A 133,815-nucleotide genomic window follows, 5' to 3' on the forward strand; every position below is an offset into this window, starting at 1 on the left:
CGGGCTCCGCCACAGCCCTGCGGGGGCTTTGCTGGTGTCCCTGGGGTCCCCAAAGGCTGTGGCAGCTGCTGGGCTCCCACCACGGTCGGAGCTGCAGGGGGTTTGCAGGCAGGGCGTCCCTTCCCGAGAACCACGCTGACCCTTCCCAAGTAAATCACGTTCAACACGTTTTTATCACAGTCCATACGGATTTACTTAGTGAGCTGGTGGCTGGATAATTTTTCCTGCCACTTCGCTGACGGCGCTCAGAGGATTTTTGTGCCGCTCCTCGAGCTCGGTTGCGTGCCGGAGCCCAAAGCTGCAGGAACCGAGGCGGGAGCGTGCCCAGTGTCCCAGGAGGCATCAGGCTCAAGGACCGGGCTCCGCCTGCCAGTTTTCCTGATTAAATCTCCAAACGAATAGGTCGGTGCTAAATTAAAGACCACGCTGACCCACGTCTGCTGCAGCAATGCAAATCAGCCGTTATCTTGGCTTAATCGAGCTGCATGCCCTGACTGCTGTATACTGCTCTGGTTTGAGTCATTACACAGTTAAAAGTTCAGCAATCAGTGTTAACAATATGTCTTACGATTGTTAAAATAGCGTATCGTATTCGTGCATGCCCTCTTTAAGATAAAAATACAGAATTTTGTAGGCAGGAGTTTACAGTGGAGGTGAGCTTGAAAATCCATGCCAGTCGGTTGTGGGTAGATGCATTAAAAAGAGGGACTGTGAAAAATCTAGCAAATCTCTAATAAATGATGATCGTTGCATGGTATCGCTGCTGTGAGAGTGAAAGCTGTATGTGGACCTTCATTTCCTTTTGCTTATTTTAACACAGACAGGCTTCTTTAAATTTCCCGGCCTCTGGCGGGGTTTGGGGCCAGGCAGAGCAGCTGGGCCAGGCTCCAGGGCTGCGGGATGGGGCTGCGGGGACGGGGGGGCTGCTGGGGGCTCCCACTGTTATGCGGGATGAGAGGGAGGGACCTTTCTTGAGTTAGTCTAAGCTGTGGTTTGACTTGGAAGTTGGTCAAGGGCTGTAAAACCAGCCGCTGCTCGGCTGATGCATTTGTCTGAGCACATCTGAGGTGCCTCAGGCAGATCAACAGGCTTGTTCCCGCTGCCAAACCTACGATGTTTCGTATGTTCCCTCAGGTTTGTTTACCAGATAGGAAAGATGAATTTGAACGGAGAACTATCCAACTGTAGTTTTATAAAACAAAGCAGCAAAGTTTTTACAAAAACTGGACTCAATAAAAGTAGCTGGTAAGCAAAAAAAAATGACGGATCGTGTTCATTCTGCTGCTGTACGCGCAATTAGAAACCAAAACACAATTAAAAACCAAACGCATTTTGCTTGCCGCGGTGGCGGTCAGCGTGCGGGAGGCAGGTTGGGCTGGAAGACATGTCTGTCTCCACGGCCACGGGGAGATCAGTGTTTTATCCCTCGTTTCCCCCTTTTGTACCTGCAAATCATTCCCCAGCAGGGCTCACTGCTTCATTCGCTGTGTCAATGGATGGGGTGAATTAGCTCAAGTACGACCTGTTTTTCACAATGAGTTATTACGGTGACTTTATTCTCACGATCATGCATTTGATTAGCAGCTTTGAAACTTTCTCGCAGTTTTGCACGTCTCATGGCTAAAATTCCCCACGTGTTTGGTTTGCTCTGCAACTGGTCACGCAGGTCGTGTTCAGGCTGGAGGGCGCAGGAGGTTTCCTGCTCAGGTGGGAAGAGACTAACCTCCTTTGAGAGGACTTCGGTGTATAAAACCACGTAGAAGAGTCTATTTAAAAAAAAAAAAGGAGTATATATGTGAGTATGTATAAGTGGTGGACATAAATAAGATGGCAGATAGCAGTCTTTAACGTGGGTAATTCTGCACATCTGAAGCATTGATTCTGGCTGGCCCCGGGCCCGGGCAGTGGCCGTGCTGGGGCTCGCTACTAGACCCAGCTATGGAAAACAGTCACCGAGGTGCGTAATTAATTGGGATCACCAGTGACGCCCGAGCAGAGGTGGCCTGTGCGGCCGGTGCCGGGGGAAGGCGCGCGGTGCGGCGGCGGTGCGGTGACTCTGGCTGTTGCAGGCTCTACGAGGGGAAGGAGACGGCCGAGTTCCAGCGCTCGCTGCAGCGGTTCTTCCTCTCCCTGAACCAGCTGATGAAGTCCCCGCTGGAGGGTCCCACGCTGCTCTCCCAGGTACGGCGGGGGGGCCGGTGCTGTGTTGGGGCTCAGCTCTGGCGCATGGTGGGATGGATGGTGCCCCAGCCCATGGATGCTGTGCCCGTGCAGGGGTGACACTGGCCATCCTGCGTGCAGACCTCCCCATGCACGGGGTGTCGAAGGGAGCTGCCACCCTGTGCGGTGCCTCGCTCTCCCCAGGGACCCCCACTTGTGCCCCCGGTGCAAAGCCCCCGAGGCCCCAGACCACAAAACCCTGCGTTGCGCTGGCGCCCGGGCTGCGGCGCAGGTTTGGATCAGCAGCTCGGTGCTGCTGGGCGAACGCTCTCCCGTCCATGTGTGTGCCGATGCCTGCAGAAGAGGGTCTTGGGAGGATTCCTGGGGCTCGTCCCTGTCCTGGAGCTGGCCTGGCCCCGCCCTGCACCCCGGGACCAGGCTGGCACGGGGCGGGGGCAGAGAGGAGCCGAAACAGTGCCCTTTGCACTGCGGGTCCCTGTGGGCATGGCTGCATCCTTTACCGGCAGCTGGTGTCGAGGCCCTCCAGCCGCCGGTGTGACGGTGCCGGGGGGTCAGAGCTGAACAGAGAACGTGACAGAGCCATGTGCTCTCTGCGAAGTCAATTGGCGAGAGGAGGCGGGAGCCGGTGCCGGGGCTGAGTTGGTCTCGCTTTGGTGCCATGCCAGGGGTGAGGACGGGGCCGTACTCTGCACCCACGGTCTCCCAGCTGGAGAGAGGCACCGCAGGGTGCGGGTGGGGACCTCGCCTGCAGGCTGGGACGCACGGTGGCCCCGGGACAGCTGGCAGCTCCTGCTCCTGCGTTTCATTATTTCATGGCATTCTTAGATAATCCCTTATAAACTAGTCTAATTTAAAAAAAAGTAGTTTGAAGACCAACACGACAGCTATCCTCATGGAGAGGAGGCGAGCTGTCCCTCCTTATCCCCTCTCCCATCTAACCACTGATTGTTATTCTGATCTCCGTCTCAACACCGTTGCTCTAGAGACTCTGCTATGGTAACCCGACGCGCTGCAGTGTTACCGACTGCTGCACATCCACCTGTGCGATTCCTGCATCGCTCAGCGCCTTGTTCAGGTCTGCAGAAAATAATTCTTGCAAACGCATCCAGAGTAGAGAGGCCACTGTCCAGGGCAGAGGGGAAAGGTCTGCCCGCACATGACCAGGAGAGGCATCCCTGCAGCTGCCGTGGCTAAGATCAGGAATAGCAGTGGTGATAGCAAATAATAGCCATGAGGCACACATGGTGTGGCAGGGTCTGCCACGAGGCACAGACGGTGCAGCCAGATCTGCCACAAGGCACAGACGGTGCAGCCGGGTCCGCCAGCGCCTGTCCAAAGTGTTGGGGAGGAGGCAGAGGACCGTCAGGAGCGGACGAAGCCCACGTCTGGGATCCAGCCCTGCTGGGTGTCCAGCCAAGGTGTGGGGAGACACGTGTGTGCTTCACCCCGAGCGCCCTGAGGCTGCAGCCTTACAGCAGACAGCGTTAACTGGAGAAGACGAGGCTGCAGTTACCTCAGCGGGGCTGGTGTCTCAGTGCTGGGGGAGCCCAAGCGAGTCCGTCGCACGGCCGGCAGCGACTGCCCGTCTCAGCAGGACAGTTTTTCCAGCTGCAGCACTGTTGTGGTTCCTCCGGTGCGCTCGAGGCACTGTGGGTGTGCGCAACCGCCGAACATCGTTAAAAAGCAGACTGGAAAACGGTATTTCCTCACGTAGTGTCACACTGCTGTGGCTTTGGGGCGGGATCCCTTAGTTTGGGGTGAGGATTCAGCAGGAGCTGCCCTCCACCCAGAGCAGCCTGTAGGAAGCTGGGAACGGGGCTCGGAAATTTGCCCGCTGCTGCTGCTGCTGCTGCTGCCAGGTTTGCTGAGTCTGACCGCGCTTTCTCCTGGAAACGGCCGAATTCTGCCATGGGATCCCAACTGTGAGCAGGAGCTTTCCCTGTGAAAATAGCTTTTCTGGTTGCTGTTACTTTGTTAGAGAGAGCAAGAGAGACTGAAGCTCTCCAGCAGATCTGTGCTGTCCTCTTTAGGGGAAATGTCCCCCTTGGAAGCCCCCCAGGCTCTTCCTTGGGGATTGCTGGAGTCTCGAGCAGGTCTAGGTGCTGGGGCCACGGTCTGTAGTGGGCTTCGGTGTTGCGCAGTAGCAGGACACAGTCCTTCAGAGAGACTTTCCCTCTGCTCCCGTCTCTTTTGGGTGTGAATACCTGGACTCGGAGATCTTGTCTCCAGGTCGCTGGCTTGCTGGTGGCTCCTTGGAGGGTGGCAGAAAGGGGAGCTTGTTCCGTCAGAGCAGGGCGGCATCGGGGTTGTTTCTCATTGACCTCCCCCAGGTCATTTTTGGTCATTGCCTCCCAGCTTTAAAGTTGTCAATTTTGCCGATGCAGCTTGTGTTTGGTATTTCTGAGTGTGGCTTCGCGCTCAGCCGCATCGCAGTGCACAGTGTCGACTCGCCCTGAGCGTGGTGGCAGCCGGGTCTCTTCCTCGCTGTCCCTTGTCCTCCTCGGTGCTCACCGCCAGCTCTGCTGCTCCGCAGGCATTATGGTGACGGGGTTTCTCCCACGTCACCGACCAAGTGTTTCTCTGGGGGAGAGAGTGCCTAGGTGAAATTATTCAGTGTGGAAGTGAAAATCAGAAAATGGTCTTAAAAGTGAGAAATCCCCTAACTTTAAATGCACGGTGATGGGCTCTGAGCTGACCGATGCACTGGCGGACGAGACCCGGGACTATAACGGATAGTGCTCTGGCAATGTCAGCTCCGTGCCTGGCACCTGATCAGGGAACGCTCACTCAAAGTTGGGAATTATCAGGAAGGGACTTGAGAAGAAAACAGCAAATGTCCTTTGCCGCAGCGTAAGTCCCTGTGGTGCATCTGTGTCTGGTGCCCATGCTTCAGAGCGTGCAGTCGAGCTGGAAAAGCCCCAGCGAAGGGTGACCAGGTGTACGGGGCAGCTTTCAGGTGGGATCACCTGCCTGGCCAGACCAGACCTCTTCATCCTGGAAGAGACCAGCAGGGAGCTGGGACAGGGAGCTGCAGATTCGCCTCTGATCTGAGGAGTGGGGTAGGAGATGGAAATGGTTGCTCAAGGTCCCTCCTGACTCAGGAAGGTGGGAGCATCTCGTGAAGCGGGCAAAGGCAGTGCTTGTTCATCTTACTGTGCGATGAAGCTGTCGAGTCCCTTGTGATGGTCTGTATCTGCTCCTTGGGGCAGGCTGTGGATGCTGAAAGTTCGCGCACATTTGCAAACAGCTGTACTGATCTGTGGAAGAAAAATCCACCCAGGATTATTTAAATATAAAGACATTTCTGACTCAAGAGGCCCTGACCTTGGGAAGCACCACTGTGGGCTTGTGAGCCAGCAAGGTCCCATCCTCTTCCCCTCCAAGCCTCAGACCAAGTTCCGGCCTCGTGCTGCCTGGCTCCTGGTGCCTCTGCCCTGCCCCGCCATTGCTCCCCCATCCGGAGGGTCCCGTGGCTCCCCTGCTGTCCTGACCGTGGTCACCCCCGCCACAGTTCTTGTGCTGCGTCCTCCACTGGTTCCTGCTGGACCCTAGCCACTGGGTCTTGCTACATCCAGCCGTGATGGTGTCTCCTGAACATCTTGAGCAGGTACTCCAAGGAGGGAACTTTTTTTCTTGCTCTCTAAGTGGACTTTGTAGCTGCTTTACAGAGCTTGCAGACCCCCCGCATCTCTAGCTGCGACAACCAGCTGAATGTGATACCCGAAAGATCCGTTAGCGGCTGACGTAAGCTTTGCAGCTTCATCCTGTTCTGCCTACTCTTTTCGTTAAAGCTGCAATTATCTGATCAGCCCAAGGCAGAGCTGATAATAGCTCGTTAGCTGCAACACTCCTGCAAAGGCCACCTCTCTTGTGGAGAGAGCCCGTCTTCCGTTGGACTACTTCAGGCTGGGAGGTTTTGTACTATTTTGACTACTCAGAGTCATGGAGAGGAGGCTGAGTCTCTTTTGGCTCTGCTTACTGGTGTCAGACAGGCTGGGGGCCAGGGATGAGCCCACAGCATGGTCCTAGCCAGAGAGCAGGAGCAGCTCTTCAGCCAAACACCTCCAGCATCCCCAGTAAACACTGTGACCTGGAGGGTGCCGCTGATGTGAAGGAGATGGAAGGCTACCTGCTCCCTGCGTGCAGCTGCCTTGCACATCTCCAGCCAGGAGATGGGGCTTCTGCTGCAGCTGCTGCCTGCCATAGCAAGAGGGCCCTTGAGAAGAGCCTCACTCATCCCACTGCTTCCCTCCTGGAGCCCTGGTTGTCTCTGCGCCCAGAGAAGTTGAGTTTTGAGGTGGGATTGGGGTACAGACTTAAGCAAACACTTAGGGCTCATGCCAGCTGCCGAGGCGCTGAGCAAGGCGGAGCAGAGCATCACGCTGCTGCCAGCACAGCTGGAAGCTTCAGGGGATCCAAACTGGGTCCCGCACCTGGAGACAGCCCGCACAGGCATGCAGCAACGGCAGGTCACTACTTGTGGTGGGTGCACGTTTCCCCTTGTTCATGTCTTGAGAAGGACAACGCGCTCCCCTCCGGCTTTCCTTGGTTTAGGTCCAGGCTTACCTGCGGCTCAGCAGGGTGGAGCAGAGGAGACGGCCCCAGCCCGCTGCGACCCCTTGGAGTATTTGGGTTTGCATTTGCATTTCACAGCCTGGGTCAGGCTGCATTTTCCTGAGGGGGTGCTCACGAGTGTCCGTGGTTGGAGCTTTGCTGAGGTTGCTCTGACTCTTCCCCTGTGGCCGCTGGCACGTGGGTGGGTTTCTGCAGGACACCCTGCCACCAGCGTTGCGCAAAGGTGACGGTCGCTGCCACACGCACCAGAGGCAGCTCCCACCCCAAGCCGGCGACAGCGGGGCTCTGCGCCCATCCCCGCTCCGAGCTGGGCTCCCTGACGGCCACCTCCCTGCCCGCAACCACCGTACCTGGCGGGTGGGCACCAGCAGTCCATCCTCCAGCTCCACCGGTGCTGCCAGAGCATCACCAGTGACGGCACGGACAGGGCAGCTGGTTTGAACAAACATTGCTGTTCTGCAGCTGGGGAGAAATTGGACACAATTTGCACGTTGTGGCCAGGCTGACACACTCTTGCCACGAAAAATTAGTAAGAGGGAGCTCATCTTCAGTGGTGAAAGACATTTTCAGTTCTGCAAGGCCAGGCAGTTACCTCGGCAGTTACAATAAAAGCCAGAACCAGTTGCTGGAAGAAATCCTTTCTGAGACATAGATGCCGATATTTAAGAAGTCTTGTAACACTGGAAAAATCCTTGAGGAATGGGAAAAATTCTATATTAGCTCATTTTTCAAAAAATGAATCAGATGACCTTGCTAACTGTAGACCAAAGAGGCTGACCATTGATCCCGGCTCAGTCATGGAGAGGATGCAATCAATTCAGCGTTAAAGGGTGGCATTATAATTAACGTTAATCAGTCCAGCTTTACTAAGCATGGAGTTTAATAAAAAAAAATCAAATTTAGCTGTTACTTTTTTGAAGTTACAAATGTGACTGACTAAGATAACTGACATAATAGGCGAGACTAACAACTGTTTGACTTGATACAGCATTCTGATTTAAAATTAGCATTGTGTAAGTTTATTAAAATAACTACTTTTAATCTCCTTAATATATATCTTCTCAGTTCTAAAAAAAAAATCATTACAAATGGAGAACTGTCATGCTGGGATGGGCATTTTTTTGGGGTCCCAGGGGAATCGGCTCTCGGCTCAGACATCTCTGCGTGTTTGCCGATTCACCAGACATGGCCGTGGCCGGTGCAGGGGGCACGGGCAGCAGCAGCGGTGCTGGATAACGGGGAAGCCTCTGCTCCGTGCCGGGGCTCTGCGGGCAGAGAGGTGCCGGGGCAGGGGACGGGGCTGCGGAGCAGCAGCTGGGAGCAGAGCTGGGAGCTGCCAGCAGCGAGCGGCCGAAGGCAACTCTGAGCGTGGTGTCATTGCAAAGAAATAAGTCATCCCCTGGATTTATGCGCAAAGAGGCGTTAAATGGAAACATCTGGAGGGGCACACGATGTGAACGAGGCTGCTGGTGGATGATGTGCCTGGCCTTGCTGCCCTCATTTGCAACGGGTATCTAAGCATGGAAAAAGGGTTTGCAAGAGCTGCAGAAATGACTTGGGGTCTGGTGTGTTTGATGGAAATTAACACTATTTCAGTCAGTTGGAAGAGGGTAGCGGAGAACATCATCACAGTCTTTACAAACCCAGAGGGAGAAGATGTTGCTGGAGCATCGCTTAGTGCCGCAGGCAAAGGCAGAGCCCAGTCCAGCAAAAGGCACTGGAGCTCACCGAGCTCACCGGGAGCGTGGTGCCAGGCGGCAGGACGGGCGACCGCCGCCGCTGGAGCTGGCTCCGGGCCGGCAGCACCTCTGGGGTGGAGTTTTTAATCAGATCTGGAGATCTTCACGGAGCCGTGCCGGCTCGGGCTGAGGGTCCGCCCTGCCTGTTACTGCCCTGACGTGGGCAGTGGCCGCCCAGCAAGGGGTCAGAGCCGAGCAGAGGTTTCCATCCCGCTGCAGGGTGCTCCCAGGGCAAACCCCTCCGGGACTCGCCCAGCCTGTGCCCGTAATCTCCGTATTCGCTGTGCTCCAAGGGATGTGTCCGAGGTGAACTTGTCCAGGCATTTTTTAAAACTAGGTGAATTTGCAATAGGCACCAGTCTCTCAAACTCCTGCTGCAACTCAGAGGGAGATGACAACTCGATGCCGAAACCGCTGGGTAAAAATTCCTGGAGCTGAATAGCGTAGCGGTCGGCCCCGTGTGGATCTGCAGGCATCGAACCTCCTGAAACTGATGTTGAAGTGCAGAGGTGTGTGGAGACCACCTCTGGCACCCGGCTGCACCTGGAGGCTGGAGGGTCCCCGGCGCCGCTTTCAGCACAGTTTGAACCCTGGGGAAGCACGAAGGACCAGCTATCCTGGCAAAACTAGAGATAAGCAGAACTCGGCAAGTCATTTATCCTACTTAGTCACATCATAAACATAACGAAGTAGATTTTAATGCAGAACAATTTGTGGTCAGTGTGTTTGCTGTTCCAAAAAACAAATAGCCATGTGTCCCCCACCCTTGCAGCCTTCCAGTGAGGGCGCGGAGCTGGGCTGGGTGCAGGGCAGCCCCACTCCTCCAGCAGCCTCGGCTGTGGCAGCAGTGACTGCCGGTGGCCGTGAGCGGTGCCGGAGGGTTTTACAAGCAATGCAAGCCAGGGCCTGCATACCTGATAGTCATGTTGTAGGAGTTCATGTGGTCTCAAAGAAAAAGCTGGAGACGGTTATTCTTACTGACAATGGTGGAGGTGTGTGACCGTAGCGGCTCTGGGCGCTTTGCTGGACGCTGGTGGCTTGGCAAGAGGAAGCTGCTCCCGGCTGGATGCCTCTTCCCCAGGGACGGCGAGGCGATGGGCTGCGGCTGCGGGCCAGGCTGAGCGCGGTGCTGCTTTAACGAGAGCGGGGGCTGAACGAGGACCGTGCTGGCTCAGCACCCACAACCCAGGGGGAGGCACAGGGGCGGGGGTCACCTCCTTGCCCGCACGGCTTCCGTCCGTCTGTCCTGCCCCACGGGTGCATGGTGAAGCAGGGCCGGTGCAGGCAGCTCTCTTGTCTCTTTGCAGGGAGCAGCCCTGAAGTACCTGCCTTCCATCCTCGAGGACGTGTTTGGGATCTTTGACTTCTCTGTGCTGGGGTAGGGTCCCCATCGCCCCCGTCATCCCCAGCCCTGCTCTGCGGCATGCTCAGTGCCTGCCGTAGCCACCTCTGCCCCCACTCCAGTCCCATGGCGACCCTCCCCTGTCCCCGAGCTGCCAGCAGGGATGCAGGCTGACACCGTCGAGCCAAGGGCGAGGGCAGGCGGAGGGGTCTGGGTTTCCTGACGCCTGGGAATTGCCTCCTTATTCCCTTCCTAGTGCAAAACCAGGGGAGGGTTTTGCTCAATTTTAGCAGTAAGCCTGTGCTTCAGGCAGAGGCCGAGCCTGGAAACCCTCCGTCCCAGCCGGGTCCATTGCGGGAATTCAGGCAGGGTATTTACGCCGGGTGTCTCCGCGCGACTGTCTGCGGTGGGCACGGGCTGCCTTGCGGCTTTGTGCGGTGGGACCATCCTGCCCTGCACCTCCCCGCACAGCTCTGCCCCCATCGAGTGGCTGCCCCCGCCCAGCAGCCCCGTCCTGACCGAAACAGGGGGGCAGTCGGTACCCGACCCTTATTTAACACTCCATAAATCCTCTCGCCTGGACCGCAGGGCCTTGCTGCGGGACTTCATTGGGAACCTGCCACCCCAGCGCCTGCTGAAGCAGAAGCTGCAGTCCCTGACCGACATCGTCAACAGCAAGATCTTCCAGTCCTACGGTGAGAAGGGGCACCGGGGGGGTCCTGGCAGCGCTGCCCACACTGAGCTCTCCTGGGAGGCCATGGCATAGGATGGGGACGAGTCCCTGCCGCGGGGACCCTTCCTCTGCCCCTGAGACAGCGCCTGTGCCCAGGGTGGCTGTGCAGAGGGAGGCAATTCCCTGGAGCTTGTGCTGGAACCGTGCCTTGCCCAGCCCCTTGCTGGGGTGCAGCTGGTGCTGTTGGAGCGAACCCCTCGTGCTGTCTGAAACGCTGCCAGGCTGCAGAAGGAAATACGGTTTCACTGAAGCAATATGCAGTCAGTGTGACGATGGTTTAGCAGTTGTGTTTGGGGAGGGGGTGTCGGGGGCTTGCTGTCAGACTGGAAGGGCGTACTGAGTAGGATTCCCCAGGCCTGCCGTGACTCTGATGCTGTTTGGTATTCTTAGGAGTAATCTAGGTGATGGAAAAAAGCGTAGACTTGGTAAATTTTGCCCTGCAAGGCAGCAGTGACTGGAGGCATGCTGGAGGACAGACTCAGATTTAAAATACTCTCAACAAGTTGGAGAAAAGGTTTTGAGAGATATAGATTGTATTGAAATTAAAAACAATCATGTGAACGTGATCACTGAGCAAGCAGAGGATGGAGCACAGGGTGGCAGCAGTACTGCAGGAGGGGTTTGGGGCCAGGGGAGCAGAGGGGCTCGGCGATGCAGCCCTCACAGGGGGAGCGTCCCTCAGACACGCGAGTGCCCTGCACCCTGCTTGGTGTCACCGAGGCCTCGGCTGGGCTTACTTCCACGTGCGGTTTTGGGTGGCACAAGAAACTGGTGTCTAAACTGGACAGAGTCTGGAAGAAAGCAGTGAGAGAAGCAGAGCTTAGAAGACAGGGCGAGGATGAAACGACTGAGGGCTCAGGGCAGGAAAGGGCACAGGGGAGAAGTAATGAGCTTCCAAGTATCGACACGGCATCGTCAAAGAGAAGGGGAGCAGGCTGCCTTGCGGGGCTGGGCCGGGGGCCCTGGGTTTCAGCCACAGGAGGGAGGCTCAGGGGAGCAGTGGAGCAGCAGGAACCATTTTGTGTCTCTGCCCGTGGAGACTTTGCGAGAGGGCAACGAGAACACATCTAACTCGGCCGTCAAGGTCACCTCCTGCTGCGCGCTCCAGCTCTGCTCTGAGCCGCCATGATCCCGTGAGTGCTGCCCGCATCCTTCCCTGCATCCCTCCCTGCATCCTGCCCTAGGTCCCTCCCTGTGGGAGCCAGCACGACACCGCTCCTCCATACCCCACAACAAGCAGATGGTCATGCCAGCACGAAAACAATGCAGAAATGTTTCCCCTCATGTTCCTTTCCCTCAGCCCCGCTTTAGTGGTGCCATTGTAGCGATAACCAGCAATGTGGAGCCGTCAGCGCAGCGTGGTGTCACAAATACCAGCCCTGGCCAGAGGAGCAGAGTAGTACACAATAGGAGGAGCAGCAGGTTTTTCATATATTCAGCACCAGAGACACTAGTTTATCTAGATGGTGTCCAGTTTAAGAAGTCTCCATCTGTTAAATCTGAAGCGCTTTTAACAGAGCAGAGAAGCAGAACGAAGTCCATTGGCGGAAGCTGAAGCAAGAGAGGTTCAGATGAGGCTCTTCTATTTTGTTTTACTTTATTTTAGCAGACAGGGCAAGTAGCTGCGTAACAGGGTGCAGTGGATTCTCTGTCTTGGAGCCTTCCCACCAGGATTTAATATTTTTCCAAAAACCCTGCTCCATCCGAGGAGGAAGTTGACAGCTCCGTGCGTGTGGGTTGCAGCCCAGACCAGGCGTCGTGCTGGTCCCGTCCATCCTGTTGGTCCCTTTCCTGCCTGGTCCTCTCCGGCACCGTGGTGGTGCCGGCGCCCGCCAGCCCCGTGCCTCCCTGTCCACCCCAACAGAGTGCCGGGAGCTGCTGCTGCAGACGACGGTGCCCATCCTGCAGGAGCTGATCGAGAAGGGGGAGGAGGAAGATGCCTGCATTGAGCTGCTCAGCAACATCCTGGAGGTGCTGTACAAGGCCCAGAAGGTAAATCCCGTCTTCTCTGCTGCCTCCTTTTCCCTCTCCAGTAATCACCTTGGAAGTGACCTGGCTAAACCCATTTTGAGTAGGGTTAAGCACAAATTACTGGCCACGGTATGGTTGGGACTGATTGTGGTCACCCAAAGTCAAAGGGGGCTGTTGGTGCCCACCATCCCGGTGGGAACCTGCCTGAGATGGGGGTAAAAATCTTTTGATTTCCACCTCAGCTGGTCTCTGGCGAGTTCCCGTCAGTCCCCATAAGTGGGGAAGAGGCCTGCAAGCTCAGGGACAGCACCGACCCGAGGGCAAGGGCGTGCATCGCCGGTCGTGCCTCTTACTGTCCCTGCTCTGCAGTCCCAGGAGGAAGGTGAGGGCAGGGGAGAAGGCAGCCGGTCAGCCCTTGGCTGCTGGCCCCTGGGCAGCGTCGCACTCCAAAATTAGTAGTGATGGCCCTAAACATGAGCCAGAGCCCTGTGGCATGGCGGGGTCCCAGCAAGAACCCCGCAGCAGAGAGCTGACCATGCCCAGGTGGCGGGGAGCCCCACATGCCTCCTTCCCCCCGCGCTGCCTGCAGGAGCCTGCCCGCTGGTGTGGAGTGCCAAAGCAAGAAATCACAGTAATACACCAGTCCAGCTGCAACTCGGGGCTGCGCAGGCTGGGCGTCCAGCTAGGCACGGTCCTGCTGCGGGTGTCTGACCGCCCAAATATGACTCGTCCCAGTATGGCCTCTGGTGGGACGGGGCCATCCTTGCTGGGTGTCAGCCCGACTTCCTGAGACGCTGTTTGTTGCAGAGAGCGGAGGAGCTGCGAGCGCAGCACGGCGCAGGCGAGGGACGGCACAAGGACCGTGGGGACGCGGAGCTGGTGAGTGCCTCTCCGGCGGGCTTCAGCACTCAGGGGATGGTGGGAAGGAGCCAGGCGCCCCTGTGCATTCGGGAAGGGCTTATCTGATTCTCAGTAGGGTGGCAAACCCTGTACGGGCACCTGGAGTCAACGCGCAGAGCTGGGCTGCTGGCAGGGATGCTGCAGTGATGGGGTCAGGGCTGGGAAGTGCCTTGCAGCACTGGGAGGCTGGGGGTCCGCATGGCTCTAGGCTTGCTGTGAGCCCCCAGTGCCCCGTGTCCCGCCCTGGGGTGGGGGGTGTCTGTGGCCAGACCTTCGCCCTGGCCCCCCGTGGCCTTGGTGCATCGTTGTCCACTGGTGGGTGGGCTCGCGCCGTTCCGGCTCCTTGCTCGGGCAAGGAGTGAGCGAGGTCTCACGGCTCTCGGGGGGCATCGGGGCTGCAAGGTGGCCTGGCAGCATTCCCAGTGCAGCAGGCAAGGTGTCTGCAAGGTGTGCCGGTGCTCCAGAGCTGGCTCTCACTGGGTCACGGCCCCACCAGCATGCTGGTGGCCCTGCTGGATTCGCTGCTCCTGAGCGCTGGAGCACATGGGGCCGCTCAGGTCATGCAGATGTGGCCATACTGCTGGAGAACGTCTGGCAGAGCGGATCCAGGGATGAGGGATTGCTTTTGTTGGAGCGCAGGAACGATAAAGCATGGGCTTGCAACACTGGAAGCAGCGTACAAAAGACAGAGCACAACTGGTGACTGCCGATGGCCCCAGCGGCGTGACCTGTGGTCACGACTCTTCTTGTAGGCTCCTGCCCTGGCATCGCGGGTGTTTGGGCTGAGCACGTGGAAGTCACAGGCGCAAGCACAGTCCTCGCACGACTGCGCTGCCAGCTCCCTCCCTGGGTCACCCTCCTCCTCCTCCATTTCCCACGGCACAGAAACGCAGCACCCTGCACGGTGTGGGATGCTGGGTCACGTTGCTGTGGTGCCGGGCTGATGCACCTGGGGGGGCCAGGCGCGTCCATACTTTGGTCGCCATCCCCCTTTCCCCGTGTTGCCTGGGTGCTGCCCTCCATCCCCTGCCTTTCTGCAGCTAGCATTGGGCCATGTCCCTGGGCCACCAGTGAGCCCGTCACCGTCTGTCCCCGCAAGCCCCAGTCCACCCACAGCGGTGGAAGTCGTGTGGCAGCTGCCGGTGGTGGCCGTCCCTGCAACGTTTCGGGAAAGCGCAGGGATCTGTGCTCTGGCTCTGCAGGCTACTTCCTCCGTTTCTGTCCTTTCTAGGCTGGCCTGTGCTTTGGGGTCCCTTTCTGGGACCCCTTGGGAAGACCAGATGTCACACCTACAGCACAGCGACCGGCGCTGTGGAAGCTGAGTTAGATGCGTGCCACCATGTCCTGGGTGGGCGAGGTGGCTGTGTGAGCGCGGCTTTTTAATTCCCATGGCACTGGGACGCCCAGGCAGTGGAAGGGAAAGCTTGGAAATTGTGGTCGAAATGTCTCGTTTTGGCCTTAACTTTTAAACCTAAAATAGCCTTTAAGGAGAGGATGGTCAGGGTGCTCATGGGTGAGGATACTGCTCTTGTTTCTGCCCTGTGTGAGCTGAAACCCACCTTTGTCTGCCTAGTGCGGACGCAGCAGTGCCCAGCCATCCCCAGCTGGGCGGCCAGCTTTGCCAGGGGGTGTACGAGGCCGAGCTGTACAGAGACCCTGAGCCCCGTATTTACACCGGAGTGCATCGCCTTGTTCCAGCTCCAGCTCCAGCTGGTCGCCCTGACGCTGCCTGCCCCCCACGCAGTGATTAAACGAGCCATACTTGCTGTGCTGGAGCGGACAAGACTTTTATTTCAGTATTTCATATAAATCACGAATCTTTAGAGTCAGCTCGTGCTTTGCCATCTCCCAAGGTGCCACAAGCCTGTCCCTCCTGGCAGCCTGATCCCGCCTGGCCACCGCCACGGACCAGAGCTGTCTGGTCCCAGGGCTGAGGATCCCAGGCACAGGGCTCGTCCAACAGCCACGGTCCCTCACGGCTGGAGCCGCAGAGGTGTCGGGGCTTGTCCGATGGCCGCGGTCTCCCATGGCTGGAGCAGAGCTGCTTCCTCCCCGCTGCACGGGGCATGACGGGGTGCTGAGGAAACTTGTGCCCTCAGTCCCAGCTCCCACGCCCTCTGCCAAGAACAACTGCAAACACTTTGCAACCTCCTTGCCTGCTTTTTTTGGTCAGCCACAGTAACTGCAGCAGTGCCAACCGTGCGTGGCCCTGGAGGTGGTGTGCCCCCAGCCCAGTGTGCCAGCGCCGGGAGCCCACAGGGGCTGGGGACCGCTTGCCAGCTCTGTGCCACGGGAGCGATTCCCGCCAGCTGCGGTCACGGTGCTGTCACCTGTGCCCTCCCTCCCGGCACCACGGCAGGCAGCGCCAGGCGCTCAGGCATGGCCGTGACACCTCTTACCTTGCAGGTGAAGGTGAAGAAGCACATCCAGCTGATCCTGGAGCGGCTGCTGCACACTGTCAATCAGAGGGTGATCGTCCTGGACCGGGAGAACACCCTGCGGGTGAGTACCACCACTGCCGCCTCGCGCTGCGCCGGGCATCGGGGCTGCACCGCTTCCCATGGCTGCCTTTGGGCGATGCAGGAGATGCAAAAGGCATCGCTGATTTAGGGCTCTGGGACCAGGTGACCAGCGCTGCTCCTCGGCTGGCACTGCAGCCTGGTACCCAGCTGGCTGGGGCTGGATGTGCAGGTATTTAACGCAGCAGGATGCACGAGTAAGTCCAAAAGGAAGGGGGAGCCGTGCCAGGAGCAGGTCTGGAGCAGAGTGTGCGTTGGGAGGAGCAGGCAGGGTGTTTGTGATGCAGGAAGCCGATTTCGGAAGCAGATGAGGGGTTTGGGCTGTATTCTCCAGAAAATAAGTGACTGGACCCGGTGAACCGTCACAATTTTACATGCCAAGAACACGTGGGAGGAATGTGCTGGGACACCCACCTCTCGTGGGAGGGGTAGGCATGTCAGAACACTACTCAGCTGAAGCTTCACGCAGAGCAGCTGCACTGGGTGCAATGATCTAGTCATGAACGAGGGGGAAACAGCTGTGGCCAGCGTGGGTTCACGGGCTCTCTGATGTGGACGTGGCGGCAGATACAGTGTGCTCAGCCAGGCAGTGAGGAGTGGGCCCGACAAGCTGCTCTGGGTCATGAGGGTGGGCAAGGAGCTGGGTCCGACCGCGTTCCGGGAGCCCAGAGCGAGCGGCGGGGCCGTGCAGCAGCAGGCAAGCGCTGTGCTGCGGGGAAGCACCGTACTGTGCCGTCCTGCATGCTGTGCCCAGGGAGGCGTGGGCATCCGGAGTGGCAGCTTGGGCCTTTGCTTGACCTTCTTGGGATAAGCCTGCAGGTTTGTCATCCTGTTCTTTGTTCTCGTTAATAAGAACTAACTAAACCAAGGCAATAAAGCTGGTGGGCAGGACGGGAGATTTATCCTCACTGGCCCTGCCCATGCTCTCTGGCAGATGAGGCTGCCCTGGTCTGCGAGTGTCCCACATGCTGGGATTGCTCCTGCCGACGAGCTGAGGCACTGGTATTGCCGCTCCCTGCCCGGTGACCCCTTCTCGTACTCCTGAGGGACAGGGGAGGCATGAGGTCTCCGCTCTGGCTCCCGGCTCAGCCTGCCCGCTTGGCCGGCGCAGCCCCAGCCATGCAGCCCCGTGGTGACATTTCCTGACAGCAGCTCCGCCGTCCTGGGGTGGCTTTACCGGCCGAGCCGATGGTGGGTGCAGTCCCTGGCACGTGCCCGGGCACAAGTGGCCTCATCGCCACGCAGTGCGGCTTCGCCAGACGCGCCCCTGATCTGCTGCCGAAAGCTCTGCCGCTGGGGCTGTGCTGGGCGGGCACAGCGGGCTCTCAGCGTTGGAGTATGATTCACGTGTGACTCAGGCAGGAGATGCATACAGGGTTGCATTTGGTATCGTCTTGCTTTTAGCCTGTGTTCCCAGGCTGCATGATTCAGTGCCAGAGGAAGCAAGAGCAAAAAGAGCTGCTGGGCATGCTCTGCCAGGCTGAGACAGAGGCGAGGAGGGATGCTGGGTGCTGGAGCGTGGCCCCATATACAGTGAGAGAGAAGGGAAGTGATCCTTTGGCAGTGCCTCACTCCCACCGCTTGCTCCCCTTCCCACACGCTGGCCCTGCTGGGCTCCAGAAACGCCGTCTGGCAGCTTTCCCAGTGTTGTTCATGATTTCCATGCTGCTGCTGCAGCCCCTGCTTTCAGCCTGGCGTCCGAGGCCCCTCAGCCCAGGCTGCTCCAGCAGCTCTGGCTGCCAGGAAGGTCTGAGGGGATCAGAGACACACGTGCCCATGCCGGGGGCGGCCTCCGTCCATCCTGTTGCTGCTGGGCAAGAAGGGAGGAGCGCCCCAGATTCACTGTCCCGGGAACTTGGACACCGAGAGGCCTCCGACCTCCCCTGCCCTCGCCTTGACAGCTTGGCCCCGTCCCACAGAGCTCGCGAGCGCCCTGCAGGGAAGGGACGAGCTGCCGCAGGAGAGGCTGCAGCTGAGGCTCGGGCAGCTGCTGGCGAGCAGGGCTGGTGCTGCAGCATCTCCCACGGCCGAGCAGCCGGTGCCCCTCGGCACCACGGGGGCCCCTCGGCACTGCCGGCCCCCCTCGGCACTGCAGGGCTGCAGCCCCACGAGCGCCAGGTGGGTCCCCGGCACAAGGGATGGGGTTTAACACCGTGTCAGCTCCTGCACACGCCGGTCTCCTGCTTTGGGGTACCATGGTGTGAGCACCAGCTGGAGAGGCCGTGGCCAGAATTCCCACCCTCTGCTCCGCCGTCGCTGGACCTCTGTGGCTGCAACAGCCGCTTGCTGCTGCCCAGGGTGCCCGGCGCTTCCCGGAGGAGGCTGAGCAATGTCCTCCTCTCCGAGGCCGGTGGCCCCGCTGGGAGAGCCGTGACTGCTCCTGCCACCGGTGGATGCTGAGGTGAGAGCCCCAGTGCCACGTGCGGGCGGCGTTGCCCGGCCCTGGGTTCTGGGGAGTGCTCGCCCCGCGGCTCCACGGCGGCGGAGGGTGGTCAGGGCACGGCGCATCCCGGCGGGCTGTGGGGAGCGAGGGGAGCACTTGCTGCACTGCGCTCGGCATACACTCACCGCTCACTGCTGCTGCCGGCCGCTTTGATCTGGGACCCTCATTAAACTGTCTCGTGGGCAGCCTTGCAGAGGCTGGAATGTTTGAGCTGCTAATTCCTTTCTCCCTGTAATTAGCCAGCACATCCTGCAGCCAGGGAGGCCCTGCCAGCCGGCTGCGAAGGGGGAGAGGGAATTTCTAGCCCCCGCAGCCCCAAGCAGCCCCTGCTCCTGTGGCAGCCCCGGGTACGGGCAGGCTGTGCAGGGCTCAGCCCCCAGCCCCCCAGCCTCACTCGGAGATGCTTGCTGGAAGGAGAGCCATGTCCCCCGGGACCCCCACCCAGCCCGCCCTCCCACCCAGGAGGTTTCGGGGACAGCTCTCCTCTCTCCCGGCCAGGGTCCCACAGAGACCATTTTCCACCGTCTCTGACCGGGGGTGTAGGAGAAATCCTCGGTGCTCCTGGTTAACCTGCAGGCAGCAACTGGGAGGACGGGTGAGCAGCCCATGCTGTGGGGTGCAGGGACGGGCACTGATTTCAGCTGGGGCAGGCTGGGAGCACTGGGGCTGCAGGCGGCCCTCGGGGAGCCCCGAGGCAGAGGAGGGCCCAAGACTGCTCTTGCCGAGGGGCTCTGGATGGGCGGGTGCTGCAGCCCGTGCAGGGGAACAGCCGCCGGCCCCCTCCTCATCCTCACCCAGAACAGAAGTGCACAGGTGGGAGAGGATGTAACAAAAATAGCGTCTCCGTAGAATTTATTGAATTCTCATTAAATACAGCCATTGTTCCCCTCGCCTTATTTACACAGGAGCTTCAATACATTAAACTGAACGGTTAAAAATATAAAAGCTGGTGCTACCCAAACCCTACCGTCAGAGGGAGGGAGAGGAGGAAGGAGACGTGGGCAGGGGGTCAGTGCTGGGACAGTGCCCCCACGCTCCTGGCCCACCGGGCACTGCCGGCTCACAGGAACCAGAAGCATTTGCGCCTGGATTTCTTCGCGTCCAGCTTCGCAGGCAGCTTCGTCACCGGCGACGGCTCTTGCCTGGGCGGCAAGATGGCCCCCGCCGCCCGCCGCGGGGGAGCTCGGTGTCGCGTCCCCTCAATATGGCTCAGCACCTGCTGGAAGCGGCCCTCCTGCTGCCGGAAATCGTGCTCCACGCTGCGGGCGAGCGGGGCGAAGGGGACGGTGTTAGAGGGCATCGCCCGCCTCGGCCCCTCGCCTGCCACAGCTCTGCACCCCGGTGCCCACCTCCACCCCTGTGCCCCCCCCCCACAAGCCCCTGGGGAGCTCAGCCCCCCCCACATCCCCAGGGAGCTCAGCCCCCCGCACCTCCTCAGGGCACGTCCCTGGGGAGCTCAGCCCCCCGCACATCCCCAGGGCACGTCCCCGGGGAGTTCAGCCCCGCTGCGCTCCCGAGGCTGCTGCATGGGGACGGCGTGCGTGGCAGGGGCCCAGCCTGGCTTCGGCGACTGCCGTCCCGTGGCTGGAGGTGATGACTGAGCCCACGGGAAGGGCAGGGGCCTCATGCAGGAGCAGCCGCTGGCTGGGAGCCTGTGGTGCAGACTGGCCCTTTGGGTGTTTCTCTGGCAGCTTTCTGCAGGGCTCCCGGCATTTCCCGGTGGGCAGACTTCCCGGGGTCACTGTGAGCCCCTGCGAGGGGACGTCCTGCTGGCATGGACCTTCAGACAGCTCCTGCCCACCACCCTCACCCTCAGTAAGTGGGGAGGTGGGGGCCGGATCCGTCCCAAACAGCCATCCCGCCTGCAGCAGTGCAGTCTGCAGCTGGGCACGTGGCACCGCGTGGCTAAACCTGCTGTGCCAGAGCATGCAGGGTTCTCTCCTTCCAGAGGGACAGACTGATGAACAGTCCCTGACCTGGTGGCAGGGGATCTTTTGGGATGGGTCACCCTCAGCTGCCCCCCCGCACCTTCTTTCTCATCCATCCTCAAAGCCTGGCGCTGCCTCTGCCTTTCTCTTGGGCTTGACTGTGCTTTTTCCTCTGTTTCACCCACTCGCCAGAGCTCCTTCGCCCTAAACGCCTGCCCTAAACAAGGACAAACATGCCAAGTCCCTCCTGGGGAGCTGATCTGCTGCAAGGGGCCTCCCGAAGTGCCAGGGAATTGTTCCCAGCACACTGTGCTGGTGGCACTTAGGTGGCACTCGGGCACTGGGTAATTGGGGTTTCCTGCAGCAGCGGCCCCAGCTCGGGAGCGCAGAGGCTCCTCTGCTCAGCTCACGCCATCAGCGGCAATGCCCGTTAGTGCCCCGCAGGGACCGGTGGCACTGCTGCAGGGGCTGGCCATCCTCAGCAAGGCAGCCACGCTCCCAACACGGAGAGGAGGGCAGAGGAAGGCTCTGGACATGCCGGGCACCCTGTAGTCGCTGGCCACGGCAGTGTGATTCCCTTGCTGCCGTTCCTTTGCTGCAGGACAGTGATGTGCTCCCCCGAGCAGGGCACGGCTTCTGGTGGTGCTGATGCAGGGGGGTGACCCCAGGGTCTGTGGGACCCCGGTTAGCAATGAGCCCCCCAAAGAGGGGCTACACGTCCCTGGGGCCAGGGCACCTCGTCCTGCCACTGCTGCCACCAGCACTGCGCCCGGCCCCCATGGCTGGCTGCAGCATCAGGAGGTGGCACGAGCATGCAAGGGCTGTCCTGCTGCCTGTCACACCACTGGTGATGCAAGGAATTAGGGTGCCCTGGCTCTGGGTAGGTAAGGGGGGCTGTGCCCCCACCACTCAGGTTTTCTGCAAGTGCCGGAGCCCTCCGGTGTCCCCACAGCACCCCGCAGCGCACAGGCTGGCTGCTGGCAGCCACGTGCCATGATGCTTCCTCACATGGAAAGCACTCCAATCTCCTCACACCAGCCACGTCCCATTGGATCAGCGAGGTGCTGCGGTGTGTGCCCAGGACCACGCACGTGGTGTGGCCGCCCTGCACACGGGGAGCGCCCGCGAGCCCCCACTTGGCACACTGACGCTTCCTGTCACCTCCCGTCACCTCGCCCTGCGAGGACACTGATTGTCCCCAGCTATTTCTAGCAAAAAGGGCAAGCCGTGGCAGACAGTCCCATAGCAGGGAGGGCAGCGTGGGGAGGGACCCCAACTCCCCAGCACAAATGCAGTGGAAGGGCTCGGGGCCGCTATGGGGGTGCACAGCTGGCGCGTTCATGCATGGCTCTGGAACGGGATGCAGGCGGACAGGTCTGTTCCCCACTGCGGGCCATCCCCGGGGGCCGCTGCCCTGGCTCCTGGCACCCGGTGCACTCCGCACTCGGCACTGCCCCCGGTCCCCCCATCCTGTGTCCCACCGGAGCCTCTTCTCATCACGCGGACGGCAGCGAAGCCCAGAGGGAGTCCCCAGGGGAGCCTGGCAATTATAGGGAGCCACCTCCCCCAGATGTGACATCTCTCCCCACCGCAATGCCACGTGGAGACAGGCTCGTCAGACCCAATTAGCACTGAAGTCCCCCACGAGCTACAGTGGGCAAGTTCATGGTGTAAATAAGCAGAGAACAAGAGAGACAGACACAGCACTGCCGCAGCGGCGTGGGCGCACAGGGCAGCCGGCACAGGGGTGCAAGGGTGCTGGTGCACCGCGGAGGCTGGAGCCGGGGCACCCCCAGCCCGGAGGTGCCTGGAGGAGAGTGTGTCCGTCCCACGCACAGGCACTCACAAAAGCACAGCAGGGCAGCGGCCAAACCGCCCTGCGTGCACACGTGTGCACCGCGGAGTGCTGCTCAGTGCCAGCTCTGCGCTCTGCATCCTGCACTTCCGAGCGCTAGCAGAGTAAGCCTAATTAATAGCAAAATGAGAACAAGCCTGGCCAGCCACCCACACATGCACGGCCAGAGGGCAAACGGACACCCATGGATGCCTGGATGGGCAGAAGGCTCGGGCGAAACTGCAACGCCCCGATTCCCACAGGGCTGATGAGGAGAGGCCCTGGCCACGTCACTGCCTGCACCGGGAAGGCATGAGATGCCTTTCCCCGTAGACTGAATGGGCTCTGAGGAGAGAGAGGGCAGTGGAGGAAAGGGCTTCCACGCTCTGACCCAAAGCCGATGCCGCAGAAGCAGAGCCAAGGCCCCACAGTCCCAGACCCACGCGAGAGGCAGGAACCCCCTGCGTGACCGACAGTCCATCTGCAGCATCTGTGCAAAGCTGGCATAGGGACAATGAGATGCAGCCTGGACTCAGAGTGAGCGAGCAAGCCCACCCACCAGCCACTAATGAGGCTTTCCTCGATATATTGCTTTTACAGAAGATAAATGCTCTGCCGTCAAACTGGAGCAACTCTCCTTCCAGCTGCAGCCAGTCAGCTGTCCTTCATGAAAATCACCCCATCTACTCCTGGGAGCGGGAGCTGCTCTCTGCAGAGATACAGGGACCAGATTCAGGCCAAGTAACACCAGGACCCTGCTCTGGCCTTTCGACACATGGAGGGAGCTGGCTGCAGAGTGGTGAGGTGCCTGCATCCATGCCGGGAGCCCCGGCAGCACGCCGGAGGAAGAGCTGGCACCAGTGTGCCCAAATGGCTCCTGGGCTAGCCTGGTGAGCCGAGCCCTGCTCCAAGGACAGCGAGCGCCCGTGCCGTGCTAGCACCTGCGCCCCTCCAAATCTGCCGCAGAGGGGTCCCGGCATGCCGGCTGCCAGCCGTGCCCAGGGGCGGCTTCAGCATCCCTGCCCGGCACAGGGCTGGCAGGACAGCGGTGTGACCATGCCCCAGCACAGTGTAACCTGCTGGGGGAGTTGCTGCCTTTAGGGCCACGAAGAGAGCTGCGAGGAGCGAGGGGAGGCTGCAAGCTCGCAGCCGGAGTGTGCCACTGGTGGGGACCAGCCGGTGAGCCCTGTCTGAGGACTCCTTGCAGAGGAAGCGGTCACCCAGCAAAGACAGAAATAGTGCAGGGACGGGCAGCTGTGCCGCCCTGCCCTCAGCACAGCCCAGGCTCAGGCTCTGGCTCAAATGGCATCTCTGTCCCTGCTGCCCCGGTCCCGCCTGCCCTGGCACAGCAGCTCAGCTGCCCGGGCTGGGGCCGGGGCCAGCCCCTCTGCTGTGCTGAAGTGGGCTTGGGAAGCTTTGGGGGTTGTAATGAGGGTGGTCGCCTGACGCCTGCGAGCGGTCTGTACGTGGTGCCCCCCGACACTCGGAAGTGGTCCGTATGTGGTGCCCCAGGAGGAGGGGCGGCTGCGGGGACAGTGGGGCTCACAGCCTCTGCGTACCCGGCTGCTGTGGGGCCACAGACGGGACGGGTCCCTTGGGACGTAGATGAGCAGGACGAGGTGCAAGGACATGGCACTGCGCACATGGCACGGGGACAGCCGCTCCCCACGTGCCCCGTCACCTTTTCCCTTGAGCTTCCTGCAATGGCTTCTGCCAGGGACAGGACCTGGCACAGGGGGTCTTAGCTGGTCCCCTACAGCCAGGTTTGTGTCTGTCCTAAGGTGCTGGAGGTGTTTCTGCTACGAACAGAGCGCTCCTCGACTAGGAGGGACAGGAGAGGAAAAGCTGCAACTGTCTTAGCGCCACGTCCCCCCGGGGACAGCTCGGACCTGAACAGGATGAGACCCTGTGACCCCCGGCAGCTCGGGGTGCCCTGAGCATCCACCCTGCCACAGGGACAGGAGATGGAGTGCAGGCGGGCAGGTCCCCTCCCTCCCCCAGCATGGTCCCCACGAGTGACGACTCGCAAACCCCCCCGCACCCCTGACTCGTAGCCAAATTAGGAGTCTGAGGGGTGGAGGAGAGCAGGGGCCCCGCCAGGAACGCGCAGGGTGCCAGAGCTGGCTCTTACCTGTAGATGATGCAGGCACAGTCCCGGCAGGTCCCGCAGTTGGCGATGTCTTGCCCTGTCCGGTACGAGTGTCGCCTGCGACAGAGCAGAAGTGCTGTGAGCCTGGAGACCCGGCCTCGGTCTGCCTGTGCCTCCCCAGCTGCCCCCAGGCCCCTCATCTGCCTCTGGAGTTCATACTCCAGGAGCTGGGACTCTCCGGATCCCAGCTCCTCTCCTCCCTGGGATCCAGCTCCTCTCCTCCCATGCGATGCTGTTTAATGCCAGGCCAAGCAGCGCCTCTCAGCTCCGCAGATGTCTCACATGGGTGCAAACAAGAGACAGGCACAGCAGACGCCCCAAATCCTTCACGTTGTGTCCGCCTCCTTTCATCTCCATCCCAGAGCTGTACCTCATGCCCGCGGCCACCCCGGCTCACCATGCGTCTCCCCACACATGGTGCCATGGAGGGAGTGGGACCGTGGGCAGTGCGAAGTCTGCGCGGGGGCACCGGCGGCACACAGCAGTGCCCTGACAGATGGGCAGAGGGAGATGCTCCAGACTAATCACCAGCCTACGCCAAACTCAGAATTTATCTCTTTTTGATGCTTTTGTACCAGAGAAGTATCCTCCTCCAGGGAAGGTGCATAGGACTCAAATTAAGCTGATGAGTGCCAAAGCTCAGCTCAACCTCAACGCAGTCCTCCTCCCTGATCTCTGCAGAAGGTATCTGCACCGTGAATGTTTCTGCCGCTGGTGCTAAACACCAGCCCCGATGCATCCCCAGGCCAGCTGCACTCTGTGCAGGGAGCACACACTGTGCTGCCCTGCTGGGCGAACGCCGGCTGCCTGCCCTGCCGCCCTCCTGCCCGGAGCTCCCCGGGGTGCCTGCTCCCTAGGACCAGGTCCGTGCTCTGGTCCCACCACGCAGACTGAGCATCCCGTGTCCCCGGCGTCCGCGCTGCCTGCCAGCGGCACGTCCCAGCTCTTGCCGCCCTGCGAGCGCAGGGTGTCCACCAGCTGCAGCGTCCCAGCATCCCAGGGGCCGGGCAGCCACAGGGCACCAGGGACCGGCAGTGAACCTCTCGCCCAGCCCCAGTGCCAGCCTGGTGCTCCCTTGAGCTCGGCAGCCTCTACGTGCCACCGCCGGCCCTGGCTTTGGCTGCTGGCAGGAGAGCCACCACCTCCCCAGGGAAATGGTCCACCAACGTCTCTCCTTGCTTAGCAGCCTGCAGCTTCTCTGACCTGAGCTCATGTGTCTTTGGCTTTGCAGCCCTCCCGAGCCCCCCCGGTGCCGGGGGCTGTGCCAGGGCTGTGCCAGGGAGCTGCCTGCAGACCCCCAGCACCCCAGCACTGCCGGTGGGTGCTCCCCGCTGGTGCCCCGACTCTGGTTGCTCTCAGAGCTGTAAGAAAAGAGCCCTGTGAAATGCTTTTGGTCACCCTCGCTGACTCCATCTCCACATCTCCATTGCACCTCTTAGGCAGAGCAGGCTGTGGCTTTTTGGGGGACAGCTGAGAAAACACCCCCGTGTCCCACATAGTAGTCACATTTTCCTGTTTAAATCTTCCTCCTATTACTCGACCTTGATCATATTCGTTCTCAGCCCTCAGAAACTAGGTCTTTTAATGCACCAAATTATATATTACAATTGGGATTATACTGTTAGCACATAAATTAGATCATGATACCTTTTTTATATATATATATATATGGTACATATATATGTGTGTGTGCGCACGCGGGTACCTAATGTCGTATAAACTGCACCTCTCTACCAGAATGAGAGCTAATCCTGGGATAGGTGTGTGGTGTGGGATGTTGCTGGCGGTAGACGCCTGGACCCTGTGAGGACACGTTACACCGCAAGCAGCGTCAGGGCTGGTGGCACCGCTCTGGTGCTCGGCGGGCGCCTCAGAGCCACCGCACGCCTGCAGGATGCTGACCTGTGGCAAATGAGGCCACGCTGTTCCTCAGCATAAGGACACTAGGATAATTTTTTATGTGATTTCCTATCCCATTCCTTATGTCTCCGGGCATCTTGTTTGCTCATTTAACTGCAACAGTATATGGAGCCGAGATCTTAATTAAGCTGCCTGCAGCGAAGCTAAATCAGCTTCCCGAGCAGACAAGCTCAGTTCTGACCACGGCAGCAAACCTGCCTTCTCAACAGGCACTGCTCTGCACATGCCCTCGCCGTACCCTGCAGGGACGAGGCTCAGCACGGCCACGGCATGGCTGGAGGGCTGCGGGCGCCCTGGAGGGCAGCACTGCAGGCAGGGGGGCACTCCCTGGCCTTTCCCCTCCGAGCAGCCACACAGCCCTGGGGGCAGGAGACCTTCGTGCAACCCTGCCAGGCGAGGGGCAAGAGGGCTGTGCCGGGGCTGCACGGCGAGGGGCAGAGCGGGCTGTGCCGGGGGCTGCATGGTGAGGGGCAGAGCGGGCTGTGCCGGGGGCTGCACGCTGATGCCCAGCAGCAGCAGCAGCAGCAGCAGCGATTGCGGGAGGAGCGAACCCCAGCCCTGGCTCCAGCCGGAGCCCCGGGCACCGCTCTCAGGTCCCTGTCCGTGGAGGCAGGAGCAGCACTGCTGTGCTTGGCCACAAGCAGCACTTTTTCAGTGCTTTGCTCTGAAAAGCCAGGAGGGTGCTGGAGCACAGGCCAGGTGCTGAACTCCCTGGGGAGCCAGGGTGTGCTGAGCTGCTGCTGCTGCTCCTCTTCTGGGGCGAACAGGGCCAAGCCCTGGACCACGCTCTCCTCCTCTCCGGTGAGGTTGCCCATGCTGTGCCGGGGCAGGAGTGGCCAGGGCATGCACAAAGGCGACTGGGGCAGGCAGCTCCCATGTGGCCGGGCGGAACGGGTGCTCAGAGCCCAGGGAAGGGCCCGTGGGAGCCGGTGCCCCAGGGCTGCCGGTGGCTTCCGGCTGGGACGGGCACAGACGGGCTGTGCCCGTGGCCGGGCAGCCTGTGCCAGGGAGGGAGCACGGCGCTGCACACCCCACCTAAACGCCCACGTGCGCTTGCATGCTCTTGGTAACGCCTCTGTGGGATCCACACCGCCTCTGTTGCCCTTAATTGGAAGGAGGTATTTAGCAGTCATTTGTTTTAGATAAAACAATTAAACACATGTGCAGGCAGCAGGGCCAGGAGCTGCCCATCTGGCAGGTCCAGATCTCCTCCCGTGTGCCACCCTGCCTCCCCAAAACCGCATGCCAAATCAGACATACCAATACCGCTGCGGCACGCACCGAGCTCAGTGTCCCCAGCAGGCTGGGCCCCTCTCCACTCGTGAGGCCAAACTAATGAGCTGCCAAACTAACGAGCTCTCCTGTCCCAGTGCCCCGGGCTCTCCCCACGCGACTGAAGCACAGCACAGCCGTACCTGAAATGCTGCCTGTAAGCCGTGCAGGGGATGCTCCACACCACCACAGTCCCCAGCGCCCCAGGGCCACCTCACAGACAGATGGGTCGTTGAGGGCAGGACGGGCCAAGCCGTGCCGCTCGGCGCGGAGCCTCGCAGGCTGTCCCTCCGGCCCAGCACCGGCGCTCCCACTGCAGGTGCCCAGGCAAAGCTGCTGCCCCCCTGACAGCCGACCCAGGGGAATCGCGGCAGGAGCTTAATGGGAATATCCTGAGCCGCAGCCACCACTTGGTACCACAAAGGCTGCATGCATGTTTCTCTTCACTGCTTCTTTCCTCGCGAGCGGAGGGCACGAGCTGCACGAGCATTAGAGACTGGAAGCACGTTTTCACCCCGAGGGTGGTCAAACACTAAGAGAGGGGCCTGGAGGGGGGGATCTCCATCCTCTCAGACACTAAACCGCAGCTGGGCAAGGTCCCGAGCAGCCTGTCCTGGCTGCAACCACCTTTGGTGGGTGTTGGACCAGAGACCTCGGGCGGTCCCTTCCCACCAGCACTGCTCTGGGAGGTGGCACGAGGGCAGCTTTGCCTGTGCTTCAGTTACAGCCAACACGGGCTTAATTTAATTTAATGAATGGATCGTTGCACTGCCCTGGTGGGAGCTGGCCATCTCGGGGCGTGGGGAATAAGCCCCAGGGGGTTTTATAGGAGGGTGCCAGGACCGGCACGGGGCGAGCAGCTCCTTGCATCTCCTGGGAGGCTGGTGGCCCTTGTGTGAGATGAGTTTGGAGGATTTCAGCTCTGGGCCATCACAGACTAACCTCTAACACCTTGCTCCATTTGGCAAATCTACCCAGGAGGCCAAGGAAAATTGGCCCGGGGATGCCCTGCCCCACCGCCCATGGAGCAGGTCCTGTGCAGGGCAGGGCAGGCAGGGCAGGGGTGCATGGGCACCTCCCCAGGGCACAGACACATCAGTCACTGGGGCACCGGCCACTGAATTTATGCCTTAGGTAACTCCAAGGATGGGGCTGAAAGCAGGCATGAGAAATAGGGAGGCTGTCCCCAGGGCATCTGCCATGGCTGGGCTGGGCCTGCAGTCGGGATGTGACATCCCAGGTCACCGCTCCCGGTGACTGATGGGCACGTCAGCTGCGCCAGAGCCGGGCAGGGGGCCCAGCTCCCCTTGTCCCCTTGGTGTGCACCCCCTTGCACCCTTTCCCCGGGCACGAGGCAGGCACTGCGGGCACAGGCAGAGCAAGCCCCGGCGGGCGAGACATCGCACCAAGACGTAGTGCTGTGTGTGCATGGACAGCAGCGCTGAGTTTCTCAGAGGGAAACACATCTGGGAGGCGGCACCACCCAAATCTCTGGCAGGGCCCCCTTGGCCTCCATCCACAGCCCCCCCAGGGACATCGGCCCCCCCTCCATCCCCACCTGCTCACCCGTCCCGCTGGGCCTCCTTCTTCTCCAGGTCCTGGATGACGTCCAGCAGCACCCGGATGGTTTGTTGGCTGGTCTCCAGCACCCCTTCCAGGGACTGCAGCTGGGACTGCAGGTCCCCCTGCTCCCCGGGCCCCCGGGGGCTCTCTCCCTGAGATGTCTGGGCGTCCTTGTCCCCCGCTGGCGGACCCACCGGCCCCTTGGTTGCCACCACCAGCTGCAGAAGGTCCTGGACGTGGCGCAGTGTCTCAGACTGCTCGGCGGTGAGGCAGGGCTGCCCATGCTGGGGGACCTCTCGTGCCTGCCCGCCCGGCTGTGTCCCCGTGCCGGGGCCCTGTGGGGCCGGGGACCGCGGCTCCCTGGGCCCCTCCAGTCCTGCCCGGCCATGCTCAGGCTCGGCGATGCGTAGCTGGCTGCAGATGCCACGGGGGTCCAGATGGCTGAGCGCAGCTGGTGTCTTCTCCGGCACGGTGGCGGCAGAGCCGTACCAGCCCAGTGCTGGTGGGATGGGGGCTGGCGAGGTGCAGCAGGGCCCCCCCAGGGCGTGCCGCAGAGCTGGTGCTGGGGTGGCGGGGGGTCCCACTTGGGGTTGCCCTGAGCTGGCTGGCGGAGGCCGTGGGTGTCCGTGGCGGGGACAGTCTCCTGGCGGTGTGGCGAGGGCTGGGGCAGTGGGCGCCTGCGGGGCAGGCTCCGCTCCGAGTCGCTCCGGCCAAGTCCCCGCGGCTCGGCGGGTGGCCGGGGCTGACCGCAGGGCACGGAGGCCGGGCGTGGGGGGTTCCCGCGGCCGCCCTTGGGGTTCCCGCGGAGCTGAGCGCAGGCAGGGGGCAGTGGGCAGGGCTCGGGGGCGCAGCTCTGCGCTGGGGAGGTGCAGCGGGCAGCGGGGCACCCGGCCGTGCCCAGGTAAGGGGGACAGGGATCCCTGGGCGGTGGCGGTGGCGCACGGCACACCGCAGCGTGCTGGGCGAGGGCTGCGGCATGATCATGCACAGGGAGGCTGCCAGGCGACCGCGGGGGCACAGCCCCTCCTGGGCACCGGGCGCTCCCCGCGGTGGCGGGCAGCACCGTGTCCCCGGCCATGTCGCAGACGCTCTTGCTGCGGGGCTGGGAGGCTGGGAAGGGCTTCTGGAGGCTGGGGGAGGTCTGGATGGCGGTGCTCATGCACGCCTTCCTGGGCATGGGCAGTGTCAGCGAGCCCAGCTGGGCCTGGGGCCAGCTCCGCCGCGAGGCACAGAGAGCCGCCGGCTCAGGGGCGTCCCTGGGGGGCGGCGAGGCACGTGGGGTGTTGGGGCTGGTGGCGGCTGCGGGCCCTGGGGGGGGGCTGGCCGCCCGCCCCACGCCACCCTCCACCAGGTCCTTGAAGCGGACCTGCTGCGTGCGGTTGCGCCGGCGCTTGAGGCGGCTCTCGATGTCGGGTGAGTCGCGGTTGAGCAGCACCGAGCGTACCGTCATGGCTTTCTCCTGGCTGCCCTCGCCAGCGGGGGCCGGGCCGGGAAGGGGCTCCCGGCTGACCATGGCTCAGGGCCCCGGGGCCGCTGCCCTGTGGTGGGGCACTGCGGCGGGGCACGGGGGGCCGAGCACTGGTGGCCGGAGCCCTGGGCTGCACCCGTCCCCGGAGCTGCCCGGGGCAGCGGGCGGCCTCATCCCGCGCCGCCGTGAAGAGGGGATGCTACGTGGGAGGCGGGCAAGGGGCTGCCGGGCATGCCGCCCACCGCCCAGCCCTACAGCCCCTGGCACGCCACCCTGACAGCTCTGCCCGCTGCCATGCCTCCCCGCCGGTGCCGGCAGCCCATGGTCCTGCTGCCGTCTGCCCCAGCTCAGTGCCGCCCGCAGCGGGCTGCCCGGGGTGCTGGGTGCCGGCCGTCCCTGCCCATGGCTCCTGGGCTTTCGGACCTGCGGGGACAGAGAGAGGTGCGTCAGCCCCGGCCCCGCCACCGTGGCCCCCCAAGGACGGGAGCGTCCCCCGCGTTCTGTGCTGCCCCGCGGAGCCGCTGGCCTCTGCCCGCCTCTGCGCGCTCCCTCCCAGCCCCGCCATCACAAAACGCGAAGAGACAAGCTTTGATCTCCGGCACTGCCTCTTCAGCACAAAGAGAGAAGGAAAAAAAGAAACCCCTTTAGCATAAACACGTTACAAGTTCACAGCTCAAATCAAGCAGAAGCAGCTGTTAAAAATAGCTCTGCCTCACTGGGGCTGGTGCCTCGTGTTCGCGGGGCGCTGGCAGCAGGAGGACAGGCGCAGGGCAGGCACGGGGGGCTGCTGTGCATGGGCACGGGGCAGAGCTGGGCTGGGCATGGAGGGCTCCTGCGTGGGATGGATGGACACAGGGCACCCGCCGTACATGGGGCACCAGCTCTGCGTGGGGCTGGGCAAGGTGTGGGGCACCCAGCCTGTGTGGGGCATGGCTGGAGCGGACATGGAACCCATCCTGTGTGGGGCAGAGCCACACCGGCCACAGGGGACCCGTCGTGCATGATCCATGGCTGGACTGGGCACAGGGGACCCCATCATGTGTGGGGCATGGCCAGACTGGGCACAGAGGACCTGTTGCGTGTGGGACATGGCTGGACTGGGCACAGGGGACCCGTCGTGCGTGGGGCATGGCTGGACTGGGCACAGGGACCCATCCTGCACGTGGCACCCACCAGACGTGCAGCAGGGCTGACTGGGGCTGCAGGCCTGGGGGACCAGCTCCACGGGCAGGGTGCGAGACCGTGGCCCAGGGACACTGAGCCGCTTCGGGCGTGTGAGAACCAGCCAAGAGGGATAACAGGCATCGCAGCTGAGATGGCTACTTTGGTGAGACTGGGGGATCGCTCCCTGCCCCTCACCGTGGAGAAGGGCGGTTGCTGGTGTCTCTCCAGCTCTCATCCCCGGCTCTGCCACAAGGCTGTGGCTCGGGGAGGCTGCAGTGGGGCTGCCTCTGGAAAGCGAGGTCTCCCCGGGGCATCGCACCTTCTGCCATCGTGCGGCCCCAGGCAGCCTGCCCGCCTGCGCCGACCACAGCTCTCGCCCACCCTGCCTCACATGCAGGCATGTGGCACAGCTCCTGCTTGCAAGGCCACCGCCGGGACCTGGCTGCAGGACCAAGGCCACAGCTTGTGCCTGGGGACGCATCCCTCACACCAGCAGTGTTTCCTAGGTGGCACAGGGGCAGGACCCGGGGGGCAGCCCTGCCCCTGAGCAGGGGCTCTTGCACAGGGGGGATCACACCCAGCCACATCCCAGTCCCTGCCATCATCCCCGGTCCCTGCCATCGTTAGTGCACAGCTGTGCAGGGCTCCTCCTCCCCACGCAGGCAGGGCAAACCTCCCTCCGCAGCCCTGTCCTCGCCTTACCCCCCCCCCCCAAGCCCCCGTGCCCGCCTTGCTCTGCCTCCGCCCACCCTGCTCACCGGCTGCTGCTCAGGCCCATCACACTGCCCCGGCATATGACACCGTGGAGCACAGGGCACACACCAGGAGCCCTGCCCGGGATGCCCCCGGGGTGCAGAGGAGGCTGACGGCTCATTTCGGGAAGCAGCGTCAGGGACAGGGCAGGAGAGACAGAGATGCCAGCCCCAGCGGGCAGCGGTGCTGCTTCGCTTGGCGGTTCAGCCTCCCAGCATTCGAGGTCTGGAAACATCCAGAGGTACTTGTGGTGCGGGTGAGGAGCGGAGCGACATGGGCTCCCTCATGGCACAGACTCATCCCCTCGCACCACGCCATGACCCACATCCCACAGCACCATGGCCCCCACCCGGGACCACAGCCCGCTGCTCCCCCAGTGCCCCCACGCCCTCTTCAGCACGCCGAGACGGGAGCCTTGCTTGCTCCGCAGCCCTCCTGCCCTCACTGCGGATGGACACATGGCACCAGCCAGCCCCCCCAGCCCCCCTCACCCTCTTGCCTTGTTCCCGCTGTAATGAAGTGGCTGACTCAGCACAGTGGCCTGGAATCACCCTGCGCTGGTAACGAGCAAACTTCCTGAGTGCTGAGCGTGCCGGTGCCCGGTGCCTCCCCCGGCCGGCAGCAAGGCGCCGACCCAGCAGAGCGGGGGGCTCACGCAGCCCTCCCGGTCCCCGCCCCGGCACCACAAGCCCCAGTGCCTCCACAGCCCCCGCACAGCGTTAGTCGGGATGCTGCTCCACGCGCCACCCAGCCGCCCGGCGCTTTCCTTCCCGAGCTTGGAGCCGTGCCCAGACACCGGGAGATGTTTGTGAGGCAGGACGCGACAGAGACACAGCGGAGGGATGGGGCACCTCGTTAGTATGGACAGCAACAGGCAGAGCAGAGAGCTGGCTCGGGGATGGAGCCAGCGCCGCCTGCCCCCGCGCCCCGCACTCGCCGCAGCCTGCGTGCGAGCCCGGGAGGAGCAGCCCCGCATTCACGCCTGCCAGCGGGTGCCTGGTCCGGGGCAGGGGCCGTGCCGGCACCCGTGCAGGACGGGGCAGAGCCTGCTGGGACAGCAAGGGGCTGCGGGGCGAGCCGCTCGCCGAGGCCCCGCCGCAGCCGTGGGGTCACCTCTCCCCGCTCGTGCCACAGCGACGGCCGGTGCCCAGAGCTCAGTGCCCCCCGCCCAGGTCCTGCTTCAGCATCCCCGGCTGTGTCTGTGCCAGGGAGGGCAACACGCTGAGTGGCAGAGGGGGGCCGGCTGGCACATCTCTGCGCTGGACCGGCCTCCCGAGCACGGCTTGGGACCAGCGCAGCCGGGCTGAGTGCTTCCGGAGGGCAGCCTGTGCATGGCCAGCCTGCTCCGGAGGTTTCCTTAACAAGAGCACTAACGGGCACAGGGCAGAAGGTGCCAGGAACCGCTCCAACAGCCGAGCACGGGGCAGGAGCACTCCCAGCATGGTCCGAGCACAGATGCAGCCCCCATGAGCCCGCAGCAGGGATCTCACTGAGCCACGGCTGATGGCAGAGCAAGACGAGGCCGTTCCACTGCCTACGCAGCAAACGTGATGCTGTCAGTCAGCGGGGCCTCCGCCAAGGCACCCTCTGCCTCCCGAACCGCACTGCTGGAGAGATCAGAGACAAGCCACAAGGACAAAGAAAAAGTCTATAAATTATACATGCACTAACTCCATTTGGGAACAGCTCTGAGGATGTCAAACACCAAAAGCTAGGACCCTCCCACTCGTCTCTCTGCGTATGCTTTATGGTACGGTTAGATTTAGTGCCGCGTTCGGGCGCTGTTTGCAGCGTGCCGGCATCTTCGAGCGCTGATAACGAGTCCTGCTGTAGGACAGAATCAGGACTGTGCAACCCAGCGGCTGCAGTATGTGATGGGGCCCCCCACACTGTAGCTGAATCTGAGGAAACCGCTCTGCCGATGGATCCGTCTGGAAGCGTGGCTCCAGGGACATTTCGGATGCACAGAAAGGGCCACCGGGAAGGGGCTGTGCAGGAAGCACAGGCACGCAGCACCCAGCCGCACCAGCACTTTCCGGCTGCTATCTTCAAGCATTTACTGGGAAACGGCTCTCAGTGCCCCACTCCTGGGGCCACGCGCTCACCCATGCCTGCCACGTGTTTGGCTGCCCCAGCTGATGCACCGTGTGTCCAGCATGCAGCCACGCTCCCCGCTTGCCTTCCTGTGTCCCACCAGCTCCCCCGTGGGCACCCCAGTACGGGGACCTGGGCTGGTCAGACTGGAGGAGCAGGAGTAGGGACATCTCCCGCTAATGCTGCCCTGCTCCAGAACAAGGTATATATGGGTCTGGCCAGTCCTGCCGTACAAAGGGCTGTCGGGAGGGCAGCGCTGAGAGATGAGGTGCTGTGAAGCCTGAGCCCCTCCGAGGTCCCGAACCCGCAGCAACCTCTTCCAGGGTCCGGTCCGCCGGGAGCCCAGGGCTGCGGTAGCTCCTCTCTCCCCGGGGATGACTGGCATCGGGGACAGAGGCGGGCAGGGGAGGGCATGGCTGATGCTCGTCCTCGGGCGCCTGGTGCAGGCGGCTCTCGGGAGATCCCTGCTAGTGAGGGAGAGTAGGGAGCCCTGCCTGCCGGCCCTCCTGCCTGCCCTGCCGGAGCTCAGCTGGGGAGCGGGGCTGCGCGACCTCCTGAGGCCGAAGCAGGAGGCAGGGGGCTGAGCCCCGGTGCTCTGCTCTTGTGTGCCCCGCTGGGCTCTGCGCCTGCGGGACAGGGGACGTCGGGGTCCTCCCTGGGGCACATCGGTGGAGAGCGGCCTCGGGAGAGCCCGAGTGCATGGGACGGGGCAGCAGCAGAGCCCCGGTGCAGGGGGGCCAGGAGGGCGCGGGTGGGCTGGCACTGGCCGGGGCACGCGACCGCCGGCCCAAGGCCGGCCGGGAGCAGCGGCGGGGAAACAGGCTCGGAGCTTGACTAATAACAGCTGAAGGACGGCAGCATGTACCAGCCATGCCAGTCAGCACAGGGCCACGGAGAACACGGCTCATCACACCAATTTGCTGTCTGTTTTGATGAGGTTCCAAGTTTGGTCGATGAAGGTAAAAGCCTCGACGGAGCAGACTTGGATTTCTGTGAGGCATTTGACATTTTGACGAAGAAAGCAGAATAATACGAAAGCAATGTGGCGCACATTAAATGGATTAAAAACTGGCTAACCAGCATGTCTCAAGACATAATCATCCAGCGATCAGCGCCAATTAGCCGTGCTTCTGCCCAGGTCCTGTGGAGGGGCAGCCGGGCCCCGCGCGGGCGCTGGCTGTCACTGACCTCAAAGGAAAAACTCAGCACTGACAAAAAGTGCGGATTATACCAAGGCTGAGAGAAGGGCAAGGAAGGAAAAAGACAAATACAGAGCCATGCAAGGAGCACGGGGCGGACGCTGTGCAGGATGGGTCTCTGCTGCGGGAGCCCCAGGCTCCTCTCCGGCTGAGCAGCAAAACACGGCGGCTGAAAATCAGGGGTTAGGACAGTCAGAGGAGCGACTTTCTTAAAAAGTGAGGTCAGCTGGCGCTAGAGGAACTTGGAAAGGATTTGCACGGTGGTGGATCCTCCGTCTCGGCAATTTTTTTGAGGTCTGAGTGTTTTTCTCCTCTAGTTCATATGGGAATTATGAGCGCATGAATAAGGTGAGACAGCAGGTCACATCAGATGATGTATAGATAAAAACAGATGACGCCACTGTAATGCAGTAGATGACACAAGTACTTCAGCAGTGGGCTCTCCATTTCAGCTGGATGCTCAGCGCAGTTGGGAACGACATCTGCTCCGCTGAGTGAGCCCAGGAGCCAAGGAAGGGTCAGGAACCGCTTCCCATGACCTGGCCACTGACACCACTGAGCTTCAGGTGCTGACTCCCACCCAGTCCTCAGACTGTCCTCACTCCCCGCAAACATCAAATACTCCTCAGAATGACGGGGATTTGTGAGCAGCGCCGGGGCTCTGAATCGTGCATCAGCCTGGCTGCCATCCCCAGCCCAGAGCCCTTAGGATCCATGAACCTGCCGCGCCACTTTGGGTGGTGGGATCCAAAACCTGGTCCTGCATCACCATCCCATGCTTTGCTGGTGCGCTGTCAGCTCCTACCTGCAGCCTGTAAAGGGCTTGTGGATCTCCCCTTGGAGAGCCATGACTGGGCCGCTCTTCTTTGGCCAGTACTGACTGATGCTGAATTTTGTGAGAGAGAGAGAGACTAAATCTTCTGGTTTTGTATATTGAGACTCATCTCGCATGGGCTGCAGGGCTGACCTCAGAGGAACAGAGCGCTGCTTCACACTGTCCTGTCCGGAAAGTTACCTGTATCCACCAAAAATACTGCAGAGCAGAGGGAAAGCCTCCAGCTGCCTGCCTGCCTGCCTGCCTGCCTGCCGCCTCCTCCTCCTCTGGGGCAGCAAGGCCTGGCTCAGCTCTTCCTCCTGGCTCAACGGACATCGGTGTCCTGTGGGAGAGAGCAGCCTGGGACTGATGAGGCTGCTGGGCAGACCCCAGCTACGGCCATCGAACAGTGGGACCGCAGGCACCGACGGAGGGTCCAGCTGCCCCCCACACCCATGAACAATCCTGCCTGTCCCCTGGCCAGCTTTGGCCCTTTCTCCACCCATCCTCCACCTCATCCTCCTGGTAATGTCTGTGGCAGAGGGAAAACCAGAGCAGACACATAAATCTTCTCCTCAAGACGCAGGAAGCCAGGAGATTAGATTTATGAGAGAGGAAGTCATATTCTCCTGGAACTGCAGAAGAGAACAGCTAATTACCCAGCTCCACTCACTGGGTACGACGGCTTCTCCTGGGACAAAACCTTTGCTTTACCTGATTTCTGGAAAGGAGAGAGGTGCTGCTGGTGACGGAGAGGGGTGGCACTGGAGGATGAGGCATTTGCTCTCAGCAGAGGACCGGGCAGGAGCCAGGTTCATGACACATCGCTCAGCAGCAGGGCTTAATCCCACCTTGGCTCCAAGAGGACTCGACGCATTTGTACTCGGATCAGAGCATCTGTGGGACTTGAGGATGGAGGACTAAGAGCATCTCCTCGGGCAGCTAGCAAACCTGAAATCCGGTTCCTTGCTGAGGAAGCTCCACCACGAAGCCAGCTCATGCTCTACCCTCGTGGTTCTCTTGGAGGCTCTTCCAGAGCCCGGCTGCTCGGAGGCTCACAGACCTTCTAATTTCCTGCAGGCACTTAATCACGGCCAGTTTATATCCGATTGTGCTCGTGCCAATATAGTGCTTCCGCTTGAACAGCTCTTCTCCCTTCTCCGCGTTCAGCCCTTGTGCGTTCACAGCGAGGACACACGTCCCTTCTCCAGCCACACTTCGCAGTGCTCAGCAGGTCCAGCTCTGCTTATGTCCCCCGAGGCCAGCTCCCAGTGTCTCCGATGATCCTCGCAGCCTCCCGCCGCACCCACAGCACTTGACCTCCCTCCTGGAGCGTTCAAGGCAAGGTCTTAGGCTCTGCTCAAACACCGCTGGGGCTCCACCAGAAACATCGGGGCTGGCCCGGCTGAGGACAGCACGCACAGTCCCCTGCAGCTGGGACAACGCCCTGGGTGCCTTGTGCTCTGCAGCACCCCCAGCGAGCATCGCCCCGGGGCCTCCGGGGAGCGTCACTGACACACGGGTCCTCCCCTCTGTCAGCTGGGGCCTGGTGCAAGCGGCAGCTCGCGCGAGCCAAGGGATCTGCACGCATCTCTATTTAGGTCACTGGCTGAAGTGCTCTGCAGGAAAATTAGTCACTCTCCCAGCCACAGGGCCCAGGAGAAGGCTCTCGTCGCCTGGCCGGAGCAGGGAACTCCCGTCACCCACCTCCCTGCAGCGCCAGCACCCCCTGGCACCCTGCAGGCGCCTCTCCAGGGCTGCCTGAGGCTCCTGGCCGCCCTCGCCACACGCACCACGGCTAACGCCCCATGGAAGGGATCCCATCAATTAGGGAAGAAGCAACAACATCCTCCTCCTGGCATGCAGAGGTCATCGACTCTCACTTGCATCGCTCCTCTCTCTTTCAACTGCAGATATGCTGGTGCTGTCAGATGGAGAGTTTACATGGTCAGGAGACACAGTGAAGTACAAAGCCTTTGCACAAAGCTTTCAGAAGCCTGCAGAAGCCAAATTATTCCTCTGTCTCCCATGGATGCTAATACAGCTGTCATGACAGTAGTGTCTCTGTTCTCACTGCTACCTGCTTGCTTTCCCACCTCTCTTTGCCAGGCAGAGGAGCACTGATATCACCATTTTAAATGAGACACGAAGAGGTAGGGTGACCTACCCAGGGGAGCACGGGCAGACCGTGGCAGACAGCCCGTATGGAGCGGGATGAGGTCAGGAGCAGTTTGTTTCACGTCCCAAGGCTTCCCTCAGCTGCCTCCGTGGGAGAGCAGGCGAGCGTCCCTCGCAGTCTGCAGCTGCTGCTGGGCACTGCGGTTCAGCACCTTTCCTAGGGGCTACAGAAGAGACCGCCGCGGGAGGAAGAAAACACCCTTCTCGGCTGCTTCCTTCCCAGCGAATGTGGCGTGGGCAACATCACGTTCCTCTGAGTCCCGGAGACACCTTGCACATCTGCATGGATGTGGGAAAATGCTTGAAGTGGAGATTCGGCCCGGAGAGCGGGAGAGCTCGGCCGGTGCCCAGCACCGAAGCACGCAGGCTCTGTCAGCACCTCTGACACGGGCTGTTCCTGCAGTGATTACAGGACAAGGGAAGCAGGACACAGCCCAAAGACTTTCGGCCACGGGAGACACAGCTCATCACAAGACCTCCCGCAGCTCCGCGCTCTCCTGGGGAGGAACGTCTCACCTCTCGGAGAACAGCGCTCAGGCACCCATCTGGAGCCAAACCGCCGCAGCGAGCGCAACAGCCGGCCGGGCTGGGGAGCCCTCACAGACAGGGACTCCGTGTGCTCCTTCGCATGCCAGAAATCGTATTAGAAAACCACAAGCTGTCCACAAAGCACATTTCTGGAAAAAGCTGGAAAGGCTTCGCCACCCAGCAGTTCACAGAGGCGACCGCACCGCCCCGGTCGACCCTGCATGCGCCAGTCCAGACGCCTAGGGACTCGGCCCCGGGCGCAGGCAGCACCCCCCTGGCGGCCTTGTCCACCCCCCGTGGGGCAGCCCCCCCATCCCACCGGCGCTCACCGGCCATGGTCCTGGCAGACAGCGCGGGAGGCCTCTGCGGCCGCAGCCTCCCAGCACAGATAGGGAGAACGTCGTTTCAGAATACAAATTCTTGCCTTTGAGTGGATTTCCAATGCCATCTAGCAGTCGGCCCCCCCTTTATATTTCTGCTCTTTAGACAACACTGGCTACCAGGGGAATTTAGGAATTAGCAAGTGTCTTTCTTTGCCATGTGCCTCGGTTTCCCCAGCCACCAAACAGCCAGGATGATACGGACCATCTTCGTAAACATGCAAGACAGACCCTGTCCCAAAGCACTGGTTAGGACTGAAGTAGTATTGTTACTACAGATGGGAATAGACCCACTAATTATTTGTGGCCTCTGGACGCTACCATACTATTAAATAATTATAATAATTATAATTCATAAAGAAGATAACCTCAGTCTAAAGGAGCTTCTGGGTTTAAATCCACTCCGCTCCTCCAACCGCACTGGAAGGACTGAACACTTCCCGCAGAGAGGAGACACGCCAGGGAAGGACTGCGGGTTCCCGCCTAAGCCCGGCTCTGCCTGGGAGTCTCCTCCCCGGGGGCTCTCGCCCGTCTCCTCAGGCAGCACCAGCAGGGAGGGAGCACAGCTGGTGGTCCCCAGCGTCCCCTGCCACCGCGGCTGTCCCAGGGGGCTCGCTCCCATGCCCCCTGGGAGGCGACGAGTGTGAAGACTGCCGGGAGCTGCAAGCTGGCGAGGAGCGCTCTGCGCCTCCGAGAGCAGGCAGGCAGCCCGGCTGACACCCGCTGTCCCCGTTCAGGCACACGCTGGCAAAGCCCAGGTCCCAGCGACTACTCATACGTGTCCACCTCGTGCTCCGAACATAAAAAGGGCTCCGTAAAGACCTCTTCTCCAGGCTCCCCCCACATCTCTGCGAGGAGCCGCAGCTCTAACTGGGTTTTGTGTGCGCTCCTGCAAGGAGGAGACGGACTGGAGCAGCCCTGAAAGCTGCGCCTTCCTATTTCACGGGGAGCAGCTAAGGCTGCACCCGGCTCTGCTCCTGCCTCAGCGGCTGCTGAAGCCCCACCAGCAGACACAAAGGCCTTGAACGCAGAGCATGGTGCTGGGAACTGCTGGGACCAACGTGGGCTGAATCCCTCCAGCGTGAGCAGCCGTACCCTCGGCCGGCATCAGCACGGCATGCGGATACAGAAAGTGACATCCCTGGGATCATGCGTGTGCGTGTGTCAACCAAACACAGCCCTGGCTGATAGACGTGTCTCCTAACGAGGGGGAGCAGAGCGCCAGCCAGCCGGGCTCAGCCAGGCAGCCTGCTCCCAGAGCACACCTCCCTCCCCACATCTCCCGCACGGAGCTCCTCGGCAAGCGGAGGTGCCACAGGCCGGGGCAGCACAGCAGGGCAGGCGGAGCGGGCAGCGGAGCTGCAGCACAGGGGCCTGACCCCCTGGGCTCTTTGGCCCCTCTAACACAGCAGCTCTCAACACAGATTTATCTCCCTCGGGTGCACACCACGCCACCGCCTCCAGCATGGCTGTGTCCCCCAGAGACCCCTGCCATGGCAGCAAGCGGCTTGCTCGGTGCAGGGTGCCACCGGTCACCTCAGTGCAGGGCACTCAGTGCAGGGTGCCTGCTGCAGGGTGCCACCGGCCACCTCAGTGTGGGGTGCCCAGTGTAGGGTGCCTAGCATAGGGTGCTCGGTGCGGGGTACCACTGGCCCCACGCCTCCCGCACTTCCCCGGGCATCTCCTGCTCGGCGGTGGGGCAGAGGAGGGGAGGACCCGGGGAGTGCTGCGACCCCCGGCACCACGGGGCGCCGGGGCGACCGAGGCCGCTCGGGGCCGGGCACCGCGCACTGGCAGCGGGGAGGAAGGGGCACCGCCGTCCCGCCCCCCCCCCCCCCCCGCCCAGCCCGGCTCCTTGCTCCGGCCCCGCCGGCCACCGCGCATCCCGCGGGCCGCTGCGCCCGGCTCCCGGCCGCAGGTGCCCGTACGGCTCCGGCTCCCCCGGGGTCCCCGCACCGCCGCGGAGTCCCCGGTTTCGGGGGCTCCCCGTACCGCTCCCCGGTTCCCGGCCCCGGGATCGCCGCCCCGCCCGCGTCCCCGCCCGCCCCGGCGCCCCCGCCGCGGGTCCCCCCCCCCCCGCCCCGGCCGCGGGGCTGCCGCGCCGCCCCGGGTGCCCGCGCCGCCCGGGGTCCCGGTGCCGGCCCGGGTGCCGCCGCCGCGGCGCTCCCGGCGCAGCGAGCGGGCGCCGCAGGGCCGATGCCCGCAGAGCTCGGCCCGGCCGGCCCCGCTCCGCTCCGCTCCGCCGGTCGGGGCCCCGCTCCCCAGCCCGCCCGGTACCTGGTGCTCGGCGGCGGCGCGGGTCGGGCAGCGGCGGGCGCGGGGCACGGCGGGGCGGAGCCGCGCGGGCTCGCCGGTACCGGGGCGGAGCCGGCGGGGGCGGGGCGGGGCGGAGCCGGTGTCGGCGCCGGAGCGGCGGGCGGGCGGTGCCGGCGGGACGCGGGGTCCGGGGTGCCCTCGGCAGGGAACGCGCCTGGGTGCGGAGCCGAGCCGTGCCGAACCGTGCCCCGGAGCCCCGGTACCTGCCGCCTCTCGGCCGGGTCCTGTCCGGGCCGGGCTCCCCGGGCGGTGCCACGGCTGCACGCCCGGAGCCGCGCGTCCCCGGCCCCGCGCTCCTCCTCTGGCACCGCGGGCACCCAGCGCTGCTCCGCGGTGTCGGGCAGGCGGAGAGGGCAGAGCTGACCGGGGCTGGGGCGGGGGAAGGGACCGGGACCGGGACCGGGACCACCGAGGCTCTGGGCAGCGCCCGCCCCGGGGGGGGGGGTGCAGGTGCCGTGGCCGGTCCGGTGCTCGGGGCCGGGCACACGGTGGGGCACAGGCCATGTCCCCCCCGCCATCCCGCAGCCCGGCAGCGCCACTGGGCCCAGCAGCAGCTGCACGGGGCCGGGAAAGGCCCATGCCTGCCCAGGGGCTGGGGGATGCAGCAGCAGGCAGCGCGGCCGTGGGCACCAGGGGAAGGTGGCCTTTGCACCAGGCAGGGCTGCAGGGCGGCAGGATCCACGCCACAGCAGCGGGCAGGGGGTGTGATGGGTTGCCGAGCTGGGGAGCAGCAGGCAGGAGCGCAGCATCCCCCCGGAGACCACAGACCCTCTTCTCCAGCTTTTAGCCTGTCCTGCCTGCGGCCCTGCCGTGCGCCGCGTGTCCCAGCCGTGCTGGGGCTGTGCCGGGGCTGCAGCAGCTGGTGCGGTGGCTCCGGGAGGTGCTGGGTGGTGGGACTGTGGCTTGGCTGGGGGCTGTCTGGGACTGTTTGTGTCTGTGACCACCCGGCAGGTTTGGGGCCCACGTGTTGTGCCAGCCTATCCCGGGCCCATTCCCCATGCACACGCCATCCACAGGACAAACCACATCCGTATGTGTAGCAGTGCCTGGCTGTGTGGCTCCCAGTAATGTAATTTAAATGTAAATACAGTTTCCCTTGAAGAAGGTGTAGCAGGCGGTGCAGGGAGTTCACCTGAATCTAATTCCAGCAGCCACCAGAACAGCTGTTTCCAGATGACTGAACTAATCCCCAGAACAGACTGGCTTGCCGCAAAAGTTTCCTCCTGTTGCCTTGCTGCCTTGCCCCAGGTTCCCCACGGGGCCGTGCTGGTCACGCAGCACTTCTCTCTGCGGGGATGGTGGGTGATGTGCACCCCTGGCTGCATGAGAAATGGCCCCCCAGAACCTCAGCGAAGGCTCAGGCTGCTCCTGCTCCGCTGCAGTGAGCAGCGTGGCTGCACAGCCGGGCTCTCACAGTGGGGAAGGCAACCCTGGCTCCCACCATGGGGTCCCCCTGAGACCAGGGCTCCGTGGCATCACACACAAGGATGCTTAGGGAACATAGGTGGATTTGTGGCACTTTCCCCACTTTGCCAGCGCTTGGTGCTTGCTCCCTTGCAGGCAGGGCATCTCTTGCTCCCAAGCCAAGTCCTGTGAGCAGGCCATGCTGCATGGTGAGGAGGCACTCGCCTCCAGCTTTTTGGGCAAGTTGTACTCGCTTGGACTTGTGCAGGGAGCCGCAGGCAGCCAGTGACCTGGGTGCCTCTGCAAGATCTCTGCGGCGTGCCTGCGCGGCCTCCCTGCATGCAGGTGCTGCTGGTCCTGCTGCATGCCAGCGTTCAGCAGGGAAGCCTCAGGTCTGTGGCTTCACTTTGATGCTAAAAGGATGGGATCTGTTGGGGTTTTATTCATTTGCTTCTCACAAGATAATTCCCTGCAGACCTGCCCGCACCCTGGACGGCAGCCAGGGCTGGCCGTGGGGCACAGTGCTTCCCCACAGCAATCCCCTGCTGCGTGCTGCAGCCCTTCCTGAGGAGCTCCCCTGGCCCCGCTGCTGGGGCTGCCCACGGGCCGGCGGGGTGAACCCGGGCCCTTGGTCACAGGCAGTAGCCAAGTGGCCCTGGGCTGTCCCCTTTGGCCTCTGAAACGCCTCCTCTGCCAGCTGCTCGATGTAGCCGGCAAGGGCTGGCCTCTGGCAGCGGCTGACCTGCCAGGGCTGGAAGGGGGCTGCGTCGCCCCGTGCGACCCAGGCTCCTAAAAATGTCACATGAGGGCTTGGAGCTGCTTTGCACACACCCAGGCGTGGGCTGTGGTGGTGTCTCCTTGCAAACTGCCCCACCGGGGGACTGTCCCTTCTGTCCGGCAGCAGCCGTCCTTTGGGGAAGTAACGCTTTAAAACATCTCTCTGAGCTCAGTGCTGCAGCTGGCCACCGCCTGAATGAGCAGAGCCCCGGAGGATCCTGGCAATTGAGCAACACCCCCGTTCAGTGACCCAGAGCCCTGACCCTGTTGGCTTTTGGGCTTCAGTTGCTGCTCAGTTCCCCCGGGGAGTTTCCTGTAGCTTTGTCCGAAGAGCAAGTCTATTGCAGACTCATCTACGTTAGAAGTATCGTCACGAAAATGTTGCACTAATTAGCTAAATGGAAGATGAAACGCTGTGGTGAGCAGCAGGTGGGTGTTGCACCCTGCCACTCACGCCTCTCGTTTCACGAGCAATGCAGCTGAGCGCAATTTGGAGATCAGGCACAGCCTTTCTCACCATGCAGAGACAGGCATCCTGGTCAGCCTGCGACATCGCCGCACTGCTCGTCTTGCAACAAAGCTGTGAGCGCCCAGAACAGGAGTGGAGTGGGCTCAATTTGGGACCCTTCGCTAGAGGCGGTCTAGACATATCAGCCTCCAGAAAGAAGCTGCTTGCCATTTTCAAAATGCACTTACATCCACATATTGCCTTAAATTACCTTAAAAATTACAGTTGTATGCTACAGTTACGTCTGCGTCCTCCCCAGCATCACGGCAGGTGTCAGAGCTGTCCCACCTCCGGAGCAGAATGCGTGGGACTGGGAAAGGAAGGGCTGGCTGCAGGAATCGGGGCTGAGCGGGGCAGGAGGAGAGGTCTGGAGAGCCAGGGAGGAGGGGACCACGGCAAGCGTCGGGCGAGGGGCACCCAGGGCAGCTGGGGCTCCGGGGTACGGACCGGCTGGAGGAACATGGATGGGCACGTGTCCCCAGCACACCCCGCAGTGCCAGCTGCGGGGCCTTGGCAGTGCCTGACCAGCCCCTGTCCCCCAGAGTCACTATGTGGCCTGCATGGCTGCCATCCTGAGCCAGATGGACAAGGACCACTACAGCTCCTACATCAAGGCGTTCCCCTCCCGGCCCGAGCTGATGGTGAGTGCTACCCCACGCGCGAGACCTGGGCCCTCCATCACTGGCACCTCCCTGTCTCTCCATCCCACGTCTCGGCTGGGGCATCCCACTGGTCCCAGTGCCCTGCCTGCACCCAGCACTGGTGCCGCCTGCCCTGGACCCCGGCACAGCCCACATCCCCGCTCCACGGAGGTGAAGCTCTCACTGTTGGGTGGTGAGGGCCGCTCCCAGCCCCGGTGCTCAGCACAGCATCACCCCGGGAGGGCATCGTGGTCGAGCCCAGCTCCTGACATCTCCTCCTCCCTGGCAGGACTTCCTCATGGAGACCTTCATCCTCTTCAAGGACCTGATTGGCAAGACGGTGTACCCCTCTGACTGGATGGTGATGAACATGGTTCAGAACCGGTGAGGAACTCTGGGCTGGGAGGGACCCATGGGCGGACATTGGGGCTGAATGTGAGAACTCGGGGTGCCTTGCTGGGGTATGGGGTACGCAGACACTGGAGTGCGGCTGTGCCAGGCAGCCTAAGGCTCGCTTAGCCCCCTCCAAGCACCCCCTCGAACAGCTCTGGGTCCGTGCTCGGACTGGCTCAGGGCAGCTCCAGATGATTCCTGCTCTGTCCTGGGACAGTCCGGCCCCATCTGGGAGCCGGGTGGCAGAGCTGCTCTCTGCAGCCTTGTCGGTGTGCTTGGGGGGCTCCCGGGGGGCAGCGGGAAGCTGACGCCAGACACCCCATCCCTCCCACCCTGGGTGTCTGCGCACGGCGGGGATGCCGGGCGTGCAGGACCGGTGCACCCGGGCAGCATTCGGCTGCACTGCAGTGGCCAGAAAGGACGGCTGGAGTGTGGATGCGGGCAGGAGCACACTGCAAGCCCCAGCCCCAAGGCACTGCGAGGCCTGGCCCCCGCCAGGGCCACCGCCACCGCTCCTCGCCTCGCCATCAGCTGGGAGCCGCCAGCCTGGCTGTCCCCTCGCTGCCGTTCGGCCCTGCCTGCGGGCGGTGGGCAGGCAGCGTGGCTGCCCTCCGCTCAGCGCCCCGCGGCCGCTCGCCCCACAGGGAGTTCCTGCGCGCCATCAACCATTTTGCCACAACGTTGACAGAGATGTTCCTGAGCAACAGCAGCTTCGAGCTGCAGGTGAGCGGGTGCTGCCCTGGCCCCGGGGCTGCCTGTGCCCTGCGGGGGCCGGGGAGGGGACCCAGCCTGGCCCTTGGTGCTGCCTGCCCCCCAGCCCCCCGTGCCGCCCAGCCTGGCATTCATCCCCGTGTTTTCTCTGCAGCTTTGGAACAACTATTTCCACCTGGCCGTGGCTTTCCTCACTCAGGACTCCCTGCAGCTGGAGAACTTCTCCCAGGCCAAGCGCAACAGCATCCTGGCCAAGTGAGTCACCCTCACTTTCGGTGGTCCTCCCCAGCCTGCCCGCCTGCCGGCAGCAGCTCGGGGCTGAGCTTTGCGGCTCGGCTTCAGGTTCCTGCACCAGCCTGCTGCCACGCCGTGGGGTCAGGGATTTTGGGATGAGCTGTTCAGGCTGTGCTTGGGCCCATGGCCTGGATGCTGCGCCCCAGGCTCCAGAGCGATGCTAACCAACATCCGTCCTGGCAGGTACGGGGACATGAGAGCCACGATTGGAGCTTCCATTCGGGACATGTGGTACAACCTAGGTGAGTCACAGCATGGCCAGCAACGAGGAGGCTTGGCAAGTCTCTGCAGGCTGGTGTTCAACAGCACTGTCCCTAAAATGGGTGCTGGGGAGCGGGATGTTGCCGGTGTGGGGCATGGGAGCCTGCAGGCATGAGCAGGGTGTATGAGCCTGCAGGCGTGCAAATCTGCAGGCGTGCAAGCCTGTGGGATGTGCGAGCCTGTAGGATGTGCAAGCTGTGGGGTGCTATGGGATGTGCAAGCTGTGGGATATGTGAGCCTGTGGGATGTGCAAATCTGCAGGCATGCAAGGCCATGAGTGTGCAAGCCTGCAAGTGCTGTGACCAGTTGCAAGCTCACACTCCCTGCAGGCAGCCTCCCCTCTCCGGGCTGGTGTCTGCCTGCAGCCCTGCCTTCACATTCCCTGGTCCTGTGGGCTCCTGCCTTGCCTTGTTTTCCCTGCACGGTGCACGTCGCGCTGCCAGCAGCATCCCAGGGCCAGGCAGGCAGGGAGGATGCAACATCTCGGGTCTCTGCCCCACGCCCCAGCAGAGAGCAGGGAGCTGCAGGGAGTGTGTGGGGCAGCCCGCAGCGCAGCAGTGGAGCATTGACGGGTGCCTGCAGGCTCCTGCGTGGGTTGCTCACATGTGCCAGGGCCTCCAGGAGGCCAGCACAGCCCCAGCTGATGGTCCCATAGCTGAGTGTTTGCCGTGCTGTCCTGGCCATACAGCATTACCTGCCCACTAGCATGGCTGCTCCGGAGGATTGCCTGGCCGTGCCGTGGCTGCCTACCCCAGGCGTGCAGACCTCTTCCTGGCACCACTCCCCCTCCTCTTCCACACATTGCTGCCTGTTCGCAGCTACGGGGCCCCAGGCCACGGGGCAGGCTGCAGGAGCCCAGGCCCCCCAGCCTTCCCTACCCTCCCCAGGCCATCACAAGATCGAGTTCATCCCGGGTATGGTGGGCCCCATCCTGGAGATGACACTCGTGCCGGAGCTGGAGCTGCGCAAGTCCACCATCCCCATCTTCTTCGACATGATGCTCTGCGAGTACCAGTTGACCGAGAGCTTCAGCCGGGTGAGTGCCCAGGGCTGTGGCTGGGCCGTGGCCGGAGGCCAATGCGGCCAGGTCCTGCTCCTCACCCGGGCTGGACCGTCCCTTTCGGGGTGGGTGGAGGCGATGCTCAGCCTCCCCTCTCTCATCCTGGGATGTGGGGCTGCAGGAGGGAGGGACGAGGGACAGGGACGAGGGAGCTGGCGGGGACATGAGGAGCAGGGAGAGCTGCTGGGTGACACAGAGGATTTCCCAGGGATGAGCAGGGACAGGTCAGACGTCACCCACTCAGCTGCTCCCGGCACTGCCTGGAAACAAGAACACAGTGGGAGGGTGGAGGTCTGCATAAACCCCTGCATTTCCACTTGTCTTCCCTCGTTGCTGTGAGTTTTCTCCGTGCAAAAGGCTCTTCCAGTTTTTGATTAGGTAGCATTTGTCTCATCCGAGCTGGAAGCCTTTCCCCCTGTTGGGGTGTCCCATGGGAGGAGAGGGGCGGGACTGCCCTTGGAGCCGCAGGTGACGCGGGTCCTGCTGCAGCCCCTTCCCCAGCCCCTTGCTCGCACCCGGGTCTGCAGCCACAGGAGAGCTGCGTTGGAGGAGCGGTGTGGGTACAGCTGGGCTCAGAGGACCTGAGGCCTTCTCAGGCGATGTCCCCAAGCTGTCGCGGCACAGGGGCTCTGTGGCTCAGGAGCTGACCATGGCAATGCCCCTGGCCCAGGGGCACAATGACCTCTGAGTTTGGGATGTGCAGACCCCAGAGGGACCCAGTGTGCAGGCAAGGGGTACCAAGGGGTACCGGCAATCAGATGTCTGTTCCAGGCCCCCCCATCTCATATCGTGCATGTGCAGGATCCTCCGGCTTTTGGATCCATCGGCTGCAGCCGGAGCACAAACCCCATGGACCTGAAGGCTGAGCATCAGCTGGGAGATGGGGGGCTGCAGGCAGGCACAGCCCTGCCACCCCCGGCACGGAGGGCTGTGGCTTTAGGGGACACAGGGCACTGCCCAGAGACCCCTGGGGTCAGCCGGACCCAGGCTACTGGGGGACGGCAATGAGACCAGCACAGGAGCGGGACAGGGACTGGGGAGCAAGTCAGGGACCCAGAGAGCAGGATGGGGCCCTGTCTGTGCCAGGGCAGAGCAGGAACCCATCCGCACCAGGGAGCAGTACGGCCCGGGACGGGGGACAGGGACCCGTCTGTGCTGGGCAGTCCTGGAGGAAGGGGCTGCAGCAGCCGAGCCTGGGGGCTGTCTGGGGGCCCAAGCTGGCTCCAGCTCCCACAGCCCCTCCTGTCCCAGCGCTGCGGCCCCACGTCCCGGGGGGCTGCAGCCGCAGCAGCCTGGGGCCAAGCTCAGCACATCCCCAGCTCCTCGGCCACGCTCATGCACGTCTCTGCAGTTTGAGGATGAGATCCTGCGCAAGCTGGATAGCGAGGTGGAGGGCGGCCGGGGAGATGAGCAGTACAAGCAGCTTTTTGAGAGCATGTGAGTGTGCAGTGACATCCCCGCAACCTTCTCTCCAGGGCGCGACCCTTTGCTGTCTACCATCCTCCTGCCCCAGCTGAATCTCTGCCATTCCGCTCCTCCTCACGCTGTGCTCTGCCCCAGAGCATGCCTCTCAGGGGAGCGGGACCTGAGAGGAGGAAGGCTGCTGCCTGAGCAGCATCATGTGCCCCTTACACACCGCTGCTGCCCCGGCCAGCCTGCCCTGCTGCCCTGCCTGCCCGGCAATGCCCCTGCCCCAGGAATTACCCCTGCCCTGCCCCAGGTGATGCCCTGCCCTGCCCAGGTTTTGCTCCTGGCCCGTGGTGCCCATCACAGATTCGTGTGCAGGGTGGATGGAGCTGTCAGGTCTCTCCCCCATCCCTGACGTGCCTGGTAGGGGTTAGCATGGGGCTTGCTCTGTCTCGCTGCAGACCAGCTGTTGCTTTTTGTCCCTTCTTGGAGGGACCTGCCCCCCCAACTCCCTCCACCTCGGGGGAGCTGAGCTGGGGCAGCGGTGGGAGCGTTGTGGAGCTGAGCATGCAGTGAGACCCGTGACCTCCTCTCCTCCCCAGCCTGCTTAGCTGCTGCCGGAGACACCCAGAGCTGGCCAAGCTCGGGGAGAACTTCGTCGCGCTGGTGACTGGGCTCCTGGAGCGGCTCCTCGACTACCGGGCTGTTATGAATGATGAGAACAAAACCTACAGCATGAGCTGCACCGTCAACCTCCTGGTGGGCACCTGCCCCATGCCTCCAGCTCCCCGGGCCAGCAGAGCTCAGCCCCGTGTCCCCCCAGGTCCCCCAGGGGCTGTGGTGCCCCTGGCACAGCAGAGATGGGGTGCACACAGTGCCAGACCCAGTGTCCCCCAAGAAGTGCTTGCTGGGAGGCACCGTGCGGCTCCCCGCTGCCGAGGGCAGCCCAGTTCCTGTGTGGGGAGGGTCCCGGCAGCACCATGACCCAGAGCAAGGCATGGGAGCATGGAGGGCTGCGGCATGTGCCCCCTCCTGGGGCCACTCAAACAGCCTTGTCTGCTCTTCCCCAGAACTTCTACAAGGAGATCGACCGCCAGGCCATGTACATCAGGTGAGCACGGCCCTGGGGAGACTGACATCACCCCGGGGTGAGGGATCCCAGGGGCCCGAGCTTCCTCTGCCCCCGCTGCCCTGGCCCCAGGCACGTGGGATGGGGATGGCAGGGTGGCTGACGGGCAGGGTGCCGGGGGCTCTGCCCCCCACCCAGCTGCCCGTGGGGGACGCCGCCCCATTGGGGGACCATGGGCCGGACCCTGAGCCACGCTGGCCGTCGTGCCCCGCACACGGTACCCTCGCTCCCAGGTACCTGTACAAGCTGAAGGACTTGCATGTCAGCTATGAGAACTACACGGAGGGAGCCTACACCCTGCTGCTGCACGCCCGGCTCCTCAAGGTGGGGCACGGGGGGCTGTGGGGACGTGGGGGGACTGCAGGGGCTTGGCGTGATGGGCTCCCGCTGCCTCTGCACAGTGGTCGGACGAGGCGAACACAGCCCCCATGCAGGGCTTGCACAGCCCCAGCCTGCACACCCAGCGCCAGCTGAAGGAGGCTCTCTACAACCAGATCATCGACTACTTCGACCAGGGCAAGGTGAGCACGGCCGTGCGCCCCTGCAGCCCCCCTCGCGCTGCCCTACCGGCGGGAGCTGGGCTGTCCCAGGGCAAGCCCAGCTCCCCAGCCACCGCTGCCTCCTGCTCCGAGCCCCCAGCCTCAGCACGGCCCACCCACCCTGCCCGCTGCTGTGGTGGGGCTGGAGCTGCCCTGCAGCGAGCCCGGGCTGGACGGTTCACCCCACAGCTGCCCAGCTGCCACAGCTGTCCCTCATCCCATCCCGTCCCATCCCATCCCATCCCATCCCAGCCTCAGCCCCTAGCCCTTGTACTGCCTGGGGGCCGGCAGCTGGGACACCCCAGGAGAGGGGCTTGCTGGGCTGGGGGGCTCAGGTGCTGGATGCAGCAGAAAGCCAAGTCCTGCTGCTGCCCACCAGCGCCCAGCCGGACCACCAGCCCGCACGGGGAGAGCCCTGCCCTCCTCCCTGAGGAGCAAGGGTGCGCATGCCCCCGCAGATGGGGTTGGTCTCCTCTGGAAGCCCCCAGTGCCCCCCCGCCCCAGCTCACCCCACACCATGGGGCCCCTGCCCTGACCCCGTCTTCTGCAGATGTGGGAGGAAGCCATCCACATCTGCAAGGAGCTGGCAGAGCAGTACGAGAGCGAAGTCTTCGACTATGAAATGCTGAGTGACATCCTGGTGAGTGCCCGGCCGGGCTGGGGGGGGTGGCTGCCGGCAGGGCAGGCTGGGGCGTCACGAGCCGTGGGGAGGGACAGGGGGTCTGCAGGGCTCCTGTCCCATGGCAGGGCCCCATCCCGTCCCCCCTCCTGCCCCTCTTCCCCTGCAGCAGCGGGAAGCCAAGTTCTACGAGAAGATCCTGAAGGTGCTGCGGCCCAGCCCGGACTACTTCGCTGTGGGCTACTATGGGCAAGGCTTCCCCACCTTCCTCCGGGTAAGCAGCTCCCGGTTGCCCCGAGGCCAGCGCTGTGCCAGCAGCCGGCACACTACACCTGCCCGGACCAGCGCCGGCGCCCAGGCCAAGCCTCATGGCCACGGCCATCTCAGGGTGGCACCCCGTGAGCCGAGCCCTGGCAGTGTCCCCACTCCCTAGGGATGGGGCCCCTCACCAGGGTGGTGGGGACGACTGGGTCCCCAGGGCCGAGTGCTCCGGCCAGTCTATCCCCAACTGGGAGAACTGGAGGAGGTCTGGCAGCACGTGGGGTCCCTGCCTGCCGGGATGCGGGTGTCCCCAGGGACAGGGCGAATGGGGCACAGTGGGGAGCTGGGCGCCTGCTGGGAGGCAGCCTGGCCCCGGCTCGCTGTGGGGTGCAGCACAGGGTCTGCGAGGCCAGGCTGTTCGGGCACGCTGCTTTTGAGACAGGGATTTGCAAGGGTCAGGACAGGATCTTGGCCACAGGTGAAAAGCACGAAGTGAGAAGCCACGGCCGCAGCGGCAGGTGAGGAGCCACTGCTCCTCCAGATTCCCGTTACCTTCTCGGGAACCCTCCGGGAGTGCCGGCGGAGCGGTGGCTCCAGCGCTGCCCCTCCAGCTCTCGGCCCATGCTCCAGCGGCAGGGAGGGTCATGCGTGCCGTGGATCCCCCCAGCTCTGCCTCCTTCTTATGAATGAACTACTGAAATGTCGCACGTTGGCAGCTCTCATTTGGGTGCGCTGCCAATTCTGCCCAGGCCATGTGCCAGCTGGGCAGCAGGCGCAACCATGGCCCCAGGGTGCCATCCGGCTCCTGGGGAGGACGCTCCTCTTCCCATCATGTGCCACGCGCTCTGCCCCTAAGGCAGCAGCTCGTCCCATTGAGCCCCCTCCAAGGACAAGTGGTGTGTCAGGGCAGGCTCCGTCCCAAAGCTCCTCTCCGTGCCCCTGCCCGCAGGCGCCTGGCCATGCCTGCAGCCCTCTGGCATGGATGGTGCCAGGTCCAGAGAGGTTTGACTTTGTCGGCAGGCACCCCCCCTGTGCTCCATGCCCGGAGGTGCTCAGTGCTCGCCTCCATGCCTGCCACCTCCATCCCTGCTTGCTGGAAGGGGTTGGCAACTGTCAAATGAAACCAGCAGCTTCACTCTAGCGACGCCGGGGGTTATGGTCCCTATTTACAAACAGTTGGAGACAAACTTAGGGAAGAAAAGTAAGGCATGGAAAGTTGCGGTTCTCTGTGACACACAACGAGGGGTCTCCTGGACTGTGTCCTTGGCGCACAGGGATGTTGCATCTCTGCCGGGCTGTCCCTGTGGCCTGTGGTGAGGCGGGATCTGCTCCATCCCTGGTGCGTGGCTGTACCTGTGCTGTTTCATGATTGCCATGCACCGATACCTGCGTCTGCACTGTGTTGTATCTGGGCTGCAGAGACAGACGTGTGTTGTATCGTCACTGCGGTGCAGAGATGGGTCTGTGCTAACTGTGTTCTTTATGAACGCATTCAGGTACCTCTGGGGTCACTGCGGGAGCCCTGCCGACCCTCTCCCCGCCGACCCTCTCCCCGCCGACCCTCTCCCTGCCGACCCTCTCCCCGCTGACCCTCTCCCCGTCCCTGCAGGGCAGTGCTGTAGGCAGGGGCATGCTCAGCACCTCTCCCTTTTCCTGTGCTGGCAAACAGGCTCCTGGCGTCCACCCGTGAGGGCAGGGCTCATCTTTCTGGACGAGAGCAAAGTGTTTCACCCCCATCCACTCCTGTTACATTCCTTAGGTTTTTAACCCACTCAGATATAAGTTGGCATGCTTGGTGGGCTTCTTCCATCCAAAGCGTTCGTCCTTATTTTCCTACCACGCTGTTACGGCCACAGCGAGGGCGGCATCATTTTCACAGAGGTCACAGTGGGTTTCACGGGCTCCTTGCTGTCTCCTGGGTGGGTTTCTGTATCCACCAACTGCAGACTCTGGTCGCTGCGTGCCTAGCCAAGAGTTTTGCTGCAGAGCCCTGGCTGCTCGAGCCAGCCTGCCCTTTAATTCCTTTTTGCTCCAGTTGCTGGGTTTGGGGAAATATTTTTTTCGAGAGGGGGGGTCTCCCACTCAGCTAAGGGCCCAGCCTCGTCAGCGCCTGCACCCCTAACACACCGGGGCTCACCGCAGCTGGAGCGTGAGACCGAGGGCTCCCCAGCCCCGCTCCGCAGTGTGCTGGGACGGGCTGCCATCTTCCTACCCCGCAGAACAAGGTCTTCATTTACCGGGGCAAGGAGTACGAGCGCCGGGAGGACTTTGAGATGCGGCTGCTGAGCCCCTTCCCCAACGCCGAGAAGCTGAAGAGCACGTCTCCACCCAGCCAGGACATCACCGGCTCGCCGGGCCAGTGTATCCTCCGAGTGTGGGGACCGGGCTGGGAGGGCGGCTCGTTCCCTGTGCCATCGCTCCCCGTGTGGGTCCCGCAGCACCTCCCCACGCACCCCTGTGGCTCTCCCCCTCTGGGCCCTGGGGCCCCTCTCCCCCGCAGCCCCCGTCCCCTGCGGTGCACGCCCGTGGCTCCTTCACTCCCGCAGATATCCAGTGTTTCACCGTGCAGCCGGTGGAGGAAGCCAAGGTCCGGTTCAAGGACCGGAGCATTCCGGAGCAGATCACCAAGTGAGTGCCCCGGCGCGGACGGGGTGCAGCCGCTCTGCTCCGCGTGGGAGGGGACGCAACAGGGGGACCTCTCCCATGCTCTGCCTCTTCCCTCCCCTGCAGTTTCTATAAAGCCAACCACGTCCAGAAGTTCAGCTACTCGCGACCCTTCAAGAAAGGCCCAAAAGATCCAGACAATGAATTTGCAGTGAGTGCTGGCGGGGGCTGCCGGGCCCCCCAGCTGGGAGGGACGGGGAGAGCTGGGGGGGCCCTGTGAGGAGCTAGGTGTCCAGAGGAAGGGGGATGCAGGAGAGACAGGGGGTCCCCCAGTCTCAAGATGGGGAAGGTGGTGGTCCCATGCCCATGGGAAGGGGAGGTGGGAGCCCCCCCCACCCCACGGGGCAGCCAGGGGTGTCCCAGGGTGCTGGGGAGGACAGCAGGATGACTGCTGCCCTCCCCGCAGACCATGTGGATCGAGCGGACGACCTTCGTGACAGCCTACCCCCTGCCTGGCATCCTGCGCTGGTTCGTGGTGACCTCCACCACCACGGTGAGGAGGGGGAGTGGGGGAGCGGGGCCCTCCCAGGGCATCCCTTCCCTGAGCAGCATCACAAGCCCCAGATCCAGGTGGGCGCGCTGCCCCCAGCCCCTTCCAGGCTTCCCAAGCTCAAGCAGCTCAAGCCAGGGTGCGGGGAGTGTGTCCTGCCTGGTGCCCCGGCCGAGCCCCTGCCCCGGTCCCTGCACCCCATCAGGCTCTGCTCTCAGTGCAAACCCGATCCAGCCCACCCAGCGCTCAAGCCCCCAAACCCCGCCACTCCCAGCTCGCTCCCGTGCCCCTGTGGTCCCTCGGGTGCGTGGCCCAGGGCAGCGCCTGCAAGCAGAGCGGACCCAGCTCCCACGTGCACCCTCCGCCTGCAGAGCGGGGTGCGAGCACGGCCCCCTTCCCTCTGCGAGCACAGAGCCCGGCTACCACCCCTGCCGAGCAGTGGGGGATAACCCCCCTTTGGTATCGCCTTGGCCCCCACTGCCCCAGCCACAGGGCTGATCTCGGGCCAGTGCCACATGGGAACGCTGTCCCAGGCCATGTCCCCAGGCCACGGGGAAGGGTTTCTCTGCTGACACTGGGCACAGAGACCCCCCGGCACTCAGGGCACCGACAGCCTCTGTCGGCCGGTGCCAATAGCATCAACCCAGTGACAGGCACTGGTTTGTGTGGCTCACCCACTGGGACAGGAAGCAGGAGACCACGTGCGGGGAGCAGCGGAGGCACTGGAGTAGTTTCAGCAGACCGCTGCTGCTTCTGGCGCTGCTGACAACAGCTCCACGCGTGGGTTTTGCGCCTCTGTCAGAGGGAGGTGCTTGGCCAAAGTCCAGGGTGTTTCAGGTGCTGCAGCAACAAAGACATGTGAAATGCCCTAGCTGGGCTCTTGCAGGACAGCTGTGCTGCAGAGCGCAGGGACTGTACAGCTGCATGAGTGCTGCCACACACGCATGTGTCTGCTGCGGTGCTCGGGCTGTGCGCGCTGCTGTTGCACAGCTGCCTCCCCCCAGCGATGACGTTTACCCGGGTTTCCCATAAGCTCACTGCTGCCACACGTCCGTCACCTGGCCTGCAGCCTCCTGCCTGCAGGACTAACCCTGCCGGCAGCCTGTGCTCGGAGCCGGGGACCAGCACTTCCAGTGCTTCCCTCATGAGCCCTCGGCTCAGCTCCAGGCAGCCGGCGCCAGGGGCCCGAGGGGCTTTGTGGGGTGAGATGTGCAATCCCGGGGCGTCCCTCCTGCGGGGCTGGGGAGAGACCACCCTGGCAGCCCTAACCAGGATGGGCAGATCGCTGGGTCAGCCGGCTGCTGACCTTCCTTCCCTCCCTCCCTGGGTACAGACCATCATCTCCCCCCTGGAAAACGCCATTGAGACCATGATGAAAACGAATGAGAAAATTATGAGCGAGATCAACCGGCACCAGAATGACCCCAGCCTGCCTGTCAACCCGCTCTCCATGCTGCTCAATGGCATCGTGGACCCTGCTGTGATGGGTGGCTTCGCCAAGTATGAGACGGTGAGGACATGTGGGTGCTGTGCCGGGGCCGGCGCAGGCACTCTCGGGGCTGGTGACTGCAGGCACTGGCACTGCTTCGCTCCATCCCCTGCCTGCGCAGAGCTGAGCCAGCCTGTCAGCGGGACTGAGAGCGGGTCGTTGCAGGCCTTTTTCCAGGAGTCCTACCTGCAGGAGCACCCTGAGGACGAGGGGAACATCGAGAAGCTGAAGGACCTGATCGCCTGGCAGGTACAGCCCACAGCATCCCTCCGGCAGCAGGAGGGGACAGCTGCCCTGGGGCACCAAGTGCCCAGTGTCCCTGTCCCAGGGGAGCCCCACAAGCCCAGGCGGACCCGTCCCCGTTCTCCCGCAGACCCCGCTGCTGGCAGAGGGGATCCGGATCCACGGGCGGAAGGTGACGGAGGACCTGCGGCCCTTCCACGAGCGCATGGAGCAGTGCTTCGTGCAGCTGCGGGCCAAGGTGGAGAGCCAGTATGGGGTGCGGGAGATGGTGAGTGCCAGGGTGGTGAGCACGGTGCAGGCACAGCCGGGGCTGCATGGGTGGTGCGTGGCACCCGCGGGATGACACTGGACAAGCCAATGCAGATCTGGGGCAGCAGGGAACAGCTTGATGGGGCCGCAGCTGCAGCAGCAACAGGGTGAGGGGCACTGTGCGTGGGAGACCTTGGGGTCCCTGCCTGCCCTGGGTGGGGGGGGACAGCACTGCTGTGGGGTGGCTGGTACCGGCACAAAACCAGGACTGGGCAGAGAGGGCACTGCTGGCCCTGGCTGAACCAAGGGAAGGAGAGGGGAGGCTCTGCACTCTCATCTCTCCTGGCGCTCTCTCAGGCTCCCTGTGCTCTCAGGTCTGCTTCGAGGACCGGCGGAGTGGACGACCCCGATCCATGGTCTGGGGACCCGACTGGGACCGGCTGAGCCATGCTGGAGACAGGCAAGTGCTGTGGTGGGGAGCGCTGGCCCCGAGCCACCCCCTCTCACCGCCCTCACCCCTCCCCGCTGGCCCTGCACCGCTGAGCCATCATCACTCTCCTCCGCCCCAGACGCTTCTCTCCCACCTCCCCAGCCCACTGCCCTCCCAGCTTCCCTTTATGCCGAGCTGCATCTCAAGGGTCCATCATGCCATGCCACCATGGTGGCCCTGTCCCCGTGGCGGGACATGGAGCAGAGACACCCCATGTGCAGTCCCCAGGCTCACCTGGACACCGCTGTCACCTGAGACATCCATGCTTGCCTTGCTGATTTGTCCCCCCTAAGCATCCACTGCTGAGCTCTGCCGGAGATGGTGCTGGTGCCTGGCTGAGGGTGGCCACTCCTGGCCATGGTCCAGCCGGCCCATGGCGTAGCCCTGCTCCCCATTCCCCCTGCCACCCGCCTGCCCCTCACCAGCCAGTTGCTCCACAGCACGGAGACACCCCCGACCCCAAAGCCTGCCCCTCGCACCTCCGAGAGCGAGGACCGCAGGAACGAGCGCAAGGAGAACCGCTCCAGCACCTTCTTCGGGTACCGGCGGCAGGACCTGCGCCAGTCCATCTCAGAGCTGCCAGAGCCCAAGGTGATGCCCAGCACAGCCCTGGTGCCTCCCCTTCTCCCCGGGGCCCTGATTCCACTCCCCCAGGCATCCTGCTGCACCCGGAGCCCCTGCCCAGCCGACAGCACCAGGCCCCAGCACAGACGGGACCCCTTGCAGGGCTGGTGGCAGCCCCTGCTGCAGGGCGCAGCTGGCTGACGGCAGGGAGGGCAGGAGCAGAGGCTGGTGGGGCACAAGGCTGGAGACCCAGGGCTGTGGGCAGGGGCTGCCTTTGGGCTGCGGGCAGGGTGCTGGGGAGCATCGCACCCTGCCAGAGGCTCCTGCGTTCCCAGGGTTGCGGGTGCTGCGATGCAGCCTGGCCCCCCTGAGGCACTGAGCCTCTCCTCTGCGCCCCAGGACGAGAAGCGGAGACTCTCCTGGCACATGAGCGAGAGCAGCCTGGGCAGCTCTGACAGGAAACAGCCCCCGCCAAGCCGAGACACCGCTGGTGCTCAGCCCAGCACTGCAGGTACCCCCCACCACGGCTGCCAGCTTGGGGTGCCTTCCCAGCCCTGCCCCTCACCCCTGGCATGGCTGGGGGGGGCACCTTCCTTAGCTCCTACAGCCCCAAGTAGCATCCAGCCCTTGTCTCCACGAGCAGGGCTGTGCCCCACCCCAGCAGTGCAGGTACCAGCACCCCCAGCTCTGCACCCCAGCACAGGCACCCTCACCCCCTCGCCCCATCCCCACAATGGTGCCGGCACGTCCTGCAGCCGGGAGCAGGGAGGGAGCACTTGGCACCAAAAGCACAGGCAGATCCGACACGGCTCATGTGTCCCCCACCAAACGCTCCCCGTGGAGCTGCCGGTCGTCGATCCTGGACCTTGTGCTGCTGGGTCTCGGTGCCGAGATCAGCTCCCAGTGGGACCCAGCCCCTCCTCTCCTGGCTGGGCTCGCACCCCACGCCACCCCCAGCCCCTCTGCCCAGGGCCATCACGCTCCTGCAGGCAGGAGAGGTGGCTCTGGCAGCCCAGGGCACCCGACAGCCCAAGGCACCCCGATGGGCCGCCCAGGCTAGACGTTCTGCCCAGCCCACCTCCCCTGCCTGCGCAGGGCTGTCCCTGTCTCCCACCGGCTTCGGCGGCCGCGTGAAGAGTGCCAGCAAGGTCCCGCCGCTGCCCCGCAAGATCAGCCCCACGGTGTACGAGACATTCCTGGAGCAGAGCGATGCCACAACCGGAGGGAAGGTACCACCTCACCCAGGCCCCTGGCCCCCGCCGCCCCCCACCCCTGGTAACTGCCCTCTCTGCTTGCAGGCATCCACATCGCCGACAGCGGATGGAAATAAAGGGCTGAAGTCACCGCCGCCTCCGCCACCGAAGTCCAAGCGAGTGTCACAGCTCTGACCCGGTGCCGTCCCGCAGCTGCACCGTCCGCTCACGGCCACCCCTGCCCAGGGGATGGAAAAGCCTGCGGTGCCCGGGCTCCCGGCTGGTTGCTGGACGAACGGCCCTGCTTGATCCTCGCCTGCTGGACCACCCCTCGCCCACCTCTCTTGCAGTATTTACACCAGAACCATCCCGCACAGCCACGAGACTCCCTGGGCGCCCCGGTACCCAGGGTGGCACAGGGCACCGCCCTCCCGTGTCCTGCCAGGTCTGCCCATTGCCACCCTCCAGGTGCCCCCCAGGGCTGGGACCCACCTGCCCGCCGGACCCTTCCCCACCCCAGTGCTCCGCATCAGCCCTCGGGCCGGGCTCGCCTTCCCGCTGAGGTGAAGCAGTTACGCGCCAGCCTGTGCCAGGACATCTCTCCAGCGCAGGGCTGTGCTGAGCTCCCACCCACGCGGCCCCTCCAGCCGTGCGACCACACTGCACCGAAGACTTTCCTGCCTCCACCCTGAACTGCCCGTGGACCACGCCACACGCAGGGAAACCAGCAAGCTCCCCGCCAGCACGTGCTGAGCTCTTCCCTCCCCTCCTGCTCTCCACCCCGGGGGCAGCTCCTGTCCCTCGGCCGCCCACCCCATCCTGCAGCGCCGGGACAAATGCTTCTGGCCCAGGCACTGTGACTGCACGGGAGCCAGCCAGCTCCGCGAGTGGGCCTGGGCAGCATCGTGCTTTGCAGTGCCAGCTCTCCTGCCAGCATCTGGCTTTGCAGCGCTGCCTGTGCCAGGCTGGTGCTGCTGCCTCGGCCAGCCGCGCTGGGCTCCAGTCCCTGCCTCGCTGCTGCAGCAGGCCACGGCCACAGCCGACTAATAAAGGACTAACACATCAGCCGGGCACCCTGCAGTGGGGCTGAAAACCCTGTATGAGGCCCAGCACTCATCCCTGCTCACGCACAGCCCAACCAGGGGCCCTTCCACAGCCAGGCACCACCCCGGCACTGTGCCCCAGCTCCTCAAAGAGCAAGGACTCGCCCTCCTGCAGCCTGGAGCCCCGCAGCAGGGAAAGCCCACGGGAACCCGATGCCGCCGGGGAGCACGCTCGCTCTCCCCTGGCCGGGCTGTGCCGGGTCTGGTGCAGTGACTGCCGGCACGCTGCTCTGCCTCCCGAGCTGGCACAGGGCTGTTTATTCACACGTAGTGTTGCAGGCTCAGGAGTCCTATTTACAGTCTTGTGTTACAGAGGAGGAACCTGGACCCGTAACCAAGGGATGGGGAGGGCAGGGGCTGCCTGCAGCAGGGAGCTGCCATCCGTGGGTTCCTGTCTACGTGGGAGAGTATGATCAGCTCCCTAGGCTGGGGCTAAAGAAGGGATGAGGGGAGACGGCACCTCGTGCCACAAACACGAAGTCTGGGAGCAGCTGGGCTGCGCTGGTGCCTGGGCTCCCTCCACACACTGAGCGGAGGAGCGGGGCGGTGGAGCCACCCGTCTCTCGCTCAGCCCAGCTCTTCACAGTGGGTTTGCCGAGGAGGCTGCCAGCCGCTTCCCAATGTAGATCCTGGATTGGAGAGAGCGACTGTAAGGCACCCGCACGGGGACAGCCTGCTGGGCCTAAGCAAGCCGGTAGCGAGGGGAGAGGGCAGCAGCCAAGGAGACGACCGTGGCTGCTAGGAGAAGTGGTGCAGAACAGCACCCAAGGATGAGCAGTCCAAACCCAGGAGCGTTCCCCCACCCCCCCCCGCTTCACATGGGGACAGCCCCCTGGGTCGGGGCAGCCAGAGGCCCCCGGACAGCCCCAGGCTGCACAGACACCCAGCAGCGCAGGGCTCACCCTGCCTGCGCCCGAGGGGTCGGTTCTGGCCAAGGCCACTCAACAGCACAGGTCAGGGCCATCAGAAACTCACCCCAGTCCCAGGGTCAGCACGTGGCTGAGCAGCAGCGAGGGGATGAAGAGCAGCAGCAGCTCTGAACTGAAAAGTCTCTTCTTTCTCCCCACTGCGCCTCCCTGCAGGCTCCACAGCACCGGCTGGGGGGAGCACACAAAGGCAAACTCCCTGGGAAAAGTGCACGGTTAAAGGTGGCATGAGGGAAGGTGGCAGAGCACAGCACGAGGGTACGGGGACAGCAGGACATGCTGGTGGGGGACACGGGCCTTACGTTGGAGACAGATGCTGGGGGTGGCGGGCACAGGCCCAGCCGAGGGATGCTGGCAGGCGTCGCTCCCTCCGCTCGGCTTCCTCCGGCACATCCCGCTAGAAGGAGGCGTAGGGCAGGTAAGGCCAGGGCCACGGCCAGCATGGCCCACGGGGTGCAGCGCGGGGGGCCAGCTCCCTTACCTGCCGGGGGTGGGGGCAGCCCGGCTGGGGCTGGCTGTGGGGAGGGAGCAGCTCGCCCTCCCCAGGCTGCTCGCTCGCCTGGCTGGCTCCGTCGTCATCCCAGGCCGGGGAGCCCAGCGTGAGCAGGGCGCTGCAAACATAACCCCCTCGGTCACCAAGCCCGCACCGCCCCTCGGCCCCCTGACGCCCATCCTGGCCAGGCAGGACTCCAGGTGCCCGGGCTCCTCCTCAGCACTCACCCGTCACCGCTCTCCGTCTCCAGCTGGGCCTCCAGGAGCATCCGCTCCACGTCGGCGTGGCAGGAGGAGAACCGCGAGGGCTCGGGCTCCGGGCACGCTGGGCCACACCACAGCTCCACCCAGGAGCCTGGGGGGGGCTGTCAGCCCAGCACCAGCCTGGCCCCCGCGCTGCCCACCCGCTCTGCCCCGGGCCCACCAGCGCACCCCACTCCGTCCAAGAGGCCTCCTTGGATAACCCCCCCGCCCCGTCCGGGACCCCTCCGCAGTGCATCCTGCACCACTGCCCAGGGACCACGGGAGCAGCGAGTGCGGTCTCTGACCTGGGACGTCCCGCGCACCTCTGTCTGCCCAGGGCTGCTCCTCGGCGTGCCCCGCTCCCCCGACACCCCCATCTGCCCCGGCCCCCACGGTGCACATCAGCCCGCCTGTCCAAGACCCCCGTTGATCCGCCGCCCCCGTCCACATCAGCCCGCCCAGGACCCCAGGGAACCAGCCCCCCTGGTGCACGCCAGCCCGCCCGGGACCCCCGGTGACATGTCAGCCCACCCAGGACACCCACCCGAGCTCCGCGCTGACTTGCCCCCTCTCCCCGGTGCACGTCAGCCCTCCCGGGTCTCCCGTTCACCTAGACCCGCCCCCCCCCCCCCCGTGCACGTCAGCCCGCCCAGGACCCCCGGGCCCCCCATTGACCCAGACCCCCCGGGTCACGCCAGCCCGCCCGGGCCCCCCGGGACTCCCGTTGACCCCGACACCCCGGTGCACGCCAGCCCACCCGGGACCCCATTGACCCGCGCCCCGGCCGCCCCACGGACCGTCGTCGCCGGCACACGCCATGGCCCCGCGGGTGCAGCCGCGCTCAGCCCCCGCCGCTCTGCCAGTCACGTGACGCCCGCGAGCCCCCATGTAAATAAAACCGCCGGCACCGGGAGCCCGTGTCTTAAAAGGGCACCGGCTCCGACCTATGGGGCCCGCGCTCTCCGCACCTGGGCGGGAGCGCCGGCGGGGGCCGGGCCCCCGCAGGTTTCGCCGCCACCTCCGCCCCGGGGGCGCGGCCGCCGGCTGCAGCCCGGCCGGCACAGGAGGCGCCGGGCCCGCCGCGTTGCCCCTTTAAGCGGCGCCTACGTGCGGCGAGCGAGCGGGCGGCGGTCGCGACGCGTGCGGATCCGCACGGAGCCGGGCTGGCCCCGCCCCCGCCCGGTGCCCCGCCCGCCCCGCCCCGGTGGCCCCGCCCCCCTCCCCGGCGCCCGCAGAGCCGAGCCGCGCCAGACGCTGCCGCCGTTTATTTCCGCCGCCAGGGGGCGGCCCCGGCCCGGCCCGGCCGCGCAGGGCACGGGCGCTTCCGGTCCCGCCCCGCCGCGCCCGCTCAGGGGCTGCCGCCGGCCCGCGCCGCGCCGTGCTTCTCGGCGAACCTCCTGCGGGAGAAAGCGCCGTCAGGCACGGCCGGGGGCCGGCTCCGGCACCGGCACCGGCCCCCCGCCGCCGGAGGGAGCTGGCTGGGACCAGCCCCACCGCTCCTCCCGGAAACCCGACCGGGAAGCTCCGTCTGAGCCATCGCCCAGAGCGGGGAGGGGGTGGGCAGAGAGGAGAGAGCCCCGCAGCGCCGGGGCCGGAGGGCCGGCGGGGTTGAGAGGGCCAGGCCGGGGCCGGTGGGGTTGAGAGGGCCGGGGCCGGAGGGCCGGCGGGGTTGAGAGGGCCAGGCCGGGGCCGGTGGGGTTGAGAGGGCCGGGGCCGGAGGGCCGGCGGGGTTGAGAGGGCCGGGCCGGGGCCGGCGGGGTTGAGAGGGCCGGGGCCGGAGGGCCGGTGGGGTTGAGAGGGCCGGGCCGGGGCCGGGGCCGGTGGGGTTGAGAGGGCCAGGGCCGGAGGGCCGGTGGGGTTGAGAGGGCCGGGCCGGGCAGCTGAGGGGACCCTCACCACCCCAGCCTGTGCTCCAGGTGTGCAGCTGGAGGCCCGGCATCAGCGGCTGAGCCGGGACGCTCCCCAGGCCGCACGCTCGCTCGAATCAGACCCCGCTTTCCTTCCAAGCTCATCTACAGTCTAAGAAAACTCAGGTGAGCCCGGCAGGCAGAGCACGCTGTTCCAGGAAAGCCACGAGGCTACGGAAAGTCACTGCTGGGGACAAGCCCAACAGAGCGTTAACCGAGCACGGACCGAGCCGCGGGAGTCTGCTGGAGACTGCCAGCAGCAGCTCTGGGTCCCCAACAGCTCGCTGCCTGGCTTTCGGGACGGGGCTTTCCCAGTCAAGGTTTCCTGACACAACGGTTCTCTCGAACCACCCTGCCAGCAGAGCCCCAGCCACTCGGTGCTCAACGAGCCCAGGCACGGTACCGGCCTGCGTCCAAAAGGTTCCACCTGGGTAAGCTGAAAAGCACAGGGGAAGCGGTGAGGGCTGCTGGTAAGAAGCTGTAACTGACCCGAAGTGTGGGACCACGAAAGCTAAGCCTTACACCTCGGTTTGGATGAGATAACGTACACACAACGCTCCAAGCCCCAGAGGCAGGAAAAGGTGCCAGACCAAAGACAGACTCCACCTGGGAGAACAGAGAGGTGACGCTGCAGGACCACCAGACTCCTGCGACCACCACCCTGACCCGACAGACACCCAGCTTCCGCCACGTCCTGCGTGCGCTGCCATTAAACACCGGCCAGCTGGGGAACAGACCATGCTGAAAAAGCGAAATCCTCCCCCGAGAACAGCCACGCCTCACTGTGAATCAGCCTGGGCAGAGGGCTAAATGAAAATAAAACGTTCAGCAAGCCTTGAGCTGCGAACCTTTTCTGAGCTTGAAATGGCTGGGTGACAGGGGTTGCTGCTGCCACGCAGAACTTGAGACAGACACGTACCTGCTCTCGAGCCTAGGACAATAAGGGCGGGCCTTCTTTGGGGTAAAGAAAGATGAGGAGCGCAATCGTCTTTCCAAATCCCGTTGGGATCCCTTCCTCTCAGAGAAGTATAGAGATCACTACTCTATAGCCAGAAGTTAGAAGAGCCTCAGAAAAGGGACATAAAAGATCGGCGTGCAGAAGAGCAACAAAGTCAGGTGGGGTATCCACAAGAAAGGATTTCCACCCCCTTTTCTTTGCTGTTGAACAGATCATGCCCAGTGGATCCAGCAAGAGCCCTCAGCCACCTCTGTGCTCATGTTAAAAGGTCTGGGGGACAGCTCTGAAGACAGAGTCTAACATTCTCTATGCCATAGGACTATTCTGAGATGTAATTCCTCTAAACTGAAATGATCTTTCAGAAAAACGGACCTGTTGAAATTAAATTCTTGGTGACTAAGAGCTACCCGGAGTCACCTAGGGCTAGCCCTTTAGAAATGGGCACTTTTTGGTGCCAAAACTAGAGGTTGCCTAGCTTCAACTTCCAACCATGGGAATTTCCTACTTTCAATAGTAGGGAGAAGCTGATGCAGTGTCAAAAAGCCACAGGATCTCAAAGGTTTAACTGATCCCTGAGCCTCCACAACCTTCTCCTGACTCCCCCGCAGTGCTCTGGAGCAAAGCTCAGCGCAACGCCCGAGCGTGACACCAGACGGGTTCTCCCCTTCACAGCAAGACCCTACAGAGTGGAGACCCGATCTGGCAGCAGGCAGGCCTCTTGCCACTCCGGACTGAGCCAAACGCTCCGTTATCTCTACCACCTTCTACAGCATCTTCTAAGGAGTCAGCCAGGCTCACCGGGAAACACCCAGGCACCGAGAAGCCATCATTTCTGCTGGAAGCTTATTCCACTGATTAATTCATTTCCTTTTCAGAAACAACTACCCCATTACCTGTGTGAAGTCTGTCTGCCTACAACTTCTAACCATTAGTTACTGTTCTGCTTTTCTCTGCCAGATTAAACAGCCTTTCAGAACCTGGTTCCTTCACCCAGAATTACATACAGTGTGCCATCTCATTTACACTAAGTTTAACAGACTTAACTTCCCCTCCAAACTCATTCTGAATTTTCTGCATCTTTTCTAAAAAAAGACCCAGACACCAGAACTGGACACTTCTTGCAATATTTGCCTCATCAAAACCATGCGCAGAGGTCAAACTCGCTCCCTGTTCTCTGTAATCCTCCACTTACACTGAGAAAGATTAATTGCCCTGTCCCTGTTGCCAAACAGCAAGCTTCTTTCTAAAATGAGCGTTCCATAGCATCAATACTAATTTCAAAGAAATCTATAGTCCCGCAATGACTTCTATCAGTCAAATCCATTGCACCAAAGAACCAAATGAGGTTTTTTTGCTAAGCTCTATTCCTCAGCAGCCACGTTCCTGGCAAACAGCTTCTATCCCACCTAGTCCCCAAAACCAGAAGCCCAGTGGCAATTCAGGAGACAGAGCGCTTCCCAGGAATGACAAGGGGCTGCATGCTTGGAAGAGGGGAAGCAGACAAACATCTGCCTCCTCCCTCCTTCAGCCATGGGTCACTGCCTGAGCCCCGCTGCCTTGGGCCAGAGGAGAGGAACGGGAGGACACGAGGCAAAGCAAGGGCTGGCCCTTGCTTGGGGCATATCCAGGTACTGCTGGGGATGGGGTTTTGGGACTGACAGGGTGAGGTGTGGGTGGACTCTCACCTCCTGGCATAGTCGTACAACGCTCGTTTCCGCTCCTGCAAGGACAGATGCCGCTCCACGGGGGACTTTGCGAATTGCTTTGTAGCTGGCTGGAACAGAAAGCACAAGAGCCACCAGGAGACAGTCAAACAAAGCCAGGAGACCTCCTTAGTGGCTCTGCAAGGACCCGGCATGCCAATTCGGTCTCCAGTTTAAAACGCTTCGTTCCCCTGACACCATGGCTAGTTCTGAACACAGGCCATCACGCTCTGGCTGCGAGCCATCAGACCAGAGGAGACCACACAACCACCAAAAGTACCTTGGAAAAAGGGACAGCTACGGAGCCCTGGATGCCAGAAGCAGCTGCAGCCTGGGAGGTAGACGGGGCAGGGAGGTCAGTACCAGCCTCCTTACTTTCAGGGAAGAAGGGTACTCTCCCCTCCAGCAAGTTGGCAATGGTGGTATCCACACAGTTGGTTTGGGCTGTAGGGACAAAGAGGATCTGTTAGAGAGGGAGCTGCTACATCAGGACACTCGCATCCTTGCTGCCACTGCGCTCCACAGCGCAGCAGGGACAAGGTTTCTGCTTTCAGGTATCACAGAGACTTGGCATGGAAGGTGACCCTGCACCCCTGCTTAATGTAATACCCCAGGCATCGCTTACCCAGGTCTATCCTGATGACCTCCAGAGGCACATGAGGCAGCACCTCCTTGACCCGCTGCGCCATTGCCGTGATCCGCACATCCTCAGGAGCAACACCAGTCAGGCTGGAAGGCATCCTGGGCCTGGCTGCCAGGGGCTGGCTTGAGGCTGCAAGAGGAAGAACAGTGGGCACAAGAGGGTGGCCTAAAGGTGCACGGCCTTGGAGTTGCAGCAGCTCCACTTCTTTAGTATGAACTGGCGCGACAAGAAAGCCAGACCTCCTGCACACAACCATCACGTCTGTACTCAGGAGTGGTGGTCCTCTCCCTGCCAGCTAGCTACAACCCCCAGCCTAGAGCACAGAGGCAGCCCCTGCTCCCCAGGACGATGTTGAACGTGCCTTCTCCTCTCCCTCCACGCAGGAGTAACCAAGAGCAGACTGAGGCCTCCCCAAAGGCAAAGCCTAAGTGGCAGTTCCGTAGTCGGGACCCTACCCAGGACACCTACCTGGGGCAAAGGGGAGAAGCGATGTGTGTCTCAGCCTCTTCATGTGTTCAGTTTTATCTGCTGCAGTGAGCCGTGTGGATACCACACCCAGCTCCGTGGCCAAGAGCTGCAGAGAGGCAGAGAAGAGTCACATGTACACGACACACAACACGTATGACCCAGGCATTCCCATCTTGCAGGGGAGTGTATCAGATGTACAGGCCTGCATGGAGCCACGGCGAGGGGAAGAGGACTGGGAACTGATTTCTCCAGGGCCTCAGTGATGCATTTCAGTGTTGCATGGAGCACATGAAGGACCAGGAGTAGGCAATATCATCCTGCCAAAACAGGCTGACAGGGAGATACAAGATCTTTGGTACAGGAGCTATGAAGTACCCCGCACATAAGGGAAAGGTGGAGAAAAAATCGCTTTATTTGATTTGTGGTATTATGAAAAGGGAGTGAAAGGTTTGAACTAGATGGGGAGAGCCTTGATAACTGGCAGAAAGGATAAATGGGGGGTAGCAAATAGGCTATGGAAAAACTGAATAATTATAAGGGGCAATAAATACGGGCCGGAGTTCCCATCATACAAATACACCCATCCAGAAATGCCCTTTGCAACTCTGCTTGCACCCCACTCTCCTCTGTGACCATCCCAAATTGCAGCAGTCCTACACATCCCTCTCCCACGTCATCCTCCTACCTCCTGAACTCGGAGCGCAAAATCCTCACTCAGTTCTTCAGCTCGTCTGGGGACAGACGGCATCCACCTGAATGGGGACAACAGCACTGGGCTGACTGCTTCAAGGGCTGCTGGAGGAGCCAGCCCCATCTGGGATCAATAGTGCAATGGTGCTATCCCCACCTCAGCTCTCCCTGCTCACCCCAAATCTCTCCCCACAAGACGAGCGTCAAACCTCAACGCTAGCCTGCAAAATCAAGGGCAAGGCACGGCTCAGAAGACAAAACTGGCTCATTGAATCTTTATTAGCACTCAAGCGTAACATGCAAAGTATCTCCTAATGAAGTTCCCAGAAAGGCCCCAAATGAGGAGACACTGCCATTAACATGGAAGTAGAAAACAGATCAGCAAGACTCGAGCCAGATACGGCTGGGGAAAGCTACAGCACAAGACTTTTCTTTACTGAAATACCCCAACCCCTAAATTTGACTCCAAGCCCCTTCCACCACCTATGGACCCTTATTCCGTCAAAGCTACTCAGCCAGTCTGGGCTCACCTGGGCCCTAGACGGGTGTCTGAACCACCTCTGCAACTCACAAGGGATTGCAGGGAAGAGACAGACGCTGGAGGACTGAGCTGCCTGCAGGGAGTCACCCATGGGACCTGAGCAACCCTGGGGTGAATTACAGCAGAGCAGCTAGCTTCAAAAATATATCTGGCAAACTTGACATAAAAGCCCTGAGAGAGTCCTCTCCTTCACAAACTCAACGCAGGAACCAAGAGCCCTCTCCACTTCAGAAGCTGGTTGAAGCTGGTCCAGAAGCTGGACCTGGCATAGACCAAATAATGCTGAACAAAGCCATGCTGAGATACCACAACGAGGGTGCGCATTAGCGCATACCAAAAGACCTCTTACAACGGCAAAAATGTCAGGAGCTCTGCCCACCCTAAACCCTGCCCCAAATGAAAGAGAGAGGGAGATAGTACCTTACTTGATAAACTGTGAAGGGAACAAAGAAGGTCCAGAGCAGCTCTGTAATCCAGGAGGAGTCAGCCACACTCTGGGGAAGAGAGCACAATGAGATCGCGGCCCACAGAACACGAGTTAGTCAGGTCTCCATCAGAGAAGCAGGCGGGCAGAACACAGCTAAGCCATGGCAGCAAGTAACAGATACACGGGCAGAGAGATGTGGAGGACCGCGAAAGAAGGAATGGCAAACCCAGCGCACAGCGAGGGCAAGCCCCAGGGCAGATTCACCTTCATTAGTCTTCACCAGGCAGAGCAAGAGGGTCAAAGTTTTCACTGCTCTAAGTCATCTTTTCCTCCCACTAGGACAGCAAGATTTTCCCTCAATATCCCCACATTCTCTACTAGATTGTGCCTTTAGAAAGAACTGAAAATGCCTTAAGACCTACTAACGCTTCCTTAGAATCATGAACAATCTTCCCTCATTCTGATGGGAACATCCCATGTAATGTCTCAACTCCCGTAAGCTTTATCTCTTCATTTCCAAACAGGCTGCACTGTGAAGTCTTAAACAACTCTTCTCTCTGAAGATAAATCATTAAAGGTGAGCTGTAATTTATTACTTTCTTCCTTTTTCTAAAAATTAGTAAATAACCTTTTCCCTACGAAGTACTGCGATGCCTGCCAGCAGAGAGCACTGGAACAGGAGCTCCGAAGCGGTGGGCTCTCCATCCTTCTCAACGGGACACAGCCCTGAGCAGCTGGACCATACTCAGAAGCCAGTCTGACTGTGAGCAGAAAGCTGAACTAAAGACCTCCGGAGATTCCCCCCAACCTACACTTTTCAATGACTAAAGAATTTGCTATCGAATGGATGTTGTTCCTAGGATTTTTGTAGTTGGGTACTTTTATCCTGCAGTGAGCAAACTTTCCACAAGCTGGTGAGAACACCGTCTCAAGATCTACAGCTCGCAATGTAGCTGCCTCGGCTTCTTTTAGATCTGACTTAGTCCTCGACCAAAGCAGCATGGCTCCAAGACAGGCCTCGTGCCTGGTTTATTCCATGGCCTGGAAAGAGGTGCTATAAATGAGAAAAGCCCAGAAACCACAGCCACCAAGGGTAACATAAAGAAGCCTCATCTCCTGGATAAACAGATCTAAGAAACCTAAAATCAAATGCCTTACAGTGATGCCAATAGCCAGACTTCAGTTACGCTGCCGTGTGCCACAGAACAACACCCTTCTTCAAGGCTGCAGCCAATTGGAGCTGGAGAAAATTCTTTCTTAAACCCAAATTTGGTGGTTTGCTCAGCCCAGCGTCTGATATATATCACATAAGTGTCTAAGAAAGCCTTCTGTAAAGCACTGATTGAACCATTCAAAGTATCGCATCTCCAGTCCTCAGAAGTTTGTGATGCTTTAAAATTATGTAAGAAATCCACCAGGATTTACTTAGCCAATGTGCATGAAGGGCAAAAAGTCCTGCTCGACCTCTGAAGGTAAAAATCTGAGCCAAGAAGTGACTATAACCAGTATCTTCAAACAGATCTGCAGTTATGTGCATGCTGTTCTCCCTAACATTCATGAAGGAAAGGATGCACAGACAAATATACAACTTGTCATATCTCACAGAACTTCTCAGAGGAGCCAAAACCATAAAACGATAAGATACCCATTATAAACAGTCCAGAACGGGACAGCTCTCCCACTTCTCTGGAGTAGTCATTCAAAAATTTAAAGTATCCTCACTGTTAGAAAACGGCATCTTAATCCAAAACTGGTGCAGTACCAACATTTAGTCTCAGCACCTGCAAAGACTGCTGCTGTGTGCTTTGTCAGAAAAAAAATAAGAATTCTCCACTCTTAAGCCTCTTCTCCAACGTGCAAGCAGCTATCCACAACAACCTCTCTGCCTTTTCTCTGATAAGCTGATTAAGCTGAGTGCCTTTAAGTGCTCTCTGCATTCTGCATCATGCTTATGGCCTCCTTGAACTCTCTCTAGTACTGCCCCACTTTCTTGGCAGCGGGGTTACCAAAGCTTCGCATAGTATTTTAGCAGTTTTCATCGTTGCACACATCCAGCTAACACTGTGTTCCTCACCCTGCCAGATATTCCTCTTGTTATGCACCCATAGACCACATTAGACTTACAAGTAACAGCCGTTCACTGGCAGCTATCAGTAGTTCACTGGATCACAAATCAATAACCTAGCCTCTTCATTATTCACTAACCTGAAGTTTACCAGCAGGGATCTCAATACTGTCATCTGCAGCGCTGATAAAAGCACTAAATAGCACTGGGCAAAGAATTAATCCCTAACAGAATCTCACTTTAAAAATACCTGCATGCTGATGTTTTAGTATGGGCAGCGATGTTTTGTGACCTGCTGGTAAGTGGCTTTAAATCCATCCATTGTGCCCTACTACCTTAAAAAGATGGACAATAGAGAATCAACTAAAATGTCGGACAAATATAAAATGTAAGTCTCTTTTAATCAAGTAGATCCATAAATCATATCAAGAAATAAGAAATTCAACAAAATCTTACTCTGTAAATAAGCCGAGAACAGTTTTATTGCAATCTATTCAGCAGCACTAGTATTATCATCGTGAACTTTGCCACTTTTCTGAAGCTAATGTTGCATCATGTTACACATCTGCATTTGGGAGACATGAGTTCAAGAACCTACTCTAGAGAGCCTTGCATAACCTTTGGCACGTCAGCCAGTCTCACAGTGGCTGGAGCTATTCTTTCAAAGCACTTTAAAAGAAGGGAGCTCACAAAGAGGAGATGAGACACAGTGATGCTATGATCATGGAAGCCAGATGGCAGATTGTTAGACAGCTGAGCCACTAAAACATTTATCAAAATCGCCGGTGTAACTAAAAGAGTATTGACTTAGCGGTAGTTCCCTGGGAAAGGCACTTGAAAAAACAGTGTGAGCACTGAGAAGCTAGTCCTTGGGGTGACAGGACGCAAGGCCAGGCTGCGCTACCCGCAGGCTTCAAAGCAGAAGCAGAATTAACAGCATTGCCAAGACCCTCACACAGCGCACGCCTCCACAGCTCCTCCTTGCCCTGCATCCCTGACTCACCACAGTGATCAAGGGCCTCTGAACTTGTAGGGCAACTGGCTGTACCACGTCCAAGATTGAGAACGGCCAAGAGCTGAAAAGGAAGAATTCAGCAGTGAATGACCCCAAAGCTAAAACAAAGTGACGACAGCCCCGCCGCAGGAATACCCCTTCCAAGCACCTGAAGCGGAGCAAGCCGGCCCGGCCGTTGGTGGCAGCCTCCTCCGGGAAGAGCAGCAGTGGTGGGTTTCCTCTGTGGGACGAATACACCTTCAGGGAATCCACCAGCTCTGCTCGGCTTCCTGTTACTCCCAGCTCCATGAATCCCCGTGACCAGCAGATGAAGCCAGGGGCACCGTTCAATGCAGGCTGCAAGGGAAAACAAGAGTGAAGGAAAAATGCCGTCCTGTCCTCCCCTCAAGGCCTACTTTCCCAGGTGACAGTGGGAGACAAAGTTCCTGCTTATTGGCAAAAATGCCTCTGGGGGCTGAGGGAGCAACCTGCAGGCTAAAAGCACTAGTAGCAGAGAACATGTTACTGCCAGGCTTCAGTAACTGCTCTGGCCCCAATTCCCTAGGAATTTGATTCCTAATCTTCAGTTCAAACTGTACCCTGTCTGCCAGAGAAACGAACTCCCCCCCTGCCCTGGGCAACAACCGTATCTCCCCATGTTCTCTCTAGTAGTTCCTGACACGCTTCGCAAAGGACACGCAACTTCCAAGAGTTACTTTTCTCCAGGTAAGGAGCAAATCTACTGCTGTTCAGGATATAGGACCAACCAACTCACTCCCAGGCACATTCGGAGCCTGTTGATTCAGGAACTCCACACATTGGGAATTCCATAAGGGTACGGGGAGTTACACAACCACCAGCCCAGTAGAATAACCCGAGCACCACCGCCCTGCCACGCAGCTCCCCTCAGCACTCCTCTGCAGCGCAGCCGGCTGTCCACACACACAGAAGTGGCACCCAATGCTGTGGGAAAATCCCACAACCAACCCTGCTTCTGACACCACCTATTTAAAAGGCCAGAAAAAGATACAGATGTTAGGATTTGCCTGCTCTCTTTCAATAAAATCAATACCCACTGTAACACTTCTTGTTCATCCTTGCCCTGTTTCATTTTTTTATGCAGAGCGTAAGAGCGTGATGCTGAACCACAGAAAAAAAAAATCAAGGCTTGTGCAATCCTGGGTTAATAAATAAGAACTGAAGAAGACCATGCCAACACCTAAATTCTGAAAGAGCTCTCCGGGCACTTCTCTTGGAGAGAGGTGCTTCCAGACCTGCCATGCTCAGCTCCAAGTTACTCACCGTATTACATGAGGTCAGAAGGTTGATGACGTTGTGATCGAATTGTGTCACGTGGTTGGCGATATACACCCTCACATTGACATCACGAAGCCGGGGATCACTTTGCCGCACAAATAAGCCCAGCACCGAGCACATCACACGTACAATAAACCTGGGGAGGGGAAAGTGGTTTCCTCAAGTCCTGCAGTCTGAGCCATTGCTGGCTTACACATCCAACAAACAGAACAGAGACCTGGGAATTCATGTGAGTTGACAAAGGACACTGGTACAAAATGGAAACGACATGACAGATGTCTGGGACAGGAATTGTTGGGGGGCTGCAGTTGAGGCTGAAGGCTGCCTGCAGAGCTATAAGTGCAGCATGAAATATGGGGCAGCAAGCCACCACAGAATGTCTGAGCAGGATACCCAGCTGATCCAAGTGTTTCAGATCAGTCCTTGAGCACTCAAGAGGCACTTGCCAGCTTTAGTCTTGGCAGAGAAGGCACTTTCATGGGTCCTGGGGACAAAGAGTCCCGAAAGCACAACTCCCTGGAAACCTCTGCATGAGCCAAGCCTCCATGGCTAAGGACCCCAAACGGGTGAGGGCAGCCCTCCCGCCCCATGCTGCCCCACAGCAGTGTCTGCACACCACATCCCCACCCCGGGCAACAGGAGGAGCTCCGCGCCCTGGGGAGAGCCGGGCTCACGCACCTTCGCAGCACGCTGTCAGGTAGGGCACAGCTGACCAGAAAGACGTGTACGCCAATGAAGAGGCGCAGGACGAGCAGACAGAGCCCCACGGGTGCATAGAGCAGCAGGGCCAGAAGCAGGAACCCATCGGTCGGAAACCTGTAGGGCCAAAGAGCAGCACAGACAGCCTGAGCATGGCTGGGACGCATAAGGGATGACCAGATCCCCAGCTGCCCGCCCGGGCCCTCCCCAAGGACCACCCTGCGTCCACCGCTCTGTGTAACCTCCCGAGCCTCCCCAACGAGACACCCAGCCCATCCCGGGCCTCCCCGCGGGCCTCCCGGGCACACCCTGGACTCTCACCGGTGCCCCCACGGGACACCCCGACCTTCCCCACGGAGCTCCCGTGGGATACTCCTTCCCCCAGTAGACCTCCCTGGGGCCTCCCCCCCCCGGACACCCCAGCTTCCTGCGTGGGCCTCCCACGGGACACCCCGAACCCCCGGGCCTCCCCCAGGAGCCCGCGGCCCACCCCCGCGAAACACGGAGAGGGCCACGCGCGCCCCCCAGGCCGCTGCAGCTCTCACCGGTGCGAGTCGAAGAGCCGCTCGGGGCCCGGGGCCGCAGGAGGCTCCATTCCCGCCGCACCCGGCGCCTCACGGCCGCCCCGCACCCGCCGCCATCTTCCCCCGCGGCCGCCCGCCTGGCCCGCGCGGGGCAGCCTGGGAGGCGCGGCGCCTTCCCGGCGTGCACCGCGCCGCCCCCCCGCCCCGGCGTGCACCGCGCCGCCCCCCCCGCCCCTCCGCTCCCTCCCTCTCGCCGTGCGCCCTCGACGGCCGGCGACACGGGGTGGGCGGTTGGCGGGTCCGACGGGCCCGGTGAGCTGCTCTCGCCGCAAAGCCGCCCTGCCCTTCCCTGCCGGCGGCCGCGCTACGGCTACCGGCACTGCTCGTGGCGGGACTACAGCTCCCAGCGTGCTCCGCGGCGGACTACAGCTTCCGGCAGGCGTTCGCCTCAGGACTACGACTCCCAGCGTGCCCCGCGGCGAGGCCACGCCTCCCCGGCGGGCCTGGCGGGGCGGGACTTCAGCTCCCAGCGTGCCCCGCGGGCGGGCGCCCGAGCAGCATGGCGGCGCTGGCGCGGTGGGCGCGGGTCCCGCTGCGGCCGGGCGCGGTGCGTTGGTGCCGGGCACTGTGCGGGGCCGCCGAGGCTCCGCCGCCTCCTCCTCCGCCTCCTCCTTCTCCTCCTCCTTCCTCCGCCGGGGGCCGGGCGCTGGCGGCGGCGCTGGGTGCCGGGGCGGCGGCGCTGGTGCTGCTGTGGGCCCGGGAGGGCGACAGCCGCCGGCCCGCGCTGCCCGCGCTGCGCGCCGCCGTGCCCGCCCCGCCGCCGCCCGCCTCGCCCCGCGCCGCCTTCAATTTCATCGCCGACGTGGTGGAGAAGACGGCACCCGCGCTGGTCTACGTGGAGATCGTGGGCAGGTACCGGCAGCGGGCGGCCGCCCCCGGCCCGGTCCACATCCCCCTGCGCAGCCGGCTTCCCCCTTACCCGGCGGGGAAGTTTCTTTCTTGACCCTGTCCCGGTCCCCTCCCGTCCAACCCCTCCGAGAAGGGTCTGGTCCCGTCCTCCCCGCAGCCCCCAGGGAGGGATCCCCCAACCCTCCCCGTCCCCCCGGCTGCACAGCCTCCCTGCGCAGTGCAGCCCCCCGCCCCGGCCACCTCCGGGGCCTCCGCTGGCCTCTCCCGCGGCCGCCCCATCTCGTGTCCCAGGCAGGCTGCACCGGGCACGGCATCCAGGTGGGTCCCACAGGTGCCGCGGGAGGGACGGATCTGTCCCCTCTCCCCGTTGCCTGCGCACGCAGCCGGCACACGGTTGGCCTCTGCCACAGGAACACGCTGCTGCCGCACTGCCACTTTCTTGTGCTCCAGGACCGTTTCAGCAAAGCTGCCTTCTAGGCAGCGGCCCCAGGCTATCCTGTGGCGCAGGATTACTCTGTCCCAGGAGCATGACTTTGTATTTACCTTTGAGCTCCATAATGTTCTTGCCATTCTGCATCTCCAGCCTGTCAAGGCACCTCTGAATAGTAGCTCTGCCCTTCAGCTTGTTGACCGCTCCCTGCAGCGTGGTGTCACCTGCAGGCTTGCTGAGTGTGTGCAGTGTCCCATCCTCTGGTTCATGAACATGAAATGCGTTAAATGGTGCTGGCCCTTCTCTCAGTTCCTGAGGCACGGTGTTAGTAGCTGACCACCAGCTGGACTTGTGGCTTGGTGGTCCAGCCAATTCTGCATTCACCTTATCTGATTATCAGCCTGCGCGTTGCCTGCATGGCTAGAAGGGTACTGCAGCAGACCGTGCTGAAAGCCTGCTAAAGGTAAACAATATCTGCTGCTCACCCCGTATCTGCACAGCCACTCATCTGACTGCAGAAGCCAGCCAGGTTGGTCAGCCATGATTTGCCATTGGTAAGCCTGCGCTGGCTGCTCCCAGTCCTCCTCTTGTGTGCTGTGTGCCGGGAAGCGGTTTCTGGGAGCGTTTGCTCCGTAACTTTCCCAGAGACAGGGGCGAAGCTGACTGACCTGCAGTTTTCAGGACCCTCTTTCTTGGCGATCGTGCAGGCTGGTGTGACATTTGCGTTTTTCCAGCCATCAGGAGCCCCCCTTTACCACTGTGACATTTGAGCGCTCACAGGGACATCAGCCATCCCTCTCGTGTGTATCCTGTCTGGTGCCATGGACTTGTGCGTGTCCAGTTGGCTTCAGCGGTCCCTCTCTTGATCTTCTTCTGTGTAATGCTGCATTCCCACAGACTCTTCCTCAGGGCACAGGAACTTGGGAGGCCCAAGGAACCAGGCAAAAAGGCACCGATCACCTCAGCCCTTTCTGTGTCTTGTGTGACTAGGTCCCTTGTCCCACTCAGCACCAGGTCTTCCTGCAGAGGTCAGGGTGGTTGACGTCCCCCATGGGGACCAGGGCCTGCAATCGTGAGTCTTCCTCTAGCTGTCTAAAGATGTACCCATCACCTCCCAGGTAGTTATTACGTGCTCCGAGGCAAGGCTCTGTGTGTTCAGGCTACTTCTTTGCGCAGATCACACCCCCTCCTCCTTGCCGCTCTTTCCCAAAGAGCCTGTGCCATCCATTGCAGCTCTCCACTCCTGCAAGGTTCCCACCGTGCCTCTGTAGTCCCAGCGGGATCGTACCTTTGCAGTTGTGCGCGGGCTCGTGATTCTTCCTGCTTGTTCCCCTGTTGTGAGCGTGTTTGTGCAGACTCTTGAGATGAGGACCTTTCATGGGGGCGCGAAGGAATCTCCCCCATCGTGCCGTTGCCCAGACATCCTCGCTATCCCCTGCTTCTTTCCAGGCCTACCAGTCTGGGCCACCCAGTCTGCCTGGCGCCTGCCTGCCCTCCCCAGAGTCCCCACCAGTCCCCTCAGGGTCCCTGCCACCCCTCCCTGACCTGTGCCCACCTTGCAGGCATCCCTTTTCGGGCCGTGATGTGCCCATCTCTAATGGCTCGGGTTTCCTGGTGTCTCCGGATGGGCTCATTGTGACCAACGCACACGTGGTGGCGAACCGGCGGCGCGTGAGGGTGAAGCTGGCCAGCGGCGAGCAGTATGACGCCGTGGTGCAGGACGTGGACCAGGTTGCAGACATCGCTACCATCAAGATCAAGCCTAAGGTGTGCATCACGGTTGTGGAGATGCTCCCTTCATTCCCTCCCATCCGCTCACTGTCCTGCTCTCTTCCAGCACGCACTGCCCACCCTGCCCCTTGGGCGCTCTTCCGAGGTGCGGCAGGGAGAGTTCGTGGTGGCCATGGGCAGCCCGTTCGCCCTGCAGAACACCATCACCTCCGGCATCGTCAGCTCTGCCCAGCGGGGCAGCCGGGAGCTGGGCCTGACCGCCTCTGACATGGAGTACATCCAGACTGATGCTGCTATCGATGTAAGGGGAGCTTGCGGTGCACGGCGGGTTGGCACCTCATCCCGGCTGCCCTCTTTGGGGAGGGGGGAGCTGGGGAAGGGCTGTGGGTGTCGTGAGGTCAGAGGAGGCTGGAACACAGGGCGATGAAGGAATTCTGGCCGGTCACCTGGGTGCTGGCTGCATTTCTCGGCCTGACCCTGTTCTCTGGACTCTGCCTCCCTGCCGCGGGTCCCGCTGTGCGAGGATGTTGCTTTCATGGCCTGTTTACTGCTTTCTCCTCTGCTGCAGTTTGGGAACTCCGGGGGCCCCCTTGTCAACTTGGTAAGTTCTCCTGCTTGCACCCTCGCTGGCCGGGGCAGAGATGTGCCGCGTGCCCTTCAGTCTGTGCCCCCTGGGGCTTGCTGCCCCTCAGTGGGAGCACTTGTGGGTGCTGCAGCTGCTGGGAGGGAGGGAGGGACTGTGCAGGCTCCAGGCTCCTTGTGAGGAGGAGCAGGGGATCAGCCCAGTGTGGGAGCCCTGTGCAGCGTCTGTTTCGGGGAGCCTGAGCCGATGGGACTGTGGCGTGGCGGAGCCAAGCCCTGCCCTGGTGAGGCTGGCTTGGCTGATGCTGGCAGGGCAGAGGGAGGGGCTGTGTGGGCTGTAGCCCGTGGGACTGGTCCCTGCCCAGCCTCAGCAGGGTCAGACAGGCTGCAGAAGAAGCAGGCTGGGAAGGGATGAGCACACAGGCGGGACTCCAGGCTTGGGCAGTAGTTCCCCTCCTCTCCACGACGATGCAGGCTGGATAGCACAGTGCCCTTTCCTCTGCAGGATGGCGAAGTGATTGGGGTGAACACTATGAAGGTGACGTCAGGCATCTCTTTTGCCATCCCCTCAGACCGGCTGCGGAAGTTCCTGCAAAAGGAGGAGCAGCGCAAAAGTGAGTTGGGTGCCCCCCTGCTCGGGTATTGGGGGAAGGAGGCCAGAAGGAGGAGGATGAAAGAGGGAAGCTCGGGCACAGCTGGGCTCCGGGCCCTTCTTCTGAGAGAAGGGCAAGCGGAGCGGCAGAAAGAGTCTTCGGGGGTAAGAAGATTCTCCCACCTGGCATGAAACTCCCCTCTGCCATGGGAAAGCTGTGCTACTACTTCCCTGCCCGCAGGGGCCTAACAAACTGCAAGGAGGATGCTGGCCTGCATCTGCTGCAGATAAAGACTTTTAAAGTGTCCCAAGTAGCTTGCACTTAAGTCCCCAGGAGTAGGTGAGGATTCTTTTTTTTGTCCATTGCTACTTTTCATTAGATCTCAACATATGGGAAAATCAGTGGACCACTTGTTGGTGTTCAAAAAGGGAAAGGATGACCTGGAAACTGGGAGCTACTTAGCCTTGTGTGTACTAATGGAAATGCAGGTGCAGGATTCAGCTGTATCGTAAAGGACAGGTAGTTAATTTAGTCATGTAGAACACTGCCTCTTTTTGTTCCTTTGTGTTTGTGATAATTTATTTAATGCAGACTTGCTATCTGGTTCTCACATTGACACTGTGCAGTGATACTCTGAGTCAAAAAAATGACAACTCAAACCAGGAAAGCAAAGTATGCAATACCTATAAAGCTCTAACTGGTAAATGGAACTTAAATAAGCTGTTGGTAGGGAATCAGAATGACTCTCTCCACATGATGTCTGCCTTGAGGCATGCGGGCTTTGAGACTCAGCTGGCTCAGCCCAGCACTATTTTGAGTGCCCATCTGTTTTCAGCCTTGTCATTTGATGTCCTTTCCTTCGACAGGCTCTTGGTTTGGCAATGCAGAGACAAAGCGCCGTTACATAGGGGTGATGATGCTGACTCTTACACCAAGGTATGTGTTCTAAGGTCGGGGGCCAACAGACCGGTCTCGTTGGGGCGTGGTGACTGTGTGATGGGATCTTCCAAACTAACTGACAGTGCCTGTTTTTGGGAGGATTGTCTTCACAGCTTAAGCATTCACTCTCAAATCTCTTTGTGCTCGTGTTGTGTTTAGACTCTAGGCTGTGTCAGAGGTAAATTAGAAGCTTGCAAGTTTCTACACTTGTGGCAGAATCTGTAAGCAGATAAAAAGTCCCTGAACCTGCCCCGCAGCGTGCCAGATCAGTCTATAATTGCCATAGGGAGGAGTTCGATAAAGAGCCCTTGCAACACAGTGTGAATGAAAAGCCACCAGAAACATTGTGTAATTAATAGATACGCAACGTGCCAACTGAAAGTTGTGATGAAACAGTTGGGCAAGTTGTACTTTCTGGGAGGAGGGATCTACCAGGTGAATTGCTGTGGTGCAGAAACAGTTCTAAAATGTGGGACTTTCAGAATAAGAAATGGCGAGTTTGCCTGCAGTAGAGTCGACTGAGGGAGGGGGTAAACGGGCAGGAGAGCAGGCTGTGTTGGCACACACGGCGTGGCTGCCACCCAGGGGGTGGTGTGAGGCTCCTGGGTTTCAGGAGGAAGGCTGGGTGCTGCCTCTGGAGAGAAGTCATCATGGTGCTGATCAGTACAGCACTGGCAAGCGGGAAGAGGATGACTTCTTGTGGATCTGAGACTCCTCAGCCTCATGGCTATGGCTTGGCAAGGGCATCGTGTTATCTCTGCATCTCAAGGAATGCTCTGATCAGCAAAGAGGACTGCGGACAGACGACCTGCTTGGGTGTGATAGAAGGATCACCTGCTGCCCTTGCGTCAGCTGGTCCCCAAGACATGGCTGTGGCCTTGGCTGCCCAGCGAGCACCCTGAGACTGGTGCCCTGCAGGCAGCGGCAGCTGTGCCCTGCTGAGGGCTGGGCAGCCCTGGTCAGGCCTGCAGGGAGCTCTGCTCAGGGCTGCGAGCCCTGGGAGGAAATTGCTGCAGGAGCTATACCTGAATGCCTGCCAGCAGCCTCCTAGGTGCAGCAAGCGCACATGTTAGGAGCATGCTGGACCTGCACTATCACCTCTGAGAGCAGTTCTTCTCAAGGACAGAGTGCCTGCTCTGGTTCCTTGGCTCTTGCAGCCATCTTTCAAGAGACCTTTAACTGACACTTGGGGCTCAGCATGCTAGTGGGGTTGGTGGTTGTAGCGTGCGTGGCAGAAACCCCTTTCAGGGCTGTGCTCTGCCCTTGCTAAAGCTCTCGTGGCCTCTGTGTGTTGGTTGGGTTTGTGGGCTGCCTGCACCTCTGGACACCATGAGCAGGGGTTCCTGCCTGGGACACAAACGGAGGAGCAGATGCGCTGTGTCTCCTGAGGTTCGGGGCCGTGGGCTGGGTGCAAGGAACACCGTCAGTATTGCTGGCATGCCCAGTAGGTGCCCAGTAGATGGTGCTGGTACTCAGCAAAACCTGTGGGATGTGGGAGCCCAACCTCCTCCTCCTTCACGGGACTGCATGCAGGACGAAGTCTGTCAGGGAAGAAGCGTGAAATGCTTAGGACCTGGCTCCTCAGAAGCGGGTCCAGCTTCAGCACAGCCAGCGAGCAGTCTCGCAGCTGGTCCTGGGAAACCATCTGACTGCAAGGCTTGTTTGTGTCCAGTTGCTTGGATGATCTCCCAGCAAGGGATTGCTCGCTTTGGAATCGGGTGGTTACACTGTCTGAACGTGCTCGTTCGAAAGGCCAGAAACTTGCCCTAGCACAGGAAGAAGGAGAAGCTCCATGTTGGGTACAAGCTCCTTGGCATCCTGGTCCTGCTGCACAGATTGTCTGGCAGGCAGGAGCTTCCTGAGACACCAGGCCTTTGCTCTGCTGCCTGAAGGGAACAGAGGTGTGCCAGTGGCTTTGAGCTCAGCTGTGGTGGAGCTTGTAGGTACCCTCGCCTTGGCCACAAAAAGCCACGGGAAGAGACAGGGCCCTGGCTAGCACAGCCCTCTGCAATCATCTCACAGTGTGGAGTAAGTAGGGACTGAGCAAAGGACTTTGAGAACAGCAAGGGAAAGAGACGCTGATTATTGGGAACACGTTCTACATGAAACTGCTGCTGGGGTGTGTTGCTGGTCAGGGGTGTTACTAGAGGGATGTCTAAAACATGGGTTGGTCCTTCATGCAATGTGTGATAGAACTTTTTGATGTTGTAGGGTTCAAAAGAGCAACTAGAAAACTTTACAGAAGAAAAATCTTACTCAGCGTCAAGGCCTGCTCTGTTTCTCACTCGGCATCCCCAGGGAGGAGGCTGGGAGGGGACACAGCCAGGACAGCTGACCTGAACTGACCATGCCGTATGACGTCGTGCTCAGCAATAAAACTAGGAGGAGTTTTTTCCAAGGAGGCCATTGCTCAGGAATTGGCTGGGCATCAGTCTGCTGGTGGGAGGTGGTCAGTGAGTGCCTTTGCGTCACTTGCCTTCCCCCCCTCACCCCCCCTTTTTTTTTTTCCTTTTCTTTCTTCGCCTGTTAAATTATCTTTATCGAGACCCACAAGTTTTCTTGCTTTTGCCCTTCAAATTTTTTCCCCTATCCTGCTGGGGAAGTGACCGAGCAACTGGGTGGGGACTTACCTGCCAGCCTGGGTCAACAACCCACCACAACCAGGTGCAGCCACACTTAGTCCTGTGTAGCCTAAAATCACGCATTTACTGTGTTTGTACAGAGACCTGCTTAAGGGCCTGTATTGTTCAGCTTTAGTGACTGAGGCGAAGAAGCAGACTTGACATAGTAAACATGCAGACCACATCAAATCGGTAGTTCTATCAGTAGTGCCCAGTGACAGGACAAGAGGCAACGGGCACAAACTGAAGCATGTGAGATGACATCTGAACACAAGAAATCACTTTTTTACTGTGAGGAGGGTGGTCAAAGCCTGGCACAGGTTGCCTGGAGAGGTTGGAGAGTCTCCAACCTTGGAGATACTCAAAACCTGACTGGACACGGTCCTGGGCAACCTGCTCTGACTGAGCCTGCTTGAGCAGGGGGGTTGGGCTAGATGATCTCAAGAGGTCCGTTCCAACCTCAACCATGCTGTGATCCTGTGGAATCAAGAAGGGGTGGCAGCTTGCAAAGGTCTGTGAAAAAGTACAGTAGAGTTCAGAAAGGACCATTGCAAAGTGGGGAGCCATAGCTGACTGAACAGGTACCTGATGAGGAGCAAGGAGCTGGGCAGAGAGACAGAGAATTTCTGGGGCTGCAGTGGATCAGAGCTGATTCACAGTGTTTGAGGGAAGAATGCTGTTTACATGGTCCCTCCACTCTGGTGAGATCCAGCTGGAGTGCTGTGTCCAGTTCTCGACACTTTCAGGAGGGGTGAGGAGCATTTGGAGAGAGTCCAAAGAGGAGCAGTGAGAGGTGCAGAATTTAAGCTACTTTTAGAAAACCTAATCTGCGGGAGGATTGGAGGAACTGGGATTGTTTAGTCTATAGACTCCGGAGGAGAGATGTGGGTACACCTCTGCTTGACACATCTGGCAAAAATAAGGGGCGTAGCTTTTGTTCTGTGTCCTACCCGCCGAAGGCAGAGAAGTGAAACTGCAGCAGGGGAGGGGTAGATCCGATACCAGGAAGGGTGGCCCGACGTGGGGCTGCTCAGACAGGGGACGTGCGTCGCCAGCAGCTGTGATCCAGCTGGCAGCTGCTCTGGTAGTTGCCAGCTCTCCCTGGTGCAGTTAGGACTTTTGTCCTCTAGTCTTTGACAGGAAGATGGTGGTGTTGGGGTGCCCCTGGGGTTTGCAGCTGGTTGCTTGTGCTCAGCAGTGTGCAGGGAGGCAGGAGGAGAGGTTCTGCGCCGTGGTCTCCAAGCCTGTGCAGCCATGGTGGGGTGGGAGCCCTGCTCTGCCTCCCAGCTCCTTATCTGATGCTGATTTTTGACTCTGCAGCATCCTGGCTGAGCTGAAGCTGCGTGACCCCAGCTTCCCTGACGTCTCCTACGGAGTGCTAATCCACAAGGTGATCATTGGCTCCCCGGCCCATCAGTAAGTGCTGCCCTGTGCCTTGGGGGGTGGCATGAGAGAGCAACTACGCAGGATGGGATGTATTTAGCTCTGAGTGTTTTGCTCCAGCGCAGCAGGGCTTGGGCCCTGCAGCTGTCAGTCTGCAGCAGAAACCAACTGGTGACCCTTGCCCAGGCTTGGTGTCCTGTTGGCCAAGGTACTTAGGTGGCTGGAGGAACGCCTGGTGCAGCAGCCCAAGCCTCCTGTAGTGCCTGGCTCTCCTTCCTTCTGGGAAGACGAAGCTGAGTGTCTGTTTCGCCCACTATGCGCTTCTGTCATCATGCTCCCCACAGGGCAGGGATGAAGGCAGGTGACGTCGTGCTGGAGATCAACGGGCAGGCATCGCGCCGTGCGGAGGATGTGTATGAGGCAGTACGGACACAGCAGAGCCTGGCCTTGCTGGTGCGGCGTGGCTACGACACTTTGCTGGTGAGCGTTGTCCCTGAGGTCACGGAGTAGCGGTGCTGTGGTGCAGGCCGCTGCAGGCGCTGGCTGGCCGTGCTGGCCGAGAGCCAAGGACACAGGACTGAGCCGCGTCTGTGCGCTGGTCAGGGAGAGACTGAGAGCTTGTGAGGGACTGGAAGGGGCCAGGTAGAGGGGCCCGGCCCAGTGCTTGGGTGGACTCATGGTGCAACCGTTCCCCTCTGTACTCAAATAAAGCACTTTTCTAGGGACCCCCCAGTGCCATGTGGCCTCCTTCCATGGCAGCGGCAGTTGCCTAGGGGAGTCTGGGCTGTGTGGGACCCTGCCGCTCCTGTCAGTCCTCACGTGAGTCCTTCCAGCTGGGGAGGAGCTGTGCCCCCAGGGACCTCCTTGGTGTTAGAGGTGTCCTGCCACCCACTCAGTACCCGCACAGGCTGGGATCTGACTCCTCCGTCTGTAACATGCAGGCACCCGTCAAGCCGTGGCTCGTGAGGCCACCTCCTCTGCAAGTGAGAGCAGCCCTGGAGCTGCTGTGGAACAGGCTTTGCCGGGATGGCTTTCCCTGCCTCCCTGGTGTGCCAGCTGAGCTGGTCCTTGGCAGCGCTCGCTGCTGTGGCTGTGCCCACGAGGCCAGAGGGACGCGGCAGATGTCCATCTGGTCAAATTGCTTCCACTGGGAGCATTGCAAATGCTCTAAGGTCTGCATCCACATCTGCACCCATGAAGCAGCTTCCTGGGCCATGGTGAAAGGGGTGTCGATGCTGGACTCTGAGATGGCTGGGGCAGCATCTCGCTGGCCCTGATGTTCAGGAGGGCCGAAGGTGGGAGCCTGTACCGGGGCTACGCGTACCTCGTTGGCACTGCCTGTCCCTCCCCCAGCCCGGTGTCTGTCCGTGCTGGAGCGCTGCTCTCCCACGCACGCAGCCTGGCCCCTGGGGACAGTTGGGGCCCTCCCTGTGCTCTGCAGCTGGTGGCCAAGAGCCTGGCCGGCCCTTCTGGGAAGGAGCAGCTCCGGCTGTTCCTCGCTTTCCTGGAAGAGCCCCTGCTCTGCTCCGGCCCCTGCCAGAGGCTGTGGGAGGCAGGCAGCTCTGTGGCGAGGGCTGCCTTGAGGCGCTGTGTCCGGCCCAGCTCCGGCAGGAGGAATGCGTGTGTCGAGCCAGGCCCTGCCCGTGACGGGGCTCCCGAGCCCTCGCCCCTGCCTGTTATTTTTAGGAGATGAAAGAAGCACAGTTCCTTGGGGGTGCTGTGGCGAAGGGCGGCTCTGAGCTGCTGCTCCCCCCCTGCACTCCTCCGGCCCCGGAGAACAGGCCTTCTTTCAGGCAGCCCTGGCCTCGCCAGAGGAATTTGCTCCCCTGGCAAGCCCCAGCCGGCTGCTCACAGGGGAAATAACTGAGACGCCGGGCGGCGTTTCTCACATAGCTGCTCCGGCAGTGCTGACCGCAGTGCTTTCCACTGCCTGGAGCCAGGGCCTGCCCCAGCCCAGCCACCGGCTGCCGCTCTCCTCCTCCCTGGGCACAGGGAGGAGCAGTCTGTCCCCCAGCAACGTGGAGGTGGCTGAAGCTGCCTCTGTGCTGTTCTCTGCTGCAGATGGGACCAGAGCGCCTGGCTGAGGTGCGAGAGCTGCAGGAGCTGGGGTGTCCCTCCCTTTGCCCTCATGTCATGTCCTTGTTCTCCGCCCCGAGTGTCTCTGCCCCTTCCATACCAGTCGAGGCAGCCCATCTCTGCTGTGCGACTGCAGTCCTCCTGGCTCACAGCCCCACAGTGGGCTTTCTGCTAAGTAACATTAGCATTGCATCTGGTGTGGCGGAACCAGCACTTCACCACATCTCTGCTGCGCCAGGGTGGCCCCGTCTGTTCCCTCCGGTGCAGTGCTGTGGGGCTGCTTCAGGCCAGAGCAGCTACGCTTGGGCTCCTGCTGGCCCCTTCCTCTCACCCACACGGGCTTCTCCCAGAAGGACCGGCACTGTCTTTCTCTCGCCCAGCACTGGCTGAGGGTGGTGCAGGCAGCTGCCGGGGTACTGGTGTGGGGCCAGTCCTTGCCCAGCCAGCACTGCGTGGGCAGGGGGCAGCTTCCTTGCTCCACGTGGGTATTGGAGGTGGGTGCAGGGGACAGGGGGGCAGCTCCCACACTCTGTGCCGGAGCGTGCCAGCCAGCCCTGCATCATGAGCCGTGCTGTGCCTCCCGGTCCTGCCAGGCTCCTCGTCCCACCCCAGAGAAGAGCCAGCAGCCGTTGGGGAAACAGAACTGACAACTTTATAGAGAAAATAAAATTACAACTAAGAGATGGGTGTGGGAACTACTGCCGGGCAGCTGGAGGCAGTGCTGCCAGGGCAGGGGCAGCCACACCGTCCTCGGGGGACAAGGGGCTCCCTGGGGCTTGGCCAGGGCTGTGCAGGGGTGCAAGTCCCTGCGTGGGTGGTGGGTCCTGGGCCCTGCTGGGGCCGGCTGAGGGCAAAGCCCTGGGGAGGGCTGTCGGGGTGAGAGGAACCAGGGCAGAATGGGGGAGCAGGAGGTGGGGTGCAGCTGGGACAGCAGGGACTGGGAACAGAGGGGGGTGCAGTGGGGGGTACAGGACCTCCTGGACTGTACCCATGTGCCGCAGCCCAGGGGACGTGGGCACAGCATCTTCTGGCCAGTGGTTGGGGTGGTGGCCCCAGGCTGGGAGGTGCAGGTGTGCAGTGCCTCCAGCACCAGCTCCCCGAGGTGGGGAAGGGCAGTTGGTGACGGTGAGTCCTGGGCGGTCCCCGGCAGGGCACGGTGGCAGCGGTGCCGGGCATGAGGCCTCCCCGCTGGCCCCCCAGCAGCTTCCTCCCACCCGTGCAGGGTGAGGGAGGGAGATGCCCGTCTCCCCGGGGGCCAGGGCCCTACGAAATCTGGTTGTTGAGCTGACCTGGGTACTGCTCAAACCGCTTGTTGGCCTCCTCGCTGAGCGCATCGCCTGGGTGGGCAGAGGGCAAGAGCTGTCAGCTCCAGTGCTGCACGTCACCTGCCCTGCCAGTAGCTCCGCTCCTACCGCAGCTGCCCCCAGGACCCCAGCCCCTGCCTCCCCGCACCAGCCCGGCCATCCCACCCCAAGCCCCAGAGCTTCCTGCAGCCCCCTCGTTGCCTGCCTCCTGGGGCACCCCTGCCAGGACACCCCCTGCCCCAGCGTGCCCTCGCCCACACGTGCTGTGTCCCGGGGCTGTTACCAATATGGCAGCTGTGCACCCAGATGCGGTGCCCGTCGTACTTGCAGTTGCATTTCATGGCATTGTTGGTGAAGTCGCTCTCTGCCACCTCAAAGTTGGGGTTGATCACGACCTGTGGGGCACCGACAGTGAGGGTTGCAGCCCCCTGCCCCACATGCGGCAGTGCTGCAGCCCCACACCTTTTCAGCTTGGCCTTCCCAGCCTTGGTGGAGCTGCTGCCTGCGACACAGCCCCGAGCACCCCAGCCCTGGCAGGATGTGTCTCCCCAGCTGCAGTGGGATGTGCTGGAGAGCTCCAAGGAGCCAGTGGCTGCCACTGTGGTGGGGTGGCCCTGTCATTGTGCACCATGTGCCCACGAGCAGTGTTGCTCAGAGCAGGAAAACCCGGGCTGAAGCATGCCTGAGCAGTTGCCACACAAGCCCTGCACATCTCCGGGCATGACGACAGGCACTGTCCCACACCAGCACACACCCCGCCAGCCCCACCGTGCTCCAACCTGCTCGGAGAGCAGGGGAGAGAGGGACGGGTGGCTGGGGCACATGGAGAGCTGGGGGTGCAGGGGCAGAGGGTGGGCGTGTGTGTGGGAGGGTTGCAAGAGGGGCCAGGGGCGGCTCAGCTGCAGCACCTGCAGGATGTAGTTGCCTGGCTTGACATCAGTGATGTCGATCCACTGGCAGTCGATGTCGTGCCTGTACAGGTCCCAGCAGCCCACAGTGATGCCCTGCTCCCCAAAGTTGGCACACTCGTACCGCTTGGCCACGTCTGCAGGTAGGAAGAGAGCGCAGCTTGTCCCTGCTGCAGCCCTCTGTGCAGCCCCCGCATCGCCCGCCCAGCCTGGCCCCAGCATGCGCAATGGCTGGGGACGGGCAGCCCCGCGGCAGGGACACGGGCAGGGACGGTGTGCAAAGCCTCACGGTGCCCACCTTCCTCACACTCGGTGTCCTCAAGGCAGAAACTGGCCTTGTGTCCCTCCGCCACCTTGGTGCCATTGGGGGTCAGGATGTCATAGTGGGTGAAGATATCCATGCTGTGGTAGTGCCTGCAAGAGGGAGCCCGCAGTGCCCCGGCTGCACCAGTGCCCGGATGCTGGGGAGCCTGGAGGATGCTCGGGGCGGAGGAGCAGACGGGAGACTCACCCTGCCCCGTGGCAGGACCCCGCCACCTGCCCGGCCCCTCGCTGTCAGGGAAGGTCCCCACAGCCCCTGCTCTGAGGCCGCAGTGCTGCGAGGTTGGGCAGAGCTCAGTCCTGCCCTGGGAGGGGACATGGCTGTCCCCAGCCAGATGGCCCACGCAAGCGGGGGGCTCAGCTGCAGGGCACAGCCTGCAGCCCAGTCCCTGCCCCCCCAGGGCCCCCAGCCCCAACACTGCTCATCTAGGGACAGCCCTGAGCCAAAGCAGGCAAAACTGGACCCTGGGTGCCTCACCCAGCCTCTGTGCCTCACCTGCCATCACCCTCGCCTGGCATCACCCTCGCCCGGCGTCACCCTCGCCTAGCCCACCGCAACAGCACCATCACCCTCTCCCCACCTTGACCCCCTGGCCCTGGCTGTTCCCCTGCCTGCATGCCTGTCCCTGCCCACGCTGCGCACGCACCGGTGGCACTCGTGCCAGACCCAGGAGTGCCGGCCGGCCTTGGGGCGGAAGTCGGCGCGGCCGTTGTTGTGGATCTGGGAGGAGAAGCGGAGCAGGCGACGGTGCCCGTAGGGCCAGTTGGCCAGGCGGGCCGAGCTGGAGAGGCAGTTCTCCTCGGCGGCGCAGTACAGCATGTGCAGCGGCCGGTCCTCGATGTACGCCGTCTCCTGCACCAGTGGGGCGTGCAGCAGTAGGTCCGAGGCAGCTGGGGAGCAGGCGGCTGCTCAGGGACAGACGGCCACCCGGCTGCTCGGCGGGTGGCAGGGACGGGGCAAGCGGCAGGGACAGGGCAAGCGCCCAGCACAGGCAGGGCTGAGCCAGCTGGGGGAATGCATGCCCTCCCCATCAGCTGGGCACAGGCTGACCCTGCAGCCCCGTCATCTGCAAACCCCACTGCCCGCAGCCCCCGTCGCCCACAGCCCCCATCGCCTGCAGCCCCGTCATCTGCAAACCCCACTGCCCGCAGCCCCCATCGCCTGCAGACCCCACTGCCCGCAGACCTCACTGCCCACAGACCCCATTGCCCGAAGACCCCCTTGCCCGCAGACCCCACTGCCGCTCACTCTCGGAGCAGATGACACCTGCGGCGAAGCGCGTGCCTGTGTTCCTGCAGTTCAGGCTGGTGCCGTGGTGCTGGCAGTGGCTCAGGGACATCTCATGGCCAGCGCACTTCACCCCGCTCAGCACCATCTCCGTCACGTTGCTGGCATCCCAGTACCACGTCTCCTGGGGAGGGGGGGAAACAGGCTGGGTGGCAGGGCTGGCTGCCGTGGGTGCCCTGGCTCACATGTGCCCAGGCTGCAGCCAGCACCCTGCCACCGCGCAGCCCTGCCCACACGCCCAGGCTGCCCGCAAGGGTCCCATCCCGCAGCACGGAGCAGCCACATCCCTTTGTCCCCATACAGCCCCATGGCCATCCGGGAAGCGCAGGTGCCTGTGCTCGCCGGGGTGTCACCGGAGGCCTCCCCGCCGGCACCTACCGTCACCGCATGCAGGGAGTAGCCCAGGCCAAGCTGGCGACAGGCCACCATCGCCTCCTTGGTGGTCCAGCCATCGCTGCACACCATGCCCCACTTACTGCCTCGCTTCACCTCCACGCGGCCCTCAAACGCTGTCCTCCCGCCGGCTAGGCGGATCTGTGGGGAAGCCCTGGGGCCGTGAGCAGGCACCCCACGCCATGCTGCCTCCCACCCCGTCCCCATCCCATCCCTGTCCCCATCCCCGCGGAGCAGTGGTGGTGGCGGCGGCTCGCTGCCCTGGCCAAGCTGGCGCTGGCACCTACTTGTAAGCCGTGGTTAGCGAATCCCAGACCCAGCTGGCGACAGGCCACCATCGCCTCCAGCGTACCCCAGCCTTCGCCGCAGACCAGACCCCAGCGGGGCTGGTCCCTGTCGCCAGCCCCCACCGCCACCTCGACCCGCCCCTCGAAGCGGCTCCGGCCCCCGCTCAGCCGAATCTGCAGAGAAAGGCAGTGGCAGCATCAGCATCAGCATCACAAGTGATGCTCCTGCTGCTGGGGCTGCGTCCCGCAGGACCGTCCTCCCCAGCCCGTCCCACAGCACCTGCAGCTGCCCCGTCCCCGGCGCAGCCAGGGCCGTGCCGCAGTGCCCGGATGGGCCCTGGGCCGGGGGCTTCGGGGCACACAGGGAGGTGGCAGCCAGGAGCCGAGCAGAGCCAGGCACAGCTTTGGTCAGCAGGGAACGCACCAAACATGGCGGGTTTGGGGCCAAGAAATTGCTTGTGAGTTTGGGAATTGTCTCACCAAACCAGGGAAAACGGTTCATTTTGAAATGGCATTCTCATTTCAGAAATGACAGGTATGAGAGAATTAAAAATTGTTAAAAAGCCCAAAGTGGATGAAATGACAGGCCAGGGCAAACATGAGCATGCAGCTCCATTTGCTCATTTCATCATCAGTAAAAAAAATCTCTCCTGGTTGGCCCACAGCGATTTTTTTTCTGGTGCTTCTGCTGGGGAGCTGGCATGGGCTGGCAGCAGGGATAGCAGCAGGGAGCAGCTGCCCCACACCACCCCACACAGCGGGGCACCACAGGGTGCCCAGAGCCCCCATGGCCTCCCTTCCACCCCTCTCTTCACAGGGGCAGCTCGGGACTCCCACCCGCAAAATCCCCAAGCCCCCCAGGACAGCCCTTGCCTCAGACCAGGCGGAAATGTGTGGGGTGCGATGGGGTGCAGAGTAGGAGAGATGATGGGCCGTCCTACAGCGGGTCCCATGGGCCCTCCCCCAGCACCCCGCTCCGGGGGCCCCGATGCCCGGAGCCGCCAGGCACCATGGCCCCGCGGATGCTGGCAGCCCCCCGCGGTGCGCACCAGGGTCTCGTAGCCCATGTAGGGGATGTTGCAGCGGACGGCTGCGTCCTCCGTGTGCTTGCAGTCCTCCTGCGTGATGTTCTTGGAGGGGCAGCTCCAGAGGGACTTCTCGGTGCCCAGGCACTGCACCTCGTTCATGTGGATGGGCCCCGTCCCTGCCGGGGGGATAGCAGGGCTCAGGGCCCAGTGACACAGGGACAGCCATGGCCATCCTGTCCCCATGGCTGCCCTTGCTCCTTGGCATGCGTCAAGGGAGCCCAGTACACTCCTGGCCCCCACGGCTGCTGCCCAGGGCAACACAGTGAAGTGGCCACAGTCCCCTGGTTATGCTCGGGGCAAGCCCTGCACCGCGTGCGACTGGCAGCCAGGCGCCCATGGGACAAGCCCGGCCGTGGCTCCCCCCAGCCCGGCAGAGCCTTGCGCTTGGAGAAGTGCCTCATCCGCAGGCGCAGGAAGGCAACGTCTGGCCCCTCCACCCCAGCACCCTCACCTTGGCCCATGCGTGCCCCGGTGAGGGCCTCCTTGGCGCTGCCGAAGCCCAGCTCGCGGCACACCACACTGGCTGACAGCAGGTTCCAGCGGTCGTCACAGATCGTGCCCCACTCGCTGCTCTTGAGCACCTCGACGCGGCCCTCGCCGACCTTCGCACCACCCTTCAGCCGGATCCGTGGCTGCAGAGGAGCGGGGTCAGGGCATGGTATGGGACAGCACGGTACGGTGCGGTGCTGAATGGCATGGTGCGGCACAGTGCGGCACAGCATGGCATGGCACGGTGTGGCACAACACAGCGCAGCACAGAGGTTGCTGGCCATGACTCCTGGGATGTGCAGGGACAGGTCACCGTCCCCACCTCCTGCTCTGTGAGTTGGACCCACACATCCGCTCTCGGGTGCAGCCCGGGTGACAGAGCCCTGCAGTGGGGCAGCGGCCAGCTGTGGGCCACCGCAGGACTCGGCCCCCTCCTCGCAGGGCTCACCTGGCCCTGCTGCTGTTGGCGCTGCTTCTTCTTGTGGGCATTGCTGGTGGCGAAGAGGGGCCCGGGCACGCAGCTGACGACGGCGGGCATGCCGGCCCCGCAGGCGGCCGAGGCGTTGCCCCGGTAGAACTCAAAGGCACACATGGAGAGGTGCACCTCCGTCCCCGTGCAAGACACAGAGTGTAGGCGGTAGTTGAGCCGCTGCCGCTCCGTGAACAGCCTGCAAAGAGAGAGGAGCCCTGACATACGACCAGCACGGCCAGCCGGCAGTGGAGGTGTCAATGGCCACCCTGCCTGCAGCTGCACTCGCTGTCCATGCCCCTTGCACTGTCCCCCAGGGAGAGACATGCTGTGCCTGCAGGACGCCCACCCCTCGCCAGGTGCCTGCCCCATGTCCCTGGCAGCATGGGGACACGCACGGCTCCGGTGGGACTGAGTGGGGCTCCTGGGACTCAGGCTCTCCACTGGAGCCATTTACCTCTTCTTGGACCCTACGTCCTCCCTGCGCTTTTGTTTAGGCTGAGATTTGGAGGCCAGCCTGGAAAACAGAAAACAACCGTCAAGGAGCCTGGGGCCTCAGGCTGTCACCTCCGCCGGCTGCAGTGACACAGGGAGCACAGCCTGCCCCAGCTTTCACTGAAGACTGAATTAGGCACTTTGGCCCCCCAGGGAGACTCATGCACGTCCCCTTCATGTCACGCATGGGTGCAACAGCATCATCTGCTGCCAGCAATGTGACACAACTGCCCTCCACAGCAATGATGCAGTTTCCTGCCCGCATCCCACCAGGAAACTGTGCCGGATGCAGCAACATCCCGTGCTGCCTTGTCACACAGCAGAAGATCAAACACCAGTGGCAATGATTTGATCTGTCGGGTACAAGTGAGGTGTGCCCATGTCCTCATCCAGACACCAGACAACGTCACTGTGCCATGCTCCAAGGGGAGCAGGATGCCCAGCAAGCACAGGACCAAGCAAGCGGCGCAGGCGGCGGATGCTCTCCCCAGTGCCACAGGGCATGGTGAGACTCGCTGCAGGCTTGCAAGGACCCGCTGCCAGCGAGGGGAGCGCCCCGGGCGCACGCTGAGCAGTGCGGGGAAGAGGAGGCTGCCCGGGGCCCGGCGCACACGTGATGTAGGTATGGTCCCAACACACTCAAATGCTTTGCTTCACGCGGGGAGGAAGATGCCGAGCAGGGCCAAAACCCTAGGGACCACAAGGAGTGAAGAGCGGAGTGCCCCAAAACAGGGCAGGGGACTGACATCCCCCCAGGGACAAGGCAAAACCAAGCCTGGCAACTGACCCCGCTGGCCGGTGGCAGGTTCGTGTCAGCCCGCACAGCCCAGTAAGCTCCAGGACACAGCACGGGGCTGCCAGGAACCGGGATTCAAACGGCCAGCTGGAGAACATCAGCGCCCATTCACACTCAGGAAACCACGTCTCAATCCTGCACCCAGTTCTGGGTCCCCAGTACAAGAAAGACATCAGCTAAGCGGTGCACGCCCTGGGGAGAGCCACCAAGACAGTCAGGGCTGGAGGAGAGACGGGGGCACAGGGTTCCTCCAGCCTGGGGCTGAGATGGCTTCAGGGGCCTCGGGCAGCAGCCGACCTGCGCCTGCAAGGCACCGTCAGGGAGCCAGAGCCCGGCTCTTCCAGCCGTGGGAGGGAAGAGCACAAGAGAAAACAGGCGTGATTGGCAACACGAGGTTCAGACTCGGTGTAAGGAAAACTTTTTCCCCATGAGGGCTGTTCAGCATTGGAGCAGAGGCCACGAGGCTGTGGAATCTCCATCCTTGGAGGTTTTCAAAAGCCAAGTGCATGAAGTCCTGGGCTGACCCACAGCTGGCCCTGCTCCACACGGGGGGTTGGACCAGGACTCCCTGAGGTCCATTCCAGCCTGGATTAGCCTGTGACCCCACGTATGACTGCAGCCGTGCAGCCCCAAATTGATCAGCCCCAGCAAACCAGTGCATGGCTTTCAGGAGACAACTCCTGCTCCAGGCAGAGGGAAGGGAGCAGACCGCAGCTTCATGGACTTCGCAAAGCATTTCACCCAGTGCTGCAGGGGAAATACCCGCTCATTGGAAAAGGGGCAGTCAGCACCAAACCAGACAAATAACAGCACGTTGCCATGAGCGGGACCTGTGGATGGGGGTTTGAGGACACCCCACGGGCTGATCCCATCTGGATTTCCATCACCAGTGCAGGCACGGCTGCAGGAGCTGGCGAGGACGCCTGTTGGGGACATAAAGCTGGGAAGTGTCACAATGAAGAGCTTGCAATGGGTCCAGAGTGTAGGGCACCTTCGGCACCAGGGAAGGTGGTGGGACCAAGGCAAGGTCGTGTGCTAGGGGCAGACGGACGTCTCTGTGCAGCAGTGGGCTCAGGCGAGAGGTGCCATGCCATAGCCCCGAGAGGATGGGCTCTGTCTTGCTGCACCCGCCACCAAATCCGGCAGCAGGGTTTAGGGATGGAGGGAAAGGGCAGCCGGACTACCCCTTGGGACTGGCAGAAAGGCAGCAAGAGCAAGTGGGCAGAGGGTGCAAGAGATCCCGAGCAGAGGCAGCACTCAGGACAAGACCTGCCACACCGTGCCCATCACTCTGGTGACCAGCACTGCTAGCACTGCTGAGCAAGTGCTCTCATGCCCACGCCAGCCAACACTGCCAGCCTATCCTGTGGGGAATGGAGGGGTGCGCAGCCCTTCCAGCTTCCCCACTGCTGCCTTCTGCAGAAAGCAACCCATTTCCACAGCCCTCCCTCCCCATCCGCCAGGAGAGACGGCTCTGCTCCGAGGCCTCCTGGTCCCTGTGGGGCCGCAGCACAGGAGGCTGCAGCCCTCTCTGCGCCTCCCAGGGGATCCTGCCCACAGTGGGTCTGCACTGCAGACCCTAACCCCCGTGCCAGGACTCCTGCCTGGTGCATGGGACGGGGGCTGCTCTGCCTGGGGCAGAGAAAGACTGTCTCTCATGGGGGATGGGGGACCCCGGCATGCACAGGCAGGTCCCACCAGGCTGGGGTTTGTCCTGCCTGCCCAGCACAGCCCAGGCCCTCGGTCTGCTCCGTCCAGATCCATTTGTGCCAGGATCCATTCCGACGGCAGAGACCGGTGGGGCCGGACAGCCCAGCTCTGCCAAGGGCTCAGCAGATGGGGCGCCCTGGCCCCTTACCTGCTGCCTGGCCTCAGGCTCCGGCCCTTCATCCTGGCTGCGCGCTTCAACCGCCTGCGGGAGCAACACCGTAGCTGCCCAGTCAGGGGCATGTGCAGCGCTGGGCACCATGCCGGGCACCACGCTGGGCACCACGCCGTGGGCAACGTGTCCGTGCCCACGCCCCTGCACCCCTCGCTCGGGCCATGGTGCTGCTGAAGCATCCCTGCCTGGCTCAGCTGCAAACCTTCCCTCGGGACGGGGACCCCCGCACTCTGCGCCAGAGGGAAATGTGGAGGTGCACCACTGCCAGGGAGCAAAACCTGCTGTCTTGGAGCAGCCTCTGCAGTAGTGCATGGGGCAGGTGAGCAGCCATGGCCCCTGAGCCACGCCATGGCCCCTGGCTTGGTTAGTGAGTGCCCATATGGCCAATTGGGGCTAGGACTGGCGAGCAGCTTGGATGGGAGGGATACTGGGGAGCCACAATGCCCAACAGCATGGCCCCCTGAGGTCCCCCCAGCACTGCCCCGTGTCCCTGGCACTGTCCCCAGCTCTGCCCCAGCCCCGTGCCCCCAGCTCTGCTCTGACACCCCAGCCCCGCGGGCTCCCTGCCAGCCTCACTCACTTGTAGAAGTTCCTGTTGACCTTCTTCTCAGCAGGGAAGCCCATCATGCCGCATATGACACGGCTGTTCTGGCTGTCCCAGCCCTCGTCGCAGATCTGTGCCCAGCCATCCTTGTAGCGCACCTCCACGATGCCCTCTGTCACCGGCAGCTGCCTCCGGGCCCGGACACCACCGGCCGCAGGCGGACCTCCTCCACATGGCTCTGCTCGGTCTGCAGGGTGCAGGTCAGCCCAGGCTTGCACCGCACCCCGCTGCCCCAGCTCCCTGCCCGTCCTTTCCCAGGGATGCCCCGAGGATGCAGGCACCCGCAGGAGAAGGGGTCCCCAGTCCCAGGTGGGGAACAGGGACGGCCAGGTCTTGTATCCCTGCAAGCCATGTCCGATGGCCCTGGGCGGCCAAGGACCTAATCCCATCCTGTACAGCCAGTGCCCCACGTCCCCCTGGCCCCCCAGGTGCATCTCCAGGGAGCGCAGCCAGGAGACCCAGTGCTGCCGTCCCATCACCCTGGGATCCTGCACCCGGAGGGAGGGTGCCCAGACCGCCCCACACCCAGGCACCCACCCAGAGCAGGATGGCAGCAGGGGGTGCCGGGACACTGGGCACAGCCTGCAGAACACAGCCTCAGCCCCCCTCGCCTCGCAGGAGACCTGCCGTCCTGTGCCCAGAGCTGTGCCATGTCCCCACACCCAAGCCACATCCTGAGCAGAGCCTTGTCCTCTGCAGGCACTGTGGCTGGGGGGGGACAGGGGCCCCAGCCGGGAAGACAAGGGCAGCCACGAGAGCTGGTCTGAGAAACAGAGAGCCTGGAAGACAGAAAGGGAGAGAGAGAGGCCAAGCGTGCTGGAGGAATGCAGTGTGGAGGAGCAGGTCTGGGACCGAGGGTCCCCAGCAGGCAGGAGAAAGAAGAAAACAGGCTGCAGAGGTGTGAGACAGAGCCCCTGGCCTGGAGAAGCTGCTGGGGGAAGCGGCAGCTCGGGATGCTCAGGGGAGGCCGTGGCAGCACCGCGATCCCATGCAGGGCAGGGGATGTGCCTGCTGCAGGGTTGCCTGCCGCAGCGCTGACTGCTCCCTACGGCCCCAGAGCCGGGTTGGGCTGGGCGCACCCCAGGGAAATAGGTGCTCACGCAACTGAGGGGCACTGTGGGTCTGGGGAGCCAGGGCAGTGGGGTAGCACGCTCCTCTCTCCATGGGGAGATGGGGACAGCCTGCGTGCTAGGGCTGAGGGAAGGCACCGACAGGGTCCCCTGGTCCTGCATATGGGAGCCTGCCAGTGTGTGGTGGGGAAGCTGCCTCCCAACTATTCAGGATGGACTGAGGCCAGGCTAGGCTGCCCCATGGCAGGGCTGCCCCACGGCAGGGCTCCCGGCAGCTGGCTCTGCGGGATCCTGGGCAGCACTGGCTGCCCACCCTGGCCAGCAGCTTCCTCACCTCGATGACGTTGGAGTCCTTGAAGCCTGGGATGCGCTCGTCCTTGCAGATGACACCTGCATCTTCCTCATGGCTGCAGTCACTGTTCCCCCAGCCCCGGTGTTTGCAGTCCCCAATGCTCTTCTCACCTCCGGCACAATTCACGTTGTCCAGCCAGATCCGCCCTGCCAGACACCAGGGCCAGGGGTGAGGGGGGGCCAAGCCCATGCAGCATCCCCCGGGAGCAGGGAAGGCGCCCGTGGAGCACGGCCAGGGACCACGCAGGTGTACAGCAGGAGTGTGGATGTTGGGCTGGGGGCAGCCCTCCCTCGGCACAAAGCTGAGGCTGGCAAAATGCCAAGAGTAAAGCCCTGAGTGGGGGATCTGCAGATGGGGAGTTTCCACCTCCCCAAGGGCCTGCTCTGCCAGACAAAAAGCCCCCACGTAACGTGCGCCCTGGGGTCTGTACAGCATCTCACCTGCAGCACAGCCTGCTACACCTCTGCACCATATGCCCACACCAGCCCGGACCTGCAGCCCCCCTACACCACCCAGGGGCATGCGCAGCCCCGCAGCTGCAGTGCATGCCCGCAACCGCCCTATGCCCTGGATACATGCACAGCAGCTCACACACAAACATGCAGAGTTTCCCAGCCCGCTTTGCATGTGCATACATGCACATGTGCACACACACATGCACACACATGCTGCCGGGCACTCAGCAAACACAAGACCTTCCCGCCCCACTGCCCCGCCGACAGTGCATGCAAACCTGCTGCGGCACGCACACCACCCCATGGCAGCAGGCTGATGTGCAGCCACAGCCAGGCTGGCCCCAGCCCATGCAGTATGGGGGGCTGTGCCCACCGCCCCTCTCTTACCGATGCCTTTGCCATACTTGGCGCTGTGGGCCCAGCCAGTGGCAGCCACAAAGCCGAGGTGCCGGCACAGCACGTGTGCGTTGGCCAGCGTGAAGTCGTCGTCGCAGATGGTGCCCCACTCATCATTGTAGAAGACCTCGACGCGGCCCTCGTTGTGCTTGCGCGGGTAGCCAGCCAGGCGAAACTTCAGCTGGGGTCCGGGGGCGTGCGTGGGGCCCGGGGGGGTGGGCTGGGCACTGCCCACCCACAGCCACATGCTGCTCAGCAGCACCAGCAGCTCCTGCCATGCCCACATGCCGCAGCTTCCCATGGCAGCTTGGCTCTGCAAGGGCAGAAAGGGTCAGGGTATGTGGGATGCGTGAGCTGTGCTGAAACACCAGCTCCCCTGATCCAGCCCGGTGCTGGTTAAACCCTCTGCTCACACGCAGCTCCGCTCAGCACCAGCACGCCCGCACGTCTTGTCCCCAGCCGGAGCCAGCCCACTCTCGCTGCCCGCCTGGTGCCTCCCCTGCGCAGCCCCCTGCACCGGCCCTGCACTCCCAGGGCTGCCGTCGGCCAGGGCTCTGCCCAGCGCCTCCCCGGCACCTCGCACCCCTCCGCAAACGGCTGCTACTGAAATCCCACCGTGCCGCCAGGTCGCACCTTCTGCGCCAAAGGGCAGTGACGGCAGACAGGCAAGGGGGTGTGCGTCACCCCCAGGAGAGTCAGCTGGAAAGGAGGGGGATCGGCTGCCAGAGCAGCGGGAGCTGGAACAGGACCAGGGCGCAGGGAAAGCCCGGCTGGACCAGCCAGGAGTTTGATCCACCACGAGCAGTGCAATGGCCGCTGGTCGTGAGGGGCTGCCAGCCCACAATCCTGCCCACTTCGAGGAGCGAGGCAGCCGGAGCCTTTCACATTCCTCTCTGTGCGGCATTTCTCCAGCCCTCCAATAACATCTGTGGCTCCCTGAATACCTGAGGGAGATGTGGTATTCCTGCACCAGACGCATTGGCAAACAATGGTGAAAACACTTCTCTGTGAACCGCCTTCCCTTCCCAGTGCACTATTCCCATTTATCCCGTCAGAGACCACTTTAACCCTGCGGGTGCCGTGGCAGCCCAGGAACAGCATTTCTGCACGGGCAGTGTCAGCCCTGCTCCAGGCTGGGCTCACCATGCTTTTGATGGCAAAGCTCCGATGCTCACCCAGCACCGCCGGCACAGCGACCTGCTTGCCTCCCACCACCGCAGCCTCACGTCACCCTTCCAGTCCCTTCCACAGGTGGGAAAGCACGCCCCCAAACCTGGGAGCCCCCCTGGGACAGGCCCACCAGAAATATGTCTCTGCGCCCTACATCCCCCACCCCGAGAGCAGATCCTGCACACCACACTCACACAGATTGTGCTTGTCATTAGACAATGTTAAAAGGAATAAGGTCTGGCTTACCCACAAGCAGGGGTGATTTAAGACTCCAGTGTTTAGCTACAGGGTTACAGAGGAAGGAAAACAAATGCAAACCCCACACGTGCTCCCAGTGTGGGGCTGTGCCGCAGGGACCCTCCTCGCAGATCCTCTCCATGGTGCCAGCACGCTTCCCTAGCCAGCACGCTTCCCTGCGAGCCTTCAGCCCCGCTCTCTCACAGCTCGCTGCCTACGTGCCAGTTTGGTGGGATTGCAAGGGTGTACTGGGGCATCCTCAGGGACTGCGGCTGCTCTTCAGGTGCTGCGCTGTAGGAGCCCCTGTCCCTGGACTAAGGCCTGTCCGAGTGCTGCCCCTTTGCTCCCGGCCCTCAGCACCTGCGGGGCAACAGCAACGTCCCTGCAGCGGCTTTGGGAAGGGGGTCCTCACAGAGCGAAGGGGCCGGGCAGTTCCCCCCTCGGACAGCACAGCCTCTTTGGGGCCTCGCCATCAGCCTGGCCACCAGCGCAGGGCTGGGGGCTGGCAGGGTCGACCCACCGCCCCACCAGCGTCTGGGGCAGGGTTTCCGCAGAGGCTCCGCTAGCAGGAATCGGCCCCATTCCTGCTCTGTTCACTATTCCAAACGATGGAGGCCAGGTCACCCCTCCAGCCTCTGGGAATGCCTCCTGGACCCAAGGCAAGGACGAACCAGGACGGTGCCCAGGAACAGCCCCTTTTCCATGCCCATCACAACAACAAAAACCCCTGAAGGGTCCCAGCCCTGCTGCCTGCCTGCCCCTTCGGGCATGCGCCACATTGGAGGTGCCACCAAGAGCAGCGAGTCCCTTGCGATGAGCGCCTGGTGCCCGCAGGGATGCTCAGGGAGAGAGGGTGAGGGGTAACAAGGACCAACAACACCGGTCCAGGCCAATGCGAGACATTGTGGCGGGAAGCATGCCAACCCCCTTGGGGCAATCACATCAGCGCCGTGTCCAGCGCTCTCCTCCATCGCAGCCTGGGGCATGGGGGACACCACAGAGCTGATGGAGACACAGCAGCAGGCAGGAACGCGCCCTGGCTCAGGGCAGCCTGCGAGCCCTGGGGTTGGTGGGAGCTGGCTCTGGGCTCCCCACACCTCAGCTGCCTGCTTTGGCACTGCAAGAACAAAACAAAGCCCAGCAGGGAGCGTATTTGTGGGCAGGCAGCAGGGAAACGCTTTCCTGAACTTTTTAATCAGCCTGTTATGGCAGCAGAAAGAGGAGGGCTGGCGCAAAGGGCCACCCCAGCCCTGCCAGCAGCTCGGGGAAGGGGGTCTCTGGGCTTGCCAGGGGCAGGCAGGGCAGGAACGCTCCATCCACATCTCTGCTCTATCTGGAAAGCAGCAAAGGGATGAGTTTACCATCTCATAGCAGTAATAAAACACTTCTTATTCCGCCCATCAGTCACCGAGGGGACATCCCCCCTCCCCAAATGAAGCGTTATAAATCCTCAGAGCTATACCACTTGGCACATGACACAAATTTGGGCCCTCTCAGTGCTAACTGTAACGCACCTTGGGAGACTGGGAAAGCTGCAAGTGCGTAAGGACTAAAGCTTCATCAGCACTTGCACTGAATGAGCAAGATGATTTCTGCTGATGCGGACTGCAGGCAGCCTCCAGGCTGTTTTGCAACAGGTCAACACAACGCTAAAGGACAGTAGCACAATTAATGCCAATCTCCACAGTTCTGCAGAAATAGCCCGTGTCAGAAAGCTAGTATGACCTTTTATGAGATCACAGGTTTGGCTAATTGGAGTAACTGTGTTGATATAACAGACTGAGACTGGAAGGCATTCAATTCATCTTGTACCACCTTTTAATGAATAATTAGCACTCAACAAAATCAGTGCACCTTCTACTAAGTGGATTAAAACCGGTCACCTGCTGGAACTAAAATGTGGTTACAACAGGGAAGTCACCATTCAGTGGGCTTTCTGGTGAGGATCACATGCTTTTCAAAGCAACACGGTGTCTGGAGGAGGAAAAAAGTCCTCTCCTGGTACAGTCTGCAAAGACAGAAATGGGTGGGAGTGTGCAGAACTGTGATGGGGACAGACCTGCACAGCCTGGTAAAACGGCATCATGTAGCCTATATCCTTGACTACAAGGAATATAAGCCCATGCATTTAGGAACAAAGCATGCAGGACCAGAGACCAGAACATGGCACCTGAGAAAGTGCGTGGGCTTTGTGTGGCAAAGCACCAAGTCCCCACCGAGCCCCAGCAGTGTGACCTCCAGGATCTGGTATGCTCAGTCTGAACAGGATCACCGAAATCACCGGTGTCCGTGAGACCACTTGGCTTGATGACAGGTCTCAGCCCCAGCCCTGCCCGACGTGGGGCAGCCCCACATGTGCCTGCAGTCTCACAGCCCCACCAGACAAGCACCCGGTCCCACGTCTGGCTGGGCACAGGGCGCAGCCAGAAGAGCTGATGCTGGGAGGGCCTCCAGGTCCTGACACAGTGGTGGCTGGGGCAAGAGCCGTATGGCTGTGTGAGGCCAGGACAAATGTCCCCCAGCCCAGGACCCAACCCCTACAGTGGCAGCAGGAGGTGCCCTGGGACAGGGCAGGGACGTCCTGCCGCAGCCCCACTCTGGCACCCCCAGCTCAGCTACCTCAGCCTCCGTATTTAAAAGCCCACTGTGGATTTCTCTTCCTCACAGTCCTTCAGTTGCTTCTGAACCTCCTCAAACTTCTGCCATCCATTTCTGCATTAACCCCAGCTTGCTGCCACCCTCAGCACTCTTCTCCCAGGTCATGGCTCTCCTCTGCTCAGGCTCCAGCGTCCCTCGTCCCCACTGCACTTCCTCTGCCCTCGGAGCTCAGCCTGTCCTCATCTCAGAATTTCCCAGTGAAATGCCCTGCTGAGGTCTGGACGGGCCAACAGCACTTCCCGCACCCAACCTAGGATAGCTGTCAGGCTGGCAGTGTGAACTTCCTGGGGCACGGCACAAGCCATTTCCCCGTTTCTGCACTATCTCCCTCTCCGAACGTGCTCCGAGTCCACGTGCCAGGGAGGTCAGGCTAACAGGGCTCTCATTGTCCTGATCACTTTTTCCATTTTCTGAAACGCAAGCAGTGCGTTTGCTCTTCTCCAGCCATGTGACGCTGCCCGACTTCCCCGCTCTGCTGGCAGGCTTTGCTCCCTGTCCTGCCTGCTCCTCCTGGACGGGGAGCCCACCCCCAGCCCCGACGGGGCCATCCTGGGGAGCTGCGGCACAGCTCTGCAGGTCGGCGGATGGGGCTGATCCGTGCGCAGCATCTCCCGGTTTCAGCCTGGGGCCCCTTCCCTCCAGCTGGAGGGCCAGCCCTGACACAGCCTCAGGGGACCACGGTCCTGCCGGCTGGCACAGCAGAACACAAGATCTGTGCCCGGGCTGGGGCTCTTTGGCTGGGACAGACAAGCCGGGGGAGTCCCTCCACCCTGGAGAGGCTGCCCGCCCAGCATAAGAGACCCAAGGGGGATTTCCCATCTCCTTCCCACCTCTGGCCAGGGGAAGGTACACCCCTTTGCCCAGCCTCCACGGGCTATTCCTGCTGGAAGCAAGGGTCCCACAAGGGCGACGGCTCCCACCCTGTTGGCACACGGGGCAGCTGGTGCCACCAGCAGCAGGGAGGACGTGAGCGCTGGTGCTTTCAGAGGGCCAGGGGTCTGCAGGAACCACACGCATCCTCTGGAGAGGGTGAAAGGCAGAGGTGCAGACAGCCTGGGCATGGCCAGCCAGCACGTGTGGGAGGGGCAGGGGGCTGGGAATCGCCTGGGACAGGGACAGGGCGTCCAGGCATGTCCCCTGGCTGCTGCCGCCGCACCTCTTAGACAGGAGCCGGGCACAGTCCTGCCCGGCCTTGCCTGCCCCAGCGCCCTGGCCGTCCTGCTGCCAGCTGCCTGCTCCAGCCACGGACGGTCTCCTCTTGGACTGGGGCTCCTGCCAGAGCCGCCAGGCAGCCTGTGCCGTGCCGTGCCATGCCATGCTGAACGTGCCTGCCCCAGCACACGAGTGGGCTCAGATGCACAGCAGCACTCATGCTGCAAGTGGAAAGGGCTCGGGAGGACGGGCTGGCCCTGAGCGAACGCTGGGCATGGGAGCCGGAGAGCAGCCCAGGTCCTCGCCTCTGCCCAGGAAACCTCAGGAATGTCCCAGCCAGGCGTGCGCAGGGCCCTGAGCCACCTCCCAGCCCACAGTGCAGCTGGCGCTGGTGGCGGGCATCCGAGAGCCCTGCAGGGCCGAAACCCCGGGGCTCCCCGCACCCCCCTGGCCTCAGCCCTGCGCTGCTGAGGCCAGCACAGGCGCAGGGACCCTTCGGTGCAGAGGGCAGTCCCGTGTGGCAGCAGGAGCCATGGCACTGCTGGACCTGCTCCCATGCCAGCCCCACTGGCTCTGCCTGTCCCAGCGGATGATGGGGGCTCCTGTGCCCCCCCAGGACAGAGCCACCCTGGCAGGACCTGCAGCCCTCCTGGCCAGGTGCTGCCCTCACCATCGCTTCGCTTCCCCGACTGCGTCTTGCACAGGGGCTGCCCCTCCTGGAGGGGCTCGGCTGTGCCGGCGAGGGTGAGCGGTGATGACAAGGGGTGCCCGGAGCCCAGGGGAGCTGCTGGCTCCCAAGGACTGTTCAAATCTGATGTGCCATTTGGTGCTCACCGGGCACTCAGAGGGACATCGGTCTGCCCCAGCGAAACCCCAGTGAAGGGCAAACAGACCTTGGGAAGGGGCAGTTCCTGATGAACCGGGGTCCCTGGCAAGTCGGCGTGTTTGATCAGCATACATTAGGGCAGCCAAGCGCCGGGCATCCTTGTGGCACAGGGACGACATCCCAGGCCACAGCAGCAGGGAAGGGCCAGGCCATGGCAGGCCCCGCAGGAACATGCTCTCTCAACAGCGGCCTTGGACACATGCACGGGGACATGGAGCAACCCAGGCACTGACAACTGGAAGGACTCAGAGAAGAGCAGCACAAGCGACCAAAGACCTGGGAAACCCGCCAGCACAAGGAGGAAGAAGCTCCCTCTGTTTATCCTTCCTTGGGAAGGTTAAGGGGTGACACAGTCACACTCCGCCGAGGCCCACACCAGGACATCCCTGAGAGCGTGGGGTCGTGTCCCCAGCACTCGGGGCAGGAGAAGGTCTGGTGGGTCCCATGGCTTCAGGCGCTGGGCTCCATCTCCCCCCTTCTCCCCAGGGCCCCAGCACACACAGCCCAGCGCTGGCCCTTTCGCAATCCCGGCTGCCTGGATGGGCCTGTGTCGCTCTTCCTGCTTCCCGGCAGCCCTGGGGTGCCGGGAGCGTGTGTGCACGAGCTGGGGGAGCCCCGACACGCCCACCCTGCTCAGGCCGGGACCGGCCGGCTCCCTGCCTGCAGGGATCCCATAGGATCAGAGCTCTGGAGTGAGCACAGCGAAGGTCTGGAGGGCAGCAGGGCTCCATGGCTGAACTGGTCCCAGAAAGCACCAGGGAGCAGCCCAGGGCCACCACAGGAGCCTGGTCACCCTGGCAGGCTTGGTGACACCTCCTAACACCACCCACCTCCCGCTGGCTGGGAGCTCACTGCCCCTCACTGCCCAGAAGGCAGGCTGCCTGTCCACGCCGTCCCGCTGCGTGCCCCCATCCCGGGCAGTGACAGCGACACTGCTGTGGACAGCACACCCCAACTACCGGGGCTGTCCGGGGTGTCAGCTGGAGCAGAGCGCTGAGTGCATGCCGGGGCTGCACTTCCCTTCCCCTGCTGAATTTGGGTCCAGCCCTATTGGGCTACCTGATGTCCCCCTGTCCTGCTGTCACCCTCTAAGCCAGGGCAGGTCACAGTACAGGTCTTTGCAGTTCCTAACACCACCCAGTTTCCCCAGGACACAGCAGGGCCCTCGGCTCTGCCAGGGGCTTGCCTGCTCTGCTCTGGACTCCCCTGGGCTCTGGAGGGGCAGCCCTGGGAGGAACCAGCTGCAGGCGGGAGGGAAAGACCCTGGAGGAATGTGCAGACGCTGCAGCCATCAGCCACACGTTCTCGACAGCCCAGACAGGCTGAGGGGCAGGCGGCGGGTCTGGGGGCCCCAGGCACCCCGGAGCAGAGAGGCAGCCTGCTTGGAGCTACTGGGAGATAGGGGACCTGCTCAGCTGCCTGCCTGCTCCTCTGGAGAGCAGCTGGGAAGACGGAGGGCCAGCACTGAACAGAGAATGCCCCCCTAGCCCCCCCAGCCCTCACGTCTCACATCCCTTCATCCATCCTCTCTTCCAAGGGCTACAGCAAATTCCGTCTTCATGGAAATCCTGAGTCTCCACCGGCCTTTGTAAACCACAGCTCAGCAAACAAGCCTCCTGAAGCCCACACGCAGCACGCTCGGGGATATGGTGTGGCTGCACAGCCCCGATGTGGCACCCCACAAACCTGCTGGGCGCCCCTTCCCATCGAGCACGTGGGAAACGCACGCTGCCTGCACTGCCCACACCTTCTCACCCCGCCACGCAGGGACACACGGCACAGCTAACGGCATTACACAACTCCCCATCCACCCCGCTGCCGGCAGAGCGCACAAAGCAAGCTTTCTGCAGCGAACGCCGGGCACCCTCCCTACAACCACGGAAAGCCGAAGCCCGCGCCGCCAGCACCCCACAGACACGGCACAGACACGCTCTGACAGCCGGGGGTTTGGGGCAGCGAAACCGGCACCCCCGCACCCTCACGCAGCCCGTCCCTGCCCCAGCGGCGGTGGCTGCACGACCACCGTACCCGAGACAGGCAGCCCCCTCGCACCCGGCTCCGCTCCGCGCCGCGCCCGCCCCGAGGCACCCCAGCCCCGCGCCGCCGCCCGCGGCTCCTCACGCAGCGGCGCAGCCCCCCAGCGGGCCGGCCAGGCGGCACCCCCGCCCCACAGCCCCGCCGCCCGCGCCCACCCGCACCCCCGACACGGCCAGGCGGGCTCCGCGGGAGCCGGGCACGGCTCGGCGCACCAATCCCGCCGCTCCCGGCACGGTGCCGCGCCGCTCCGAGCCGCGCTCCGCGCCAGCACCGGGCCGGTCCCGCTCGGCTGCCGCGGGCGGTACCTCTCGTCCCCCGCGGGCTGCGCGGCTCCGGCAGCGCCGAGCGTCCAGCCGAGTGCCGGCGGGGCCGAGCCGGGCCGGGCCGGGCCGAGACGAGCCGTGCCGTGCCGGGCCGAGCCGTGTCGCCCCGTGCCGTGCCGTGTCGCCCCGTGCCGTGCCGCCCCTCTCCGCCCCGGCCCGCCCCGCGCCGTGCCCAAGTGTCCGGGGCCGGCCCGTGCCGCCCCGCCGCCACGGCCCGCGCCCAGCGGCCCCGGCCCGGCCCCGCAGCCGGTACGGCGAGGACGGGCCCCGCGCCCCCGGCCCACCGCCCCGGGCCGGAGCCTCGGGGTCTGCCCCGCCGCTCCGGGGCCGCTCCGGGGGCCGGGGGGGGGGGGGGGGGCGCTGCCCGCTGCGGGGGTGCAGCCGCGGGCCTTCCTCCGGACAGCCCAGCCCTCCCCGCCCGTGGAGGGTCCCCGAGCCTTGCTCCCACCCGCGTCACCGTGGGCACTGGGTCCCACCAGCCCCGGAGCAGCGAGGTGCCTGTCCAGGCTGGGTGACCCACGGCAGCCCCGGGTACAGGGACGGGGCTGCTGCCAGCCTTCGGAGCAGCTCTCCGGGCACGGCAAGCCAGAGGGTGCGAAGGCACAGGCAAGGGCAGGGCTGCCCGCGTCCCCCCTTGCTCCTGGTCTCTTGGCCACCCCTGCCCCAACCTCCTCCTCACCCCTGGGGCCGGGGGGCAGCCAGCTCTGGAGGGTGCGGAAGGGAAACCTTCAGTGACGGTTTGCTCCATCCACCCCTCCCTCCCAGCACTTTTCCAGAGGCTGCAGCAGGATGGCTGGACAGACATCCCCCCCTTGGCCATCCTGCCTGTCCTGGACATGCAGCAGCCCCCAGACCCACAAGGCAGCCATGACCACAGGGAGGCCCAGGCCCAGGGGGTCCCATCCCGCAGGAGAGCCCCATCCTGCAGGCTTGGGGTCTGCCCAGCCCCGTGGGGAGCCCTGCCGTAAGCACACACTGCCAGCGCCTGGAGCTCCTTCCTGGAGTGCGGTGCGGGGGGAGGCCAAGGGCTGGTGAGCAGCTGGAGAGGCGGATGTGTGGGGAGCTGCTTCATTTGAGGTTACACAGGACCGGCTATAACGACAGCTGGTGTGAGGCGGACAGACAGAACTGGCTAAAAGGTGGGCATGAGGGTGTAAGAGGGACATGCTGGTACTCCAACACTTTCCCCCAAGAGACGAACCATGGTGAGAGCCCAGCAAATGCTTTATTGCCAAGGACAGCACTTCCCTCAGTCCCTGGGCAGCAGAGATGGAGGCTGCCTCACTGTGTCCCATACCAGATCGGTCCATACAGACAAGCAGGTCCTTGGTGCCGAGAGCCAGCCCTGGCACCAGCTGCCTAGCCTACGGCCACTCAGGGGATGGAGAGAGCTGGACAGCCCAGCCTGCAGGACAGGGACGCTCCCTTAGCGCTAATGCACTGTGCCATGCTCCGAGACCACCACCCTAAATACTGCCCATGTGGCTCCCGCCAGGCCTGGTGGTCTGCAGACAGCCTGGGGATGTTGCTGGCTCCTCAGGAAAGGTGGACGGTGCTCAGCAAGCAGGAACAGTCAGGGCAGGAGTGGAGGTGCCCTGATGCCCAAATCTCCTGAGACGGCAGAAATACCTCTCTGCCACCCAAGGACCCTCACAGCCTAGTCCCCTGCACACATCCCAGTGACATCCTGCTCACCCCCAGGCAGTGTCTCCCATCACGTGTACCTGCCCTGCTCAAGGTGCCCCTCTGCTCCTGCTCCCTCAGGCTGATGCTGCGCAGGATGGGGAGCACGGTGGCACTGCCTCCCCATGCCCGCACCCAACGCAGCATGCTCAGAGGAGACGTCCCAGGAGCAGAGCACTGGGAGAGCTGCTCCAGGGCACTGGCAGGGCGACGAAGCCCAGCTTGCTGTAGAAGCTCAGCTGCTGCCGGTCAGCGGCACTGACCTGGCAAAACACTCCCCGCGACCCTGGAAGGGAGGTGAGAGGTCAGGTCCCTGGCACTGGGAACGCAGCACTGGGGCTGGGGGCCAGTGGCTGGGACCCCCTCCACAAGGGGGTCAGCCTCTCCACTGCCCTTTGCCAGTGGGTGCCTGCGTGATGCCCTGAGTCACAGGTCCACATGTCCCCTGGTGCAAGGGGAGGGCACGGTGCCTGGGAGCTGGGGCCAGACTGCATCAGAGAGGGGACGAGGAGCCCCGGTGAGGGCTACCCCAGCCCCATGCTGAGAGGTGGGGTGCAGGTGGGACCGGCTCCCAGCTCTGGGGTGGGCAAGGGAGCAGTCGGGATGGGGTTGTGCTGAATCAAGGAGGCTTCAGTCCCCCCTAGCATGGGGAGGTCATGCTTACCGTTGGCCCTGAGTGCGCTCAGCAGGCAGATAGCCAGGCTGCGGCTGGCCCCCGCATCCAGCACACGGGGGGCTGTGCCCAGCTGCACCAGGGAGGGGAAGCGCCGCAGCACAGGCAGGGGCACGGCCGGTGGCTCTGCGTGGAAGAAGAGCAGTGCTTCCTCCAGGGCATCCTGCAAGAGACAAACACAAGTGAGGGAACCCCCTCCATCCCCCCCATACCCGCTCCCCTCTGCTCCAGGTGCCCCCTCACCTGTCCCAGAGCTGGGGCACCTGCGCCCAGGTCTTGGGGGTACTTGTGCCGTATGGCCGGCAGCCAGCTGCTGTCTCGCTGTTGCAGGAAGCCTTCAGCGCAGAGTGCTCCGGCTGCATAGCCGCATGGACCACCCTCATCCTCCAGCACAAATGTGTACTCGGGGCTGAGGCTCAGGAAGCTGCCCAGCAGCCTGCCAGCCAGAGCAGGAGCACTGCTGAGCTGCGACCTGGAGCCCAGCCCGCCCCAGGGAAAGCTCAGAGCAGCCAGCCTCCTCCTTCCTGCCCCGGCAGGACAGCACCCCAGCGTGCACCAGACCATCCCTTTGAGACCCCCCCAGCAGAAGCCCTCAGCCAAGGGGAGCCACCGCAGACCCCCGCAGCCAGGCTGGACAGTGGGTCCATTCCCACGGCGGCTGCCATGACCCAGCTGGACATCAGTGCAGGGACTGCCCTCCCTGCCCCCTCCTGCAGGGTGAGGCCACCGCCAGCCGGGGTACAGGCAGAGCTGGTCCCCACAGGGATGCGAGCAGAGGCCACTGCCTCACACCATGGCCCTGCATCACCCAGCACACGGCTGGGCTTGGCACATGCCTGCCAAGAGGGAGCCCCAGAGGGGCCACATCTCACCTGTCACCGAGAAGATCGGGGTGGGCCGCGAGGATCTCTGCGACTTCGGGGTCACAGTCCAAACTCTCCCGGCACATTCGGTAAAGCTCTCCCTGGAAGACCCAGATGCACCTCAGCCCTGGCTCTGCCTGCCCTGCCCAACCCCTGCCCCGCTGGTGCCCCTCAGCTGCCTGCCGCCCCCGCCACAGCCCCTGCCGGAGCACGGTGTACCAGCAGCTGCCCAGGCTGACCACAAAGAGGGACCGCGACCAGGGCTGTGGCCTCCAGCACGTCCTGGCCAGGGGAAGGTATGAAGGTATGTGCTTCAGCCGACCACGGGCGCTGGTGTCTGTGCCAAGTGATGCACCGTGCACCACCTTCTGCTGGCCTCTGAGGCTCGTTACCGCAGCGCAGCAACACTTCAAAATGAGAAATTGCCATTCCAGTCAGGCATCGCAGAGCAGCGGCTGCTGGAGAAACGCTGCTCGCCCCAGGACGGAGCATGCTCAGAGCAGCCAGAACGGCAGCAAAACCAATACTGAAACTCAAGTCTCCACAGAGCATGTGCAAAGTGGGACATCTCAAAATTTCCCATCTTGGTCAGATTTGAGTTTGCTGCTGCTCACAGGATCAGCAAAAAGAATATCCCGATAAAAGCACTGCTTCTCAAAGGAAAGGCTGCCCCGATCACTGAATGACAAGGGCAGGACAGTGCACTTCTGTGTGCTTCTGAGCGCCGTTCCCAGAGTGGGCTGAAGTGCTTAGCTGGATTTTCCTCTCAGTTTCACTGGACACAGACATTCAGCTTGTTAAAGTTTAGCCTGATCAGATGAAATCTGACAACAGGCAACGGAAAACAAGCTCTTGCAATGGGAATTGCTGGCAGCTGCAGTCTGATATTATAATCTGCTCTCATGTGCTTGCAACTCCTCCTCTTATTTACAAGCGCTGCAGCTGTGCATTGCTGGGTACTGTATTTAACAGGACTGTGCAGTTGTGTCCATGATGGCTGGATTTGCAGCATTAGCATTTTCTTTAGCTAGGAGAGGCAGCAGGGTGAGGGAGCAGGGTGTTTGCTGCAGACTGTGTGGTATGTGGGGAACCCAGGGCTCTGCTGGATTTGGCAGCAGTTTAACTTGTGTGTTAAAGACTTCCAAATTCTCCCTTTCCCTCCCCATCCCATCGAACTGCTGGGATGTCAAACAGAGCGGGGGGGTGGCAGCAAGCAGGTCACGGCTGACAGAGGCTGCTGCCTCTCCAGTGGGGAATCATCCTGTAAACTGGATGAGTGTTTGAAGAAGGGACTGACTTGGAGATGAACCTCAACTGGCTCAGGCAGTGCCCAGAGCTGCAGACTGATGAAGGCTGCAGGAGGTCACCATCCAGACTTGTCCTGTTCTGGATCTTTCCTGGCATCTGCTTGTGGCCACCGCTGGAGATCAGCGCTGGGGGTGCTCTGGAGATCGCCCTCACAGCCTGGCGACCCCGAGTCTGTGCCAGTTTATCTGTGCTTGTGTCTGCTGCTCACTTCTGAGCCGGGACTCCCTCTCCTGCTGCCGGCTGCCAGGAGGGGCTCTGCCCGGGCACTCGTCACAGGGAGGCGGGTGATGGTCCCTGCCGAGGACACTGGCCACAACACTCGCTCTCCAGCCCAGGGGGCTGACACGCTGCTGGACACAGCCCCGGGTGACCTGCCCCAGTCTGGCCTGCTCTGAGCGGGGCTGGACCCCAGACGTCCCTTCCCACCTGCATCACCCTGCACTGCAAGCTCGGTCTTGGGGTCAGCAACAGACGAGCACGTATCTTGTTAGCACACGTACAGCACAAGCCACGCAAAAGGTGAGCTCTGGCCTGAGTGGTGCGGGCCACCCCTTCGGGCCATGGCTCCCACCTTGTCCAGGGGCAGCAGCGGGCGCAAGAGGTACAGCTGGCTGGACGGGAAGAGCGGAGGTGGGTGGTAGAAGAGGTCACAGCTGTTCCCAACGGGCAGCAGTGCCTGGAAGAGATATAGCTGGTCAGGGAGCAGGTTGTCCTGGCTCCAAACCTTGTCCTGGAGGCAGCAGGAGGAGGGTCCCTCTGAGGCACCCTAAACCTCAGCAGCCGCAGCCAAGGCGCAGAGGCCTGGGGCAGCTCTGCCTTCCCAAGCTTGCAGCAACCCAATCGCAGGGCCAGGAGCAGCAGCTGGGATCCTGGCTTCCCAACCGCTCCTTCAGCCCCCACAGATATGGGCATGGTCTCACCTGCAGCTCTCCAAAGAGGCCCCCACGATGCGCCCAGGGCTCAGCGTCCCCCCCCAGCAGGATCGGGGCAGTGATGCTCTGGCACCCTGGAGGCAGCAGGAGACAGACACATGTGAGGTGAACAAAAACCTGCTGGGCCAGGGGGAGATCAGCCTCCATCACACAGCAACATCACGATCCACACCGGTCGACAGCTGTGCAGCCCGGGCATGGGACCTCGCCTGGGCTCGGGCAGCCAGCCCCATGCATTGGGGTAGCAGCACACCCTCCGCAACAGGGCTTGAAGTGGGGGAATGGGGAAAGGCATGATCTTGCCGCCATGAAAGGCGTAAGGTAAAGACTCAGCTCCTGGCTACAGTTGGAAAGCTGCAGCCTGGCACAGAGAGCAGCGCGCTGCTTTGCTGCCCAGCCAGCCAGCTCTGCAGTGCCTGTAGGAACTTGCACTGCATGCGGCTGCTTCCTGCTCTGTGTGTGCCTGCTTCCCTGTGGAAGTGCTTCAAGGCACATGGCCCTGTCTCACACTGAACTTGGAGACACTCTCAGGTTGTCATCTGGTAACAGTTCTTGGTTTGTAAGAGGTCACAAGGCCCACACAGCAACCAGGGAACCGTAAACCAGAGGAACAGGAGCTTCCAAAGGGATGCACAGGCATTCAAAATCCAACCTCACCTCTGTCACCCAGGGCATTACTGCTCCCAATGGCCCATGGATCCCTTTTACCAGTCTTTGGATTAAAAGGGCTGATGAACCATGTCCTAGTAATAGGCATTCCTTCTAGACTGAGAGAGATGGTGAAGAGCTGCTCCGATGACTGCCCTGACCCCAGCAGCAGTGCCTCATCCTGCCTTGGTGTGTCAGGGCACGCAGGGGTGCCAACCTTCCCATGGCCATTCCTGCTCCGCTCGGCAGGCAGAGGGTGGGAAAGGGCAACCCGATGGCAAGTGCTGGCTGCTGCTGCAGGGCTGGAGGCGACGGAGGGCAGCAGCCAGGACCCCACCGCCCAGGTGGGTGAGCCAGGGCAGCACCGGTACTTACAGCCAAAGCAGCTTCCCCAGGTGCCCTTGGGGTCAGGGTCGCAGAGGAGATGGCCATCTGCAAAGGAGGCAAGGTGGTGAGCATGGGACATGGGTCAGCAGCGGGGAAGGTGTCAAGGGGAGGTGCACTCCCAGGAGAGACCCTGGCACCCCTGGCTGGACACAGGGACCCCAAGACCTCTGGGAGGGGGTCCCAGACACCTTCACCTCTTTAGAGGGGGAAACCACTGAACAAGCTTCAGATGCCCTGGGTGTGCCGCAGTGCCTGGGGGGCCCTGCACTTCAACCTGGCTGGATTTGGCCAGGGTGCGAATACGCGCTACGGGGCCACAGGGGCTGGCTCGGGGCTGGCATCAGCCACGTACCCAGCCAGAGGACGAAGGCACTGGCGGCCAGCAGCATGTTGCGGATGTCCCAGAGGTAGGGGTGGAGGTCGTAGAGCAGCGCCCGTCCAGCGCTGCTGACGAAGCGGCTGTGCAGGCGGCACGTCTGAGCGCAGAGCAGCTGGAAGGACTGGGCTCTGCTGCGCCACTGCATGCCCTGTGGGTGGACCAGGTGTCAGTGCAACTGTGACAGGCACCGTCCCGCAGCAGCGCCCGGACCAGCCTTACCCCGCAGGCATCAGGTGCCGTGGCCGGAACCCCCACACTGAGGCCGTTTGCCCAGAGCCACCGAAAGTGCTCCAGGAGATGCTGCGCCAGTGGCCCATGATGGTAGGGCAGGTAGAAGAGCTCCACCAGCATCCGCACCTCCCCCAGAGTCAGCGGTGCCGTGGGGCTGGACCTGGCCTTCTCTGGGGTCAGCAGTGCTGTGGGGCTGGTCCTGGCCTCCTCCAGGGTCAGTGCCATGGGGCTCGACCTGGCCTCCTCTGGGGTCACCGGTGCTGTGGGGCTGATCCTGGCCTCCTTGGGGGTCAGTGGTACCATGGGGCCAGACCCAGCCTCCTCCAGGGTCAGCAGGGCCATGTGGCTGGACCCAGCCTCCTCTGGGGTCAATGGTGCCGTGGGCCCAGGGCTGGCACCCACCCCATCAGTGAGCACAGCCGTGGGCCCAGGGCTGGCGCCAGCCCCATCAGTGAGTGGTGCTGGGGGGCCAGGGCTGGTGCAAGCCCCAGGCCCTAGGGGTGTCTGGGGCATGTCAGCCCTGCTGGCCTCAGGCTGGGTACTGCTGGGGGATGGGGGGGGGCTGCCACCCCCTGTCCTGGCATCACTGGTGGGTAGGGGAAGGTTCTGCCTGGTGTTGGCCTCATTGCTGCAGCACACGGCGGGGCCTGGGCTGTGGAGGGTATCGGTAGCCACTGGGGTTCCTGCGGACTGGGCACTCCCAGCCGTGCTGGGCAGAGCAGAGGAGGGCTCACAGCTCTCTCTGCTCCCCATGACGAGCTGGTCCCCGTCCCCTGTGGGGCTTTGCTGACTGCCAGCAGGGGTCCTGCTCCCACTGCCCTTCTCCGGCTCCGAGGTCACCTTCCTCTTTCCCTCCCCTGGTGCCACACCACAGGGCTCAGGGCCATGCTCGTCTGCCCCACTGGGAACAGAGTCGTGGGGCTGGAGTTCGGGCATGACCTCCTGTCCTCCCGCTGTGCTGGGCTGCAGCCTTGTTCCTCCCTTGACGCTGACGCTGGCGTGTCCTGGGGTCCTTCCTCCTGGCAGAAAGGAGCAAGGGGGCAGCCCCTCTGGCACCTGTATGGAAACTGCTGCCCATGGGGCAGGAGAGCCCTGGGGGCGGTTGTGCTGGGAAGCTCCATCTCCGAGCTGGCAGGGACTGGGGAGCTGCCAGGACCATGGGCTTTGCATCGCTCTGTGCTCTGGAGTTCACGCCTCTGTGAACTGGCTGGTGAGGCCACAGGCTTTGCAGAGGCAAACATTGCAAAACACCAAGCTTGCACCTGGCTGAAGCCCCTCTTCCAGAGCCGTATCCTGGCCCAGGCTCCCACAATGCCAGCCGAGGAGACCCCCTCTGGGATGTGGCCAGGGCAGGAGCACCCAGGGGGCAGAATCGTGCGATGGACACCCACGCCTGCCCACCACGACACACACAGACCTCGCTGCCGCACCAGCCAGAGCGCCCCATCCAAACGGGCAGGGCATGGGGCTCCCTCACCCCACCGAGCTCCCAGCAGAGCCGGTCCAGCACTCCAGAGCGGGTGAGGCATGCTGCATGGTGCGAGTTCATCACTTACCTGGCTCCAAGGCCTGCTGGTTTATCTCAGCCACCCAGTCATGCAGCGCGAGCTCCAAGGCCTCCTGGGGGCTGTAGCTCCCCTCCTGTGGGCCTTGGCTGTCCCCCAGGGCTGCTGCAGTCTCCATCCCTAAGGAACTGGAGCTCATCAGCCCAGGCAGCCCCACTCTTTGCTTGACAGAGCTATCCCATGCCACACTGAGGGTGGGCAGCCCCCCCCAGGGAGATGCCCCCATGATGGATCCCATGCCCTGGGATGTCGGGTAGTGCCCAGCTAGGTGAGACACCTCACCCAGGCAAGAAAGCCTGCAGGGCCATGGCAACGACAGGCAGTGATGGGCAGATCCTGCCCTGAGTGCACAAGCTCACTGCCAGCACCAGGGCCCCACGTATAGAGCTGCCTGGGGCGCTGGGGCCAGGTACCTGCATGATCAGGGTGGGCACAGCTCCCCAGCTCGCTCCGAAACCAGCTACCCAGTGTGTGTATGGGGATGAAGTTGGCCTGGAGCTCGCAGTTGGGGTTGAGGAGCAGTCCATGGAGCCTGGGCATGAGGCCGGGGGCACGTCCCGTGTAGGGGCCCAGGAAGACACGTCTGCAGTCATAGTCGTTGGCATACAGGTTGTCCCAGATGATGGGGCGGCGCCGCAGGACACCCTCCACCTCCTCCAGCAGTGTGGCTGAGAGCTCCTGTGACACCACCTTTGGGCCTGGAGCATCACGGCACAGACGTGCATGGAGCACACAGGCAGCGCAGCCCATCGTGCACACTCACAACAGGGTCACGCACACATCTAGGCGCTGAGCATGGAGATGAGAGTCGAGTCACCCCACCCCACCCTCCCTAGCCAGAAGAAGAGCAGACCCACAGCCCGACCCACTGCCTGCCTGGCCGGGGCTGCACACCCTGATGCTGAAAGGCACCACGACGGGGCCACTGGCTGGCACCTCTCCCAGGACAGAGCCCGTGGCTGCAGGGTTTGCAGACACGGGCTCCTGCTGAGAAGCTGCACAGGGTCACACACGCCGCAGAGCCGGGCCAGGCACTCACCTGTCCAGATGACACCGATCCCTGGGAGCAGCTCCTGGCCGATGGTCAGCAAGTAGCAGGACTGGCTGGGGCTGGGAGAGCACAGAGAGCTGCAGTACTCTGGGGAGAGAGCACAGAGCATCCCTTGAGGGGCAGAGAGACCGGGAGAGGAGAGGCTGCCTGGGATCAATGGATAGGGGCTGGGGAGATGCACGGTGCATGGAATACAGCATGCACGGCTGCTGAAGCGCCAGCCCATCTGCAGCCTGGTCCTGTCCTAGTCCTGAGATCTCCAGGGCTCCCGCAGGAGCATGAGGGGGCTGGGGGGAGCCATGGAGGCTGTCAGGGCAGTCAGCTCTCAGCAGACACAGGTGCTGGGTGCAGCCAGCCGAAGGGCACCCCGGTCTGCTGTGGGGTGCCACGGCTGACCAAGCACTGGGCTCCCAGGGGTGGGATGGCTGGGGCCGCACCGCTGCAGACAGTACCTGTAGGGCAGAAGAGGAAGACGGAGGGTTGGCCCAGCTCCTGGTACACCTCATTGGCCACAGAGGCCTGAGCCTGCGCCAGGGAGGGGAAGACGTCTCTGTCAGCTTGGCACATGCAGGGGTCGATGTCGTCAAAGAGCAGTGCGAAGGAGTGGCACCCCATGGCAGCCACCTGCAGGCATGGGCACGGGCTGCTAGGATCCCTGGGCAGCAGAGAGAAAGGAGGCAGCGAGCCCCGGACGAGCCCCTGCCGCCTGGGCCCCCTAAGGACAGCAGAGGTCTGGGGCGCCCGGACGGACGGGGCAGGCAGAGCAGCCCTCACCACGTCCCCCACGCCTGCCCAGTGGACGCCGCACAGAAGGCCCAGCCGCTTCGCAGGCATGTGCCAGCCCCATGGCCACGGTCCACCTCGCTGCAAGCCCTGGGCACGGCCGTGTTTGCCATGGGCCAGGAGCCCTTTCAAACCAGAGCCCATGCTGCGGTGGCCCAGAGCCCGCTCCCACCGTGCCGCTGCCAGGCAGCCCCACTCGCCGCCTGCCACATCCGCTCACACCGCACCCCCGCATCGCCCTGCAGCACTGGGAGCCCCGTGGCAGGAGCAGAGGCCAGCAGAGCCTCAGGAGAAGCCTTGCCGCACGCCCGGGCTGGTGCTCCCTGCGCCAGGGCTGGCTGGGGGCGGCTGGAGAGGTGGCTGGGCATGGCGCAGCGCAGGGCGGCTGCTGCCTGGGCTGTGCTGCGGGGAGGAGCAGCTGCCCACGGAGCAAACCTGCCGTGCCGGCGGCTCTTTACCCTCCCTGGGGACTGGGGGCTCAGCACCAGCCTGCACCGGCCTCCGGTGCTGCCCAGCAAGCTCTGGGGCTTGGCCGGTCCCTCTCCTGCCCCCAGCGCTGCCTGCTAGCAGTCAGGCATCCATGGAGCCCTCGGCTCTCTGTCACCGTGACAGGGACAACATGTTTGCCACCAGGCACCCCACAGAGCTGCTCCCTGATGCGCAGCAGCAGGAGGGGTTTACAGCCCCACGTCAGCCTTTGGGGTGGGCATGGGGCCCACACACAAGCATGCATGCCCCTCGCCTGGGAGCAGTGGGATGAAGGAATGGCCCACGGTACCTGCCTGAGTTTTTGCTGCAGCAGGAGCCGATCCCCAGCACTTGAAAACACCATGTCCTGGCCAGCAGAAATGGCGAAAACAAACTCCACACCCTGTTCTTGGGCAGCTTCGATCAGAGACCGCATGTGGGCTGGGGACAAAGCAGAGGGGGTGCTGTGAGCGCTGGGAGGCAAGGGGTGGAGGGAGACAAGGGCTGGACGGAGAGGGAACCATAGTGGCCTGAAAGGAAGGAGCTGAGGGCATCGGGAGGCATGAGAAAGCATCTGGAGGGGAGAGACGCAGGGGAGACAGTTTCCAGTCCCTTGGGACACAGAGGACTCTCCGCAAGGGTCTATGGGCCCTGGCATATTCGAGCATATTGCCAGAGACCCATGTGGGGAGCTCCCCATGCTGAGTGGGCTCCTAGGCGATTTCATGTGATGGGCAGGGTCTGGGGAGCCTCCTTGTACCGGGCAGGGTCTGGGGGTCTCCTTGCACTAGGCAGGGCCTGCAGGGCTCCCTACAATGGGCAGGTTTCTGGCAGGAAGAGTGGTGACAGCCAGTCTGACCCTGGCCGAGATGCAGACCATGCTTCACCCTTGAGGTCCCAGGACACCTGCAGCCCACCCGTGCTGGGGCCCAGCAGAGCCGCTACCTGCCTCATGCTCTGTGTAGGGCTCTCGCCAGAGCAGCCGGTGCTTCAGCTCATCCTTGGGCGCGTACATGTAGCAGTTCAGCCCCCAGCGTTTCAGCCTGTGCAGCAAGGACAAGGGGTCACCCAAGGCTCCAGATGGGCTCTTTGCAAAGAGGCATTCGGGCAGGTGCCAGCCCGCAACTCCAAGAGCTCCTCGGCACGTGGTGCCCTCTCCTTCCCCGGAGCTGCGCCATGTCCTGCAGGCTTCCAGCCTCTGCTCACACAGAGCCCCTCAGACTGCGGAGCCACAGCTCTTCCCCTGCACAGGGAGCCCTGCCCTGCGTACTTTCGACAGCCACATGGAGACATAAATCTCACCCAGTGCTCCCAGTGCTGAGCCCAACGATTTGTGTTGTTTAGGGACCTCCAGAAAGAGAGTGCATCTGGATGAGAAAGTCTCGGAGACCAGCAAGATGTTGCCTCCTGGGAGATGGGTTAACACCCTTGCTGTGGAAAAAGCGGGTGGGAGGGACCAGCTTAGCCTAAACAGCCTGTTTTAACCACTTGACAAAGTCCTGTGATGACGAAAAGCTCAATGTCCTGAGCAAGGAATGGAGGAGGGGCGAGTGGCCAGAGCAGCCTCTGGGGGAGGAGGGGGATCCTTGAGGGAGACTGAGAACAAAACGGCCAAGGAGACAGAGGATGGGACTGGAGCGATGGAGGGAGCAAGCTCAGTGGTCTGCTGCTCCACGCAGCCCCTCGAGGGTGCAGGCAGCCCCAGCCCTGGAGTCCAGCTGTGGGGCTCCATCACGCCAAACCACCCCTGCAGCTTTGCAGCAGCTCTTTCAGGGCTTGCAGTGAGACCTGTGGAAGCACTTAGCATCTTGTGTAAGCATGTTTGGGGTGGGTTTCTTTTCCCTTTCTCTTCAGCTATGCTTCTAATTGTGTAATCAAGAACCAAACTTGTTTGTAGCCCGAACATGCAGGCTGCAAGGTTGCCTGTTGTGACCAGTGACTCCAGATGAAGCAGGTATGTAGGAGCTAGTTCCCCCTCTGGATGTGAGGGATCTCTGTGGAGCAGGACCAGCGGAGACACCTTGGACAGCTGGCACCTCACCGCTCCCCCAAGCTCAGTGTCCAGGAGCGGGGTGCACCTGCCAGGCACAGTCTGGCCTGGGGGACTCAGCCCAGGGTGCCTCTCTGGGAACCACACACCACCTATGACACAGACCTCCAGAGAGCCTGCAATCCTCTCTGGAGTTGCACCCAGTTAACACGGGGTCCAGCACTGCCACTGTAATGGGGGCAAGGATTCATCAAGGTGCAGCATCTGCCATCAGCAGTAACTCTGCTTTAACTGAAGTCCTTTTACAAGGAATCCATGAGCTGCTGGCATTAGAATCACAGAATAGTTTGGGTTGGAAAGGACCTTTAAAGATCATCCAGTCCAACCCCCTGCCATGGGCGGGGACATCTTCCACTACATCAGGTTGCTCAAAGCCCCATCCAGCCTCACCTTGAACACTTCCAGGGAGGTGGCATCCACAACTTGTCTGGGCAACCTGTTCCAGTGTCTCACCACCCTCATAGTAAAGAATTTCTTCCTTATGTCCAATCTAAATCAACCCTCCTTCAGTTTAAAACCGTTACCCCTTGTGCTGTCACTGCAAGCCCTGGTAAAAAGTCTGTCCCCATCTTTCTGATAAGCCCTAGGTATTGGAAGGCTGCAATAAGGTCTCCCTGGAGCCTTCTCTTCTCCAAGCTGAACAACCCCAACTCTCTCAGCCTTTCTTCATAGGAGAGGTGTTCCAGCCCTCGGATCATTTTCGTGGCCTCCTCTGGACTTGCTCTAACTGGTCCATGTCTTTCTTGTACTGGGGACCCCAGAGCTGGACGCAGTACTCCAAGTGGGGTCTCACCAGAGCGGAGTAGAGGGGCAGAATCACCTCCCTTGACCTGCTGGCCATGCTTCTTGTGATGCAGCCCAGGATATGGTTGGCTTTCTGGGCTGCAAGTGCACATTGCCAGCTTATGTCCAATTTTTCACCCACCAGTACCCCCAAGTCCTTCTCTGCAGGGCTGCTCTCAATCCCTTCATCCCCCAGTCTGCATTGATATTGGGGATTGCCCTGACCCAGGTGCAGGACCTTGCACTTGGCCTTGTTGAACTTCATGAGATTTTCACGGGTCCACTCCTCAAGCCTGTCAAGGTGCCTCTGGATGGCATCCCCTCCCTCTAGGCGATCAACGGCACCACTCAGCTTGGTGTCATCTGCAAACTTGCTGAGGGTTCACTCAATCCCACTATGTCAATGATGAAGATATTAAATAGTATTGGTCCCAGTATGGATCCCAGGGGGACACCACTCGTTACTGGTTTCCATTTGCACGTTGAGCCATTGACTGCAACTCTTTGGATGCAGCCGTCCAGCCAATTCCTTATCCATCAACAGTAACATGCATTACTTACATACTCACTCCTTACTGTAGTTTTGATAGATTGAATCTTGCACCAGCTTCTTCATTCCTCAGCCAAGCACAGCCAGAGGCTGATGGGCTGGAGGTACCCGATCACCCTCCTGCCTGTCTAACACCAGCGCAGGGGTGCGTGCGGGAGGACCAAAACCCCAGCTGTGCTGCTCCTCCAGCTGCAGGGCCCCCAGGGCACATCTCCTGGACCGCTCAGGCACCTGCTTCAGCAGTGCACAAATCCTGCACAGCTGCTCCCCGCGGGGAGACAGAGACAGAGACAGCGTGAGGCAGAGGAATCCCCACCTGCCCGTCTAAACCCAGGCACTCCGTTATCTAACAGGGTCACACTAACGTTGATCCACAGACATTAAAAGGCCTGTCAGAGGAACTCTTTGGGACTGAAAGATTTTTGCCAAGCCCTGCAGGTGGAAAGCCCCAGAGTGCTGAAAAATGGTGAGTGCTGAAGCAGAGCTTTGGCAGGGTGGGCAGCAGAGCTGGGCAAGCATGAACCCGTGGCAGGACGCTGCGCCTCTGCAGTTTGCAGCTGGCAAAGACCAAGTAAGTGGAGAATAAAGGAGCAAATACAGCACTCGGAGTGATTTGAAATGGCTGTTAAGCTGGGCTTCAGCAAGCAGTATACTTCTTAATACAGCCAAGCATAAAGGCCTACCTAGGTAAAAGAATACAGAAGATATGGTGTCTGAAGTAACAACATAACGAGTGATTAGCTGAACATGAGTGTCCCCTGCAATGCCACTGGTAACTCAGCATAACAGATCGCCCCAGATGAATCACTGCAGAGTGTCAGGCGGGACTAGGGAGATTCGGTGACCTCTGTGCTGGCTGCAGATGCTGCCAGAGCAGTGGCCACAGCGTGGGAAGGATGATGATGAACTAGAGTGAGTCTGTCAAGGAGCCACACACAGAGACATAGGTGGAACGCCTGCGAGCAACAGAGTCTTGGAGCCCAGTCTGCTCATCTCCCCAGGGGAAAGCCTCAGCCCGCCAGTGCTCCGGAGGAGAGAAAAGCCACATCTGGCAGTCAGGGACATGGCAGGGTCCAGGGGTGACTCACAGGGGCACGCATTCGGGTGAGACGGGAGAGGAAGGGTCTCCAGCTCTCCAGATGCTCCACTGCAGTCGGAGGTGAAGGGAAGCAGGTCTGAGAGAGATCAGGGCCTGCCTACTTCAGGAGATCAGACTGCGCCATCATAAGGCCCTTTCTGGCCTCAAAAAGCACAAATTCCTTCCAGAATCTCCCCAGCAATCCAAGACTCACTGGAAATTATCAGGACAGGGCAGACACCTCCCTAGACAGCTCTTTGGCACTCCTGTATGAAAGCCATCTGATATATTCATTTATTTTTATTTATCCTCCTTAGTAGACAATGTTTTACATTTTCCCACGATGAACAGACTGGGAAGCACTTCATCTACCACATGATACAAGTGCCTCATCTTGTTTCTTTCCAGACAAGAAAAACACCAATGAACATACCACTCACATGTGCAAACATGTGAACATACATCCCAGTCTAGTACCAGACAAGGCCATCATTAGCCCTTCTCATTCCTAACATACTTTAAAACATCACATCTTGTTTTCCTTCCTGCACATTTTCCCCAAATCTTCTAAGCTACATTTTTCTGTATCTGCATCTCTGGTCCCTGCACTATGGTCCTTACTTCACTTGTGACTGCCCACACTGTCACCAGTGCACTCCCACAGCATGACCAGCACATCTCCCACGTAGTGCATGGCTGCCATCACCAGCACAGTCACCAGCACACAGCCCTGCCGTCTCTGGCCCACTGCCCGGCCATCACCAGTGCACTGCCCATGCTGTCACCAGTGTACTGCCCCTGCTGTGACCAGCGCACTCTCCACACCATCCCCAGCGTGCTGCCCATGCCATCACCGGGGCAGTACCCACGCTGACCAGTGCACCGCCTAGGCTGTGACCGTCGTGCTGCCCATGCCGGATGCTCTGCAAGTGCTGCCCATGCCAGATGCTCCCGCAGGGCCCCAGTTTGTCGGTAGCGGGTACTGTCAGCGCAGCTCATCCCACTGATGGCCAGTGCATGGGTGCCAGCTGCTAGGAGCGGGCTTTTTCTCTCCTGCACAGATCAACTCCCATCCCAAGGTGATTTCTCACATCCAGCCAGTGACAGATCCTGCCCACATCGTTCCGTCACAGGGAGATATGGCGACACACAGACATACATGGGGACTCACAGGGACACAAGGGCTACCTCCACACCAGGCAGGGATGGCAGCCTCAGGATCATAGAATCATAGAATGGTTTGGGTTGGAAGGGACCTTAAAGATCATCTAGTTCCAACCCTGCTGCCACAGGCAGGGACACCTTCCACTAGAGCAGGTTGCTCAAAGCCCCATCCAGCCTGGCCTTGGACACTTCCAGGGAGGGGGCATCCACAGCTTCTCTGGGCAACCTGTGCCAGTGTCTCACCACCCTCACAGTGAAGAACTTCTTCCTTATAGCTAATCTAAATCTACCCTCTTTCAGTTTAAAGCCATTACCCCTTGTCCTATCACTACATGCCCTTCTAAAAAGTCCCTCCCCATCTTCCCTGTAGCCCCCCTTTAGGTACTGGAAGGCTGCTAGAAGGTGTCCCTGGAGTCTTCTCTTCTCCAAGCTGAACAACCCCAACTCTCTCAGCCTTTCTTCACAGGAGAGGTGCTCCAGCCCCCTGATCATCTTCGTGGCCCTCCTCTGGACTCGCTCCAACAGGTCCATGTCCTTCTTATGTTGGGGCCCCAGAGCTGAACGCAGTACTGCAGGTGGGGACTCATGAGAGCAGAGGGGGAGAATCCCCTCCCTCGACCTGCTGGCCATGCTTCTTGTGATGCAGCCCAGGATACGGTTGGCTTTCTGGGCTGCAAGCGCACCTTGCTCGGTCATGTTGAGCTTCTCATCAACCAACACCCCCCAAGTCCTTCTCCTCAGGGCTGCTCTCAATCCGTTCTCCGCCCAGCCTGTACTTGTGCTTGGGCTTGCCCCGACCCATGTGCAGGACCTTGCACTTGGCCTTGTTGAACTTCATGAGGTTTGCACGGGCCCACCTCTCAAGCCTGTCCAGGTCCCTCTGGATGGCATCCCTTCCCTCCAGCATGCCGACCGCACCGCATAGCTTGCTGTCGTCGGCAAACTTGCACAGGTGGATCAAGTGGCCACCTGTGCCCACGGTGGAGTGATGCGGGTTTGCTGGGCCATCTGTTTCCACAATGATAAGCCCAGCTCCAGCGAGGTCGGGCTGGCTGGAAGCACCTGCCCGGTGCCCTTGCTGGCAGTGCAGAGCGGCGGGGATGGCGGCCCGGGACAGGGCGAGCTGGCCGCTTGCTGCTGGTGGCCGCAGGCACGCAGCGTGCTGTCCTGCAGCCAGCACACCCACAGGGGCTGGTGCCGCGTGGCACTGCCCAGGCCCGCACGGTTCAGCGATGAGGCAACGGGCGCTCGTCCTGCCAGGTCAGCACCTGAGGTGGGCTTCCAGCCCGCTGAACACCCCCATGTTCTCTCTCACGCGGATCTGACTTCCCATTTCCAGCCCCAGCCTCTCTGCCTGCTCCCTGACACCCCTCCTGCGCATGGGCTGCCCTAGCCGACCCTCGCCACGCTGCGGTCAGGGCAGAGCAGCTTTTCTGGTGCCTCCAGCGGCGGCATTTGCAGGCTCGGGTAGCCCCCGCGCTCCTCCCCAAGCCCTTCCCAGCTGCCATCGCTGCTCCCACAGCATGGGCAGCAGGGTCCAACCCTGTCCCACTGACAGCTCCCTGTGGGTCTGCACCCTCACTGGAGCACCCGTGCCAGCTGTGCAGTGCCAGCACGCAGGGGCTAGTGCCCACCCAGTCCCTTCTGGACCCCATCCCCAGACCCCATTCCCTTGGGGCGCCCAGCCCTGGCCCAGGCCCCCCAGCCAAGCACATCTGGCTGCAGCTGGGCTGTGGCAGAGTCCCAGCACCGTCTGCCAGCACAGGGCAGCACAGCCCGCATCTGTCCAGGCATCCTTGGGCTGCCTGTCCATCCTGCAGCCACCACACCCGGGCCCATGGCAGAGGAGTCTTTCCCCGGGCCGGATCCAGGGGTGCAAGAGTGCTGGGACAGAGTGGGCACTGCAGGAGCAGCCCCGGGAGAAACATGAGCCGCCTTCGCTGCCATCGCCCCGGTGTCCCAAAGGCAGGCCAGCCCCAGGAACCTCCCTCCAGCATGTTTTCCCTCACCGCTCCTGCCTCCACAGCACTCTGGTTTCCACCTTGTCACTCTGCCACAGGCTAGTACCTTCACAGAGGAAAATTCAGGGTACTTGCCATTGAAAGAGAAGTTTCCTCTGTTCCATAGACCATGGTCTCCCATAGAAACCTGTAAAAGGGGAAAAAAAAAAGGCGAAAATGTGGTTGTCAGTAACTGCCTTAAAACAGAGTCTCTCTCTGTACTGTCCCTAAGTGGCTGCTCTTAAACCCAGAGATCCACCAGTTGTTCACCTCTGGGTACTTCAAATGTCTATTATCCTGCTACGATCTTGCTGGGCATTGGTATCCAAGTAAGTGGGTATAACGTCTGTGCTTCCATCCTTCCCAGAAGGAGGCAGCTGGGAAGAATTGCACAAGATAGCACTTAACCTGGGAGGGGGAATTTGCACAGTAAAAGCCAAGCCTAGAGGAGACAGCTGAGGGCTGACTAGGTTATAAGGCACTCTAGCATGATTTTGGGGTGCACCGAAGCACAGAGCTATTGTACAACCATCCTAGAGTTTTCTGCCTGGGAATTTTCTTCTTTACAGAGACCAGCTCTGTGTCTCTGCATCTCTCTCTGTCTGTGTAGTGTCAGGCCATGTCAAGCAGAGCATCATCACTCCTGTATGGGCTATAAAAGCTGCTCTCTCTGTCTTTAATCACTGCACAACTCAAACTGCACCAAAATTGCACTGACACAGCTCTCCCCTACACCCTGCAAACACATACCTGCATTGCAGCAGGGCAGGACTTTGAGGAGCATCCCTGTCCCATGGTAAGCTGTTCAGATCAGGAACACACAAACAACCTGTGGGGATGCCCACGAGTGCTGGGACTGTGACTCCACAAGACATTTCACAGACATCTTGTCTGTCCCCCACTGGAAAACACCATCCCTATAAGCTTGCAAAGGGAAAATCCAGAGAGGGTAAGCACACCAGGGAGCAACCTTATCAGTTGTCTGCTAACAAAGACACTCATCAATGAGCACCAAGGCTGGCCGCAAGGACACTGCCCTTCCAGAAGGTTCACATCAACAAAGCTGAATGCAGGAAATACAGATCTGGAGTCAGCAAATTCCCAAGTGTTTCTTAACATTTCCAATTCTGCTGCTTGCAGGCTTTAGGTGGTTGTTGGACACCACTGTCTGACACAAGCTTGAGGCTGCAGCACCACCGGCAGCTGACAGTCTGCCCTGTGCTCTGCATGACAGGGTACCATATATAGTGAGCAGGGGCACTGCTGGACATGCAGCACCCATTCCCCTGTTGGGACCGCTGTCAAGGAAGAGCCCTTCCTATTTCTGCATGTAGGAAGACGTGGGAGGTGCACAGTTGTCTGCAAAGCCAGCGAGAAAGAATACCCAGTGGAAAGCAAGCCAGTTCACTTGGGGACAATGGGAAAATAGGCAGGTAAATGGGTTTGGAGAGATGCAGATTTGACAGCTTTTTAAAGAGGAGGTTAAGGGGAACCTGTAAGTGTTCCAGCACAGACCTGAAATTTAGCAAGAGAAGAATCTTCAGTCACTGCAAGTCTCTGCAAGATCTGGCAGCTGCAATGTGAAGTCTCACAGAAAATACATTACGTCTTGAACAGTGACGGCAATTAGCCATCAAGGCAGCTTCCTCGTTTTGGATGGGCTCTGCATCATGGGCAACTTTTAAATCAGTCAATGTACGTTCTAGCAGACAAGGCCAACAGGAGCAGATATTCAGGGAAGCGAATGCATTCACTGCATGAACTGGGCGGCGCACAAGGGCAGATCACAATGACTCTGTTAGTCTGGGAGAAAGGACCAGCTCTCAGCATCTGGCATGAGGCCAGCATTGCCCAGAAAAGCACCTGCATTTCCCTAAAGCACCTGAGTGCACCGGAGCTGGTCTGCCTGGGAGGGGACCCCAATGCCCTGCTCCCTTTGGCAGGAGCCCACCCTGCAGCCCTCAATACCAACCTTGGGCAATGGTGTGGTAGCTTGCGCCACAGCACACAGTGAACATTATCTTCTTTGCAGATAGATCTTCTACCTGCTTGAACATCTACACGGTTATTCCATCTACTTTGAAATAATATATATTCACCTTACTAGCCATCCCCCACTGTGCACGGGGCCAAATCTGTGGCCACTCAAGGATCCCAGCAAACATTTCACCCAAAGAAGGTATTTCCATGACAAATAGATTTTCCATTTCCCAATCCATAGGAACTCCTGCTCAGCTCCCAGTGAGGTCCCAGGAGTCCCTGTACAGCACCTGCCTGCAAGTGCCTCACTCACACTTAGCTGTGAACTGACACTGCAAGTATGACACTCACCCCCTACACATGCCCTGCTAGCAGCAGCTCTGTTGAAAACACCATCCTAGTGTATTCTGCCCAGTAAAGTGGCTTAAATTGTACCAGCAAGATCTGTTTGTACGTGTGGCTGCATCTCGAAAGGAGTGATGTTGGTGCTCTGCTCTTTTGAAGACAGACGAGCACTGATGAGTGATGCTGTGCGTTTGTACCTTGGCTCTCCCATGGCCCAGATCACTACATCAGTAACCCGTCAACACCATTGCTTGCCAAACTCTGGGCCATCTGGGATGTCCCTCAGCAATTTCTTCACAACCGTTAGCAAAGTCCTGATGAACACATTGGGAAGCAAAGTCCCTAGCCCCCAACTGTTCCCCAGCCCCTCTCCTGTCCTGGGTGCAGGTCACCCAGAGGCATCAGTGTGTCTGCGCTCTCTGGCTGCTGCTAGCAATGTCCGGGTGTCAGGAGGGAGCAGGGGGCTCTGTGTAGGACACACCGCTCCTGGCCTGCCTTGGCCCTGCTACAGCTGCACCCTGCTCAGCAGCCTGCCCGCTGCAGCACCATCCTATGTTTCCTGCCAGGGCCTGTGCTACCAGGGTGAGGGATGCCTGTCCTTCCTCACTCTCTAGGGACCTCCTCCTCCTGGGGTGGCTTTGCTGGCAACATCTGTGTCCTCTTTCCCAGGTCAGCTTTCCTATATCAATGATTCTTGTCTGACTCATCTTTCTTTTTACTATCAACTTCCTCATCCCTGCACTTTCTCTTTATTTTGTGCTACTTGCGTGGTGCTTTTGCTTCCTCCCAGGCAAGGCAGTGGGCAGTGGGCTTCAGCGGGGTACTGTGCTGCCAGGAAAAGTGGAGATGCTTTTGCCTAGTGGGTGCCAGGCCTGGCCCAGCTCCAGAGGTGCCGGTGCTGCAGAAACAGGAGTTGGGGGTGGGGAGGGGCAGAAGGACAGGGCTGAGCCATACAGAGCTGCTATGAGAGACCAGGCTCTTCCCGGCCAGCTCTGGGCACAGCCCAAGGCAGCGTTGCACTGCGGGCAGGGAGGCAGGAGGGGCACACACCGGGATGCTGACCCCACGCCCTGGGCACAGAAAAAAGCACTGCAGAGTGCTGGAGGCAGAGCAGCGGGTCCCCATGCCCCACTGCGGGGGGGGGGGGGGGGGGGCGGTCGGCTGTGCTGGGATGGCTGCGGGGTGCAGCAGTGCCCTGGGGAAGAGCTGGGGAGCGTCAGTGGGGGGTGCTGGTCCCGTACCCCGGGGCAGAGATAGGGTGCTGTGCAGGGGCCCGGATCCCTGCCTCCCCAATACCCGGGGTCCCGGGCGGGGTTGGGGTCCCGGCGGCGCTTCCCGGCCCCTGTTCGCTCTGGATGGACCGGGCCAGCCCCTGCAATGCCCGGGCGGGGCACCGGCCCCAGCCGTGGCCCCGGAGGGACCTACCTTCCACCACGCCGCAGAGGAAGCGCGGCCGCCCCGCCATACCCGCGTAGGAGCGGCCCTGCCGGTGCTGGGGCGGGCGGAGGGGTGCGGGGGGGGACGGAGGGATGCGCGGAGGGATGCACGGAGAGATGGAGGGATGCAAGGAGGGACAGAGGGATGCAGAGAGGGATGCGCGGAGAGATGGAGGGATGCAAGGAGGGACAGAGGGATGCAGAGAGGGATGCGCGGAGAGATGGAGGGATGCGAGGAGGAACAGAGGGATGCGGGGAGGGATGCGCGGAGAGATGGAGGGATGCGAGGAGGAACAGAGGGATGCAGAGAGGGATGCGCGGAGAGATGGAGGGATGCGAGGAGGAACAGAGGGATGCGGGGAGGGATGCGCGGAGAGATGGAGGGATGCGAGGAGGAACAGGGATGTGCGGAGGGATGCGTGGAGGGACGGAGGGGTGCGCGGAGGGACGGCTCCACCGCCTGCCCTCCCCCCGCGGAGACGCGCCCGCCGCAGCGCAGGGGGCGGCCCCGGCGGGTGGGGCCGCGGCGCGGCCGGGGCGCGGGGCGGCCCCCCCCCCCCCCCATGTAGCCCCCGGGCAAAACCTCCCCGTGGTGGGCCGGGCGCCTCAGCCCTCCCCGGAGGAGGTACCCGAGCCCCTCTGCTGGAGCGGCGCCGCGGCCCGGGGCGGGCCCTCGGCAGCCCCTCGGCAGCCCCGCCGGGCCGGAGCCCCCGCCGCCCCGGCCACCGGGAGGGGCCGGCCCGGTGCAGCGCCTGGTCCCGGCCCGCAGCCCGGTGCCGCCCCGCGCTCTCGGCGCCCCGGGTGCTGCCGGCGCTGCACGGCGGGGCTGCAGCCGCCGCCGCTCGCTGGCACTGGGGCGCAGCCTGGTGCCCACGCCAGCCCCCCGCACCGTGTCCCCCGGCCTCCCCAGCTGCGGGTGTTCTCCCGGTGCAGGCCGAGGGCAGTTATTTCTCCCGCCTTTGCAGCTTCCCGGGACGCAACAGCCCCAGGCCCCAGCGCTGCTCCCCGGTGGTCGAGTGTCGTTATCCCCTTGTATTCATCGCTGAGCTGGCACCTTCCCCACTGGTACCCTCATGCCGGGCCCAGAGTGTGATGCCTCTCTGGCTCGCCAGGTCCATGAGATCAGGACCGTTTCATGTGCCTTGCACGTGACTCGCCTGCTTGCATATGTCAGGCTGCTATTTGCCTTTTGTCACTGTGCTGGTTTTGGCTGGGATAGAGTTAATTTTCTTCACAGTAGCTAGTATGGGGCTATGTTTTGGATTTGTGCTGAAAACAGGGTTGATAATACAGGGATGTTTTTGTTATTGCCGAGCAGTGCTTACACAGAGTCAAGGCCTTTTCTGCTTCTCACACCACCCCACCAGCGAGTAGGCTGGGGGTGCACAAGAAGTTGGGAGGGAACACAGCCGGGGCAGCTGACCCCAACTGACCAAAGGGATATTCCAGACCATAGGAGGTCATGCTCAGCATATAAAGCTGGGGGGACATTCAGAGTGATGGCATTTGTCTTCCCAAGTAACCGTTACGCGTGATGGAGCCCTGCTTTCCTGGAGATGGCTGAACACCTGCCTGCCGATGGGAAGCGGTGAATGAATTTCTTGTTTTGCTTCGCTTGCGTGCACGGCTTTTGCTTTACTTACTAAACTAGCTTTATCTCAACCCACGAGTTTTCTCACTTTTACTCTTCTGATTCTCTCCCCCATCCCACCGGGGGGGAGTGAGCGAGCGGCTGGGTGGTGCTTAGTTGCTGGCTGGGGTTAAACCATGACAGTCACACTGCTCTGAGCTGTTGACACATGTTTGGCTTGTGATCCTCTCCGTCCCACAGGTTTTGGTTTGCAGAAGTGCTGCCACGTCATTAGTTCCCTGTCCTGCAGCTGCACAGTCACTAGTACCTGCCTACATGCAAGACCATGTGTTTGACGTCACTGAATTGCTCTGCTCTTTTTCTGACCACTTTTCCTGTTTGTCAGTCTCATTGTAAGGTGGACCTGTGTTCTGCAGCATCCCTGCAGCCTTCCCCAGCCAAACGGCATCATAACCCAGAGAGCAAGTACACAACTTTTTGTTACCATGCAAGTGTGAAGGAAGGAGCCAGGAGAGAGCAGAGGTGCACTCCTCCTGCACTGAGGCGCTGCCAAGTGCCCTACCAGCAGCTGTCACCACTTGCAGCCATTTCATCTAACCCACAGGCATGGGCTTGAACAGGAGAAGTGGGCATCAGAGGCCTAGAAAATCAGGATCTGTGGCACCTCCCTCTTCCCTTTGCAGGTTAATGTAGTGCTAGGAAGCCAAGTCATGGTGTCTGGGCCATGAAAGCAGCAAGGAGCCCAAGAGTGACTGACCAGCAGTGACTTGGCAGGGAAGAGGCCATCAGAGTGCACTGTGGGCTAGTGAGGTCTGCCCAAAGCTCAGCAGTATGGCATGGAGGAGGCTGCACAAAGCAAGGAGAGCCCAGAGCGCTGAAAGCCTCAGCCCCTGAACAGGGGTCTCATAACCAGACTTACACACAGCAATAAAACCAGACTCATAACATCAATAAAAACTCATAACCAGACTCACAGCAATAAAAACTGTGTGCTGGTTGCAGGACAGACAACAACGCTGCGGGAAACCCAGCTCGGTGCTACCAGGTTGGGTTATCCACGTGCAGGGAGCAACTGCTGGGGCTTGCTGGGCACAGGCCATGCTCATGCTTGCTCTTTGCCTCACGGCCTGCACCAGCCCCTGCCGAGTTTTGCTGCTGGGGAACGCTGAGTTCAAGCCTGGCCCTGGAGAAGGCTGTTCGGGCAGACTGGAGCAGCCAGCCATGGCAGGGACAGTGCTGGGAGCAGCCCAGTACCCCTGGAGTGGCCCCAGTGCCCAGGGACACGGCATGGTTAGAGGCAGAGAGATGTGGATGACATTACCCTGTCCACAAAGACTGTCAAAGGAAGTCAGGCAGGGCTGTGCATACACGGGTGTGTTTGCTGTGATTCTTCCCCTTCCCTGTTGTTTCTGGGAGCACCTGGCTATTTGTTCCATGGTTTTCTTGGACTTTGAGGTTGAGCTAAGTGGCCTCTAATTCTTCACCTCCTTTTTTTTTCTCCTGTCAAAGACAGGCACTGTGTCACTCCTTTTTCCTGTTCTCTGAAACCTCATCCATCCTCCACCAGTTCTCAATATTACCCTCACTTATCTTCAGTCCAGCCAATCTGATCACATTTTCCCTTATCTAGCATGAGCATACACCTCTGTCACTCATGTTAGTGGTGTTAATCATGAGATCGCAGCCACCCACCTCAGTGCAGGCTGAGGGGAAGAAGCTACTGAGCGCTTGAGTCCTGTCACCTTCTGCTGTCCTTCCCAGTCTCAGTAGGACAGTGGGCCACATGGGCTGCTCAGCATCCTCCTACTGACACCTTCCTTTTTGAAGGTTTTCTTGCAATCCTTCATGTTTCTTGCTAGTTACAATTTGTCTCATACTTTGGCTTCCCTGATTTTTTGTTATTTTTTTCTGTTCCTCCTAGTTTTTTCACCTAGTTTCTACTTTTATGCCCTTCCTTCTGAAGTTTCAGGTCGTCATCTGAACTATGAGCCCCCCCTCCCCCCAGTACTGGGATGGTTTCCTTTGTGCCCTGTTGCTTCATTAAAGCCTTGCCAGGTTTTCTGAATGCATTTTGTTGGACCTGATCTCCAGCTCCCTGAATTCCTTAAATTTTCTCTGAAAGGCACTTTGAAAGTGCTCTCCACTTCGACACCCTTGAGCACTTTGTCTCTTTTATCTAAAGTAAGGTCTGGGAGAGCCTCCCCTGGGGTTTCCTGCACTCCCTGGCCCAAAGCCCTCAGTAGCCCAAGCCTGTGCGGGCAGCCGGGCCCTGGTGCAGGCAGCCCCAGAGAATGCCTGGCTGTGGGGGATGGACAGGAGGCTCCTTCAGGGAGGGGACCAGGACAGTCCTGAGGCTGCGGCAGGCTGGCTTTAACCCTCTCATTTCCCAGGTAACCTGCCTTCTGGAGGTCAGAGCCAGTCCCTGTTGAGGGTACGCCCAGCAACATCTTCCTCTTCTGTGTTTGCTCTTTCTTGACAAGCTACAGCCCCTAAT

The 133,815-nt window shown here is 61.7% G+C and overlaps 7 protein-coding genes across 8 annotated transcripts; 2 read left to right on the forward strand and 5 right to left on the reverse strand.

The window, feature by feature from the left end:
• Positions 1 to 2,069: 2,069 nt before the first annotated feature.
• LOC127015486 (dedicator of cytokinesis protein 2-like) lies at positions 2,070 to 59,553 on the forward strand (the record flags this gene model as incomplete). The annotated part of the gene is made up of 31 exons (XM_050895460.1): positions 2,070 to 2,181; positions 9,803 to 9,873; positions 10,426 to 10,532; positions 12,435 to 12,562; positions 13,349 to 13,420; positions 15,848 to 15,943; positions 45,195 to 45,293; positions 45,583 to 45,677; positions 46,331 to 46,409; positions 46,552 to 46,652; positions 46,875 to 46,933; positions 47,840 to 47,988; positions 49,364 to 49,449; positions 50,022 to 50,178; positions 50,490 to 50,530; positions 50,782 to 50,872; positions 50,950 to 51,069; positions 51,638 to 51,727; positions 51,876 to 51,980; positions 54,187 to 54,328; positions 54,514 to 54,595; positions 54,698 to 54,782; positions 55,038 to 55,124; positions 56,455 to 56,631; positions 56,776 to 56,859; positions 56,984 to 57,121; positions 57,477 to 57,562; positions 58,033 to 58,183; positions 58,556 to 58,667; positions 59,252 to 59,385; positions 59,455 to 59,553. Coding segments are annotated over 31 exons (3,226 nt in total), but the record flags the coding sequence as incomplete, so codon positions are not given.
• Positions 19,388 to 30,582, reverse strand: LOC127016128 (INSYN2B protein-like). Its single transcript, XM_050896460.1, is given in 4 exon segments — positions 19,388 to 19,662; positions 24,297 to 24,371; positions 29,073 to 29,604; positions 29,607 to 30,582. Coding segments are annotated over 4 exon segments (1,782 nt in total). The 3' UTR covers positions 19,388 to 19,463.
• A 1,083-nt stretch (positions 59,554 to 60,636) lies between the features above and the next one.
• Positions 60,637 to 63,025, reverse strand: LOC127016001 (BCL2/adenovirus E1B 19 kDa protein-interacting protein 3-like). The gene is made up of 6 exons (XM_050896291.1): positions 62,911 to 63,025; positions 62,099 to 62,225; positions 61,860 to 61,989; positions 61,681 to 61,775; positions 61,428 to 61,577; positions 60,637 to 61,081 (listed from the first exon to the last, which is right to left on the reverse strand). The coding sequence occupies exons 1-6, from the start codon at positions 62,999 to 63,001 to the stop codon at positions 61,033 to 61,035; spliced, it is 642 nt and encodes a 213-aa protein (XP_050752248.1). The 5' UTR covers positions 63,002 to 63,025; the 3' UTR covers positions 60,637 to 61,032.
• A 330-nt stretch (positions 63,026 to 63,355) lies between these two features.
• AUP1 (AUP1 lipid droplet regulating VLDL assembly factor) lies at positions 63,356 to 75,145 on the reverse strand. 2 transcript variants are annotated; one of them, XM_050895320.1, is made up of 12 exons: positions 75,071 to 75,145; positions 74,505 to 74,642; positions 73,812 to 73,962; positions 72,679 to 72,866; positions 72,519 to 72,591; positions 69,444 to 69,517; positions 68,478 to 68,544; positions 67,793 to 67,898; positions 67,307 to 67,453; positions 66,962 to 67,125; positions 66,664 to 66,752; positions 63,356 to 63,510 (listed from the first exon to the last, which is right to left on the reverse strand). In XM_050895320.1, exons 1-12 carry the CDS (start codon positions 75,118 to 75,120, stop codon positions 63,462 to 63,464), a joined length of 1,296 nt encoding a protein of 431 aa, XP_050751277.1. In that variant the 5' UTR covers positions 75,121 to 75,145; the 3' UTR covers positions 63,356 to 63,461. The 2 variants fall into 2 exon arrangements, with proteins under 2 accessions (XP_050751277.1, XP_050751278.1); XM_050895321.1 differs by lacking the exon at positions 68,478 to 68,544 and having other exon boundaries at positions 69,449 to 69,517.
• A 463-nt stretch (positions 75,146 to 75,608) lies between these two features.
• Positions 75,609 to 84,956, forward strand: HTRA2 (HtrA serine peptidase 2). The gene is made up of 8 exons (XM_050895322.1): positions 75,609 to 75,961; positions 77,951 to 78,155; positions 78,226 to 78,420; positions 78,688 to 78,720; positions 79,207 to 79,315; positions 80,161 to 80,230; positions 84,175 to 84,270; positions 84,582 to 84,956. Exons 1-8 carry the CDS (start codon positions 75,609 to 75,611, stop codon positions 84,745 to 84,747), a joined length of 1,227 nt encoding a protein of 408 aa, XP_050751279.1. The 3' UTR covers positions 84,748 to 84,956.
• Positions 84,957 to 86,942: 1,986 nt separating this feature from the next.
• LOXL3 (lysyl oxidase like 3) lies at positions 86,943 to 107,413 on the reverse strand. Its single transcript, XM_050895642.1, is given in 17 exon segments — positions 86,943 to 87,650; positions 87,901 to 88,012; positions 88,526 to 88,662; positions 88,824 to 88,939; positions 89,494 to 89,737; positions 90,096 to 90,258; positions 90,815 to 90,988; positions 91,864 to 92,018; positions 92,354 to 92,534; positions 92,840 to 93,059; positions 93,318 to 93,377; positions 96,010 to 96,063; positions 96,614 to 96,773; positions 96,776 to 96,824; positions 98,042 to 98,205; positions 98,902 to 99,223; positions 107,356 to 107,413. Coding segments are annotated over 16 exon segments (2,373 nt in total). The 5' UTR covers positions 99,212 to 99,223; positions 107,356 to 107,413; the 3' UTR covers positions 86,943 to 87,576.
• A 1,792-nt stretch (positions 107,414 to 109,205) lies between these two features.
• LOC127015487 (protein O-GlcNAcase-like) lies at positions 109,206 to 129,759 on the reverse strand. The gene is made up of 17 exons (XM_050895461.1): positions 129,720 to 129,759; positions 126,066 to 126,117; positions 119,290 to 119,387; positions 118,655 to 118,785; positions 117,546 to 117,717; positions 117,082 to 117,180; positions 116,456 to 116,740; positions 116,034 to 116,162; positions 114,466 to 115,496; positions 114,220 to 114,394; positions 113,856 to 113,912; positions 112,821 to 112,906; positions 112,472 to 112,576; positions 110,602 to 110,693; positions 109,973 to 110,165; positions 109,721 to 109,892; positions 109,206 to 109,342 (listed from the first exon to the last, which is right to left on the reverse strand). The coding sequence occupies exons 1-17, from the start codon at positions 129,757 to 129,759 to the stop codon at positions 109,206 to 109,208; spliced, it is 3,054 nt and encodes a 1,017-aa protein (XP_050751418.1).
• Between the last annotated feature and the right edge of the window lie 4,056 nt (positions 129,760 to 133,815).

Source organism: Gymnogyps californianus, chromosome 4, assembly GCF_018139145.2.
Source record: "Gymnogyps californianus isolate 813 chromosome 4, ASM1813914v2, whole genome shotgun sequence".
Taxonomy (NCBI): Eukaryota; Metazoa; Chordata; class Aves; order Accipitriformes; family Cathartidae; genus Gymnogyps; species Gymnogyps californianus.

Excerpts from the sequence above, each read along its gene's own strand:
- LOC127016001 (XM_050896291.1), bottom strand. The coding sequence starts at position 63,001 with ATGGGGGCTCGCGGGCGTCACGTGACTGGCAGAGCGGCGGGGGCTGAG. Across the intron at positions 61,776-61,859 it reads GCTGCCCCCACCCCCGGCAG|CGGGATGTGCCGGAGGAAGC; the intron begins GTAAGGGAGCTG and ends GCCTCCTTCTAG. Across the intron at positions 61,578-61,680 it reads CCCCAGCATCTGTCTCCAAC|GGAGTTTGCCTTTGTGTGCT; the intron begins GTAAGGCCCGTG and ends CACTTTTCCCAG.
- AUP1 (XM_050895320.1), bottom strand. The coding sequence starts at position 75,120 with ATGGAGCCTCCTGCGGCCCCGGGCCCCGAGCGGCTCTTCGACTCGCAC. Across the intron at positions 68,545-69,443 it reads TTCACAGTTTATCAAGTAAG|GTGGATGCCGTCTGTCCCCA; the intron begins GTACTATCTCCC and ends GTCCCCATTCAG. Across the intron at positions 67,126-67,306 it reads GGTCATCAGGATAGACCTGG|CCCAAACCAACTGTGTGGAT; the intron begins GTAAGCGATGCC and ends TTGTCCCTACAG.
- HTRA2 (XM_050895322.1), top strand. The coding sequence starts at position 75,609 with ATGGCGGCGCTGGCGCGGTGGGCGCGGGTCCCGCTGCGGCCGGGCGCG. Across the intron at positions 78,421-78,687 it reads AGACTGATGCTGCTATCGAT|TTTGGGAACTCCGGGGGCCC; the intron begins GTAAGGGGAGCT and ends CCTCTGCTGCAG. Across the intron at positions 79,316-80,160 it reads AAAGGAGGAGCAGCGCAAAA|GCTCTTGGTTTGGCAATGCA; the intron begins GTGAGTTGGGTG and ends TTCCTTCGACAG.
- LOC127015487 (XM_050895461.1), bottom strand. The coding sequence starts at position 129,759 with ATGGCGGGGCGGCCGCGCTTCCTCTGCGGCGTGGTGGAAG. Across the intron at positions 126,118-129,719 it reads CCTCTGCGGCGTGGTGGAAG|GTTTCTATGGGAGACCATGG; the intron begins GTAGGTCCCTCC and ends CCCCTTTTACAG. Across the intron at positions 114,395-114,465 it reads CGGCACCTGATGCCTGCGGG|GGCATGCAGTGGCGCAGCAG; the intron begins GTAAGGCTGGTC and ends GTCCACCCACAG.